Raw genomic sequence first — 144179 nt, 5'->3', positions numbered from 1 at the left:
CCTTAACCATTTGAACAATATCTTTTATCTCATCATATATTTCTTTAATTTCTTCAGCACCTGCGTAGCTAGTTGGCATATAAACGTGTACTGCCGTAATGCTTGTGGACTCTGTGTCTGTCGTGGCTGTTCATAGTACTTTACCAGTAATTTTTCTACTTTTTTATTCATTATTAAACCAACTTCTGCATTACTGCTGCTTAATTTTGTATTTGTAACCCTGTATTCAACTGAGCAAGTGCCATTCCTGCTGCCCTCGAACTTCACTAATTCCCACTATATCAAACTTCAACCTATCCATTTTCAACTTTTCTAACCCACCTGCCTAATCAAGGCATCTAACATTCCACGCTCCCAATTCTTGAACACCAGTTTCGTTTCTCCTAAAGACTACATTCTCCTTCGTAGTTGCCGCCCGGATATCCACATGGGGGACTATTTTACCTCCAGAGTATTTTATCCAAGAGGATGCCATCATCATTTAACCATACAGTAGAGCTGCATTCCCTCGGGAAAAATTACGACTGTACTTATCCCTTACCTTTAGCCGTTTGCAGTACCAGCAGAGCAAAGCCATTTTTTTCTGATCCTACAAGGCCAGATCATCTAGAATGTTGCCCCTATAACTGATGAAAAGGCTGCTGCCTGTCTTCAGGAAACACATGTTTGTCTGGCTTCTCAACCCCTACGCTGTGATTGCACCTATGGTACGGCTATCTGAATCTCTGAGGCACATGAGGCACCTAACCAACGACAAGGTCCATGGCTCATGGGTAGGCTTCCATTATCAAGCGCAATGTCAGACCTGCCTTTTCCTAAAGTCAAATTCGTCATATAATAGATGCTCAGTTTTCTTTCCCATTCTTCTTGCCATCAGAACTATTATACTACTTATTAACAGTACGGAAAGCCTTATTACATACCAGTTCTATCATGCGCAGTGTCATGTAAAGTCGCTAAGAAGGTTTATGCATATTTGGCCCAATGGATTATTTTGTAAGCGCGATGGAAATTAACACTGACACTCCAGCACGACGATCCAGAGAGTAGGTTTAATTAAATATTCGGTATTCATTTCTCAGGCAGAGCTCTTTCCGTCAGCGATTCCACAGAGTACAGAGGAAAGTGGAAGAATGCACGTGGTGGCTGGGGCGGGGGAGGGAAGGGGGAGAGACAACAATGAGTGAGCTATATTCAATGAAACGATCATTTATTAGCTACACGTGTGTGTATTGTCAATACGTACTGTTTTATTAGAGTCACAAACACATACATTCACAATTATTGTTCATTTTCGCCAATATTACATTTCTGGAAGCCCGACAGCAGTTTTATCGTACTTATCGTCTTCTTCTTAACCAGCAGCATCGTCACTGCCTTATCTTCGCTGCTTCGCTGCCCTACTGTGTTTGTGTCAATAGTTTTTCCTCTCTTCTGGTTCTTCTCTGGGTAGGGCGTGATGTTTATGAACATGATCCGTTACCATCTTCCCAATTTCGGTGAAGAGCTGCTCATTACTATCAGTGCCACCAGTCATACCTTAAAAATACATTAACTTAGGAAAGTGTCCATGCAGCTCAGGTGCCTCATTTCTTTATCCAAAAAGCGTGTCGAGAGCCAACCAAAGAAATAACGCAATACCCGCATTCGTATTTCTATCTGTTTTCCATCTCGTACTATCATCAGTTCCAGTTTTGACATACAGTATTTATGCTTGCACCTGGGCTGGGAGCTATGGTCTAGGACGACGGTTCAATCCCGTCTCCAGCCATCCTTATTTAGGTTTCTCGTGATTTCCCTAAATCGTTTCAGGCAAATGCCAGGATGGTTCCTTTGACAGGGCACGGCCGATTTCCTTCCCAATCCTTCCCTAACCCGAGCTTGCGCTCCGTCTCTAATGACCTCGTTGTCGACGGGACATTAAACACTAACCACCACCACCACCAGCTATGGTCTATAGCTTGGATATGATTGCTCTTCCTACTCACTTGTTACGTAATGCCGAGTATACCCTACTAACCATGTCAAGGTATTTTTCTTGTTTGTGAGATAGTAACTTTCGTCTAGTTGTGGCACCGACGTATGTGAAATATTCTGTCTTGTTGTTCTGCAAATCAACGCCAGGCTCTTTCCACACCGTTCCCATATGACGTTGTTATCTCTACAGACGTATCTGTTTGGCAGGGGGTCTATTTGATAACATTACTACAGTTCTTAGACTCCGATAAATGCGTTATGTGAAGTTTTTTTGTAGTTGGTAATGTTTCATTAGCTATTTTGTGCCAGGCTGATCATATATCGGTTCCCAGCACGTTGTTGGGGACGTTCCCCAAGATTAAGTTCGAGTCGTTTGAGTGCTACTTTACTTCCATATCGTTGATCGTCCCATTATTGTTCATTAACCGATTTTGCTTGGCGGTGGTTCCATCTTACAGCGTACTTGCTTTCGCCCGGAGGTATCTAATTCCCAACAGAGACAACCTTATGTGGTCCGCCTTGTGGTGTATTTCCCCCGAATTTATTGGTACTTATACAGGGTGTAACAAAAATGTACTGCGCAAAGTTCAGGACCCATTCTCACATGTAGACAAAGAAATAATGTTACATGAAGATGGGTCTGGGAATGCTTTGTTTCCATGCTACAGATAATTTTCTCCAACTCATTAATCATGGAAAACACACACGAACAGAAAGCATTAGCATACCACATGTAACTCTATCTCACAGGAGATGTTCAATATGCGCTCCGTGGGTGTTGGTACGTGCGTCACGGTTGCGCTAGTGTGTCCCTGGCGTATTACGTATTGTCTCGCAGCCTCCCATATTACCTGCATAGAGACTCTGCACATCTGGTTCTGGGGTTCCATATACAACAGCTTTAAAATCCTCCCACAGATAAAATTCCAATGTCTTCAGGTTCGGAGAGCGTGGGCGCCAGGCAATTTGCCCGTCTCTTCCTATCTTTCTGTCACCGAATCCGTTACTTACAAACCGACGGGCATTAACACTAAACTGAGGTGGTGCTCTTTCGTACATGAAGTACATGATTTTTCGCACAGCTAAAGGCACATCTACTAACAGATTTCTACGATATTATGATAACTTTGTCCGTTGAGCCTCGGTGGTAGAAATTGATGTCCAACCAGTCACCAACAATTCCGGTCCAAACACTGACAGAAAATCTTTGTTGATGACTTGCTTGAACAGTTGCGTCAGGACTGATGTCTGCCCATACGGGACGATTGTGAAAATTTACAGTCTGATCTGGTAGAAACGGCGCCTTATCTGAGAACAGCACCTTTGCACTAAAATTAGGGTTGACACTTCTTTCAATAAACTATTCGCAGAAGAAGACCCGTGCAGGAAAATCGGCTGCTGATAGTGCCTGCACCCGCTGTAAATGATATGGATGCAGATGGTCCTCGTGCAACACTCGCCAGACAGTCATGTGGTCAACATTTAGTGTTGTAGCTATATGTCGTGTACAGACAATAGGGTTGTCATCAACTGCATGAAGAATTGTTGCCTCTCGTTGCAGTGTTCTCATCCTAGGCCTCCCCAGGTCGCGACTATCACTCTTCAGTGGCCCATGTTCTGGCCACTGTACAAACGTTGAGCGCCAGCGCCATTGCCGTCAACTAATCCATAGCCCAAATGGGTATCTGCCGTCTCTGCATTTGTGTACGCTTCCTCTGATTAATTCTACGTTGTAACCCGTGTTCTTGCGACGATCATATTGATCGCCGCAACAGTTGATGTTATCTGTAAACAGGCAGTGAAGGACGTCGCATGGCAACAGGGACATGGGAAACAAAACACTTGCATGCGGTGCACAACGTAACCAAACGACACCAAGAGTTCCTTCTCCAGATTGCCGCACAGATGACAAAATGGTAGATATCGAAATAGACGACAGAGGGATAGAGAAACAATTAAAATCGCTCAAAAGAGGAAAGACCGCTGGACCTAATGGGATACCAGTTCGATTTTACACAGAGTACGCGAGGGAACTTGCCCCCCTTCTTGCAGCGGTGTACCGTAGGTCTCTAGGGAAGTGTAGCGTTCCAAAAGATTGGAAAAGGGCACAGGTCATCCCCGTTTTCGAGAAGGGACGTCGAACAGATGTGCAGAACTATAGACCTATATCTCTAACGTCGATCAGTTGTAGAATTTTGGAACACATATTGTGTTGGAGTATAATGGCTTTTCTGGAGACTAAAAATCTACTCTGTAGGAATCAGCATGGGTTTCGAAAAACACGATCGTGTGAAATCCAGCTCGCGCTATTCCTCCACGAGACTCGGAGGGGCATAGACACGGGTTCACAGGTAGATGCCGTGTTTCTTGACTTCCGCGAGGCGTTTCATACAGTTCCCCACAGTCGTTTAATGAACGAAGTAAGAGCATATAGACTACCAGACCAATTGTGTGATTGGATTGAAGAGTTCCTATACAACAAAACGCAGCATGTCATTCTCAATGGAGATAAGTCTTCCGAAGTAAGAGTGATTTCAGGTGTGCCGCATGGGAGTGTCGTAAGACCGTTGCTATTCACAATATATATCAATAACCTTGCGGATAACATCGGAAGTTCACTGAGGCTTTTTGCGGATGATGCTGTAGTATATCAACAGGTTGTAACAATGGAAAATTGCACTGAAATGCTGGAGGATCTGCAACGAACTGACGCATGGTGCATGGAATGGAAATTGAATCTCAATGTAGACAAGTGTAATGTGCTGCGAATACATACAAAGAAAGATCCTCTATAATTTAGCTACAATATATCAGGTCAGCAACTGGAAGCAGCTAATTCCATTAATTATCTGGGAGTAGGCATTAGGAGCGATTTAAAATGGAATGATCATATAAAGCTGATCGTCGGTAAAGCAGATGCCAGTCTGAGATTCATTGGAAGAATCCTAAGTAAATGCAGTCCGAAAACGAAGGAAGTAGGTTACAGTACACTTGTTCGCCCACTGCTTGAATACTGCTCATCGGTGTGGGAGCCATACCAGATAGAGATGATAGAAGAGATAGAGAAGATCCAACGGAGAGCAGCGCGCTTCGTTTCAGGGTCATTTAGTAATCGCGAAAGAGTTACGGAGATGATAGATAAACTCCACTGGAATACTCTGCAAAAGAGACGATAAGTATCTCGGTACGGGCTTTTGTTGCAGTTTCGAGAACATACCTTCACCGAGGATTCAAGCAGTGTATTGCACCCTCCTACGTATATCTCGCGAAGAGGCCACGAGGATAAAATCAGAGAGATTAGAGCCCACACAGAGGCATACCGACAATCTTTCATTCCACGAACAATAATAGTCTGGAATAGAAGGGAAAACTCATAGAGGTACTAAAGGTACCCTCCACCACACACCGTCAAGTGGCTTGCGGAATATGGATATAGATGTAGTAGAAGAGTGCATATTCCCCATGATTCTAAGGTTCTGCTCCTGTGTGTTTCCCGTGATTAATGAGTTGGAGAAAATTAGCTGTAACATGGAAACAAAGCGTTCCCAGACCCATGTTCAAATGGCTCTGAGCACTATGGGACTTAACTGCTGTGGTCATCAGTCCCCTAGAACTTAGAACTACTTAAACCTAACTAACCTAAGGACATCACACCCGTCCATGCCCGAGGCAGGATTCGAACCTGCGACCGTAGCGGTCGTGCGGTTCCAGACTGTAGCGCCTTTAACCGCTCGACCACTCCGGCCGGCACCCATGTTCACGTAACATAATTTTTTCGTCTACGTGTGAGAAATGGGTCCTGCAATTTGTGTCGTATATTTTTGTTACGTGTATATTTTCCGGCTTATATGTCTTCATAGCCACATTAAGCGCACTGTCCGTGTATTTGTGGCACAACTCCATCATTCTCCGAGTCGTAGACGCCCTGCAGTTTGTTTGAACATATGTTAGTGTGAGGACCTCCTAGTGGGAGTGTTACAACATTTGTATATACCTTGAAACTTTCACCCTTCCAGGTATACCATCTATTGCAGACATTACTTTCCTAGCTATCCTTTGTACTATAGGTAGTATCTGTCCACCGTATCGTACTTTAGATAGTACTGTAGTCGAGAAATTACGGTTTGGTTACGTTCGCCTTTCAGATGCTGAAAGGGCTTCGAGACCCGCCTATATCCCTTAATTGTTTTCAGTTCGTACTTGTGCATATCGTTCCTCAGATGCATTTTTTCAAGCTGCTGTTTTGCACAAACAGTTTCAATAGAGCTTGGCTGGTATAACAGTTTTATTTACCACTTTAGAGTGATCGATGGGAGTTCACTATGGCATTGCTGTCTTTATTAATTTGAAAACATAGTACACCTGTTAGCTTGTTGAATTACGCAGCATCGTAGAAAAAAGGTTGTACAGCGAAAAGCACGTCCTGTATATTGAATGACTGATAACAAGCCTGCGAAATACGTGTCCGTCTCGCGACTTTAGCATCGTACGTAAAAGAAAAACTACGTTAATTACCTGAGCATTTCACTGCAGGACAGACATAATTACATGATGGAAGAAACAACGATAAGTTTAACGTTAAATATGAGTGGTGCAAGACGTAGAATGCCGCAACAGTAAAACATCAATGGGTTCAAGATCCATCTACCAGTCTACCAGCATGATCTGAAGAGAACTGAGGGGACACGAACCACTCAAGCCGGATACAATGTCATGCACAACTGGGGAGTCAGATACCCTTCAGACTTCGATTGTGGGGCCCGACAATACACCGTTCAGCATACTATATCTGAAAATAACAGAAGGTATTCTTTCGCAGAATGCCTGCTTGTTCCTTGAAGCGAGGTAAGTCTAGCAGTTTCTGTTAGCACCGAGGACGTAACGTGGCGTGTTTCGTACTGCGGCGTAGTGTATACTGCAGTGGGATACCGTCGGTTCATACATTTTATACTAGGACTACACCCGTGGTTCTATTACAGACTACAGTTGTATTTCAAAACGAGGAGACATGTGGAACGACGCACCAGATGTAACTTTTTACGACCAAATGTATTTTTCTATTTTTCTATTTATCATTAATCAGAGCGCATACACACTGCTGTAAGATCCCTGACGTAAAGCGGCCATACAAGGTGACCTTGGTATACAAAGGAAACTGTATGAACTCTTACTTCTAATACCACCACAGAAAAGAAGACAAAGCACGAAGATATTCCTCAAGATCTCAGTATTGCGAGCACTATTAATTCCGTACCTAAATATTGCGGCCGAGTGGTTCTAGGCGCTTCAGTCCGGAACCGCGCTGCTGCTACGGTCGAAGGTTCGAATCCTGCCACGGGCATGGATGTGAGTGATATCCTTAGGTTAGTTAGGTTTAAGTAGTTCTAAGTCTAGGGGACTGATGACCTCAGATGTTAAGTCCCATAGTGATCAGAGTCATTTGAACCGTAATTAAATATATCTTTACTGCATCAACTTGTGTTAGACAGAGCCGTATACTGAACTCAACGTAATGTGCCGAGGCCATACGTCAAATTCGTTCCCACGAATAGCTCTCCCATGGAATATTTTCTTAAATATCCTGCAACATCATCGTTTCAAATTGAAGTCGATGAGTCACGATGTTCGCTATTGTGTGCGTCATCGTGAACTTATGGAGTGATTCAATGTGGTCAACTGTCCTTCGATTTTGTCTCAACCTTCATTCTGACCATACGTCATACATGTCATGTCCACAGGAAGCTGTGCTCTATGGTCCATTTTAACACGGATTTTTAGGATCTATTGTGTTCTTCAAGTCCAGGATGTCTTGCCATTGTAGCTATGCTAGCGTAGCTATTCATTCGGCAAAGAAGTTTCCTGAAGCGTTAGAGACATAGCTGGGGAACTGTTAAGTATTGGATCCACAAAATAAAATATACTTAAACAGTCGTTTATTATTAAAAACAATAAAGCTCTTAACAAAGAGAAAATACATAATTTAATAGTGGAAGCACTGATGACTAGTGAATAACGAAGATGAAGTCAAGGCTCACCAGCCGGCCGCTGTGGCCGAGCGGTTCTAGGCTCTTCAGTCTGGAACCGCGCTGCTGCTACGGTCGCAGGTTCGAATCCTGCCTCGGGCATGGATGTTTGTGATGTCCTTAGGTTAGTTAGGTTTAAGTAGTGCTAAGGCTATGGCACTGATGACCTCAGATGTTAAGTCCCCATCTGAAGGCTCACCACATCAGTAAATACTGTACTTGAAATTCATGAGAGCAGAGGTTAAATTAAAAAAAGAGTGCCGAATGTTGGCGGGCAAAAGTGAAATTACCAAATAAGTTAACTACTAAGCAGTTGTAGGAAAATCGTTAATCCGGGCGTGAGTCGTGCTTCAGTAGCTCTGATGGTAGAGCACTTGCCCGCGAAAGGCAAAGGTCCCGAGTTCGAGTCTCGGTCGGGCACACAGTTTTAATCTGCCAGGAAGTTTCATATCAGCGCACACTCCGCTGCAGAGAGAAAATCTCATTCTGGAAACATCCCCCAGGCTGTGGCTAAGCCATGTCTCCGCAGTATCCTTTCTTTCAGGAGTGCTAGTTCTGCTTGGTTCGCTGGAGCGCACCTGTAAAGTTTGGAAGGTAGGAGACGAGATACTGGCAGAAGTAAAGCTGTGATACCGGGAGTGAGTCGTGCTTCGGTAGCTCAGATGGTAGAGCACTTGCCCGCGAAAGGCAAAGGTCCCGAGTTCGAGTCTCGGTCGGGCACAGAGTTTTAATCTGCTAGGAAGTTTCATATCAGCGCACACTCCGCTGCAGAGTGAAAATCTCATTCTGAAATCATTACATGTTAAGCAGCGTTGCTCGGTGTACTTAGCAAGTTCCTACCACGGGAAAACCAAAATGAGTTAAAGTACTTAAGTTTTGCCCACAAATTTTATTAAGGAATCGATGCCTCGACCATAAAGATTAATTCACAGCAACACTGGTCAACCTCAAGTGAACAGAATTTTACTACACGAACTTAAATAGCATTTAAGAGAAATATCGAATAACTAAATTATCGGTCGACAGGCAAAGAAACTAGCTATGTATGTGGTGAAGATGCTTACGCAAAATCTACTTAAAATACATGAAATCCATTAGTGATTATTTTAGGGGATCTGAAGCTTACGTCTAAATACGCCTCACGGGCAGGCAAGTTATCAGGCTTATAAATACAGTGAGCTTTACCGCACAAAGGCCAATCCAAGGTTGAACTTATACTAGAGACCGTTTCTAGAGGGCGTTGCTTAGAATTACTTAAGCAGGATTAAGAGGGAATCAGAAAGATAACTATAAATGTAAAGATTTCATTATCGCCACTTTATACAATTGCAATACATAGCACCAAAGCGCAGCAAATGCTTAACCTCAGAGTTTGCAGGTGAGAAAAGAATGGTAACATCGGGCCAGGTATACAGAAGGAATCGGCAATGCCTAGTGGAAAAAAAAAAAAAAAAAAAAAGGTAGTTACTACACAGGTGGCTAGTTCGGAAGACACCTAATGGCAAGTAATACAGATTTCCTAGACTCAGCTGGCCAGCTGTATTACGAAAATAGATAACTTTTCTAAAACTTTACGAGACGTGAATACCACAAGACCAACTATAGCATACAGTGAGGCCCCTTTCTGGGTTTGCCACTGTATTCGATAAATACGAGGTGCGACAATAAAGTAATGAGACTGATGTTCTTTGCAAGATATGGTAACCCTGCAGGCTTGCATAGGCACAATATCTTTGACCTTGGTCTGTAAGCTGCTTCTAGTCAAAGCGGCACGTCGATGCAACTGCTCAGTCGTGAGTTGTAATAAGTTAACATGTGTTTGTCTCTCTCGTCACGGGAATGGATCTGCATAATGTTGCGCAACGGTATGCCATTTATTTTTGCGTTAAATTGGGTGAAAACGCGACAACGACTTACAGTAAGCTTCAGAAGGCTTTTGGAGAGGAGGTTATGTCTAGAGCTCAAGTTTTTCGTTGGCATAAAATGATTACTGAAGGCAGAAAGAGTGTTGAAGATGAAGACTGCAGTGGACGACCATCAACCTCACAGACAGATGTCAACTTGGCCAGCGTGCCTGAACTCGTACGACCTGATCGAAGATTATCCGTGAAAATGATTGCAGAAGAACTAAACATCAATCCAGAAACGGTTCGTCTCATGGTCCCCAAAAATCTCACACCACAATAGCGAGAAGGACGGAAAAATGTGGCAGCCGATCTGTTAGAGCAAACGGAAATCAATCCAGAATTGTTGAGCTGTGTTATCACTGGTGATGAAAGTTGGTTTTTTCAATACGATCCAGAGACAAAACGCCAAAGTTCGCAGTGGTGCTCAAAGGGATCACCCAGACCGAAAAAAGCTCACATGCAAAAGTCAATTCCAAGGGAATTGTTCATAAAGAGTGGGTGCCTCCTGGACAAACAGTTAACCAATATTACTACAAAGAAATTTTAGAAAGACTTCGTAAAAGAGTTCTTCGTGTCCGTGCCAACATTGCTGATAATTGGATTCTGCATCACGATAACACGCCATCCCATACTGCTCTGTCAGTAGAGCAATTTTTAACCTCAAAACAAATTTCAGTACAACAACAGCCACCTTATTCACCAGATATCGCTCCGTGTGACTTTTTTCCATTTTCAAGAGTCATAACGGCGGTCAACGGACACCATTTTCAAACAATACAAGATGTACAAAAAGCTGTGACGAGGGTCTTCGAAGATATTACAGAAGATTAGTTCCAGAAATGTTACCATCAATGGGAGAAGCGCTGGAAAAAGTGTGTGCAATCAGAAGGGAACTACTTTGAAGGAGACAAAACTAAACATGACTAAAACGGTAAGAACTTTTTTTTCATATCAGTCTCATTACTTTATTGTCACACCTCGTATGACACTAAATCGTCCTCCAACTGTCCACAGCGATGTCAGCACATCAAGTTCACATCTTCAAAGCGTTTCATAAACGCTCTAGTTGTTTTATATTACAAAATTGGACTAGCTGAAAAATGGCCGTTTTGTGTGTCCAAATACGATTTGAACACCTTTTTTGGGTATGAAGTCGCTTACAAGTTAGTAAAGTAATTTTCTTAACCTCTTCTACTGCACCATATCCAGTTTTCGTTCTTGTCTCCTCTCCACGTGTCAACCTTCGTTTCTTTTCGGCAAGTGTGTGTGATGTGAGAGGAAACGCTCAAGGCGTATATTCAGCACCTGTAAGCAAATTACGTACATAGGAGTACTGGAATAGCGTTCACGTAGCTTCAGGTGGAGCTAATGAAGTGCAACACTTCCTATTTCGAAAGCTGACGTGAATGGACATGACAACGTTGTTATGACCAAATACGATTATATCAGTGCAGTATTGCTGTCTATTGATGTCATAGGCAGAGGGAGAAAAAGCAGTGGTCCCTGGGGAGCGTCATACAGGACAATATTCTTATTTGGTTTAGAGGTAGTTTGTTGCCCACTTATCCTCATTACTTTCGTTTCTATGTTGTTCACGCACTTAAGCTAACAGAAGTCGACCTCAGGGAAGTTTGGTCTGAATTCCATGTAATATAAGAATAGGAGAAGCAATGCTAACCCTACCGTTTACCTTAGAAGAAAGACGAAAGAGAAGTGAACTTACGTTTCTAGCGTTTGTAGATGTAGTGAAAGATTTTGACAGTACTGACACAGATACACTAACTGAAATTCCTCGAGGTAGCGGCTTTTACAGCAACCAGATTACAGTTACAGGAGTCGAAGAACATCAAAGGCGCGTAGCGAGACGGTTCGGAACGTATCCCACATCTTCTTCTGTCTGCATGAAATAAAGTATTTCTCTGTCTGCATGAAATAAAGTAAACCAAGGAGAAATTTGTAAAGGGAACTCAACTCAGGGAGAAGCAGTAACCACTTAGATATATGCCGATGGCATTGAACTTCTATTAGAGAAGGTATAGGACGTGGAAGGTCAGTTCAACGGAATGGATAGTGCGTTGTCAGATGAATATCAGCAAAAGTAGAACAAGGGTAATTGAATGTAGTTGAATTAAATTAAGCGATACTGAGGGAATTCGATTAAATAATAAGACACTAAAAGGAGTAGTTGTGTTTTACTGTTTTTGCTACTTGAGTAGCAAAATAAATGACGATGCCATAAGTAGAGAGGACACCAAATGCATACTGGCAATATCAGCAACAAAAGCATTGCCGCCCTGGATTAGCCGTGCGGTCTCGGGTGCTGCAGTCATGGACTGTGCGGCTGGTCCCGGCGGAGGTTCGAGTCCTCCCTCGGGCATGGGTGTGTGTGTTTGTCCTTAGGATAATTTAGGTTAAGTAGTGTGTAAGCTTAGGGACTGATGACCTTAGCAGTTAAGTTCCATAAGATTTCACACACATTTTTGAACAAAAGCGTTTCTGGAAAAGATAAATTTGTTGACACTGAAAATAAATTTGAGCATTCTGAAGGTACTTGTCTGGAATGTAGCTTTTTACGCAACTGAAAAAATGACGATAAACAGTTCATACAAGAAAAAAATAGGAACCTTTTAAATGTAGTGCTACAGAAGTATGCTAGACATTAGGTGGGTAAAGTGGACAAGTAGTGAAGACGTACTGAAGCGAGTCGCGGAGATAAGAAGTTTATGGCACAATTTGACTAAAAGAATGATCGATTGATATGTCTTATACTGACACATGTAGGGGTTGTCCGTTTGGTAACGGAGGAAACTCTGTGTGGTTCCAGTGGATGTAGGTTGTAGTATGTTATGAATTACACCTCATAAATATTGTCGCAGAAGAAGCTCGGTAGTACATTCACCGTGGTGTGGTGGTTTAGTTAGTAGACTGTTGCATGGAGGGCCGTGAGTTTAAAACTTATGTGAACTGTAAGATTTTAATTTCTATTTTCTGTTCAAGTCCATTCTAGAAGTATCCACAAATGTCAAGAATAATTGTACTGGAATGTTGTGCAACTGTATATATACTGTATGTGTTGTGGCCGGAGGCTGTTCGCTCCGCGCTCTTGTATGTGCAAGTGCTGAATAAACCTTCGTTAAGTGAATTTAGTGTTCGTCATTCATCTAATTACACCTTCTTCTACGTGACATTATTTATGTAATTATTTATTACGTCAAGATATCCTAATGACTACAATATACACATTATGCGTTTTTATCAGTTTATTACCATCTTCAGATGTGATTAATGAACTAACAGCTTCGTCACGCTACTTAGACACTTGTCATGACGACATGATGTATAATTCATTGACACATTTTATATCACTTCATGATATTCAGAGTGCATAACTGGAATTCGTTATACACAGTGGATTAATCTCATCTTAAGATGGTAACAAATTTCTGAACCTGTAACTGCAGTTGTTAAGCGATCTTGACGCAATAAACTATCAAACATGTTTCAGTAGATACGCAGAGATGAAGAGGCTTTCACGGGATAGCCTAGCATGGAGACATGTAGCAAACCACAATAACAACGACAAGGAAGCTGTTGTTAACTTTACACTTCCCCCTACGTGGGAGCAACCGAATCGATTCTTAGTGCTAGCAGAATTTTCTGAATTGAAATGTAGACTTCAGAGACGATTAGTCTTTCTAAGAGCGAAGAATGCCATACGCCTTATCCTAACAGCACATGACGTATTCTGAGACGGATAATAAACTACTCTATGGATAAGATCTTCACTCTGTAGTTATTTAGTATACGGCTTGTGTTCTTTTTCTTGATAGCCGGTACAACATTCGTATACAGACAATATACTGAAATATTAGTTTTTATGGTAAGAAAATTCTTAGTACCGTCACTAATGAAAGGGCAGTCACTCATAACGACATTGACGGCTTTGATGACGAATGTCTACATTTCGTTCTGGACCGAACTTACGCAGCATAACGTAAATCGTCCAGACACGACAGCGCAAGGTACCAATATGTCCCCAAAAGCCGCAGCGAACATGCGTTTTTTCAGGGGGTCTTGTCTCGAGTTCTGTTGATGACAGTTATGTAGGGTCAAGTGTTCAGCGTAGCTCTTGGTCTACGACTCTGCCTACGGGAAGAACGGGCATACTGTTGATGTCCCTTCAGTACAAGACCCAAATTTAAACATTACACAGTACCTCCTGTCCCAGCAAATTGAGCATATCGGTTGGATCTCTTTCATTAGGTGCGGTCCTGGGGGACCTTAGGCTGTTTGGAGAAGCACAATTTGTTCATCGACGGTTTTGAAGAAACTGCGAAAAACCATGATGTTAGGGTATGAAAAACAACAGTTGTGGGCATTGCCACTTGCATAGTTTCTGTTAATGGTTGACCGTCTACATATTTACTTCTAAACATTTTTCGTTATCACTACCCCTTACCGAGATCTAGAGGTTCAAATTTAACGTGATTATCCATGTAAAATATGCACGTAATACCCAGTCTGAGGCATAAATGTGAATTTATCTGACGTAGTGAAAACATGGCGATGGTTCTAGGGTCATCGTATTGATTCTGTGGTCACCAAAATGTTTAGTCAGGTTTCTTTCACCAACAAAACTGGATAACGCACTCTCCCTCTACCACGGGAACTACATTCCTATAGAAATACCTGTATTCCGTAAATGTTACTGTAGAGTTAAAAATTGGATTTAAATGGGTCTTAATAGGCCTGAAAAGAACTTAATGTGAGTGCAAAAAATTACATGAAACTGGAAAAGCTGCGAGTTCAGTACAATATTTCGAATAATATTTTTTCGATTTTAAGACACAAATCATAGCCTCGGCGTTTTCGATGAATTGCGGTCGATGGTCAAAGTAGTGAGAAAAAATGTAATTTGTTATCCTTATATTAAGTGTACTTCTTTGTTGTTCATATATGCCAAGATATACAAATGCCTCGAAGTACAGAAATAAACTATCAAAACTTACTGACCTATACGTAGAATTCGCCCTGCTGTTACAGAAAAAAAGAACGGATCAAGAGGAAAATGCTCCTGTCGGAACACAAAAATAATATGTACCTCCTTGAAGTCTGCCGGCCGGGGTGGCCGAGCGGTTCTAGGCGCTACAGTCTGGAACCGAGCGACCGCTGCGGTCGCAGGTTCGAATCCTGCTTTGGGCATGGATGTGTGTGATGTCCTTAGGTTAGTTAGGTTTAAGTAGTTCTATGTTCTAGGGGCTGATGACCTCAGAAGTTAAAGTCCCATAGTGCTCAGAGCCATTTGAACCAAGCCTCGAAGTCTTGTAGTACCGTTGTCGCCATTGTAGAGTCTTGTACCATAGGAAAGCAAGGGAGAGGAAGTTGTTGTGGGTGGCGGCATCCTCCTCCTACGACACAAATGCACATGTGGATTAATGTGGTTCTTTATTTACATCATCTGGTTCCTTTATAGAATCCATGTATTGCGGTACAAGCTCAGCTATAACAGTACTCTTGCTGACAATTTCGGTAATCTTGCTATTACAAACTTTAGTCTCCCTTTAGTCTCGATCTGATCGCTACGCGCTGTCGTAGCCTGAGTGAGTCAGGTGGGGGCCTCTGGTCGGCGGTGGCGACCTAAATACATGCTGTCGAGAGGGCGTTGGCGACGTGTTGCTTGTCAGTGTGTCTCTGGCCTCTCTTGTAATAGACGCACTTGATCCAGCGCCTAGAATCGATCTCCACGCTACATCTCTCCCGACCTGTGCGTTGGCGACAGCGTACACCAGCACAGGGCTGACAGAAAAGTGGGAAACCAGCTGCCTCACTCCTCATTCTGCCATGAAATATACAACTGATTCATTTCGTGTGGGCACCTTAGCATCAATAAGTTCAAAGAAAGTATTTCATCACCAGATGCCGGGGAAAATAAAAAAATAAACTTTCTAAAACTGCAGGGTATTTAAAAATCATTAATCCGATATTAGAAGGCTACATCTTACACAAGTATAAAGACAGAAACTTGGGGAAATTTTAAACCACCAATAGAAAACAGCTGTTTACACTGGCGTCAGTTGTAAGTTGTCGGTTCATTTGGTAGCCGGTAGGTGCGCCCCTGGGACAACTATCTCATTTGCTCTTTCATTATCCAGCGTGAGTCGAGCAGAGATGGTGATTAAACATCAACATACAGCATTTTAATTTCGACAGGAACTGTTCAGTTACAGCTGTACTGCTTGATTTTCATCGAGAGTACGGCCTCCACGAGGAAATTGCTGTTATAGGCGTAGGGATATTGCATGTGCACCATCGGGCTCCATGATCCGCTGTCCTCACGGTATGTGATTTCCTTGTCGTTGCGCTGTCTATGTGTCTCCCTTTCCAACAACTCTAATTGCGAAGCAGCATATCAACAGCAGTGAAAGCACTAACTCGGAAACGTATAGGACGAGTTTGTCTATAGTCTCGATATTTGCCGCACATCCGTTGGAGACTATTTTCAATATTTGTGAAAGATAAATGCAAACTTTGTCCCTAAATAAAAATAATAATAAAGTTTAAAGTCTCTGAGTGCGTCGGTGAAGAAACAATTACGACGACTTACTCCATATCAGGTAAACAATACGAGGGTGCGCGTTCCACAGCTTCACCGCTTCCCCTCAAACTTGTTCCGAGCGAAGTCACAGAACTTGTATCTCCAAGCTGCCAACGTCGGCAAAACGCCAAACCAATTTCACACCACAACGTGCAACGGTCATCACACTCGTTCGGCAGGCGTTGTCTCCCCCGCGAATGATACGATATCTCGAGGGCTCCCCTCGAAGGCTAACAACCAAGTCACCTCGCCTGCGAAGCCGCAAGATAAGACAAGTGAAAAGCAAAGCTAGCTTACCTCAACCACGATCGATCTCATCGATACATGAACAAAATAAGGATGGCGCCAGCCCGCCACGGCTCTTGTATAATAGTAAAATCTTTTGAAATTGAAAACATTGTTGTCTTATGCCTAAGTTAAAATTCGCAGGTTTCATCTGTATTCACGTACGAGGAATTATATTCTCCCGAATTCGAATGAATTTTTTCAGACACTCTGCATTTCAGCAAAATAAGAGAACGTAGTTGAACCTGCTTTGATTACTAACAATACCCTCCCTGACGGTGGTGCTATTCGACACCTACTGGAATCACCAGAGTGCATTCCTAGACTGCGTCAGCCGCTGTAAGGGTGCGACATAGCGCTTTTCAGAAAAGGGGAAAGGGATTGCTAAGAAGTTTTTTTTATGGGCGAAATACGAGGCCTATCTACAAAGTACATTACGTATTCGTTTGTGTCCGTTAGGGGCGGGGCTAGCGCGGCCATCTTGGTGTCATGGCATTCCGCCGCTCAGTCGGCATCCTGCCGTGCTAGTGAGAGGTTCGTGCTGTACTCCGTTGAGTTACTGTGACAGTTTGAAATGTCAGCGTTAATTGAAAATGCCGCGAAGTGTGAAGTGCGTGCTGTAATAAGGTTTCTGACTGCAAAAAACTGTACACTGATAGAAATCTATCGGCAGCTTTGTGAAGTGTATGGGGACAACATAATCACTGAAGGTGGAGTGCGTCAATGGGTCATAAAATTTAAAAATGGCCGAACTAACGTTCACGACGAAGAGCGAAGTGGAAGACCCAGCATAGTGACTGCCGAACTTGTCGAAAAAGTCGATACCGCGGTCCGTCAAAACCGTAATTTCACAATAACGGAACTTTCTATGAGTTTTCCACAAATTTCACGAAGTTTGTTGCACGAAATCATTACCGAAAAGCTTGGTTACCACAAGTTTTGTGCAAGATGGATACCAAAAATCTTGACAGAGATTCACAAAAATCAGCGAATGGTTGCAGCGTTAGCGTTTTTGGACGCTTACGAGAAAGATGGCGACTCATTACTCGATCGCATCGTTACTGGTGACGAAACATGGGTTAAGCATGTGAAATGCGAGACAAAATTGCAGTCAGTGCAGTGGGGGCACACAAATTCTCCCCAAAAACCCAAGAAATGCATGCAGACAATGTCGGCAAGGAAGGTGATGGCAACTGTCTTTTGGGACAGAAAAGGTGTGATTTTTGTGGATTTCCTGGAAAGACGCACTACAATAAACTCTCAAAGGTATTACCAAACTCTGCACAACCTCAGAAGAGCAATACAAAACAAGCGCAGGGGAAAGTTGGGCTCAAAGATCTTGCTGATTCACGACAACGCCCGGGCCCACACGGCAAATGCCACTCGTAAAGTTCTCGAATCATTTAAGTGGGAGTTGTTTCCTCATCCGCCGTACAGTCCTGACCTGGCACCGAGCGACTTCCACTTATTCCCAGCAATGAAGAAGTGGTTGGCTATGCAGCGTTTTGATGACGACGTACTGCTTCAAGAAGAGGTAACCACGTGGTTGAAGGCGCAGGCGGCCGAATTTTACGACGAAGGAATTTCCAAGCTCGTCCATCGCTACGATAAGTGCCTTAATTTAAATGGCAACTATGTAGAAAAGTAGTATTTAAGTGTGGCTCTCATCTGTATATAATGAAAAAAATTTCCAATAGTTCATTTATTTTTAATTCCAAAACGTAATGTACTTTGTGGATAGCCCTCGTATGATCTTGAGATGTTTCAGAATATTTTTTGTAGGCCGTGAGGTACACGCATAATTCAGCAGTGTGGTCGTCTTCTGTACAGATCAGAAAAGAAACTGTCGAAAACGTAGTTCATAAAACAACGGTTCAGCGGGAAGAAAAGACGGCGATTGATTTAACTTAATTCCAGTAATTCCAGCTCACATCTGTCACTCAGAATTCAACTATACAGTAATTGTTGCTGAAGCAGCATGCACGTGTAGCTGCAACTGACTGACTCAGAAACATTTACTCACTGCCTAAGCACGTCTTTAACGAATGGGAATTCTGCAGACAACTGTCGTTTACAACTGAATTAGTTTTTATTTTTCGACGTAAAACCACAATCCAGTCCTGAAACTGTCGAACGAAATATCTTCGCGTATTTGAGGCTAAAACAGTCTAGTCACATTAATGTGCACTTCGTCGTCAGGCCACGAGTGGCCTACCGGGACTATCCGACCGCCGTGTCATCCTCAGTCGAGGATGCTGATAGGAGGGTCGTGGGGCAGCACACCGTTCTCACATTAATGTGACCACCTGTCAAAAGCCTGAATGACGACCTTTTGCACGACGTACCACTGCGAGACTTGCAGGAAGAGGATCAGTGAGGTTCTGGAAGGCAGCGACAGGGATGTGGAGCCACGCCGAGTCCAGTGACGTGGTGGGCTGCGCTGGGTTTCTCGGTTGAGGATCCGTGGTGGGAACAGCCCGATCGAGCTGACCCCACAGACTTTTGGTTGGGTTTAAATTCTGGAAGTTTGATGGCCTAGTGCCCTTCTAATCACGTACGTGCACTGCCAGATATGTGACACGTTGTTTTCTCCTGCTGGTAGATGCCATAGGCAGAAAAAAACGTTGACTCACAAGTTACAAATGTACAAGTGTAATTACATGTATACTTCATGAGTTATAGCAGCAGCCAACCTGAAAAATGTTGTTTCGAAAAGACGACCATTTAAAGTTTAAACTTATGGTTTTTTTTTTTAATATTGAAATCAAACAAACCTTTAATCGGCAGTTCCAACATCGTCCTGTTCGCCTTTCTTTCGCCAATGTCGAAACACTCTCATTCTGTCGAAATATCGATTAACCGGCTTCCTTTTACCAATTGATGTTTTTTGCAGGATTGGGATTTGTTGTGGGTTGGCCGGAGAGCCAACACCGAGTACTAGAGGAAGCCGAAAAGGCACGCGTTTTAGCTCACGCAGGCTGGCGTGAGGTCTGGAACAGGACAAGGAAATTAGACTTTAGAAAAACGGACGTAGCTGGTGGAATACGTAACTTTAATCCATTAATGATGAGCGTCACTCTTGACTGTACATGACTCAGTATCAATAGTAACTGGTAATGGCGCCTTGCTAGGTCGTAGCAAATGACGTAGCCGAAGGCTATACTTACTATCGTCTCGGCAAATGAGAGCGTATTTTGTCAGTGAACCATCGCTAGCAAAGTCGGTTGTACAACTGGGGCGAGTGCTAGGAAGTCTAGAGACCTGCCGTGTGGCGGCGCTCGGTCTGCAATCACTGATGGCGACACGCGGGTCCGACGTATACTAACGGACCGCGGCCGATTTAAAGGCTACCACCTAGCAAGTGTGGTGTCTGGCGGTGACACCACAGGATTACTTTTCGAATCATTTCTATTCGTGTAAAAAGGTCTGTTTGTCATTTTCAAGCACGAGCGTTTCACTTTCAATAAAAAACAAGCGAAATGACAAGTTAAACAAACGCGAGAGAAGCACGTGCCTTCAGATTGTTTACGAGGAACGAATTATGTTACGAAGAGAAATCTTGTTGACAATAGTATTTTAGTTGATACCAATGCCCTCTAGCCCGCATCTCGTGGTCGTGCGGTAGCGTTCTCGCTTCCCACGCCCGGGTTCCCGGGTTCGATTCCCGGCGGGGTCAGGGATTTTCTCTGCCTCGTGATGGCTGGGTGTTGTGTGCTGTCCTTAGGTTAGTTAGGTTTAAGTAGTTCTAAGTTCTAGGGGACTGATGACCATAGCTGTTAAGTCCCATAGTGCTCAGAGCCAACCAATGCCCTCTATGATACTATTATAAGCTAATGGACTGCACAAATTTCATATGTATTTGCTATCGGCCAATTTTGAGTTTTTAGATATTACCAGTATCAGTATCTGAATGTCGTTTGATGCCTAAAAAGGGCATACTGGTCAACAGCAAATGAATTTGAGTCTCATAACGGGGAATGTCCTTATCTGAAAAAATCACACCTATGAGTCGCTGACAAAATCAGAGAAAGCCGAGCTCACGTAGAAGTTTGACAGTTGTGCTTCACATACGTCGTATGCGGAAGGAAGAAGGAAGGGGAAAAAAGACAGCAGTAGCAGAAACACGCTCCGCTACACACTATAAGGAGACAACCTCCATAGCCGAGTGGCCGCTGTAGATGACTGCCATGTGGAGGACACTTGTCTGATTCCCGTGATGTCAGGGATTTTTTTTTCCGTGGTGGAAGGACTGGAACGGTGGTCCATTCAGCATCGTGATGCCAAATGATGATCTACTCGACCAAAGAGCAGCAGTTGGAGGTCTACTAACCCAACACCGGCCAATAGAGCGATGTGCTGACCACACGCCCCTGTATACAACGTCCAACTGACGTTATGTGCTGATGGGCGAGACGGCGGTCGGACCTTGCCGATTGGCCCGTCTGTGGCCATAACGGCGCAAACCATAAACTGGCTAGCCCACTGTAGATGTAGATTAGTATGTTATTTTCGTGCTATCATTAATGAGATGCAGGTGAGGCGCCCATAAACTTAAGAATTTAAGTCAAGAACTATACAGAAATTACACTTTGTTAGAGGTATACTTACTTCCTGCTCCCATAACATGCAGTCGGTATTGGGCCCCATCAAGCAGCCACCTCAACACGTTCTGTGCTTAGTATCTTCTTACCGTACTCCAAGTATCTAAAGACCCTTGGCTGCCTGGCCTCCCTATCTTATTTTCGGTCTGCCTGATTGTCTTCGTCTTTTAGGTTCCTTGTCTCACACTACTCTTACTACTGATCCCTACTTTCTCCCGTAAATATCACCTATCCATTTCAATTGGTTTCGGCAACAACATCTGGTTGGTTAGATGTATCTCCCTGAGAACCCTGTTCTTTTTCCTTCGCCATTCCCCCCTTCACAAATTGTTTTAAATATTTTCGGAAAGATTTTATTTGCAAGAAAAAACATCATATTTTTCTCTTATTCACAAATGTCTACTTGATACAGCAATTAAAACTACGTGAAAATAAATTATAAAAGTGTTTAGCGAATTTGAGTTTGTACATACTTCGTTAGAATTGTCATTCTGTTCATTCGGAAACACGTAACAGATTCGGGTATTCAGATCATCTTTGGTTGCGAATGTAAATAATGAGAAACATACTGCTGGCATGTATCTAGAGATTTATAGTATTAGTCCGCGCCTCTTTTCTTTACCTTGGAGGTGAGGTTCTTGAAATGAGTCAAGCAACCTACTTCCGCAGCCCGCCTGGTTGGCCGTGTTGTCTAACGCACGGCTTTCTGGGCGGGAAGGAGCGACGGTGCCCGGCACGAATCCGTCAGGCAGATTTGTGTCGAGGCCCGGTTAATCGGCCAGTCTTTGGATGGTTTTTAGGCGGTTTTCCATCTGCCTCGGTAAATAAGGGCTGGTTCCCCTTATTTCGCCTCAGCTTTTCGTGGGGTTGCGGACCAATGCGGCTGCGGCGAGGACGGAGCCTCTCCGTCGTTTCTAGGTCCCCGGTTAAGATAACATAACATAACATAACCTACTTCCGCGCACGTGTCACGAAATGAACAGAAAATTAGCGCAATTACAGTACATAGGGATGTTTATCGACAGTTGTTCTTCCCACACATTTTCGCGAGTGGGACAGGGAAAAGGGGAGGGGGGGGGGCGAGCGTGAGAGAAGATAAGGACAGCAAGAATACCCTCCGCCACATACCGTAAGGTATAGAAGCAGATGTTTGTCTCTCGCTGGCTCCTGCAAATCTACTTAGCCCCCCAAACTCATTTCGCTTCGGAAGACGCACAGCTTCGATCAGCTTCAGCTTTCCCACACTGGTCTAGAAACGGCTCAATTTTCACAGTAATATGGCTCCTGGCGTGCTGCAATAAATCTGAGAAAATACTCGTTGCGGGCGATCGCTCGGTCGCTACCCAGAGACTGGAGCTACATCTCCGCTCCCGCTGTGACGCACAGTCTGTTTATTTATTTTCACTTTATCTCAAATTGCGACATTTGAGGAAGGAAGAGGCACTACCGCCTTTTGTTACTGCTTCCAGAAAACAATAAAAGTAGGGAAAAACACCGCCGACGCCCACACGCGCACCGCAGCAGGGATTTGATTAAGTGCCTACGCTCATGTGTTTACACAAAACGGAGGAGTTGTGGTGTCCGGATGTAGGCGCGCGGCGTTAGGACTGCCGTTGCCGCTGTGACGTCGATGTGACGTCAGCAGCGCTGCCGGAGATTACCACTCGTCGTTTTCGACGACTGCCCGTCAGAAATCAAACCAGAGGGCTGACGCCGCTGTCCAGCTCTGGTCACACGCACCGTACCGCACCGCACGCGCCGAATGCAATGATCCGGCGATAAAGTTAACGTTCGTCGACGCCGTACAACACTTCCACAAATCCATCATCTGTATTATTTTTTTGTTGAGAGTTGACCTTCTATCCATCTCTGTTCGAAAAACAAAAAATAATCGCAAGGATCGTATGAAATTTGATTATAGCTTTTTCCGACATCATATATTAGTTTGATTCAGAAGTTCGTAGCGTTCTTGTTTTTCTTGTTGGTACACCCTTGGCTGTATTGAGCACCCTAGCAATTTTGCGCCTGTGCGATATACACTGATGAGCCAAAGAAACTGGTACACCTGCCTAATATCGTGCAGGACCCCCACGAGCACGTAGAAGTGCTGCAACACGACGTGGCTGGCCGCGCGGGATTAGCCGAGCAGTCTGAGGCGCTGCAGTCATGGACTGTGCGGCTGGTCCCGGCGGAGGTTCGAGTCCTCCCTCGGGCATGGGTGTGTGTGTTTGTCCTTAGGATAATTTAGATTAAGTAGTGTGTAAGCTTAGGGAATGATGACCTTAGCAGTTAAGTCCCATCACATTTCACACACATTTGAACCTTTTTTTTTTTTTTGGACCTCTTCTGAACAGCATGTCGCAAGGCATCCCAGATATTCTCAATAATATTCATGTCTGGGGAGTTTGGTGGCCAGCGGAAGTGTTTAAACTCAGAAGAGTGATTCTGGAGTCTCTCTGTAGCAATTCAGGACGTGCGAGAACCTGCGGGATGTATCATTGTTCTGCTGGAATTGCCCAAGTCCTCGGAATGCACAATGGTCATGAATGGATTCAGGTGATCAGACAGGAAGCTGTGTCACCTGTCAGAGTCATATCTAGAACTATCAGGAGTCCCATATCACTCCAACTGCATATTCCCCATACCATTACAGAGCCTACACCAGCTTGAACAATTCCCTGCTGACATGTAGGGCTCATGGATTCACGAAGTTGTCTCCATACTTGTACACGTCCATCCACTCGATACAATTCGAAACGAGACTCGTCCGACCAGGAAACATGTTCCCAGTCGTCGAAAGTCCAATGTCGGTGTTGAAGGGTCCAGGCGAGGAGTAAAGCTTTGTGTCGTTCAGTCATCAACGGTACACGTGTAGAATTTCGGCTCCGAAAGCCCATATCGATGATGGTTCGCACGCTTGTGGCCTAGCATTGAAATCTGCAGAAATCTGCGGAAGGTCTGCACTTCTGTCACGTTGAATGATTTGCCTATGGTCCCGTTCTTGCAGGATCTTTTACGGCCGCAGCGATATCGGAGATTTGATGTTTTACCGGATTCCTGATATTCTCGGTACACTAGTGAAACAATTGTGCGGGAAAATCCTCAATTCATCGCTAATTCGGAGATGAAGTGTCCCATCTCTCGTGTGGCGACTGTGACACCACGTTCAAACTTACGTAACTGTTGATAAATTGGCATTGTAGCAGCAGTAACCGGCCTAACACCTGCGCCAGATACTTGTCTTACACAGGGTGTTACAAAAAGGTACGGCCAAACTTTCACAAACATTCCTCACACACAAATAAAGAAAAGATGTTATGTGGACATGTGTCCGGGAACGCTTAATTTCCATGTTAGAGCTCATTTTAGTTTCGTCAGTATGTACTGTAGGTCCTCGATTCACTGCCAGTTGAAGGAAGGTAATGTTGACTTCGGTGCTTGTGTTGACATGCGACTCATTGCTCTACAGTACTAGCATCAAGCTCATCAGTACGTAGCATCAACAGGTTAGTGTTCATCATGAACGTGGTTTCGCAGTCAGTGCAATGTTTACAAATGCGGAGTTGGCAGATGCCCATTTGTGTATAGATTAGCACGGGGCAATAGCCGTGGCGCGGTACGTTTGTATCGAGACAGACCTGAACGAAGGTTTCCCGACAGGAAGACGTTCGAAGCAATTGATCGGCGTCTTAGGCAGCACGGAACATTCCAGCCTATGACTCGCGACTGGGGAAGACCTAGAACGACGAGGACACCTGCAATGGACGAGGCAATTCTTCGTGCAGTTGACGATAACCCTAATGTCAGCGTCGGAGAAGTTGCTGCTGTACAACTTAACGTTGACCACGTCACTGTATGGAGAGTGCTACGGGAGAACCAGATGTTTCCGTACCATGTACAGCGTGTGCAGGCACTATCAGCAGCTGATTGGCCTCCACGGGCACACTTCTGCGAATGGGCCATCCGACAATGTGTCAATCCTCATTTCAGTCCAAATGTTCTCTTTATGGATGAAGCTTTATTCCAACGTGATCAAATTGAAAATTTTCACAATCAACATGTGTGGGCTGACGAGAATCCGCACGCAATTGTGCAATCACGTCATCAACACAGATTTTCTGTGAACGTTTGGGCAGGCATTGTTGGTGATGTCTTGATTGGGCCCCATGTTCTTCCACCTACGCTCAATGGAGCACGTTATCATGATTTCATACGGGATACTCCACCTGTGCTGCTAGAACATGTGCCTTTACAAGTACGACACAACATGTGGTTCATGCACGATGGAGCTTCTGCACATTTCAGTCGAAGTGTTTGTACGCTTCTCAACAACAGATTTGGTGACCGATGGATTGGTAGAGGTGGACGAATTCCATGGCCTCCACCCTCTCCTCACCTCAACCCTCTTGACTTTCATTTGTGGGGGCATTTGAAAGCTCTTGTCTACGCAACCCCGGTACCAAATGTAAAGACTCTTCGTGCTCGTATAGTGGACGGCTGCGATACAATACGCCATTCTCCAGGGCTGCATCAGCGTATCAGGGATTCCATGCAACGGAGGGTGGATGCATGTATCCTCGCTAACGGAGGACATTTTGAACATTTCCTGTAACAAAGTGATTGAAGTCACGCTGGTACGTTCTGTTGCTGTGTGTTTCCATTCCAAGATTAATGTGATTTGAAGAGAAGTAATAAAATGAGTTCTAACATGGAAAGTAAGCGTTTCCGGACACATGTCCACAACATATTTTCTTTCTTTGTGTGTGAGTAATGTTTCCTGAAAGTTTGGCCGTACCTTTTTGTAACACCCTGTATAGGCGTTACCGACCGCAGCGCCGTATTCTGCCTGTTTACAAATTGAAACGTCCCCTTTGAACAAATTATACAAGACTGTGCTTAAACTAAAACAATGTTTTTAGCGCAACGCAATCTGACTATCAAAGATCCCTGCAAAAGAATGGCCCTGAGTAACTTTAACCTATACCTTTCACAAATCACTTAACTCACAAAAATCTTCGTTACTCGAACTACTGCAATACAGCGAGCGCCACTACTGCCAGCTAAATAAAAGATTCAAACTACGGAAGGCACTAACTACTGATAGGGATAGTTAGCAAATGAAAGATTTTAATAGAGAACAAACACTGTATTTACTTTAATAATCATAATATATATAGCAGTTCAATTTCAAAACTTCCGCCATCTCTCTCCCCACATCCACCACTGGTGGCGGCTCACCTCCAACTGCGCAACGCTACGCGCTGTTCACATCCAGCTGCCGCTGCCTAACACTACAATGGCAGACAACAATGCAAACTATCCACAGACTGCACACAGCACAGCCAGTGATTTTCATATAGAGCGCTACGTAACATTGCCAATAAGAAAACATAAACAGCCTACTTACATAGCCCCCATGCTCCCCAAAAAAAATTTTACAAAATATTTTTGGGCAGTGGCCAATAATGATTTGAAAAATTTTTTCATAATTACAATAACAAAGATATCAAATGCACACACTTATTTATACAATGTTGGTCAAAAGCTAAAATTTTCTCACAGTCCATAAAGACAGTCCTGATCATTCATCATAGTAAAACTGCCGTTTCTTTTATCAAAGTCTGAGCAGTAAAAGACAATGCACACGGAAGTAATAGATGTTCATGCAGTCTTGAAGAAGTAGTGTTGTCCTTCCAACAGAAAGACAGTGCTGACTCTTGACATGCTGACAGGTAATGGGCCACAAATGAGCAAACCCACAGCAGAGTCATTCGAACTTTTGAAGAATATTAGTACGTAGGTCATCACAGAGTAGACCCACTGTAGTCCTGGTAGAGAGTATGGTATTGGTGGGCCACCAGAAGTGCAGACCCACTGCAGTCCTTGTAGAGAGTGTGGACAGGCCCACTGTAGTCCTGGTAGAGAGTATGGTATTGGTGGGCCACCAGAGGTGCAGACCCACTGCAGTCCTTGTAGAGATGGCTAGCAGCCATCCGTTACGACTGTGCAGGTGCACAATCACCATTGAAGAGTCTTGTGGATAATAGAGCAAGTCCATAACCACCACTTGTGCAGTTACAAAGTTTTTTGGAAGTGTCCTGAGAACCAGCAATGCTGTTATCCAGTCCCTTGCTGAATTATTAACACACGTGCAAACACTAACAGTCCCTACTTCTCACATATTGTCCACATACTATGACCAACAGAAACGTGTGCAGTGAAATGGAACGTACAAGTTACTTAATGTGATTAACTGGTGTCAATTACAATATTATAACATGAGAATACAATTACAAAGGTACAAAATACATCATTAAAAACATAACAATACAGATAACATTTGTAGTACAGGCTTTACAACAGAATAGAAATAAACATATACATCAATGTTACAGGAATTATAAGTACATACATAAAAGATCAGAATAACTTTCGAAACAACAACTTCACACATGAGCATTAAAACAAAACAGAATAAATAATGTCTAAGCATCTTTACAAGGTAAATAACATATTATTAATGCCAATTATATTTGAGGATAACAGTATTCCTCATCATAGTGAATACAGCTTAGTATTAGAAGAAGAAAAAATTCTATGAAACTACACAGAGACAGGAAGAAAACAACTACACAAGGGTACACAAACACATAGTGGGATAACACAAAAGGAAAGGACAGGGTTTGTTTTACTGCATTATTTTGCATGGAGATCTCCCTTCGTTCATCATTATTCCCAAAAGTCCTATCTAAGCCTGCTTTCTGTATTCTGTTCACATCCTCTGTCAAAAATAGTTTTTCTCCAGTGTACAGTATCCTTTTTTTTTTTTTTGCCCAAACCATTTTCATATAGCTTCTCAATACATTTCTTCCAAGTCATCATAGTTAGTTTCTTATATAGTCTACCCCTCTTAAGCTAACTTAAATCTACTGAGCTCGGTTGCTAAACTAAGGGACGAGGCAATGCAGCATCACATAAAACAATTAATATAAACAGCAATGAAAAAAAAATGGAAAATTGCAAAGCAAGCTACAGTAAATCTAAATTACCAAGCAATGCAACATTACAACTAATATGAGCCAATGTGCAGCAACAAGAAAAATAAGTCAGTAGTAAAACTAGCTTAACAGAGTAACACAAAGTTAAATTTAGCAGCACTATGCCTGGCAAACAGCAGCAGCAAACATGACAAATCTCAAGCAGAAAAAAATATTACAGTAAAGACAACAATGCAGAAAAGGGAAATGTCTATTCACATCTTAATGTCTATGTAATTAAAGTGGTGCACCACAACAACTTAATGTAAAAAAAATATTACCATCGTCGTCGTAAAAATATCATAACAGCTCAGTCAATTCTCAAAAACGTCGTAGCTTCCTGCAATAATTTCAAACCATAAAAAATATTGTCTGCTCATTTCAATAGTGTCATCTGCCTCAAACGTACTTTAAAAATCATGATCTCATACCAAATACATCATTCAAAGCTCTCATAGTATCACAATGGTTCTGAAAAAATATGAACAGTTCACAAAGTACAGACAAAATACAATTTCTTAAGTGTGAAGTTATCCAACGGTGTAATTACGTAAACATCTGTCACTGATGTAGTAAAAAAAATGTTTATCTCTCAGTTAAATGATCAGATAGCTGTGTAATTTGTTTTAGAGAAATATGGTACCAATGTGTAAAGTTGTATAAGCAAATACCATATTAGCTAGGGCTCCTTGTGCTTGCCAAACACATGGTACACAAAGTAAGCATGTACCCCCCTGAGGATTAATGTAATTATACCCTCAGGTGTTACAGAATACAGCAATGGAATGAAATGTATCGCGGAAAACTTCCTTTGTAATTCAAAAATCTTTAAAAATAAATGTTTTAAGTACAAAATTAATCACTCAAATACGTGTCCTGTAGCGCTAAATGTGCGTCTTGCTGTAAGATAATCTCTATGGAAGTGTCGTAGTTATCGTCCTCCAAAAGCTAAGTTCTGCAGAAGCCAATGTACTTACCTCATGATACACAAAAGTGAAATGCTTTGCGTATAGATATCTTAGTTATTACGCTTATTGCCGTGATGAAGAAAGTACTGTGCTGTAACGTATTGTTGTGCTATGGAAAAGGCTGTCTAATTGTAGCTATACCACAAAAGTTACTACTAAAACATGTTTTGCTTTCCAGAAGGATTCAGAAAAACTGTGCAGATATAATACAGATACACCGCAAAAGCAACATTGTAAATTGTCACTCATTAGTAGCGTCGTGATAAAATCGTGTAGCTGTCACATTAACTAACCACTGTGTCATCTGCTCGCAATAACAATGCATTCGCAATTTCTGTTTGAATAAGTTGTCTTGGTTCTTGACTGGATATTTAACTTTAAACATTGTTGCATGGTAACAGTTTCTAAAGCATACTAGTAACGTGAAGTGAAACGTTTTATGGCAAAGACAAAGTTAAAAGCAGATTATCTTTCAATAAACGGTTTTACATGTGAAATGTGGTGTAAACCTTTACTCTTCCTAGTACGCAGAATTTCAACTTGAATGCAATTATCATGCGGTATTCGTCCGTAAAGAATACTGGAATTTTGCTCAAGGTTAGCGTCAATGTTATTTTTCCCTGAGCCGGCAGGCGAAGGTGGCTGCCTGCGGTGCGAGTCATTGTCTGTTTCTTTGTGGGCGCGCGCCGTTACTGGGATTAGGAGACCTAACATCTACAAATTCGCCTTGTCGAGATGGCCCATCTCTATTTAAATCCCGCCAGTTCTGATGAAATTCAGGTCTGTCGTTATGATTATATCGTCTGTCGTCATGTCGGTAGTTCCTGTACTTTCTTTCTTGTCGGTTACGTGGTGGAGAATTTCTCCCTGAGTCGTAACTGCGCGCTGGACCGTTGCGTCTAAAGTTATTCTGTCTCCCTTGATAATAATTGTTTTGGTTCCCATATTGTCTGTTTCTCTGATTGTCTCTGTGATAGTCATTACTGCGGAAAGGTGATCTTTCCCTGTAACTATTACTCTGCCAGTGGTTGTCATATGGGTGGTGTCTGTTTTGGTCACGTTTTACGTTGTAAGAATAGGCTTGTCGTGGCCATTTATTGTTTCTGTCATCACGGAATTGTGACGGATGTGACCTGTAGTGATTGTTTTCCTGTTTTCGCATCCCGCGACTGTCTGTGTCAATTACTAATTCTTGTAAGAGTCCCTGAAAAGCTTCAATGTCGTCTTTGCAACGTCCTGCCAAAATAATATGCCGTAAATGCTCAGGTAAATTGATTAAGCAAATGCGGATGAGTTCTGAGGGGCTGTATGGGTTTGACAGGTACTGATTCTTGTGCAACATGTCTTCAAAATATTTAACAAGACTGGAAAATTCAGATTGTTCAAAGTGTTTCATCATCATGATGCTATGTTTTACTCGGTCTTGTGTAGCTTGTGACCAATATGCCGAGAGGAACGCATGGTAAAATTCTCCTTCACTGTGACAATCGTGAATGACTGATCGCATTCTTACAGCTGGTTCATTCTCCAAGTAGCCACACATAAATTCTAACCTGTGCTCCAATGACTAGTTGGGAGGAAAACAATGAGAGAATTGATGGAGCCACGCTTGTGGATGAATGTCGTTGGCAGAATTCTTAAATGTTTTGAATTTACGTGTAGTAATGAACAGCTTATAGTCAAAATCATCATGTCGGCGAGTCGCATGTCGGTCATTGTTACGTCGTGTCGGCGGTTCCATCTCAAAATTTGGTGCACATTGCCAATTTCTTTCATAACTTCCGAAATGCCCTGTGTTATTATTTTGTGACTGTTCCGTATTTCTATGTCCCTCTTCCCGTATTGGAGCACGAGTGTCCTCTGAAATACGTAATTCTTGTATTACCTGTGTCAGCTGATCTTGTACTTCCCGGATTTCTCTTTGGTGTTGCGTATTAATTTGATTCAGATTTTGTTTGAGTTTCCTAATTTGTTCACACTCTTCTGTGTCATTAAAGACTACCGGTTTTGTGCCATTCAGATTATCATCTACCTTCGTAGATAAGTTAGTGACCTGATCCGAAAGTTCGGCTACTTTCTCTGATAATGAACTAATTTCCTCCATGTGTCTTACTGAACCAATTTTCAGAGTATCTACTGTGTCCTTTAAGTTTTCCTGAGTTTTTGCAAGTTGCGTAACCGAATCGGTAGTTGCAACTAAGTCCATTTTAGCTTGCAAGGTCTCATGATTTTCATGAACAATAGTTTGCAGTTCTTTTATGGCTGCTTCGTGATTCTGTAATGCATTTTCATGACGCGAAAAAATAGGTTGGAAATGCTCACAAATTTGTGTTTTTACGTCATTACAGACTTTTTGACATTTCGATTCAATGTTATGTAACTCAGTAGTTAAATCTTCACGCTTTTGTTCAAGCGTGGTGTCTAACTTTTGAAGCTTTTGCTGTGTTTGTCTCTGATTTTGTTCCATTGTGTGTAACTGTTGCTGTGTTTGTTTCTGGTGTTGTTCCATTGTGTCTAACTTTTGAAGATTTTGTTCCATTGTGTCTAACTGTTGCTGTGTTTGTTTCTGATTTTGTTCCATTTTTTGCATTAATTGCAATAATAATGTATTAGTGTCTGGAATCTGTTTCTCTATGCTTTTTGGCAGTGCGTTTTCACCGGCAGCATTCACATTTTGACAAGCAGAAAATGTGTCTTGACTCATTTGAGAAAAGGGTGAGGACGCAAAACTTGAATCTCCAGTATTTGCAAGATTGTGTCCTGTCATTTCAGACTCCTGAGGCGAGCTGTTGCCGACCGATCGATCGATAATGCTTCCCTGTTCACTAATTGTTTCATTGTCTACACCATTGTTTGCAGCCCGCTCCATTTCCCTATGTACAATTACCAAATTACTACTTTGAACATTAGTTAATTCATTACATGGTGGCGCTAACACACTACTTTCGTCTTCACTGTCATTTCTCACAGAAAAACACAATTTGAAGAGCAAAAATAAGAGAACACATTAACATAGAACTGAAAATAGTATCTAGTTAATTGTAGCTGCGAAATACTTGGTGCAAATCTACATGCATGCCACAACTGTTTTACTGTACAACAATGAAAGACTGCAACTACAAAGGAGATTCTCTCTACAATTACGCAATAGCAATAAACAAAATCTACACTAATTACACAAACTACAAGAAAAAATCAGAAGATTCCAGTGAGGTATCCTCGGCTAAGGGTCGACATATGAAACGTCCCCTTTGAACAAATTATACAAGACTGTGCTTAAACTGACACACAATGTTTTTAGCGCAACGCAGTCTGACTATCAAAGATCCCTGCAAAAGAATGGCCCTGAGTAACTTTAACCTATACCTTTCACAAATCACTTACCTCACAAAAATCTCCGTTACTCGAACTACTGCAATACAGCGAGCGCCACTACTGCCAGCTAAATAAAAGATTCAAACTACGGAAGTCACTAACTACTGATAGGGATAGTTAGCAAATGAAAGATTTTAATAGAGAACAAACACTGTATTTACTTTAATAATCATAATATATATAGCAGTTCAATTTCAAAACTTCCGCCATCTCTCTCCCCACATCCACCACTGGTGGCGGCTCACCTCCAACTGCGCAACGCTACGCGCTGTTCACATCCAGCTGCCGCTGCCCAACACTACAATGGCAGACAACAATGCAAACTATCCACAGACTGCACACAGCACAGCCAGTGATTTTCATATAGAGCGCTACGTAACATTGCCAATAAGAAAACATAAACAGCCTACTTACAAAATCTCTGTGTTTGAATACGCAGTTTCTGTGGAACTTCATTATACATAACAGTAAATAACCCGTTGGTATAAGAAGTGCATTGAATACGGCCATAAACAATGATTCCATTCAAAGCCATCAATAAAACATCTGGTGTAATAAAATTTGCCATTTGAAGTTTTTTCTGTGTAGTAATCTGTCCGCTACATTCGCTCGTTCTGGACACATATCACTAATCTAGTACTCTTTTCGTGTTCAGATCTGTGACCATGCGCTGATGGCCACGCAGTTGAGAGCGCCACATACCAAACATCATCATCAGATCTGCTACATCGGTGATGCTGCTGCACTATTCCTGTACGAAACGAACTTAGTTTAGAAAAACGAGTGCAGATAGAATTTTTACATGAGCAATGGAAATCGCAGATGAAAATTTCGAAAACTGAAATGTTCACGCCGACCTGTACAACATACCATTGAGCGGTTCGGCATGATCGGGTCGCATGCTAAGAGGCCCATAACCGGGCGGAAGTGGATCACAACAGACCGCGAGGACTGAATCACAGTAAGAGAGTCATTAAAAAATAGAAATAAAACCTCTTTAGACGTCGCTATTGAGTTTTCTGAAAGTTGTAACAAAACAATTTCTGCTCGCACCACTCGTAGACGGCTTCAAGAAGATTGTCTGAAAGGCTGTAAGGCCAGAAGAAGCCACGGCTCTCTGAAGAAAAAAAAAGAAAAAAAAACACAGAAAGGCACGCTATGAGTGGTCTCTAAAGCACCAAACGTTCACCGAAAAAGATCATCCAAATTTCGTGTGGCCTTAACCCAGAGTGTAAAACACGGTGGAGGGAGCATCCTGATTTGGTGCTGCCTGAAGGCTGCTGGAGTGAGACAAATGGTTGTATGTGAAGGCTGCATGGATTCCACAGAGTACACAGACGTCCTAGAATCTGCCTTACCGCCGGCCGCGGTGGCCGTGCGGTTCTGGCGCTGCAGTCCGGAACCGCGAGGCTGCTACGGTTGCAGGTTCGAATCCTGCCTCGGGCATGGGTGTGTGTGATGTCCTTAGGTTAGTTAGGTTTACGTAGTTCTAAGTTCTAGGGGACTTATGACCTAAGATGTTGAGTCCCATAGTGCTCAGAGCCATTTGAACCATTTTTTAATCTGCCTTACTGCCCTCTTTTACAACCATCTTTGGAGATGCAAATATAGACCGTGGTAAATTCCACGAGGATAACACAATCTGCCATAAATCTGCCCGCACGATGACTTGGTTTCGGGCAAATAAAATCGAGCTTCCGAAATGACCTGCTCAATCACCAGACCTGGACGCCATAAGGCATTTATCGGGGTTACTGAAGCGTAAAGTCAGGCGGCACACAATTAAGTCAAAAGAAAAATTAAAAGACCGGCTGCGCTTTGAGTGGAACGCCATAAGTGCCGAAGATTGTAAGGAGCTACTTTACTCTGTTAAAAAATTGTAATAAGGGCATTAAATGGGCCCACGAAATATTGTTTTTGTGTAAATATTTAACTTCATAACTTGGCAAAAATTGTGTTTATTTATTTAAACAGCACTCTAAGTTACCTAGTGTGCTCAATTCCTTTGGCCTACTACGTATTTCGGATGCTAAGGGCTCTCATTCTTAAATGCTGGAAAACTAAAGTATGCATATTCTCGCGTTGTGGGCTACAATGCTTTTTAACCCTCACCTCAAGCCTTTGATAGGTGGGTGGTTTTTACCCCTACAGTGGTTTTTAACAGACAGCACACGATATGTGTACCAAGTTTTGCTGAAATCGGTCCAGAGGTTTAGAAGGAGATGTGGAACATACACACATATGTACATACAAACATACAAAAGTACATCCATTTTTGTAATCTGTATGCATGTTCAGACTGTGCACTGTAGGATATGCGTTTATTTATTTATTTATTTATTTAACCTAATCAGATTAGGGCCATCAGGCCCTCTCTTACATCGGACCAGTGTTTCTCACATGCAGCATTTCACACATCAGAGTTACATCATGACAATAGTTTAAATAAGAAAATTAGATTACTATAGTCACAATATGAATAAAGAGTAATGACTAAGACCTAATAAAGTAAGTACTGGCAGTATTTTTATAACAGGTGCTATACATACAAATTATGATGAAAGCAGTAATAGTAACATTAAAAAAATCAAATAATAATGATAAACATGAGAAAAATTGGCAATAGTAATGAAGATTTGTGCAGATGTACATTAATATCTTGGTGTGTAAAGTAGATGTTTACTAGTATAGCGAGTTTTGGGGAAGGGAGATTTAAGGAGGGGGAAAGAGAGAAGGTGAAGTGCATTCATGTACAGAGGAAGGCATTACTGTTGCTTAAGTAGATACGTCATTAACTGTTTTTTGAAGCCGGACATGTTTTTAAGTTCTCTAACGTAACGAGGGAGGCTATTCCAGAGTCGGGTTCTCGTTACTGTAGAGGACTTGGAGAAGGTGACTGAGCGATGCAGTGGAACAGAGAGGATTTTATTATGATGGGAACGTGTGTTTCTGTCATGTTGTTCCGATATAAGCGTTAAGGATGAGGAGAGATATGAGGAACTGTGTACATTTATAAGGCAGTAAATGAGACAGATTGTATGGAAATCTCTGCGTTTGTCTGCACGCAGCCAGGACAATTTTGCATATGCTTGTGAAATGTGATCAAAAAGTCGAACGTCACAGATATGTCGGACGCAGGCATTCATGACCAGTTCCAGACGTCGCGAGTTTTCCTGAGAGAGGCCTTGTAGGATAATATCGCTGTAGTCAATGATTGGGAGTATAGGCGTTTGTACTAATTTCTTTTTCAGATCGAAAGGCAAGAGTTTTTTATATTTTTGTAGGACATGAATGGATGCTGATGCTTTTTTGCACACTGCAGTTACGTGCTCTGTCAAAGTTAGATTTTCATCTATTATTACTCCCAAACTCTTTGCTGAGGGAGAGAAGTTAATATTTGTTCCATTTAGGATAAGAGATGGTACGGATTCCCGATGAGCTTAGAGTGACCAACAAGTACCGCTTGGGTTGTAGATGGGTTTAGTTTTAGTCCTATGTCCTGTGCCCATTTTGATAGTGCATCGAGATCAGTATTGACATTTTCAATAGCTTTCTTACGATTGCTTGGTTTCGCACTTAGATACAACTGAAGGTCATCAGCATACATATGATATTTGCAATAAGTCAGAACCGATGACACATCATTGATATACAGAGACAAGAGAATGGGACCTAGTACTGAGCCTTGGGGAATGCCTGGCACTACCTGCTGCCATTGTGATTTTATATTTCCGGACAGGACGCGTTGCTGACGAGACGTCATGTATGAGCGAAACCATTGCACTGCACTTGGTGAGAAATTTAGACCGCTAAGTTTGGCTAGTAAGATGTCGAAGTCGACAGTATCAAATGCTTTGCTGAAATCTAAGAAGCAAATGGTAGTCGCTTCTTGTCTGTCCATGGCGTGTTTCAGGCCATCTGTCACCTTCATCAGTGCGGATGTTGTGTTTCGATGTTTACGGAAACCTGATTGCTATTCGTCTAGTAGGTTGTTAGTAGTTAGGTAGTTGGTGAGCTGGTCATGAACTATATATTCTAAGGCTTTTGATAGTGCAGGAAGAAGGCAGATGGAGCGGTAGTCAGAGGGTGTTGTGGCGATGTCCTTTTTAGGCAGTACTTAATTTCTCCCAGTTTCCAGGCCTCAGGGAAAATGTGATTAATGAATCGTTGAAAATGTTTTTTTTTTTTTCTTTTTTTTTTTTTTTTTTTGCGGTTGATTTGTGGTTGCAGGTAACGTGAAGAATCGATTTCGTTCTTCACCTGGGAGCATGGGATTTTCTGCAACTTTTATTTTGCCTAAACCGAGACTACGGACATTTTTCCACAGGATAGCTGGTCTACATCTATTGTCAGCTAATGTACGGGCATGCCTGAGCTTAGCGTTTCTCACCGCTTGACTGACTTTGTTTCGCTTCTGCTTCTATACAGTGTGATTTTCAGGTGTAGGGTGTATCTTGTATGCTCGATGTGCAGCGTCTCTGAGATTCACGAGCTGTTATAGTTCATCAATCAGCCAAGTTGCAGGATTCCTTTTTACTTTTCTGGTCTTTCTTGGAGCGTATTTGTCATATAGTTGAGTAATTTTGTTAGTGAAATCTTGGAGTTTGTCGTTTATGTCCATGAGGGGAGTAGACGTCATCTCCCAAACTATTTCTTGTGCCTCAGTTTCGAGTTCAGGCAAATTTATGCGTTTGAAGTCTCGGTATGTAGACAGTTTTTGTTTCTTTCTAGGACATTCTAGTGAATACGTCAAGAAAATGATGTCATGGGCAGACATGCCAGGCGCAGATATTTGAGAGGTGCGGATTATTCTGTTTGGAGATTTCGTTGCGAATATATGTATGAAAGTGTGACTGGTAGTCATGTGATGAGTAGGTGCCAGCTGAAGTAGCGTCATATTTGAGGAAGAAAGCATCCTCTTAAATTTTCCAGTGGAAGAACTATTGCGCAAGAAATTAATGTTAGTGTCACCTGCTATAAGTACATGTTCATATGACGATTCGTGCGTTATTAGTGATGTTAGTCTCATCACTTATGCTACGGTACTGATTCGGCGTCGTTGTGATGAAGCACAACAATTAGTGTGCCTTACATTTGCGGTCGGTTAACATGGGTCTGGACATGGTGATCAGGGCTTTACTGGTGAAACTGTTGTCTTAAAACAAGAGCAATAGTGCTACTGCACATCACGAGTTATCGATTAATTAAAGAAATATGGAGAGATCCTCTGTCCGAACCGGGTTCGAATGAACTGGTGATTTGGTAATCCTGGGAGAAGCCGACTGCCAAATGCGCCACAAATTGTTGAAGAAGTTACTGTTGGCTTGGCCGAGAATTTTGCAAGCAATGTGCCGTCTCCAAGCAGTGTACGAGATGTCTCACGACAGCTGAACATTCCATGGTCCACAGTTGTTTAGAGTAACAATAATTGAGGAAAAAGTTTGTTTGAGGTGTGTCTTCTCACCAAAGGGGTGCCTGTTTGTAAGAATTATTTTACAGTAAGTGCTCAAAAATGTCGCCACCCTCTTCGACGCTCATATTTATCCGCACACGGTATGCTTCGACCCTACTGACGACGAATCCCTAGAGTACGAGGTCGCAAAAGACCAATTATGGTTACTGTATTCGACGTCCCACACATTGCCTATCATGTAACTACATTATTGGCTGCTAACGGCAAGAGGCGGCGGGACAGGTAGTATCTGATGGTGAGTACAGCATGAGCCGACCGAGAGTAGTTGAAATGCTTAGTCGACGAGTAACTCACAGTAGTGCTACAGTGCTAATGGTATTGACACAAAGCAGGGCAATGGCAAAGATAAACAAAGCAAACATTGCATTGTATCTACAACAACAGTTGCCGGAGTTGTCGTTTCGTCAGAAAGTAATCAAAGAAATTTCTCAGAATGTGAAAGAAATGGCAGACAAAATATCATTTCCGTAAGATGAGTCAGTGGAATGTGAGTGTCGTATACGCTCGACTTTGCGGACAATGTACATGAGCAGTACAATGATGATACGTACTTAACAAGTGAAAGTGATACTGAATAGGTGTCGAGCCATGTACTCGTCAGCCTTGTTGAAAGGGAGTCACAGATCTCGCCACCAGTAGTAAAGGACAATCGTTGTCCAAGAAGCGATTACTGAACATAATTACGAACATGCAACATCAGCCACGGGAGATTATAAAAAAATTGTGCACAGATTTCGAATAAGTCCGCAGCAATATGACTGTATGGTGCATAAGAAAAACCACGGATATTCAAGAGATGGCACAGCGTATTTGTTACATAAATTAGTACTCGCGCGTTTCAAGGATGCTCGATACAAAATACAGGATGTGCAAAATAGTGACGTACCACGTTACGTACATCAAATCGTTACGCAGATGAAACTGCGCGCGACATAGATTATAGTGCTCTGAAGGGATCAGTGGATGGTTGCATAACTTCATATACAGCTACAGAATTAGAAGATGCAAGATAGCGTAATTTCAAACAAAGCGTAATCTTGACGACGCACAGCAAACTGCGGAATCGACCCGAAAATTTGTGGATGAGATAAACAAACGTATCCCACCATTCAGTAAGGAAATTTTTATCAATCCGACCCGTCGGGATTTGAAGAGGAACTTCATATGAAAGCAACCATGGAAATTAGAGGTTCCAAGAGAGATGTATCAAATTCAACTAACATCACCGCCTAAAAGCATTCGTATATAAGTATGCCGACTGTTAATCTTAATGATAAATTTGGTTGGAAAGTTATTTATTGTGCTGTGAGAATTTGGAGTTGCTCTGCCCCCTACGTATCTTTCTCGTATGCGTGGCCTTGCAATGGCAGTAAGTAATATTTACTCCACTGCAAACGAGAGTGGAAAAATGGGGTAAGAAAACTACAATTATGGTATGTGAACTGCTTTAGCAAATATCTGATCAAAATACAGTAAGTTGCTTTTGCTTGATTCCTGGCCTGTGTATAAAAACCATACTCACTTAGAGGAAGCTATCCTTCCTGAAAAGTGTGTGACATTGCAGTACATACCATCTGGAGCCACAGGACAAATTCAGTCTCTGGATGTTTTGTTTCTTCTGCGCCTGCAAAATTTATTGTCGCATTACCTGCAGCTACGCTTTAAAGAATATCCAGTTTCACGATAAACTCCACGACAGACTGGTTCGTTTTGAATTGGATGCCACCACATTCTATCAGTGCTCATCATCCCGATACACCAGTATTATTTTGTATGCATTCTTTAAGAGTGGATACCTCGCTGAACGTCCTGTACGGTTTGTAACTCCCAAGGAGTTCGCCTTCGATCTTGATGGTGCGAACTTTTGTTATCACTGTGGGGCGCCATTTTTCATTCGATGTTCATGGTGCAAGTAAATGATTTATTTCAAACATTTCTTGAATGTGGGAGATGTCCATTTTGTGACGTGTAATACATTTGAGGCATATTCGGAAACTAAGTTCCGATCGGTCAAGAAATGGAAACCACTGTGAAAATCTAATAAAGCTTTACACATATGTGTTCTACAGTGCGTCTAGTATCCCTGTCGGTTGCATCACTTCGCTCTTTTCAGTTCTGAGCGCATGGTAAGCACATAAAGATGCGTAGTAAAATAATGTCTCCCGCCAAGTATGTTATGCAGTCCACATTACAGAACTGTCATACGGTTCCTACTTCGTGAAAATTCTCGGTCGCAGTCTGCAGGGGCAATAAAAATGCTCCTGCAGCGTTTTAGATGGGAAGTGTTTGATCACCCGCACTACAGCCGGTAATTGGCTCACTCTGTGTTTCATCTTTGCTCACATTCACTACTTGCTGTCATCTTTGCTCACATTAACTACTTGCTATCATCTTTGCTCACATTAGCTACTTGCTATGAAGACAACATTTTTGTACAGACAACGAACTACAGATGAGCGTAGAGAATTGGCGGGAAGCACAGGCGGCTGTCTTCTATGAGGAAGATATTGGAAAGTTGGTATAACGGTGCGACAGATGTCCTAGCTGGAGCGCCGACTATGTAGAGATGTAGCTGGAAGGTGGAGCCAAATGTCGCAAATAAAATATTTCTGATTTTCAGTGTAGTTTCCATTTCGCGACTGATCGCTACTTACTTTCTGGACAAGCCCTGTACATCCCGTTGAAGGTTTGTCTCCGCACCTCCCGGACATTCATTTTATGTCGCACTCCTGATGCATATGGAGAATAATTTGCAGCTAGTATTTTTCCTTTCAAATGTGCCTCACTAAAAACTGAAGTTAAACCTCGCACATAAGGGGTTCCTTGTTAGATTTACTTTAAAAATGCTTTCATAATTAAATATTTTCGTAAAAATTTTCATCCTTTATTCCACCCCTCAGAGGCTGAGTTTTTTAAAACACTGAAACACCTATTTTTTTTTATTTCTGACCAAGAAATCTAATACCAGCTTTCATAGATATAGCTTTATAAATGTTTACGTAGTTCTTCAATAATGATTTATTTTAGAAAACCCTTTACCCACTATTTAATTCTCATAGAGATTAAATGTCCAAAAATACTGAAACATAGATTTTTTTTAATTTCTGATCTGGAAATCAAATACCAGTTTTCACAGTTCTGTCATCAAAATTCCCGTAACAGTGACATATTTTAGAAAAGCCTTTCATCCTCTGTTTCACTCCCTTACAGGTGGAATTTTGAAAAATCCCTTCTTAAATGATAACTACGGCATAAGATCAACAGTCTCTTCAAAGTTCTATCCTTAGCGGTTCGGGCTGTGTGATGGTGAGTCAGTCAGTCAGTCAGACATTTCCTTTTTTATAAATATAGAGATTGTAAATAGTTCTGATCGCAAAACAATTCAGTTACACAATTCAGTAACAACAATATGATTACTGGCTTCAAGTAGGCATCAACCATCTCCACATCCTTGGATCCAACAGGAAAATTACCTTTCAGTTTAACATTTCGTAAAATTCTCCAACGGATTTTTAAAACGTTTCTTAAATATTAAATCATTAAATACATTAAAATAACTTACCACACTCTCGCAGTAATTCGTACCTAAGACATCAGGTAGTGTTAATTATTAGAAAAGCGTTACTATGCGTGTCTTTTCGAGATACTTAATTTGAGTCACAATGACCATCGGTATATAAAACCAGCAGACGTTTCGTGTCTTCCTCCCACTAACGTGGTTTAACAGTTACAACCAACAGCTGGTGTACAGGGATACACAGTTACAAATTTGAACACCAAACAGAAAAAAAATTACTTACGATAATACCTATAAAGTTGTGGAGCCAGTACAGAAACATACATCGAACTGATGATCCCAATATAGAAATAAAATTCATAAAAAGCGATGTACTTGAGGACAATATTATGGAAATGGAAGAGGATGTAGATGAAGATGAAATGGGAGATATGATACTGCGTGAAGAGTTTGACAGAGCACTGAAAGACCGGAGTCGAAACAAGGCCCCGGGGGGAGACAACATTCCATTAGAACTACTGATGGCCTTGGGATAGCCAGTCCTGACAAAAATCTACCATCTGGTGAGCAAGCTGTATGAGACAGGCAAAATACCCTCAGACTTCAAGAAGAATATAATAATTCCAATCCGAAAGAGAGCGGGTGTTGACAGATGTGAAAATTACCGAACAATCAGTTTAATGAGCCACAGTTGCAAAATACTAACACGAATTCTTTACAGACAAATGGAAAAGCTAGTAGAAGCCGACCTCGGGGAAGATCAGTTTGTATTCCGTAGAAATACTGGAACACGTGAGGCAATACTGACCTTACGACTTATCTTAGAAGAAAGATTAAGGAAAGGCAAACCTACGTTTCTAGCATTTGTAGACTTAGAGAAAGCTTTTGACAATGTTGACTGGAATACTCTCTTTCAAATTCTAAAGGTGCAGGGGTAAAATACAGGGAGCGAAAGGCTATTTACAATTTGTACGAAACCAGATGGCAGTTATAAGGGTCGAGGGACATGAAAGGGAAGCAGTGGTTGGGAAGGGAGTAAGACAGGGTTGTAGCCTCTCCACGATGTTATTCAATCTGTATATTGAGCAAGCAGTAAAGGAAACAAAAGAAAAATTCGGAGTAGGTATTAAAATCCATGGAGAAGAAATAAAAACTTGGAGGTTCGCCGATGACATTGTAATTCTGTCAGAGACAGCAAAGGACTTGGAAGAGCAGTTGAACGGAATGGACAGTGTCTTGAAAGGAGGATATAAGATTAACATCAACAAAAGCAAAACGAGGATAATGGAATGTGGTCAAATTAAGTAGGGTGATGCTGAGGGAATTAGATTAGGAAATGGAAATGAGACACTTAAAGTAGTAAAAGAGTTTTGCTATTTGGGGAGCAAAAAAACTAATGATGGTCGAAGTAGAGAGGATATAAAATGTAGACTGGCAATGGCAAGGAAAGCGTTTATGAAGAAGAGGAATTTGTTAACATCGAGTATAGATTTAAGTTTTAGGAAGACATTTCTGAAAGTATTTGTAGGGAGTGTAGCCATGTATGGAAGTGAAAAATGGACAATAAATAGTTTGGACAAGAAAAGAATAGAAGCTTTCGAAATGTGGTGCTACAGAAGAATGCTGAAAATTAGATGGGTAGTCCACATAACCAATGAGGAGGCATTGAATAGAATTGGGGAGAAGAGGAGTTTGTGGCACAACTTGACTAGAAGAAGGGATCGGTTGGTAGGACATGTTCTCAGGCATCAAGGGATCACCGGTTTAGTATTGTAGGGCAGTGTGGAGGGTAAAAATCGTAAAGGGAGACCAAGAGATGAATACACTAAGCAAATTCAGAACGATGTAGAGTAGCATGGAGAGATGCATCAAACCAATCTCAGGACTAAAGACCACAACAACAACCACAAAAAGCGTGAATAAAATTTCTTACAATTTTCAGATCTTGTAGTATCGTCAAGTACGTAATAAATCAAATATAAAGCAGAAATAGCAAATTATTAATTTAGTAATATAAAAATATTTAAATTAGTTTATGGAACTATAAAAATAGAATTCAGCAAGAACGTTTCTTTCCATCTGGAGGAATCACAAAAGTTCATCACAGTAAGGGGAGACGTACGACGAGTACTTTTCTAGAAAAGCGTGAGTAGCAGTCCTGACAGAGAGAGAATTAAGACTTTTATCCATTGTGGATTCCTGTTTTTTTGCCATACGTGATACGCCGCTAGTGACACTAGCGACGAAACGACAATTACGGAGATTTTACGTCCTTTATTGATTCTTCGGAGAATTAAAATTACTTCTTTTTTTAAAAAAAATGCAGACTCACCTCTGCCTTCGTAAGTAATTTATTTGTACCTGAAACTTAATACTCCACTAGGATTTGACGCAAAGTCGACACGCATAGACACAACACAACGTCTCATCATCATCATCTCAGCCTTTTCCCACGTCATGCGAGGTCGTCGTTGCTTTGCTGGATCCTTCTCTTCCATAAATGCCAGTGCTGCTTCTCTGAGCCATCCTTTCTCCCGTAGGTCCCCTGCTACCTTGTCCATCCATCTCAGTTTCGGTCTTCCTCTTCTCCTTGGTCCTTTGATTTCTAGCTCTTCAGTTCTTCTCCCCACGTAGTACTCCCCTCTTCTCTGCACATGTCCATACCATTTTAGCCTACTTTCTTGGATCTTCTTGCCTATGGGCCGCACTTTCACTGTTCCCCTGATGTACTCATTCCTTACTCTATCCTTTCGTGTCACCCCACTCATCCACCTTAACATTCTCATTTCTGCCACTTCCATCTTTTTCTCTTGGGCTTTTGTAATTGCCCAAGTTTTTGCGCTTTACAGCATCGCAGGCCTCACCACACACTTGTAAAGCTTTCCTTTCATTCTGCAGCTAACCTTCTTATCACACAGTACTCCATCCATTATTTATCCTATACGGTATTTCGGCCTCCAGTCCTCCATCACTCTGCATGTAAGAGTCTAGGCATTTAAATTTCTTGACCAGCGTCAGTTATTCTCCTTGCAGGTTAATACATACGTCTTCGGCATCCTTCGTACACATGTACTCTGTTTTCATTCCCCTTTCCTCTAGAGCTTATCTCCACTGTTCAATCTTGTCTTGAAGTGCCTCCTGGGTGGGTTCACAGATTACAACATCGTCGGCAAACATCACTCTAAGGTGCCTCCTTTTTCACATCTTTGACTTGTATATCCATGACAAGGTCAAAGAGATATGGGCTGAGAGCGGATCCCTGATTCAGTCATACTCTGACTGGAGATGCCTTTGTTGCACCTGCACTGCTTCTGACTTATGTCATTGCACCTTCATACATGTCTTCTACCACCCTGATATATTTTTCTGGCAGCCATTTACTTCTCAGACATCTCCATATTTATTGCCTCGGCACTCTGTCATATGCCTTCTGAAGATCGATAAAGGCCATATGCAGTTCGGCTTGTACTTCTCTGTGCCTCGCCATCAGTTGCTTAGTGCAAATATTGCGTCGGTTGTTCCTCTTGCCGGCATAAACCCAAACTGTCCTTCACATACTTCAGTTTCTAGACGCAACCTCTTCTCAGTTATCCTTTCCCAGATCTTCATTGTGTGGGACACAACACAACGTCTCTGGATGGTAAATTTTTAACTCCAACGTTTCGCTTCTTTAGCATTTTAGACATCTGAAACTGACGATCTAAGCATCTGCGTATCACGTCTTGGTTGCTTTCCGTATTTCCTTTGGAGAAACGCCCAAATGTCCAAATTCGATTCACGCAGTTATTCGCTAGTGAATATTGATAACGTATTCCAATACAACAAACGAGACACTGCTTTTTTTTGTCAATTAATGACTATTCATTTCGGAAAGTGGATGTGCCATCAGGTGATAAATTGAGGTTTCAGCGCGTTTGCATCAGTCCGAATTGGATGGCATATTTACACGTCTGTGCTCTTTGTCAGTCATTCCATTTGTTCTGTGGTTACAATTTCGTCAGTACGAGTTTCACACAAAACGCCCGCATCCAGAATGCCGTAACCACACTGTACCGGTATAAAAACGGCCTGTAAACTCAACAAAATACAACTGAAATATTAACGTCAATACTGACCGATGGTGACAAATGATGAGACTGGAAGCTATTTCGGTGCTTAAAAGCTTGTTAGAGCAGACATATGCTGAATACTAATACGTACATTGCCTTCACTACGTTAGAAGAGATTTCTGTTGATTCTAATTGAAAGAAGCTACATTTGAAGTTTTTAAATATGTGTTTTTATAGGAAATTTACAAGAATATTGAATATGTATCAAGCCAGTTCGTGAAAACAGATAAGATTAACTTGTAGCCAATCAAAGTATATGTTTAATCTCCTCACCGTGAAACTGTGAGACGTCTTCACGGGTAAAAACACCATTGCATATTTTTTGCACTGAACAGTCTTGCCGAGATATGGTCAGATTAGTTATATTATACATCAACATTTTTGTCAGTGAGAGTCACAAATGGACCTCGTTCCTTCTTTTTTACTAAAACCTTTTTTGTTTTTGGGTCGTCTGATGCAAGATACGTCATTTATACTATCTTGTCGACTGACTTGTCTACAGAGTAATTATTTTTAGAATATCAATGTTTAAACAATGTCTTTTGATGCCAGATCGAGAAAAGTGGCCACAATACACGTCAGGAAAAGTAACCAAGGTGTTCACCCCAGAAACACTTAGTTAGTTCCAAAAAACACGCATAATATAGTTGACGAAATTGTCTTCCAAACCCTTTAATATACAAAGCTATCATCCGCCAATCTATCTCTTCGTGAAAATTTTGAATTAATTAAATTCGGTTATTAATAACCATCCCTGTCCAATTATATTTGGTCTAATACAAAAGTCCGATTGATACTAGGGCGTGAATACGCCTAGAAAACGTGTCTGGAATTCAAAAAACTAACATGGGATCTTGCCACGATGTCACTGGCCACAATACCCGCTTCAGTTTGGGACATTGGTCACTGTATAAACCTTCAGAAAAATTTGTGTGCTTTCAATATATTATTTTCTATTTCACTTACAAATATTTGTTGTGGTATCTTCTAACATGGAACTTCAAAATGCGTAAATAGTAAGCTTCTGTCCTTAGCCATGATTTGGTGAAAATTGAATTTATGTTTGAGAGGCCACATTAACTCCCCCCCCCCCCCCTCCCCGTCCACTATTCCCATCTTACGAGGTCCAGTTATCGCCCTACAATGATATTGGGTCTTAAGCAAAAAAATTTCTCAATCAAAATTTCCAACACACACTTGATGAAGTCTTATCTTGGCCTGTCACGTTATGACACTCAGATGATTGATCACAAAAGGATTGGCTATGGGTGGGGAGGGGGAGCCGAGTAGTTACGAGGAAGGAAACTGGCCCTTTCAATATGAAAGGAACCATTTTGGCATTTCCTACAATCCATCTAGGGCATTCAAGATAAGGAAACTGGATGTCCGAATGGGTATCTGAAATCAGCCCCTTCCACATGTAAGCCCAATGCAGTAACCACAGTGTCTCCTACCTTTCATTTCATTAACGGTCCATCTGCACTGCACCTGAACACTCATAACTAGGGGTAGCATAGTTGATTTGTAGACAAAACGCCCTCAGGCAACGTTAGAGCCCCACCGCCACTTAAATTTTGAAAAAAATCATCAGCATTGGCGGCCGATGACTTCCGGCATAAGATGTCACCCTCACTCAGCTAATGGCCTTGTCAACGAGGCCAGAGGAGCAGACAAAGGTTCAGGGCACTATTTTGCCCTTGGGTGCGAAACTGTCCCTAAAGGCGGAAGAATCAGCAATGATTAACGGCATGAGATTGCACAAGACAATGGAAACCACTCCGTTAAAGACAAATACTGTGTATCCACAGAACATGTGGCTTGTAATTCAAGAAATGTCACTATGATCGCTCCATTGATAAAAGATTCCGGACTAAACCAACATTCGGATCTCCAGGAAGGGACTGCCAAGAGGGAAATATCATGGGAGAGATTTCATGAGACAAAGATTGAGTAACCAACGTAAGGATAACGTTCTACGAGTCGGAGCGTGGAATGTCAGATGTTTGAAAGTGACAGGGAAGCTAAAAAATCTGAAAACGGAATACTAAGCTCTGTCTACGTATTGTGGGGGTTACTGAAGTGAAACGGAAAGAAGTCAGACATTTCAACTCAGATAAATATAGACTAATATCAACAGCAGCAAAAAATGGTGTAAAGAGAGCATGATTCGTTGTAAATGGGAAGGTAGGGGAGAGAGAGTTACTCCGAACAGTTTAGCGATATGGTTGCTCTCATCAGAATCGACAACACACCAACACCAACAATGATAGTTCAGGTACACATGGCGCCATCGCAAACAGAAGCTAAAGATAAAGAGAAAGTTGAAACATCCCCTTAGAAAAATTTGTGAATTACTGTGCTGGTAAACCTCTTACATTATTTGATTTTCGAACAGCTGAGCAAAACTGAACGGACTCAGACATTTCTCTCTTTACTTATTCTGATCAACACTAAACTGACACACAATATTTTTAGCTTAACACAATATATATATATATATATATATATATATATATATATATATATATATATGGACACACGTCCAAATCGTCCGTTCTCAAAACTCTGCCATCTCTCTACCCACATCCACCACTGCTGGCGGCTCACCTCCAACTGAGCAACGCTACACGCTATTCACATCCAGCTGCCCAAACCACAATAGCGAATATTGCAACAATGCCAACCAGCCACAGACTACACACAGCACAGTCAGTGATTTTCATACAGAGCGCTACGTGGGGTTACTAACATAAAAACCTAAACAGCCTACTTACAAAGAGTATGAAGATGTTGAAAAGGTAATTCAGTACGTAAAGGGAGATGAAAATCTAATAGTCATAGTGGACTGGAATGCAGTTGTATGGAAAAGACCAGAATAAATGGTTACAGTAGAATATGGCCTTGGGACAAGGAATGTGAGAGAAGAAAGATTAATTGAGTTCTGTAATAAATGTCAGCTAGTAATAGCAAATATTCTGTTCAAGAATCACAAGAGGAGGTGGTATACTTGGAAAAGTTAGATTACTCAGTTAGATTACATCATAACCAGACAGAGATTCAGAAATCACATACTGAATTTTAAGGTGTACCCAGGAGCAGTCATAGACTCAGATCACAATGTAGTAGTGATGATGAATAGGCTGAAGTTTAAGAGATTAGTCAGGAAAAATCAGTATGCAAACAAGTGGGATGCGGAAGTACTCAGGAATGACGAAATACGCTTGAAGTTCTCTAGACTATAGATACAGCAATAAGGAATAGCTCAGTAAGCAGTAGAGTTGTAGAGGAATGGATATCTCTAAAAACGGCAATTACAGAAATTGGAAAGGAAACCCTAGGTACAAGGAAAGCAATGCGATGAAGCCATGGATAACAGAACAAAAACACTTCAGATGATCGATGAAAGAAGGAAGCACAAAATCGTTCAGCGAAATTCAGGAATAATGGAACAGAAGTCGCTGAAGAATGAAATGAATACAAAGTGCAGAGAAGCTAATACGAAATGACTGCATGAAAAATGTGAAGAAATCGAAAAAGAAGTGATTGTCGGAAGGACTGAAATTAAAAGCAAGTTGTAACATTAAGACTGTAATTGGAATTCCACTGTTAAATGAAGGTGAAAGAGCGGATAGGTGGAGAGAATACACCCAAGGCTACTACGAGGGGGAAGACATGTCTTTTGATGGGATACAAGAAGAAACAGGACTCAGTATAGAAGAAGTAGGAGATCCAGTATTAGAATCATAATTTAAAAGAACTTTGAAAGACTTACGGTCTAATAAGGCAGAAAGGATGGATAAAATTCCTTCAGAATTTCTTAGATCATTGGGGGAAGTTGCAACAAAACGACTATTGAGTTGGTGTGTAGAATAGATAAGGCCGGCTATATACCATCACTTTCGGAGAAACATCACCCACACAACTGCGAAGATTGCAAGAGCAGGCAAGTGCGAGAATTATCGCACAATCAACTTAGCAGATGCCTCCAAGTACCTGACAAGAATAATATACAGAAGAATGGAAAAGAAAATTGCATGTGTGTTAGATGACGATCAGTTTGGCTGTAAGGAAGGTAAAGGAAGCAGGGAGGCAGTTCTGATTATAATGGTTGATGATGGAAGCAAAACTGAAGAAAAATCAAAACACATTCATAGGATCTGTCGACCTGGAAAAAGCATATGACAATGTCAGATACTACAAGATGATTGAATTTCTGAGAAAAATAGGGGTAAGCTATATGGAAAGACGGGTAATATACAGGGTTATTACAAATGATTGAAGCGATTTCACAGCTCTACAATAACTTTATTATTTGAGATATTTTCACAATGCTTTGCACACACATACAAAAACTCAAAAAGTTTTTTTAGGCATTCACAAATGTTCGATATGTGCCCCTTTAGTGATTCGGCAGACATCAAGCCGATAATCAAGTTCCTCCCACACTCGGCGCAGCATGTCCCCATCAATGAGTTCGAAAGCATCGTTGATGCGAGCTCGCAGTTCTGGCACGTTTCTTGGTAGAGGAGGTTTAAACACTGAATCTTTCACATAACCCCACAGAAAGAAATCGCATGGGGTTAAGTCGGGAGAGCGTGGAGGCCATGACATGAATTGCTGATCATGATCTCCACCACGACCGATCCATCTGTTTTCCAATCTCCTGTTTAAGAAATGCCGAACATCATGATGGAAGTGCGGTGGAGCACCATCTTGTTGAAAGATGAAGTCGGCGCTGTCGGTTTCCAGTTGTGGCATGAGCCAATTTTCCGCGGGCTACGCGTGAAACTTGCCCGCACGCGTTCTTTCGTTTTTTCGCTCACTGCAGGCCGACCCGTTGATTTCCCCTTACAGAGGCATCCAGAAGCTTTAAACTGCTTATACCATCGCCGAATGGAGTTAGCAGTTGGTGGACCTTTGTTGAACTTCGTCCTGAAGTGTCGTTGCACTGTTATGACTGACTGATGTGAGTGCATTTCAAGCACGACATACGCTTTCTCGGCTCCTGTCACCATTTTGTCTCACTGCGCTCTCGAGCGCTCTGACGGCAGAAACCTGAAGTGCGGCTTCAGCCGAACAAAGCTTTATGAGTTTTTCTACGTATCTGTAGTGTGTCGTGACCATATGTCAATGAATGGAGCTACAGTGAATTTATGAAATCGCTTCAATCATTTGTAATAGCCCTGTACAACATGTACAAAAACCAAGAGGGGACATAAGAGTAGAAGAACAAGAAAAAGTTCTGCGGATTAAATAGTGTGAAAGGAAGGAATGTAGTCTTTCGCCGTTACTGCACAATCTATACATCGAGGAAGTAATGACGGAAATAAAAGAAAGCTTTCAGAGTGGGATTAAAACTCACGGTGAAGGGATATCAATGATAAGTTTCGCTGATGGCATTGCTATCCTCAGTGAAAGTGAAGAACAGTTACAAGATCTGCTGAATGGAATGAACTCTCTAACGAGTTAGAATAAGGACTGAGAGCAAATCTAAGAAAGAAGAAAGTAATGGGAAGTATTAGAAATGAGAGCAGCGAGAAACTTATCGTCAGGATTGGTGATCACGAAGTAGATAAAGGACTTCTGCCACCTAGGCAGCAAAATAGCCCATGACGGGCGAAACAAGGACATAAAAAGCAGTCTAGTACTGGCAAAAAGGGCAATCCTGGTCAAGAAACCTCTGCTAGTGTCAAACATAGGCCTCAGTTTGAGGGAGAGATTTCTGAGCATGTACGTTTGGAATACAGAATTGAATGGCAGTGAATTGTAGGATGTGAGGTCCGCCAGATATGCAAAACACCATTTTCTCTCAGTACCCAAACATGTTTCACCACCACAGTGCCATCATCAGGTGGTTTGTGAGTAAACTGGAACAGAATAGAATCTTTCAGCGTTCCAAATGTGGTGCTATAGAATAATGTTGAATATTAGATGAACTGATAAGGTTATGAATGGGGAGGTTCTGCGCAGAATCGGAAATTAAAGGAATATATGGAAAACACTGAGAAGAAGAAGGGACACGATGATAGGACTTCTAAGGGAATAACCTCCGTGGTACTAATGAACCTCTAGAGGGTAAAAACTATACAGGAAGGACGAGACGAATACACCCAACAAATAATTGAGGAGATAGATTTCAAGTGGTACTCTGAGATGAAAAGGTTGTCACAGGACAGCGACAGTAGAGCTTCTGGACAGAGGATGGTGCTATACAGACTACACAGCTAAGAAATTTAGAGAACCATAAGTAATAAATACTAAATAAGAAATGGGTGCTTGTGGTCGAATTTGAGCTAGAGGTCCATAGCACGCCAGACTGCGTGCTCCGCATCTCACTGCAAACTATGTAAGCTAAATGCTCTTTCAGGCTGTACAGGAATGCCAGATGCCGGCAGACAGTTTAGCACCCTGTATTCCAGGGGAGGAACCGACAACGGGAGGAACAGTGGGTGTGGGAACATTTGCAAAAAGTTAGTTAAAGCAGAACTGCTCTAAAGATACCTCAAAGTGAAACAAATTTGAAACTTAAGCGGGTATCAAAACTATGTGACATATAACGGGCAATTCCTATATGCTTGGTGTGTGTGTGTGTGTGTGTGTGTGTGTGTGTGTGTATGTGTGTGTGTTTGCATGCGTGTTCTCTGAGCAGAGAACGGTACATGTTGAAAGCCTGGGTAGGTACATCACCGTGGCGTAGAACAAAGCTGAACCCTGCGGCCTTCGGAATATCGACATGGGACGCACACACGCGGTCTCTTGTCTCGTCAAACGATGAACTGAATGGGATGGGGAGGTGTCGTTGACCCGACTCGCCCTAAAGAGAACTGGGGCCAATTAGCCCGATGGCTTACAATCTTCAGAGGCCTGTCGTTTTCTAGAGCCCCTCATGTTCTTCCTTCCTTCCTGGAGCTCAAGTGCTACAAGTCCGAGCTTCCTACAGAGTAAAGTAGAAACGGACCTGCACAAAAAGATTATGACGTTTCGTTAGATCGTTTCTGCGTTGCCGAGGTGATTCAGCTCAAATGCACACGCTAACCAACATATTTTTGTATTTAAATTATCATCGTTGGTATTTTTCTTGCACGTTGACCCTATTCAGGGGAAATTGTCCTCTCATCTGATCAGGTGTTTCTACTCTCCGTCTTGCTGTTAGCTTTTAATGCAGCACCATCTTAGGAATCTCAGACATTCTGTTATTGTCAATTCGTTGCGTATGTTCTTTCCATTTAATTTATTGTCATGCAGTCTGTCATGTAAGTTCAGTTCTTTTCGGATTTCATTATTTATTTTTTTATTTAGGAATGTACAGCATGACACAGAACTTACAAATCTCCTTTCGGCAGGTTGCGATGTCTTATAGGGTGTCGTTCAGTACTCACTGCTGTAGGGTAAGGCTGGGATTCCCATCGCCGTAATTTGTGCGTAGGTTTGGGTTTCCGCCTTTAAAACTTCTTAATTGTTCTATCCATTCTTTGAAAAATGTATATGTAATTAAAACTGCGTACTTCTTCTGCAACTTCAACATTTATAGCTGTATTGGGCCTCGAATGTAGTTTCCATTGGATGATTTTTTGATATATGTTCATGTGAAAATCTTCGTTAGGTTTTGTTTTGCGGTGCTATTTGTGGGTTGTCTTGTGAATAACTAAATATAGTCTGGACAGATCCAGCTAGATAAACGAGGGTTTATAATTACGCTGTTCAAATTGCAATTATTTTTCAGAGTACCTTGCAGTCCTGAGCCTATGCACATATTTATTAATTCTGGATACATTCGGTGCGTTATTTCCCTGTCTTACTTACTGTTTAATCACTCTCTTCTTGCTTGCGGTCTGTCCACTCTCACACTGTACTAATGTATTTCTATACAGACTTTGAACAATTTTAGTCGTATGTTTGAAATATCCTTTAACTTCTATAGTTCCCCATTGTTTACTTTTAATCACACAGTTAAAATGTTTTTTTCATGATCTATGAATGAAAAGGATGTTAGCCGGTTTTCTTCCATTCATTTTTGGATCAGCTGGTCTGGCACATATATACAAAAGGACTAGGGATGACCACACAGTTAGTTTGTCAAAAAGGCTTCATAAACTGCATTTAACCTATTTGTATTTTCTTTGTATTTTTGTCGTATGTTTTGCATGTTGAGTTCCTGAAACGTGGTAGAGAGTGGTTTTTCCATTTGTGTCTGTTTACTTTTTTAAAATACACTACTGGCCATTAAAATTGCTGCACCACGAAGATGACGTGCTACAGACGTGAAATTTAACCGACAGGAAGAAGATGCTGTGATATGTAAATGATTAGATTTTCAGAGCTTTCACACAAGTTTGGCGCCGGTGGCGACACTTACAACGTGCTGACATGAGGAAAGTTTCCAACCGATTTCTCATACACAAAGAGCAGTTGACCGGCGTTGCCTGGTGAAACGTTGTTGTGATGCCTCGTGTAAGGAGGAGAAATGCGTACCATCACGTTTCCTAATTTGATAAAGGTCGGATTGTAGCCTATCGCGATTGTGGTTTATCGTATGGCGACATTGCTGCTCGCGTTGGCCGATATAAAATGACTGTTAGCAGAATATGGAATCGGTGGGTTCAGGAGGGTAATATGGAACGCCATGATGGATCCCAACGGCCTCGGATCACTAGCAGTGGAGATGACAGGCATGTTATCCGTATGGCTGTAACGGATCATGCAGCCACGTTTCAATCCCTGAATCAACAGATGGGGACGTTTGCAAGACAACAACCATCTGCACGAACAGTTCGACGACGTTTTCAGCAGCATGAACTATCAGCTCGGAGACCATGGCTGCTGTTATCCTTGACGCTGCATAAGAGACAGGAGTGCCTGAAATGGTGTACTCAACGACGAACCTGGGTGCACGAATGGCAAAACGTCATTTTTTCCGGATGAATCCAGGTTCTGTTTACAGCATCATGATGGTCGCATCCGTGTTTGGCGACATCGCGGTGAACGCACATTGGAAGCGTGTATTCGTCATCGCCATACTGGCGTATAGGCCGGCTTGATGGTATGGGGTGCCATTGGTTACACGTCTCGGTCACCTCTTGTTCGCATTGACGGCACTTTGAACAGTGGACGTTACATTTCAGATGTGTTACGACCCGTGGCTGTACCCTTCATTCGATCCCTGCGACACCTTACATTTCAGCAGGATAATGCACGACCGCATGATGCAGGCCCTGTACAGGCCTTTCTGGATACAGAAAATGTTCGACTGCTGCCCTGGCCAACACATTCTCCATATCTCTCACCAACTGAAAACGTCTGGTCAATGGTGGCCGAGCAACTGGCTCGTCACAAAACGCCAGTCATTACTCTTGATGAACTGTGGTATCGTGTTGAAGCTGCATGGGCAGCTGTACCTGTACACGTCATCCAAGCTCTGTTTGACTCAATGCTCAGGCGTATCAAGGCCGTTATTACGGCCAGAAGTGCTCGTTCTGGGTACTGATTTCTCAGGATCTATGCACCCAAATTACGTGAAAATGTAATCACATGTCAGTTCTAGTATAATATATTTGCGCAATAAATACCCGTTTATCATCTGCATTTCTTCTTGGTGTAGCAATTTTAATGGCCAGTAGTGTATTAAACTCGCTAGCCATTCCTCTGGTATCAGTAACACGAAAATGTTGTTCAGCATGCATGTCCGAAGGAACATTACATGTATTTCGTAATAACACAGGCACTGCTAATTCGTATTGATTTTGTCAATAGCAGGCCCTCAACTCCCAGTAAATATGTCCTCCCGGGAAGGGAATATCCGTAACGGAAGTGTGCATTTTGCGACACACAGACGACGACACAGAAGTTTGGGTTTGGCCGTGATTCGTTTTCGAATGGCCAAAGCAGTTACGGTGATCACTCGCGTAATGCGAGAAACTCTGGTTCCAGTCCCAGTGCAGCACAAATTCTAATTTTCCTCATTCCAAAATACAGCCGAAGGTGGCTCAAATTCGCAACTAGGAATACATTTCCTGTAATTCAGTACGAAACATACCAACACACACGGATATCTAACATCCTTCCTTGCAAATAAAACCTGATTACGTTAACAATAGAATTTCGCATAATTAAAACATTAAGCCAACGGATAGCTCAGTGGTGTTTATAACAACCCAGTTTGGCTTTCCTCGCCAGCGGACGTATTAGTCTGCGCAATGACATGTTGAACGTACACTGAGTTATGGCTGATATTATGTGCAGAAAAACACTTGTGCTCTACAGATATATCTATTATTGTACTGAATAAACAGAAATCTATTGTAATCGATACAGATATTTTATTACTTAAATCACATCCATTGTATCTCCTAATTGCTAGGGCTTTCATCATTAGCTCACGTAAACTGGTTATAGTGTGTACTTCCGAAGACGTTTACTACATTTATTTCATTTGAATGTTTCCTCGAATTGCCAAAATTTCCTTGGGCTTAAACCCCCTGTAGGTAGTTAAATATCCATTCTGATTTGTCCGAGTGTTCTTCAGCCATTGTCAATGGTGACTGTCGTGTGGTTGCGACTGTTGTCGTGTAGCAGTGTTACCCGTCTGTGACGTCACTGCCGGCCAGTTCTGCACCATATTCAGGGTGTAAATTTTAAGTTGACAAACCAGAATAGCTCGAAAAATAAGCTTCACACGAAAAAAAGTGTAGAATCCATAGTTGATTATTTTCTAGGGGGTCATCTGCTTGTGCTAAAATTAGCTCGCCTCCCCAGCCCCATGGGGGTGGGGCGGGAGGCAACTTTAAAATTTCAAATGGGAACCCCAATTTTTTATTCCAGAATCAGATTCTACATAAAAAACTACCACCATTTTGTCTTAAACATTTGCCTTGATTCTTGGTAGTTGGCGCTGTAATTCAAGAAATCCATGTTCTCATTTTTGCTGGAAAATAAAAAATATTTATTTACTTCGTAAATTTTGATTCGCTAAAACTAAAATTCTCCCTCTCTCCCCATAGGTAGGGGTTTCAAAGAGAGGAATTAGAGTTTTACAAATGTTGACCCACATATCTGGACTTTCTTGAATTAGAGCGTCAACTACCAAGCATCAAACGAAATGTTTAAGACAAAATGGTGGTAGTTTTTTATGTAGAATCTGATTCTGCAATAAAAAATGGGGGTTCCCATTTGAAACTTTAAAGTTGGCTCCCACCCCACGCCCAGGGGGCTGGGGTGGTTAATTTTAGCACCAGCAGATGTCCCCCTAAAAATAATCAACTTTGCATTCTACACATTTTTTCGTGTAAGGCATATTTTTCGAGTTATTCTGATTTGTCAACTTAAAATTTACACCCTGTAAAATAATTTCTTCGTTGCAAACCCGTCGCACCCGCTCCAACTTTCCAATGGTTGGGTCCAAAGATATGCTTAGCTGCAGACCACTGTCTTTACTGTTACAAATTTTCATCTAGTTCGCTTCTTCGTTGAAGCTAGATAAGAAACAATGAAAATTTTTTTAAAAAAGATTGTCTTTTTTCTGATAATGTCATCTGGGTTGTCTTTTGTAGTTCAGTCCCGCTACCGAGTTACGAGGCAGTTTGTGAAAAAGTGTCTCCGAAAACAGGACAAAAATAGTTGACATATAATTTCAATGACGGTCTAGCCGGCATTATAGAAATTATGAACGTACTCGAACTTGAAATCGGACCAACCTGTTACAACTACTGCACAAAAGCGGACGAGAAGCGTATCGAGCGAGCAGAGCAGTGGTTGTTAGAAACTGCCAAAGAGGGCAGATGGTCCACCACGGTACGAAGACGACGGAGGGGAAACTTCTTTAGGATTAGGAAGGATACCATTATGGTCCAGAGATCGCTGATTAGAGGTATGAAAAAATTAACTGCAAAAGATGCAACTCAAAACGTTGAACGTGTTTTTCTCTAAACTGTATTTTTTCAGGTTGGCGGGAAGCAACTTCAGAATGCTATATACGATTTTGATCGGAATTTTATGCTGGCATACTACATCGAATTCTCTATCAGCGTACGAGCCGTCTTGAGATATCTTCAAAAGTCTGTTTTCGGTGCACGCTTTTGCCTCGATTTTGTGGGAGAACAAATTGACATTTGTTTCAAAAAGTCAATATATTTTTAGAGCTTAATATTTCTCAATTATCCAGTGTATGATGGTACAAAGTATATTGAAAGTGAATCAAACAAAATTATTTTGTTACAAGTCCAATAGAAAGGTTTCAGTTTTTCTCGCCGGTGACGTGTTCCTACTACAAGGCGTCCTTCCACCTAGTGGAGCGCTTACAGAAAGTGTGTGAAAAAAGATTTATTAAAGAAAAAAGTGTAAGAAATAAAAATGTATCATCAGATTTAGCATCATTTTTCATTGTTGCAAAAAAAAATTCGCGAAAATCACCTACTTTTCACGCGTTGACAGAGGGTTACTTACTTAATCGCATCAGTTATAAATGTCTTGTCGATACACTTGCGAACTATGCTCAGGAAGAAGCTAAAGCGCTGTTGCATGAAACACAACACCAATATAGAAGCAGCTGTATGGTCCTGAGCTTCTGATGATGTTACACTGGCTCATGTTAATTTTCTCCACAAAAATCGCGCTGCCAGTGTCCGGAAGCACCGTGAGAGCAATATGTAGCTTTGTGTCGGATATGGGAGTACCGACGAGTACAAGAGACTGAACGTATTTCGCTGAAAGAAGCATATTTCGCTGAAAGAAGAATTTTAATTCGGCATTTGAAAATGTTGTTATTATTTTTAGAATGCCTGAATAGGTGTAACTTGTAAACGTATTGCATTTCCGTGGGGATATACGGTAAAATGGTTACTGTGAAGCAAGCAGCACGGATCACATTTATCTCCGATATTTTTCTCCTGAGAAAGGCTTTGTATTCAATCTGTGTGTCCGAGTGGCAGTATAGCATACATAAAGTATGTCTTTTCTTTGGTAATGGTGCACTTGTGTTTTTCACTGCGTAATGTGGATTAGTTAGTATTTTAACGTTATCTGAAGGTTTTACAATAAATCTTGATGCTAGACATTTCTCGAGGTGGGAATTGTAGAGGTACTCGGGTTATGTGTGCAAAAGAATAAATGCAAAATTCTTTCTGGAATGTTCCACTTGCGAACAAAGTCATTCGTGGCGGCATCTCTAGGTGTTTACGACAAATATTTAGCTCACTATGAGACACTTTTAATGCTTAGCATGCAAGTGAAATATATTCTCATTAATACTTTGCGGCCAAATTAACAATAAATACCTACAGTCGTCGTCTTTATCAGATAATTCCTTTAATTACAGTTTTCTGTTGTTACATCGGAGTGATGAATTTCATAGAATTGGAAAATGTACTCAAATAAACGTCCTTTTTAAGCACAATTCATGTATTTCACATATTATTCTCGACTCTGAAGGAATACGTCTTAGGTCTATGACACAGAAGTAAGAAATAAAGGGCGCTACAGAATAATGAAAAACCTCCAATTCAGATATTTTCCCAAGTAGTCCTTCCATTGCATTTGGATATGTAAAGCGAATTATTTGCATAAACAGACAGATATACACTCCTGGAAATTGAAATAAGAACACCGTGAATTCATTGTCCCAGGAAGGGGAAACTTTATTGACACATTCCTGGGGTCAGATACATCACATGATCACACTGACAGAACCACAGGCACATAGACACAGGCAACAGAGCATGCACAATGTCGGCACTAGTACAGTGTATATCCACCTTTCGCAGCAATGCAGGCTGCTATTCTCCCATGGAGACGATCGTAGAGATGCTGGATGTAGTCCTGTGGAACGGCTTGCCATGCCATTTCCACCTGGCGCCTCAGTTGGACCAGCGTTCGTGCTGGACGTGCAGACCGCGTGAGACGACGCTTCATCCAGTCCCAAACATGCTCAATGGGGGACAGATCCGGAGATCTTGCTGGCCAGGGTAGTTGACTTACACCTTCTAGAGCACGTTGGGTGGCACGGGATACATGCGGACGTGCATTGTCCTGTTGGAACAGCAAGTTCCCTTGCCGGTCAAGGAATGGTAGAACGATGGGTTCGATGACGGTTTGGATGTACCGTGCACTATTCAGTGTCCCCTCGACGATCACCAGTGGTGTACGGCCAGTGTAGGAGATCGCTCCCCACACCATGATGCCGAGTGTTGGCCTTGTGTGCCTCGGTCGTATGCAGTCCTGATTGTGGCGCTCACCTGCACGGCGCCAAACACGCATACGACCATCACTGGCACCAAGGCAGAAGCGACTCTCATCGCTGAAGACGACACGTCTCCATTCGTCCCTCCATTCACGCCTGTCGAGACACCACTGGAGGCGGGCTGCACGATGTTGGGGCGTGAGCAGAAGACGGCCTAACGGTGTGCTGGACCGTAGCCCAGCTTCATGGAGACGGTTGCGAATGGTCCTCGTCGATACCCCAGGAGCAACAGTGTCCCTAATTTGCTGGGAAGTGGCGGTGCGGTCCCCTACGGCACTGCGTAGGATCCTACGGTCTTGGCGTGCATCCGTGCGTCGCTGCGGTCCGGTCCCAGGTCGACGGGCACGTGCACCTTCCGCCGACCACTGGCGACAACATCGATGTACTGTGGAGACCTCACGTCCCACGTGTTGAGCAATTCGGCGGTACGTCCACCCGGCCTCCCGCATGCCCACTATACGCCCTCGCTCAAAGTCCGTCAACTGCACATACGGTTCACGTCCACGCTGTCGCGGCATGCTACCAGTGTTAAAGACTGCGATGGAGCTCCGTATGCCACGGCAAACTGGCTGACACTGACGGCGGCGGTGCACAAATGCTGCGCAGCTAGCGCCATTCGACGGCCAACACCGCGGTTCCTGGTGTGTCCGCTGTGCCGTGCGTGTGATCATTGCTTGTACAGCCCTCTCGCAGTGTCCGGAGCAAGTGTGGTATACAGGGTGTTACAAAAACGTACGGCCAAACTTTCAGGAAACATTCCTCACACACAAAGAAAGAAAATACGTTAAGTGGACATCCGTCCGGAAACGCTTACTTTCCATGTTAGAGCTCTTTTTATTACTTCTCTTCAAATCACATTAATCATGGAATGGAAACACACGGCAATAGAACGTACCAGCGTGACTTCAAACACTGTTACAGGAAATGTTCAAAATGTCCTCCGTTAGCGAGGATACATGCATCCACCCTCCGTCTCATGGAATCCCTGATGCGCTGATGCAGCCCTGGAGAATGGCGAATTGTATCACAGTCGTCCACAATACGAGCACGAAGAGTCTCTACATTTGGTACCGGGGTTGCGTAGACAAGAGCTTTCAAATGCCCCCATAAATGAAAGTCAAGAGGGTTGAGGTCAGGAGAGCGTGGAGGCCATGGAATTCTACCAATCCATCGGTCACCCAATCTGTTATTGAGAAGCGTACGAACACTTCGACTGAAATGTGCAGTAGCTCCATCGTGCATGAACCGCATGTTGTGTCGTACTTGTAAAGGTACATGTTCTAGCAGCACAGGTAGAGTATCCCGTATGAAATCATGATAACGTGCTCCATTGAGCGTAAGTGGAGGAAACTAAAATGAGCTCTAACATGGAAATCAAACGTTTCCGGACACATGTCCACATAACATCTTTTCTTTATTTGTATGTGAGGAATGTTTCCTGAAAGCTTGGCGGTACCTTTTTGTAACACCCTGTATATATATATATATATACATCCATCCCTTTTGACTGGAGGTCCTCTAGAACTTAGAACCACTTAAACCTAACTAAGCTAAGAACATCACACACATCCATGCCCAAGGCAGGATTTGAACCTGCGACCGTAGCGGTCGCGCGGTTCCAGGCCGAAGCGCTTAGAACCGCTCGGCCACACCGGCCGGCTCCAGAACATCACCGACTCTTAGTGCTTGTACATTTCCTCAGCATCGTAACAGAATATATTGCGAAGAATACATAGCGATCTGCAGTCATATGAAATGTCTTTAAGGACATTTATATACATGAACTAAATGTTAGAAAACACGTATAAAAGGCTTATTGTACGATCCCTACTTGTCTTAGCCTTTGGGCATGTATTTATTTTATTTGTGTATCGGATACGTAAGTCATATGAAATGAGGATATGGATTTCAGGCGTTGGTGGATTTCAGGCGTTTACATGGCTTTAAAATTCACAAAAAAAACTTTTAACTACAACAGAATATGTGAAAAGCGTATGAGTAACGCAGCTAGGGAAAGAAGATAAAATCAAACTTCCTGGCAGATTAAAACTGTGTGCCGGACCGAGACTCGAACTCGGGATATTTGCCTTTCGCGGGCAATTGCTCTACCAACTGAGCTACCCAAGCACGACTCACGCCCCGTCCTCACAGCCTTACTTCTCCCAGTACCTCGTCTCATACTTTCCAAACTTTACAGGAGCTCTCCTGTGAACCTTGCAGAACTAGCACTCCTGAAAGAAAGGATATTGTGGAGACATGGCTTAGCCACAGCCTGGGGGATGTTTCCAGAATGAGATTTTCACTCTGCATCGGAGTGTCCGCTGATATGAAATTTCCTGGCAGATTAAAACTGTGTGCTGGACCGAGACTCGAACTCAGGACGTTTGCCTTTCGCGGGCAAGTGCTCTACCAGCTGAGCTACCCAAGCACGACTCACGCCCCGTCCTCACAGCCTTACTTCTGCCAGTACCTCGTCTCCCACCTTCCAAACTTTACAGAAGCTCTCCTGCGAACCTTGCAGAACTAGCACTCCTGAAAGAAAGGAGTTAATTTAGCATTCTCAACACCGACGTTTTTGAGATTCCCGATTCTCGCGCAATTTGTCTGCTACTAATGTGCGGATTAGCCGCGACAGCAGCAAAAACACCTACTTGGGCATCATCATTTGTTGCATGTCGTAGTTGGCGTTTCACATGTGGCTGAACACTTCCTGTTTCCTTAAATAACGTAACTATCCGGCGAACGGTCCGGACCCTTGGATGATGTGTCCAGGATACCGAGCAGCATACATAGCACACGCCCGTTGGTCATTTTGATCACAATAGCCATACATCAACACGATATCGACCTTTTCCGCAATTGGTAAACGATCCATTTTAACACGGGTAATGTATCACGAAGCAAATACCGTCCGCACTGGCGGAATGTTATGTGATACCACGTACTTATACGTTTGTGACTATTACAGCGCCATCTGTCCCAAAGCGAAAGATGTGGTCGAACTAAAACATTCATATTTCTGTACGTAATACACGAATATGTAATAAAAAATGGGGGTTCCTACTTATAAAACCGCAACTGATATCCGTTTGACCTATGGCAGCGCCATCTAGCCGGCCAACCATAGCGCTATCTTGTTTCCTCCTTCAAGCTACGCGAGTTTCGTTCTTTGTAGTTTTTTCGTTTGATGCTTATTTCCTGAGATATTTGGCCCGGTCACTATCAATGGACCACCCTCTATACGTATTAAGCATATATGAGTTGCGCAGTATGCTCTTGAATATTTGATATATACTGAGTCCAGTTTACAGTTGAGATTCGGCGTAGCAATTTTTGTGTTTTTCATAAGCTAATAGTATTTGTCTTCTAATGCCAGGTACATGTGTTAGCGGTCAAAGTTACCTTTTCGGAGACAACCTCGGCAATTTACGTTGTAAGTGGCTCGTTGATTAGACAGTATAACATGACTTAATTTTAGCTCTTATTTCATTTCCTTTTCTCGTCTGGAGGGTGTCACACTTGTTTTCAACTTTTTAGGTTTTCTATTTGTAAATAATGTGTAAGTAGGTAGGTAAGCATTTTATAGATGATAGTGTACATACTTTTTGTTACAGGACAATATAAATATTTCATAGTATTTCTTATAGCCAGGGTTTAAAATTATTTTATTTTGCTGCCAGCGTGTAATCTCATTACTTAAATTTCGTTTTACTTCAAAGTTACTTCTATGTTCATCAGGCTATCACAGTATGTTTGTGCCTTGAGGCGTGTTACTCTTCATAGTCTCTTTATGGTATGTATTGCTAGAAAGTAAATTTCTGTCAGCCAATTCCTCGTATGTCAAGTACTAATGTTGCTATATACAGCGTTTAAATTGGCTGCATTTGTCATATATTTCACATACATTTCAACTAAAATAATTCTTATGTTCCGTCGGTGTACAGTGTACAAATTTCTTTAAGTCTCTGTACCGGAATAAAACTAGAATCTTTCCTGAATTAAATGTGACGATAGATAACATTCTGACTGTGGAATATCGGCCATCTCATATAGACCTGAGTACAGCAACTGCTATTTAAGGTTTAACTTCTTTAGTTTAGTTGATTTTGGATGTGTTCTAAAGAACAATTCCTCTCTGATCCGATATTCACATGTGCGTTTTAGCCTTTTATCAAAGAGTTCTTTCCTCCATTTTGCATTTCAGTTAACACTATAACGCCCTGACAAACCGTTTCCTGCGGAACTTCGCCAGGTAGTACTCGAGGTAGCAGTTTAACCCACTCACCCACTCGTCCATATGTCCTTATAATCCTACTGAATTCCATGAAGATCCTTCACATGGAGTTTGCCTCCAAATTGAAACGGGAAAGTAAAATGTGCTTTACTTGTTTGTGTTTCAAGAGGATTTCTCCACTTGTTGCTCATAACATTCGAGACGCTGTCTGTTAACAAACGTTGGGTTTTCAACACTGGGCAACTACTCTTCTTAAGTCCTTTGGATGACAGAGGCTGACGTTATGTTCTTAATAGCATACAGCTTAAGATATTCTGTGAAGACATCATATAAAGCTATTACGTACTTCAGACCTCCTCTAGCTTGGGGAAATTTCACACTGCATCCAAGCTACTAATCGTAAAGGCTTTCTAGGGATGATATGATATAATTCAATCGGACGTCAGACAAGTTTCTTTGAATGTCTTGCTTTCTCGCAAACAACACATGATTTCCAAACTTGCTGAATTCGACACCACACATTATGGAAATTACAATAGGCTACAAGCTTGTTCATGCGCTTAGAAATTCCGTAAAGTCTCCAAGCATGATGAATATAATTAATGAAATCATTTGCACAGGTTTAGGATATGCACAGAGGAGAAGATTCAGGTGTGTGACTGTTAAACAACATGCGATTGTATAAGATGTGATGATTACGTAATTCGACTATTCTGTTGAAGTTTCTGCTTCACAGCTTTCCATTGGTGATCAGCAGAGGACGTGAAAGAGCTTCTGCAACAACTGTTCTATTCTCCATCTACATATACAATTTCAAAATTAAGCCCTTTAAGAACAAGAGATCATCATGCTAACAATATATAAAGCAGCTTGCAAGTTAAAAGAAATGACAACAGTTGATGGTCATAGAAAACTTTCGTGTGTATACCCCATGGATAATACTAAAATTTCCTAGATGTCCAAACAACTGCTAATGCTTCTACCTCCGTCACTGAGTACCATCGTTCACACTCTGTGACCATTCTGCTCACAGAACTCATTGCACAAACGGTAGGTCTTCTCTCAACATCTCTAATTTGGAATAAAAATGTATTCATCCCACGAAAAGACACGTCTCTGGTTAAAAAAAGTCTTTATTCATATCGGGGTGGTTTAATAGGTCTGCAATGACTAAGGCTTCCTTTATTGCATCAGAATCCTTTTGGCACTGGTCTAACCAAAACCAAGTGGAATTCTCAGGTGGTAGGTGCAGCAAGGCAACGCTTTTTAGAAGCTGGTTTGGTGCACATTCACGAAAACTGACGAAAGTTCAAGGAATGCTCTTAGATGTCTTTTTGTTTCAGGTGGCAAAAATGTGTAATGGCTGCACTCTTTTCCTTACGTGGAACTATTCCAGATTGTGCCTTAATTGGCTAAAAATTTAACCTCTTGCCATGATTTTCGTAAATTCACAGTAACTCCAAAAATTAAAAATCTATTCAACACTTTGACCAATAGCTCCAAATGTTCCTTCCATGACGTAGTCGCAATTAAAAGATCGTCTACGTATATTGTTACTCTTCTTAACATCTCTGGGCCCAAAATGTTATCCAAAGATGAAATGAAACCTACTCCACTGCACTGCAAAAGGATGAATACAAAACCGATAGCTTCTACTTGAACAGACAAAGGCAGTATATTTGCGACTGTCTGCCAGCAAGAATATCGCAAATCTGTGCTGGTTAGGTATTTGACTACGTGGAATTTAAATGTTCTTCATCTGAATTGCCTGGTATTACTCTGGCTGGTACGATAATTTTGTTAACTGCTCTCGCATCTAACACTAAGTGAATGCTACCATCTGGCTTCGCTCCTGCAAGTAATGGACTGCAGTACAGCGATTTTCAAGGGTCTAATTTTTTTTGTTTGATCATACTTTCAGTTTCCCTTCTAACATCTCCCCTCTTTGCCGGAGGTATAGCTTAAGATGAGTGAAAAAGGTCTGGCGAGGAGAAACTTCCGTCTCGTACACATATTCACGAATAATCTCAGATCTGTTGGCAAGCATTGGCCATATATTGTGATAATAATCTAAATAATTCATCTTTCTCTACTGTTACTAAGGTTCAGTCTAGTCATAACTAAAACCAAAGAAATTTGTTGTTCGCCAACATATAAATAGCACTTGCCATTCTACAGATCTATTTTCGCTCCATGTTGCCAAAAAATCTCCTTTCCCAATAGACGACTGACAACTAAATTATCTATCACTAGAAATGAACATCTGACTGTTATACAATCAAATGGTATTAGAATGTGAACTACTGTCTCAACCCCTTGTGAACTACTACCCACTGCACACGTATACGACAATTTTGTACAGGAAAGGTGGGTACGCAAATCAGTTTACTAACTTCATAAATAAACCTGTATGTGTCACATTCGAGGATTCACATTTATCAACAACAACGTATCTGAGCTTTACCTACCGGTTGTCCTATTTCTTCAGTTATTCCTTGACTTGCGCCTCCCTAAAGCCCAGACAATTCAAGTATCTTGTTCATGGCTATATCGTAAAAATTGTATATGCTTATATTGTTTGCCCCTCTGAATCATTGGTTCATCGCCGCAGAGTTTGATGAGGCCAATTAAGTTTTTCCACCAACACCAGAATAGCATTGCTATCCTCCACTACTTCGACTATGTTGACACTTGCGTTATCTTTTCCGACAATTCCTGTCAGTGTTGTTGTGAACATTTTGGTTACCCATCTGCATGTCCCTACTTTGCATTGGGTCGGTATTAGCTGGTCTTACGAGGCCTTATATATACACTCCTGGAAATTGAAATAAGAACACCGTGAATTCATTGTCCCAGGAAGGGGAAACTTTATTGACACATTCCTGGGGTCAGATACATCACATGATCACACTGACAGAACCACAGGCACATAGACACAGGCAACAGAGCATGCACAATGTCGGCACTAGTACAGTGTATATCCACCTTTCGCAGCAATGCAGGCTGCTATTCTCCCATGGAGACGATCGTAGAGATGCTGGATGTAGTCCTGTGGAACGGCTTGCCATGCCATTTCCACCTGGCGCCTCAGTTGGACCAGCGTTCGTGCTGGACGTGCAGACCGCGTGAGACGACGCTTCATCCAGTCCCAAACATGCTCAATGGGGGACAGATCCGGAGATCTTGCTGGCCAGGGTAGTTGACTTACACCTTCTAGAGCACGTTGGGTGGCACGGGATACATGCGGACGTGCATTGTCCTGTTGGAACAGCAAGTTCCCTTGCCGGTCAAGGAATGGTAGAACGATGGGTTCGATGACGGTTTGGATGTACCGTGCACTATTCAGTGTCCCCTCGACGATCACCAGTGGTGTACGGCCAGTGTAGGAGATCGCTCCCCACACCATGTTGCCGGGTGTTGGCCCTGTGTGCCTCGGTCGTATGCAGTCCTGATTGTGGCGCTCACCTGCACGGCGCCAAACACGCATACGACCATCACTGGCACCAAGGCAGAAGCGACTCTCATCGCTGAAGACGACACGTCTCCATTCGTCCCTCCATTCACGCCTGTCGCGACACCACTGGAGGCGGGCTGCACGATTTTGGGGCGTGAGCGGAAGACGGCCTAACGGTGTGCGGGACCGTAGCCCAGCTTCATGGAGACGGTTGCGAATGGTCCTCGTCGATACCCCAGGAGCAACAGTGTCCCTAATTTGCTGGGAAGTGGCGGTGCGGTCCCCTACGGCACTGCGTAGGATCCTACGGTCTTGGCGTGCATCCGTGCGTCGCTGCGGTCCGGTCCCAGGTCGACGGACACGTGCACCTTCCGCCGACCACTGGCGACAACATCGATGTACTGTGGAGACCTCACGCCCCACGTGTTGAGCAATTCGGCGGTACGTCCACCCGGCCTCCCGCATGCCCACTATACGCCCTCGCTCAAAGTCCGTCAACTGCACATACGGTCCACGTCCACACTGTCGCGGCATGCTACCAGTGTTAAAGACTGCGATGGAGCTCCGTATGCCACGGCAAACTGGCTGACACTGACGGCGGCGGTGCACAAATGCTGCGCAGCTAGCGCCATTCGACGGCCAACACCGCGGTTCCTGGTGTGTCCGCTGTGCCGTGCGTGTGATCATTGCTTGTACAGCCCTCTCGCAGTGTCCGGAGCAAGTGTGGTGGGTCTGACACACCGGTGTCAATGTGTTCTTTTTTCCATTTCCAGGAGTATATATATATATATATATATATATATATATATATATATATAGGGTGTTACAAAAACGTACGGCCAAACTTTCAGGAAACATTCCTCACACACAAAGAAAGAAAATATGTTAAGTGGACATGCGTCCGGAAACGCTTACTTTCCATGTTAGAGCTCATTTTATTACTTCTCTTCAAATCACATTAATCATGGAATGGAAACACACGGCAATAGAACGTACCAGCGTGACTTCAAACACTGTTACAGGAAATGTTCAAAATGTCCTCCGTTAGCGAGGATACATGCATCCACCCTCCGTCTCATGGAATCCCTGATGCGCTGATGCAGCCCTGGAGAATGGCGAATTGTATTACAGTCGTCCACAATACGAGCACGAAGAGTCTCTACATTTGGTACCGGGGTTGCGTAGACAAGAGCTTTCAAATGCCCCCATAAATGAAAGTCAAGAGGGTTGAGGTCAGGAGAGCGTGGAGGCCATGGAATTCTACCAATCCATCGGTCACCCAATCTGTTATTGAGAAGCGTACGAACACTTCGACTGAAATGTGCAGTAGCTCCATCGTGCATGAACCGCATGTTGTGTCGTACTTGTAAAGGTACATGTACTAGCAGCACAGGTAGAGTATCCCGTATGAAATCATGATAACGTGCTCCATTGAGCGTAGGTGGAGGAAACTAAAATGAGCTCTAACATGGAAATCAAGCGTTTCCGGACACATGTCCACATAACATCTTTTCTTTATTTGTGTGTGAGGAATGTTTCCTGAAAGCTTGGCGTTACCTTTTTGTAACACCCTGTATATATATATATATATATATAAATATACATCCATCCCTTTTGACTGGAGGTCTTGGGGACCACGACCATTCACTGTTGTAAGAAAAAGAATTGCCTACAGCCGTCTTTATGATCTTATTTATTGTGTAGCTACCAATTAAAGCACTGAAGTGCTGAAACTGGTAGCTACACAACAAATAACATCATAAGGAAGTCTGCAGGCGTTGTATTTTCTTACGTGTTATTGTTTTCCTATCTATTGTCTGAAACATTTTATTAAAGTAAACAACATTATTGTTATGATTTGTTATATTCTGCTATGCAGGATTGTACTGTTATTCTCCTGTACTTCGATGATTGTTTTTATTTACACGGACATTCATATTTCATTGTCTGTTATTGTTATTATTATTGTTATTATCATAATTGTTCGAATGCCATTACCTCTTAACCAGAATGTACATTTGTGCTATTGCGAGGGGAGTTCAGTAAGTTATGCAATACATTTTTCTCGGCCAATATCGGTTGAAAAAAAATGCGGAATTTGTTGTGGATTCCCGTTTCAGCCTCTACCGTTTCATGAAGTCCTGATCGGTAGCAGCGCTGCACGTAGCCTTCAAAACAGCATCGGTAATGGAGAGGCATTCCAAGGAGCGACATGTCATGAAGTTTCTTTTGGCGGAAAACTCGCAGATATTCATAGGCGCTTGCATTGCAGATTGTCTACGTAGACCTGGAAGTGAACTGAAGTACGGTGAGTCGTTGAGTGAGGCGTCTGTCCTTATAGCAAACAACGTCACACATATCGTCCAGATTTCCCGCGTGCCGGCGGCCCCACACGGCTGTGACTCCTGCAATGTTGGAACGTGCGAACACTCTCATTCAAGATGATCGACAGATTGCAACCAAATAATCCTAGAAAATGCAAGGCCTCACACAAATCTGCACACCTGAGAGGAGTACACAAACCTTCACTGGACTAACTTCCTCCACCACCCTATAGCCCGGATCTCACAGCTTATGACTTTCACCCCTTTGACCCAACCGAGGACGCCTACACTGGGAAGAAGAAGTACATGGATTATGGTGAGATTATTGATGCAACAAGACGTTCAATATGACGTTGACCAGTGAAGTGGTACCATGCGTGCATACAGGACCTCCCAGTAATGTGATGTAAGGCGTCGCATTGATTGGATATTATGTTGAAAAATGGGATTTATTAGGCAAAAGAGCGGGATATGGTGTATTGAATCCTATATAAAACGAAACTGTTTTCAGAAAAAAAGTGTTGCATTACACACTGAAGGCCTCTCATACTTTGTCATTGTTCATCCTTGTAAATTAGATCAAGTATAAAAAAGAAATACTCTAAATCTGTTTCTATCACAGTAACTAGTTTTTCACGAATGTTAGGTGATAAATTTCTCTTCCGAATTTTCAGGACATTAATATGTGAAACTGGTGTACTTCAGTATCTTGTTTGGTTAAAGTAATGTTCGAAGTACCTATGTAAGTTCCCTTGCTTTCTATTGAAAAATTCTAGGTTACATACATTTCTGCGAAGGTGCACTTGGACAAAACTAGACCAGAATTTCTCTAAGAAAGCTCGTTCAGCTAAGTGTGACATTGTTCAGCTATGTCTACTGTCCAAAGTACAGCATGACCTTGAATAAAGTCTAATACTTAGTGTATCGTCTGCGCTTCTGTCCAGTTAAGGGGGCAGCACGTTACAAAAAGACCTTATAAAAACCACAGGTTATACTTTTTTCGTTTTGGATGAAAGAACCTGGAATTATCGATCTTTCAGCAGACTCTTATCGAGTAATACTGAAGAAACAAAGGGTCCTGCCCCCCTCCCACCCTCCACCCCCAGAGTCTGGGGCACTGACAGAGGTGATGGTCTTGGTAATCTACATGACTATTTGCTGGCGTGTATAAATGGTTACACTTAATGTTTCGTTCTCTAGCGTGGTGTATTGGTGAAACTGAATGAAGACTTTTCTGGATATTATATTGAACTTTGCGAATATTTCCGATATCAGTTTCAGTTGATTCAGGTGGACTGATTTGACACTCGCATAATTTGGTATCTGTCTGTTGCACTGCAAACTTAATATCTTGGTCCAACATCGCAATACTTTTACTACCTCTGTCAGTTACTAATTCTTCAAGTTTATTCATACAAGTTCGGTGTGGGTTTACTATCGTTTCAGTGAATGTAGTATCACTATCAAAATTCCAACCTCAGCACTGCTAACAAATTTTTATTCTACGATATATATACGATTTAAAAGCAATCCAACAACAGATTTCTAAAATTTTTGACTTTTAAGCTTTACTGTCACTACAATTTTTTAGCAATAAATGTCGATTATAGTATAAGGCAGGCAACATTTATTCTAATGATTTCTTAGTTTTACTCCTATGCAACCTCTTCTGGAGAATTCACCTATTTATGTGTAAAGTATTTTAGCGTGAGATCACCCTCTTTTATTAAACAACATCGTGTTACTAAATTACAAACCAATAAAGTAGGAACATCAGTGTACAATCACATCATCCCGACAAAAATTTTCAACTCACATAATAGACAGTTATCAAGTGAACAACCTCAAACACTAGACATTATGTGACATGTAGGTTGTTTATTGGATAATTGTATATTGTATGAGTTGGAAATATCTGTCAAGATATTATGATTCTGCACTGATGTTACTACTTTCGTGGATGATAATTTTGTGATGCGAGTTATTTCAATAAAAAATGTCCATCTCACACTAAAATACCTTACACCTGAATGGATGGATTGCCAGGAAAGATTTATTTAGAAATTAAACTAAGAAATCATTAGAATAAATGTTGCCTGACTTATACTATAACTGTCCTTTATTGTTAAAAAGGTTTCATGTACCACTTGCAATGTACAGTGACAATAAAATTTAAAAATAAAAAAATTTAAAAACCGAAAAATTTAAGAAAAACCTTTTGTTGGATTGCTCTTAAGTCCTGTAAATATGACACACATATTGCCGAATAACATTCTTTAGCAATTTATTACTTAATTTACGATATTACTCTTTTATTAGGGCTTGTATGTTGACAGCTATTACTTCTTAATAAGCTCTACAAAAGTCTGTAATTTTCTTTAACATCAGATTTGGACTATTTTAATTGATATACAAATTTCTAATAAGCGAACTGTATCATTACCTTATGTAAAGACAAGCAGTAAGTTCTATTACCAAGCTCATTTAGCGGACTTATGAGGTAGCTTGCCAATACAATGCTCAGCTCAGTAAAGCTCCGGACGAGCATTTGCAAGCTGTTTAAATTTTCAACACTGTCGTAATATATGACATAATTTTGAAAAAGTTGAGGTGTGTTAGCTATTCGCAAAATAAAATATTATACTTATCTATTACGTTACTACTGGCATAGAAAACATGTTTACAAATGCAGTGTCTGTCTATTGCGGATCCGCAGATGACGGCAAAATACTGTTGAAACAGATGACCAGTTCAAAATAAATGTTTAAATGCGATCTTGGCTCTGAACTATTTCTTTAAATATTATAATTTGCAGATCATCCCCTTATCAGAATGTCTGCAACGTGAAAAATTATTTTCGACTCTGAAGGAATACTTCTTATATCACCGACACAGGGGTAAGGGGAAAAAGGTGTTACAGAAAAATGCAAATCATCCAATTCACTTATTTTCACAGATAATGCCTCATTTGCATTCAGAGGTGTACATGCGAATTATTTGAACAAAACGACAAATACCTTTAACTTATTATACGAACAAGAATTCTAAATTATTACTCGTCTAATGTGCAAGATACAGCATGGAGCATGTCAGATTTTCTAATTTTAACTGGAAACTTTTTTGTAGATTAACGTTGGACTTGCCCAGGGGAACCTGATACACACTCGCCAAATGAGGAAAAAACTGAACGTGATTTTCTTCAGCTTTTCTCAACTAGCTGCATAAGATTTACTTAAATTTTAGATTTGCAATACAATTCTTGGTGTGTGACCGTGCCTTATGTGATAAAACCACCGACGCTTCGGTTTCTATTATAGGTGGTGTTCGAAATGGACGTGAGGAGTCAATAGTGCTCTTACTTTACTTAAATTCATTAATTAACTTAATTACTGGCACTACCAAATACTATCTATCACTTCTGAGTCGTCGTACTTTTCAACATTAAGAACAGTGAATTTCTTTACACTACGTTGGACCTCGGTGAACTCTGTATATGTAATTTTTGTCAGTATTTCTCGTGGAGAAACTCAGTGGGCTTGATAAAATATTTTAAAATTGAATTAAAAACAGTCTTGACTGCAACAAAATATTTATTAGCAATTGTAACCGGTTTCGATACTCTTTAAACTGATTTATATACACTAAATATAGGTTTGGCGACCTGCGTTAATTTATTGAACAACATGAACAGTTACCGTTCCATTTACTTATCAAATAGAGTGTTGCTAAGTCACTGAGCCTTTGGAGAAGTTCTCGCCTTGGCAGCGTGAATATTTTCGTCGTAAGTGACTGTCAGTTAGCGTTATAAAACGTGGCCTCTAGTCCGGGGCGTCTGAATCCCAGAAGACTGCCCGAAGGCAGCGAAGGTTGTGGGAAGAAGCAGTAAAAGTACTTTGACGGCAATTCACCACTTCAGTGGGGAGCGGCATCGGACTGAATAGCAGGGTGATGCGACGTAATCTACGGCCCATTCGATGCGGCCGCAATTTCCGAGGCTACACATAACAACAACGGACTTGAATATCTAGAAAAGTAAGTACATTTGCAAATGCATGAATAATTTATTCGTAGCGTGCTGCAAACAGTTTTTGCCCCTTAGCAAAAGGGAGAGCGACCGTCTTCTGCCAACACTGCTGTGAACTGCGTGGAGTCGGTAGACGAGGACACTGTTGTATTCCCACCAATTGGCGCAAGCAGAGCTGGCATGACAGTTTCCGACATGCGTCACGGGCGGCGCTTTGAAGTTCACCGCCAACCACATGCGCTTCCCAATTAGAAATATCCGCGCCGCCGCCAATGAGCTGGGCTTCCCCGGGTTTCCGCGGGATTCCCCGTTGTGATAAACGGCGGAACAGGCAGCAACGGGGGTTGGCGTATGACAGTTCTAGTACGGAGTTCCAGGGTTGCTGATCATACCTACAGTTCGTAGTGGAGACCAGCCTACGAGGCTTAGTCTACAAGTGGAGTCACCTATAGTCTTCGATAGGAACATGTGTTTACTACAGTGAATGACAATGTGGCGTCTAGGACGGACATAATGTTAATAACATTATATTCAGTAATGCACGTCTTCACAGGACACTCCTTTTTTTTTTTAATCCGCAAGCACATTCAACGAGTTGCTGTGTACAACTTTAGTTGAGTACTGCAGCGCATCAAACTGTATATTTCACTTTCACTAATTTGTTTGCACTTTCACAGTTCCTCCGTCCACCTTGGAGCACCTAAACCTAATACTACATGTTCTACCCATACGACCCATACACAGCAAACAGTAGCACGAAGTCCATGAAAAATGTAGGCGCAGAGGCTTTAAACACAATTGTAAACACTCTTACGAAATTGCACGAAAGAATGAAGGGGACTCAAAATAGCTTAATTTAAAATTGGAATGAGTTAAAAGTAACGTTTAAGCTCATGGTGAGCAATCAAACCCCACAAGGAGGCAGATGAACGATAAGTTAAAAGACATTAAGAATAGCACGATTGAAATGAAAACCAGGCTTCACTGCCTGCCTGGTTTTATAATCGGAACGTGGAATCAGTCTGGATGTTGTAGGGAAATTGAAGACTCTGAATAGAGGAATGAACAAACTGAAGTGAGATTTGGCAGGGGATAGAGAAGTGAAAGGAAAACAGATTTCTGGTCAGATGGAAATGAGCGTTTGGCATCTTTGGCAGGGAGGCTCCTTACGGGGCAGGTCCGGCCGCCTTGGTGCAGGTCTTATTACATTCGACACCACAGCGGGCGACCTGCGCGCCGGATGTGGATGAAATGGTGATAACACAACATCCAGTCCCTGAGGGGAGAAAATACCTGACGTAGCCGTGAATCGAACCCGGGCCCGTAGGACGGCAATCCGTCACGCTGACCTCTCAGCTATCGGGGCGGACTCTTGTCAGATAATTATAGGATAATAACAACAGAAACGAGGAATGGTGTAGCAAGTGTTAGCAACGTTGTGAATGGAAAGATAGGGAAATGCTGAATACTCCCGTCCAAAATTACAGGACATGAAGCTACATTTCGAAAGCAGACACAGGAAGATGTCTTCTGGCCTGAATCATAGGCACACAAACTTGTTGTCGTTACTGTTTTCGATGCAGCTCTTCAGCGCAGTCATTGTTGTGTAAGTATCTAAAAATTGGTTGCATAACTACTCTAAATGATGTCTGCATCAACTTGCATTCCGTAGTCAAGCCCTGGTCTCCCTCTATTACCATACCGCTAAGGCTATGAGGGATAAAGTCGCCAGGGCGGGAAAATGGCCATTGCACATGTTTTGCCCTGAATAGTGCTGCTACCATCGAGAACCTTCACTGTTGTCGATGAGTTTGACAGGCGAAACTGCTGTACCGGCGATATTCGCAAAAGCGGTCGGCAACCATTCGGGCAGCTCGGGCACCCTTTAGCGTACATGGCCTCTGCACTCGTCAGCATCGAGGACTAGCCTTGTCGCAGTAATGGCGGTGGTAGCAGCGCTAGCAGAGGCCACGAGTTCCAAGGGACCTATTCGCTTCCGCCACACACATGATCACAAAATAGTATTCCGATGTTGGCCGCTATAGAGGTCGGCGCCAGAACTATGCAAATCAGTTCTTCCACCTTTAAGAGCCTCTCCTAGCCTCCGGACGGGTGCTACTCACCCCATCGTCTTAGGAGCCCCCCGAAGCCAATCGTAAAGACCGACGTCGCTGAATTCAGCCTTCGTCGTTGTTCGCTTTGTGCAATCAGACTGTATCCCGGACAGACATTTCTGCTCGTATGTGGCGTTGTTCAGGACAATGTTTCGGACATACAATGTTTTTCATACAAGTGTATTTGTCTATGAAGATCCTATTGTTACTTTGTCAGACGATGGAATCGCCATACTGTCGAGTCTTTATACCTGTGAGACAATGTAACAGATTTTGTTATCGTCGTCGAAGCAGACCTTTCTTTCTATGGTCAATAAAATTTTGTAAACTTTGACTACTGTTTTCCCTGTCTCGGTGTGAGTAACACATGAGAAACTTTTCTTTCAATCCTCTTATTCAAAGTCATTTACAGTATATTAATTCACGTTGCTCACTTACACATACAATAACACTTTATTACATTATTAATGTTAAAACAAAATGTTTTGCCTACAAATGTAGTGTGACATTGTTCCTTTCGGTGTGATAGTTTTATTAGTGAATCATTAATGCCGAAATGGTGTCCTGTTGAGAAAAGTGACCACACTACTCGTCGCAAAAAGTGGCCAAGGCGGTTACTTCTCTAAAACGTTTATTTTAAACCTTTTCGCCCTACTGAGAGTTAGTTACCTCTATCTATCACTCATAACATTACGGGATAGCTTCGAAATCCTTTTATATACAAAGTTATCACCCGTGATTCTATCCCTACGCAACGATTTTGAATAAATTTCATTTAAAACTATCTCTGTTCTGTTATTTTTTATGTAATACAAAAATCCGATTGAAAACGGTCTGTTGCAGCCGCTTGACATTGTTTTGGCACCAAGACATCAAGATGCCTTGAACATATGTTCAGAAATCAGAGGATCAAAAGTGATAAGCAGCTGCAATGGAAAATCCGATTGAGGCGGTGAATAATGTAAGATGCCTTTTTCTACAGCAGTAAAACAGTTTAACGTTTCCCGTAACACGCTGGAAAGTAGAGTTGTAGGTAAAAACAGGTATACTAGACGGCAAAAAGATTATTGGAAGCGCAAGGAGTGTGTTCAGAAAGGAAGAAAACAAAAAAAGCGTTATGTATATTTTTGAAATGGAAAAGCGATTTTAGGGATTTACTCGCACAGTGAATGATCTATCAGGAACATCACTCCAATAATAACCTGTACGGAAAAGCGGCCAACCACAGACCACATTATGCCGTTAGTTAGGGGAAAACGGCCACTTTGAAAGGCTACAGAAGAATGCATGTGGTTCATATACACCGAGGTGACAAAAGTCATGGAATACCTCCTAATATTGTGTCAGGTCTCCTTTTGCCGGCTTAGCGCAGAAAACCGATGAGGCAAGGACTCAAAACTCGTTGGAAGTCCCCTGCAGAAATGTTGAGCCATGCTGTCTCTATAGCCGTCCGTAATTGCGGAAGTGTTCCGGTGCAGGATTTTGTGCTCGAATTTCTTGCACGAATTGACTTCTCGACTATGCCCTATAAATGTCAGATGGGATTCATGTCGGACGATCTGGTTGGGCAAATTATTTGTTAGAACTGTTGGAATGTTCTCCAAACCAATCGCCAACAATTGTGGACAGGTGAATTGGCGCAGTGTCGTCCAAAAAAATTCCATCGTTGTTAGGGAACATGAAGTCCATGAATCTCTGAAAATGGTCTTCAAGCAACCGAGCATAACTACGTCCAGTTAATTATCGATTCCGTTAGACCAGAGGACTCAGTCAATTCCACGTAAACACAGCCCACAACATTATGGGGCCACCACCAGCTTGCACAGTGTCTTGTTGACAACTTGAGTCCATAGTTTTGTGGTGTCTTCGCCACAATTGAACCCTGTCATCAGTTCTTACCAACTGAAATCGCGTTTCATCTGACCAGGCCACCGTTTTCAGGCGTCTAGAGTCCAACTGATAAGGTCACTTGGCCCAGGAGAGGTGCTACAGGAGAAATCTTGCTGTTAGCATAGACACTCGCGTCAGTTGTCTGTTGGCATTGTCCAACAAATTTCGCCATATTCACCTAACGGGTACGCTCGTCTGTGTCCTACATTGATTTCGGCTGTTATTTCACCCTGTGATTTTGTCTGTTAGCAGTGACAACTTACACAAACGCCGATACTCTCGGTCATTAATTGAATACCGTCTGCCACTGTGTTTTTCGTAGTCAGAGTAATGCCTGGAATTTGGTACTCTCTGCACACTGTGGATGCTGTGGATCTCGAAATATTTTATTCCCCAACGAGAGAATGTCCCATGTGTCTAGCTCCAGTTACCATTCGCGGTTCACAGTCGGTTAGTTACCGCCGTGCGGGCATAATCACTTCGGAAACCTTTTCACATTAACCATCTGAGTTCACTGCACTGTCCTTTCGTACCTTGTGTACGCGATACTGCTGCCATCTGTACATATGCATATTACTATACCATGACTTTGTTTCACCCCAATGTACATTTTCTTTTATCCTTAAAAATATTTGGTGTGGTACCTTATTACATTACATTACACTAATACTTGTTCCATAGATCATGAATACGACCTTTCATAGGGATGTGGAACGCGTCACCCTAACATAATTTTTCTTTACACAAAATATATTTTTCCTGCTTCATATCCTAAAATTTATGTTTCTTTTTTCTACAATTTCATATTTAAATTTTATATTTAAAAATATATTAAAATATCCTTTTAATTTTTTTAAAGTGCTGATTGGCTATCTGTCAGACTTTTAATGCTATTTGATAGATGGCCAAAGACTGTTGCGGCAGAAATATTCATCCCTTTCTGTGCCAAAGAGAGGTTTAACCCAGAACAGTGAAGATCATCCTTTTTTCTCGTGTCGTAGCTATGCAGTTTCCTATAATTTTTCATTGGGATGGGTTATTAATAACAAATTTCATAAGTGAATATACGTATAGTGAGGCACTGTGATTATCCTGAGTTCCTTAAATAAATGTCTGCAAGGTGATCCTGGTTGGGCGCCAGTTATTATTCTGGTTACTCGCTTTTGAGGAATAACTACTTTTTCTCTTAATGATGAATTGCCCCACAACATGATCCCATATGAAAGCAGTGAATGAAAATAGGCATAGTAGGCTAATTTAATGATACGTTTATGACCAAAATTTGCAATAATCCTAATAGCATAATTAGCTGAATCTGACGTCTCAGCGGATGATCAATGTGTTTCTTCCAATTCAATTTGTCATCAATGAATACAGCCAGAAATTTTGAATATTCTGCCATAGCAACAGACTTATTGAAAGTCTTTATTTATCAATGGTGTTATTCATTTACAGTACAGAACTGTACACACACTGTGTTTTCTCAAAATTTATTGAGAATCCATCTGCAGAGAGCAACTTACTAATTTTCTGAAAGATATTATTTACAAATTCCTCAGCTAATTCTTGTTTGTTGGGTGTGATTATTGTATTTGTATCATCAGCAAAAAGAATTAGCTTTGCATCTTCATGAACATAGTGTGGCAGGCTATTAATATATAAAAGAACAATAAGGGATCCAAGAGTGAACCCTGTGGGACACCATTCTTGATATTTCCCCAGTTGGAGGACTCTGCTGATTTTTGCAGATTATCTGTACTGTTAATTTCAACCTTCTGCATTCTTCCTGTTAAATATGAATTAAACCCTTTGTGCATTGTCTCACTCATTCCACAGTGCTTAAGCTTATCCACAAGAATTTGATGGCTCACCCAGTCACAGTTCGATTATTCAGAGCATATAATATATGATCAGTGATATATACAGCACTTTCTGTTGAAATGCCTTTCTGAAAAACAAATTGATATTTTGTTAGTACATATTTACAAATATGTGAAGCTACTCTTGAATACTTTTTTTTTCAAGATTTTTGGGTATAGCTGTCAGAAGTGAGACTGGGCGGTAGTTGTTAACAAAAGACCTGTCCCCTTTTTTATGCAATGGTTTCATATGCGTATTCAAAATATGTAAGTGTGGAACTATTGAATCTCCGATACGTTTTATGCAGTAGGATGCCATTATCATTAAATCACGCATAATGCTTGTACGTGACATGGAGTGAAAGTATCAACCACATACCATTGAACCTCCAGCTAGCCATACTCTTAATGAAAGAGACCTCGCGAGATGTACCCGATTTCCAGTGAAAGCGTCTCAAATAAATAATTATTTATAGTTTGGCTTGTAAAAATATGAGTTATGTAATGTCTGTGAACCTTACATGCGTTGATATCGATAACTGTCACTCACATAACTTCCCTGTAGTTCATATCGTATCGATAAGATCGCCGGCATCCCGGCAGAGGCAGCGTAACCGCTCGCCGAAGGGAATTAACCACACGCTTCTTTTGTATGTTCGGGCAAGCCTGAGGAACTACTGTACAGATTTCGATACAGTATTGGAATTTCCAGGATCAATATCACGCCAGTAACGATATCTCTAACAGTTAAAAATCGTTGAGATTCTCGATTGCCAAGGTGAGATGAATGGAGCGACGCCTTAGTTGTTACTGCAATCAAAGGGGAATTTGTTCCATCTATTTGAATTGTGTTTTAGTACTGTTAAGATTTTTTTCCTTACATAGGAATTTCTGAATTTTTAAATGTTCAAATGTGTGTGAATTTCTAAGTGACCAAACTGCTCAGGTCATCGGTCCCTATACTTAGACAATATTTAAACTAACTTAACCTAAGTTATGCTAAGAACAACACACACACACACACGCCCGAAGGAGGACTTGATCCTCCAGCGGGAGGGGCCACGCAGTCCGCGACATGGCACCTCAAACGGCGCGGCCAATCCGCGCGGCTTCTGCATTTTATTCAGTCATCTACTGAATACCCGACAATTGCTGTGAAACTTGTGAATTCTGTTAATATTGATTCTCTGACTTTTCGTGGAATTTAAAACTCGTGTTTGTAAAATTTCAAAACTTTTCTTAAATGTTTAGAAGAATAACTTGAACTGTCATTCCGATTGTCTGATCTGCTAATAACCCTATGAAGGCATTTCTAATGCCTGTTTTCGAAAAAGGCTCAACAATTCTGTGTTAACTGAAATATCATGTTTCTCAGGAATTCAATTCTTCATTATTGCCAATAATGGTTGAATGCCGCAGAGGCTAACAAATGTAAATTTTTTTCTTTCTGGATATGTTGATTTCAGAGCCTTCCTGTACCCGTCTCCACGCTACCTGCAATATCATTTTGCAGAGCGACATATTGTGTGCACAAGGTGCTGACAATTGGGACGATGCTCTTGTTTTATTTCTTCATACCTAATTCTGAAATAAAATGTTATTCGCTTTATTGAATTACGTAAAAGATAACAGATACCTGTTGTGTTCAGAAAATGCATTGGCGTCAATGATACATATGTGGCTGGAAGATCCTCTACCACCGAAATAGTTGCCGTTTTTTTTACGGATTGCTTGCTTGCAGCAGCTGAGCACATTCGTCACTGAGACGAATAGGAATAGGCAACAGAAATGGGAAAAATAAACAACACAGATTAAAAATATTTAACAATGATTTACGAGGGACTTTTTTTCAGATTCGAATCGGTCGCGAAATGGAATCTAAAGTGGAAGTCAAAAATATTTTATTTTCAGTACTTAGCTACACGTTCGTGCTACTTCCATTCGTAATCGCTGTTCCATTTAGACACATGTCATAGCGTTGTCGCAACTTTCCAGTCATCTCGTCACGGAAGATAGCTGCCTGTGCCTTCCACCAATTCTCTACGCTGGTCATCAGCTCATTGTCTATACCAAAATGCAGTCTTCAGAGCCAGCGCTACATGCGAACAGAGAGATAAAAATCATAGGGACTCAAGTCCGGGCTGTACGGTGATCAAAAACTGCAGGATCCTTTTTGGAACTGCAATGTGTTGCCGAGCATTGTCATGAGGAAGGGCAATGCCTGATGATAACATTCCTCTCCGCTTGTTCTGAATTTCCCTTTGTAGGCGATTTTCTCGAATCGCTTGATCCACACGCTGAACGAGATCATTGGCTGACACTCGCTTCCTTTCCTGAGTGATTGCGACATAAACGTCTGTTTGTCTTGCTTCAAAGTTCCTGTATCACTGACGCACTTCGCTGTCACGCATGACATTTACATTGCGTGGGATGCATGAAATCAGGTGGAGCCTCTCAGGGTGAAGAAATGAAATGGCACCCGGCACTTTACACTTGTCGCTCAACTCTATTGTTATAGGCATTTTCACGTGTTCGCTGTGTGCTCATAAATGAAAAGTGCCCCGTGACGCAATCGATAGGCATACTAAAGACACAGCACAACACATATGCACAACGCTTCACGGGATTTTCACCGTGGTTTTAATTTCGCGGCCAACTGGACATTGAAAAAGAAATATCACTCGAATTTTCAACATTGTGCAGACCTGTTTTACCACATTGGAGTATAAAGATGTTGCTTGGGAATATAATTCCATACTCTTTTGAACTGACCTGTCTTTAAATACTGGAACAGTCCTCAATAAAGCGAACATCACGTGTGTGACGTCCAGTTTGGTTTTTCTTGGCGGCGGCTATAGATGAGTCAGGAGCATCTCGCTGAGACAATGTCCTGATCCTATCTGACCATGATTGTCTTGAGGTACTATACGGAGAGTGGTGCTGTGTGTCAGCTTCACGTCAGGTGGGTGAATGTCCACTTGATAACTACTTGTATGCCTGAAGGTGAATGCATATCATAGCACTTGCTGTGTGCGTGTCTTTTTGGAGTCTAATCTTAAATATCTTGCACCTAGAACTGCGCTTTGCCAAAACTGCAATTTAGTGGTTTTGGCGCAGTACATTAATAACGTAGTAAATGGTAGAACTACAGGCAGTATTGGTAGCATTGCTGTGGAAAGAAACATAAGTGAATGTGTGAGAGAGGAAGTGGAAGGCGACGACTTCTCTTTGTTTTTCGTTTGTTTTGCCCATAATTCGAACCGCACATTGTTCAGCATTAGTCTATTGCGTATTTTATACCTTTACAAAATATAAATTGTGTTTTATAAGTAATAAAACTTAGACTACTTAAATTCTGCTCTCTTGTGTAATAAAAGCAATTACTTTTGATGCAAGTACAGTTAACACGCTCAAAGATAAAAAATCTGTGCAGGATGTTAGGGGGATACGTGCACTGAACTGAACAACATCCCACATCAGAATTTACTTCATATATAGACTGGGCAAAAGTGGTCCAAAATGACATAGTGGCTTTTTCTTTAATTTGGCAGCTGATAGGATCATAACCTTTGGTTTGCTTGATAAATTGTGGTGACTACCCTTTGGCTACGAGCCATTAATCTTTACCTGCTTCCATTTGGTAACGTGAAACGCGGGAAGCCATTTTTGAAGTCAATGAAACCAATATTTCTGTTAGTAAACTTTCCAATTTGTGCAGTGTTGATTGTTTGTGTGGAAAATTTACTATCAGGAGAACTTCTTATAAGGGTAATTCTTCAAATCTGTGGCAATATTTTGTTGGTGTTTTTTTTTAACTTTCGAGGTTATGGCCGAAGATCACGCTTGTGTTGAGTAGTACAAAATGACACAGGACTATGTCATTTTCCCTGCTCCATTAGATAGCTTAGCGATTGCTGAAATGCAGTGTGCCTGTTTATAAAAAGCCTATTACAAATTAAAACACTAACTACCAACAATAAAGTACTATTTCTTTTACAACTTTTTGAAACATTTTTTGCAGAAAATGGTGAACAAATACAAACGGACTTCAAACAGATTGTCGTGGAATGAAAGTGACGTGAAATCTGTTACTGCTGCCATTAAGGAGGGTAACATGGGATGACTTAAAGCTTCTTTAGTGTAAAATGAACCTCAGGCTACAGTAAGACGAGACTATTCTGGAAAAAACAAGATGGCAAAAGACGGCAAGAAGACAGTCGGCTGATTTCGTACTGTGTTTGATCACAAGATTGAAAATCTGCTAGTTCAACACTCGTTCTTTAGACTTGGAATTGCAACTTTTTGGGTTAACCTGTTGTGATATTCGACGCCTAGCATATGAGCTGTCTCAGAGAATGAGCATTGCTTCTCCTTTTAATGCTGACAGTCCAATGGCATGCAAAGACTGGTTGTTAGGTTCTCGAAAGCCTAACCCTACGGCAGCCAGAACTAACCTGTGCAGCACGCGCACAGGCTTTCAATAAGTCACAAATCTTACAGTTTTTCTCTCTGCTTGAAGGAATAGTCAAGGACCATAATATTCTGCCAATACGAATTTATAATATGGACGAATCTGCGCTCACAACAGTTCAGAAACCTCCAAGAATTTTTGCTGAAAAAGGAAAAAAACAGGTTGGTGCTACAACGGGTTCTGAACGTGGAATTCATGTTACTGTCGTAGCGTGTTGCAGTTCCAGTGGACAGTACATCTACATCTACATCTACATCTACATTTATACTCCGTAAGCCACTCAACGGTGTGTGGCGGAGGGCACTTAACGTGCCACTGCCATTATCTCCCTTTGCAGTTCCAGTCGCGTATGGTTCGCGGGAAGAACGACTGCCGTAAAGCCTCCATGCGCGCTCGAATCTCTCTAATTTTACATTCGTGATCTCCTTGGGAGGTATAAGTATGGGGAAGCAATATATTCGATACCTCATACAGAAACGCACCCTCTCGAAACCCGGCGAGCAAGCTACACCGCGATGCAGAGCGCCTCTCTTGCAGAGTCTGCCACTTGAGTTTGTTAAACATCTCCGTAACGCTATCATGGTTACCAAATAACCCTGTGACGAAACGCGCCGCTCTTCTTTGGATCTTCTCTATCTCCTCCTTCAACCCGATCTGGTACGGACCCCACACTGATGAGCAATACTCAAGTACAGGTCGAACGAGTGTTTTGTAAGCCACCTCCTTTGTTGATGGACTACATTTTCTAAGGACTCTACCAATGAATCTCAACCTGGTACCCGCCTTACCAACAATTAATTTTATATGATCATTCCACTTCAAATCGTTCCGCACGCTTACTCCCAGATATTTTACAGAAGTAACTGCTACCAGTGTTTGTTCCGCTATCATATAATCATACAATGAAGGATCCTTCTTTCTATGTATTCGCAATACAATACATTTGTCTATGTTAAGGGTCAGTTGCCACTCCCTGCACCAAGTGCCTATCCGCTGCAGATCTTCCTGCATTTCGCTGCAATTTTCTAATGCTGCAACTTCCCTGTATACTACAGCATCATCCGCGAAAAGCCGCATGGAACTTCCGACACTATCTACTAGGTCATTTATATATATTCTGAAAAGAAATGGTCCCATAACATTCCGCTGTGACAGGGGTTGCTTTAACGTCTCTAGAGAACAACATGCTGTGTTATAATCAAAATATCCGCGGGTATGCTGCCGGTCTATAGTGTCCAACGGGCACAATATTTCGGCGATCAAACATGTCGCCATCATCAGGTGAACTGACGGACTGAGCTCCTGTGAACGTACCGGCACGGAGATCCGTACGCTATGGCTGCTCAGAGGGAACTGGGTTCGGTCGCGGCGGCGGCCGATTTAAATACCCTCCGCCCGCGGCGCGCTCCCTCCGCCGTCCGCGCCCAGCGCCACGGTCGCGCGGTGGAACAGATTGCGACGGCGTCTGAGATGACGTCGGTGTGATGGCTCTGTCCGCCGTGGTCGTCACAACTATACGTCTGCTCGATTTACTCTTGATTAACCCGATCGCTGGTTCCCAAGCCTTGCTAAGATTATAGCCACAGTCCCGGTTTATGAGGTCGTCATTGGTGCGAATTTCGATGGCCTCTCTAACAACGCTGTCCCAGTATCTCGACGTCTGTACCAGAATCCTCGTGCGTTCATACTCCATAGCGTGATTTTCTGACAAACAATGTTCAACGACCGCCGACTTGCTCCGGTACATCAGTCGAGTGTGCCTCTGGTGTTCACGGCATCGATCCTCGACGGTACGCATCGTCTGACCAATATACGACTTGCCACATTGACACGGAATCTGGTACACGCCGGCCTTCCTCAAACCGAGGTCATCTTTGGCGCTCCCCACCAATGCACGAGTTTTATTTGGAGGACAAAACACAGTTCCGACCCGGTGTTTCTTCAGAATGCGGGCGATTTTCCCCGAGAGTGCGCCTGTGTATGGAATAAATGCAGTGCCTACCTCCTCCCTCGTGACTTCATCCATCTCAACAGGTTGTGCTGCAGTGGTTGGGCGGAGAGCACGTTGAATCTGCCACTCTGAGTACCCATTTTTTCGAAATACAGTTCTCAGATGTTCCAATTCCTGGGGTAGACTCTCTGCGTCAGAGATAGTGCGCGCCCTATGTACTAGAGTTTTAAGTACCCCATTCCTCCGTGAAGGGTGGTGGCAGCTGTCTGCATGCAAATACAGATCAGTGTGCGTAGCCTTCCGATACACCCCATGACCTAGGGTGCCGTCAGCCGATGAAGTCAAATATCAGCAGTAAAGAGAGGGCGGCCATTCGTGATCTGAGGGAGCGCTCTGAAATTGTTGTCTTACCAGCTGACAAAGGCAATGCTACAGTTGTTGTCTCCCATAAGGACTACACTGATAAGATGCAGAGCCTGCTAAATGACGATTCCTACCGGAAGATCAGCGTTGATCCTACAAAGAAGGTGGAGAACAAGACGAGGGCGCTTCTCAAAGACGCAGATTTACCGGAGGGTGACGCTAAGAAATTGTTACCCCAAGGTCCGGTACCGCCTAGACTATATGGACTCCCGAAGGTTCACAAAGAGGGGGTACCATTACGCCCCATTGTCAGCAACATCAGGGCACCTACATATTTGTTGGCCAAATACCTGACGGGAATATTAAGTCCTTATGTGGGTAAATGCCCTCATCACATCCGTAATTCCGTGGATTTTGTTAAACGCCTTGATAGCTTCAGGTTGGATGAGTCAGATATCATGGTGAGTTTTGATGTCGTTTCCTTGTTTACGAGGGTACCCCTGCGAGAGTCACTAGACTTGATTAGTCAGAAGTTTGATGAGAAGACCACTGAACTTTTTAGGCATGTCTTGACTTCCACGTATTTTCTTTTTAATGGAGAATACTATGAACAAACGGAGGGAGTCGCCATGGGTAGCCCACTCTCACCTGTGGTAGCGAATTTGTACATGGAGAACTTCGAGGAGGAAGCCCTGTCGTCATCCGTATGGAAACCTACTTGCTTTTTCCGTTACGTGGACGACACGTTCGTCATCTGGCCACATGGTATGGATAAACTCCTTGACTTCCTTACACATCTAAACTCCATACACCCCAACATCAAATTCACTATGGAGACTGAAACGGAGGGTAAATTACCTTTCCTTGACGTCTTGGTCAAGAGAAGGGTTGACGGCACCCTAGGTCATGGGGTGTATCGGAAGGCTACGCACACTGATCTGTATTTGCATGCAGACAGCTGCCACCACCCTTCACAGAGGAATGGGGTACTTAAAACTCTAGTACATAGGGCGCGCACTATCTCTGACGCAGAGAGTCTACCCCAGGAATTGGAACATCTGAGAACTGTATTTCGAAAAAATGGGTACTCAGAGTGGCAGATTCAACGTGCTCTCCGCCCAACCACTGCAGCACAACCTGTTGAGATGGATGAAGTCACGAGGGAGGAGGTAGGCACTGCATTTATTCCATACACAGGCGCACTCTCGGGGAAAATCGCCCGCATTCTGAAGAAACACCGGGTCGGAACTGTGTTTTGTCCTCCAAATAAAACTCGTGCATTGGTGGGGAGCGCCAAAGATGACCTCGGTTTGAGGAAGGCCGGCGTGTACCAGATTCCGTGTCAATGTGGCAAGTCGTATATTGGTCAGACGATGCGTACCGTCGAGGATCGATGCCGTGAACACCAGAGGCACACTCGACTGATGTATCCGAGCAAGTCGGCGGTCGCTGAACATTGTTTGTCGGAAAATCACGCCATGGAGTATGACCGCACGAGGATTCTGGTACAGACGTCGAGATACTGGGACAGCGTTGTTAGAGAGGCCATCGAAATTCGCACCAATGACGACCTCATAAACCGGGACTGTGGCTATAATCTTAGCAAGGCTTGGGAACCAGCGATCGGGTTAATCAAGAGTAAATCGAGCAGACGTATAGTTGTGACGACCACGGCGGACAGAGCCATCACACCGACGTCATCTCAGACGCCGTCGCAATCTGTTCCACCGCGCGACCGTGGCGCTGGGCGCGGACGGCGGAGGGAGCGCGCCGCGGGCGGAGGGTATTTAAATCGGCCGCCGCCGCGACCGAACCCAGTTCCCTCTGAGCAGCCATAGCGTACGGATCTCCGTGCCGGTACGTTCACAGGAGCTCAGTCCGTCAGTTCACCTGATGATGGCGACATGTTTGATCGCCGAAATATTGTGCCCGTTGGACACTATAGACCGGCAGCATACCCGCGGATATTTTGATTATCAAATACGCCGGGAGAAACTCAAGAATCACATGCTGTGTTATGTTTGCTAAAAACAGCTGGTCTCATATTTCGAAGGCTCTTACTTTGTTTATCAGGCGACAGTGCGGAACTGTATCGTACGCCTTCCGGAAGTCAAGGAAAATGGCATCTACCTGGAAGCCTGTACATTCCACCTGCCTTACTATTTCCTCGAAAGAAGCTGAATCCAACGCCTTACGACGAAGCTCCTCTGGGCACCCTGCGTGTGGAATGGTTGCAACACTTCATTTCCACAGTGAAGCCAACAAAAGAAGAAAAATACTGCTAATAATAGATGGCCATAGTATCCATAAGAGCATATACGCCCTTGAAGTAGCCACAGAAAATGGGTTTGTTTTGTTGTGTCTTCCGCCACATTGTACCCCCGGGCTTCAGCCCCTAGACTTAACATTCTTTGGACCTCTTGACACATACTGTAACCAGGAAGTGAGGAAGTGGCTGAAGAACAATCCACGAAGAGTAGTTTCAGTTTGCCAAATTGCCAAGCTTTTCCAGGAAGACTGTTTGCTAGCAGAAACTCCAAAAAATGCCATAGCTGGCTTCCAACTTCCTGAAATATTCCCGTTTAACACAGGTGTATTTACATAGCATTTGTATGCACCCAACCGAACAACAGATCAGCCACCTCCTATAAAGATCAATCCACCTTATCAACATCTGAGATATTTGACCTTTCTTGCACTCACGGCACCAATGAGTCAGTCACAGAGAGTGCAGAGACAATCCTCAAGGGAGATTTCTCCAACTTCTTCCATTTCCGGTATGCCTAAGAAACACAGAGCTGGTGAAGGCGGCCGGGAGCTCACTGCAACGCCAAATCTGCAAGTTCTTAAGGAAAAGGGGCTCCATAAAAGGGGAAAGGAGCTGAGAAAATCAAACTGTGAAGCGACGTTTGGCCATGGTTTCTCCTCAGATGAAGAAGTAGCAGATTTAAACGTCAGTACTAATGAAGAAGAGGACGCAGCTTACATTTACTGTTGTGATTTATAGAGTCGATCAAAAGAAAGGGAAGTGTGGCTCAAAATGGAGCCATGCTGATTGAGCTGGACTTTCCAAAAAGTCTGTGTGTGAGTTGTGCCAATAACATATTTATTTCCAACTAATTGAAATTAAAATATCATCCATGAATTGAATGCTGTTCAAATTTCAAATGTGATTTGTAAGATTCTAAGTTCCTGGAAATAATTTGCAACACATTTTGGTACATTTTTCTAATGCACATCCTTAATTTGGTAGGATTACAATTATAAGACTTAATGAAACTATAATATATGTTTATGCTATATTTTTTGCTTATGCTAGCAATTTGTTAGTAAAAATAAAGGAATTATCCTGCTGAGAGAAAAGGTGTGTAATTTTGCCCCATGGGGTAGTCCCAAATGACACGTTGAAAACGGTTTTGAAATTGTGAGTTCATAGCAAAACTAATTATTTTGTACTGAATTATTTATGCATATGCCACTGTAGAAATCTCAGCGAAATTTAAAGTGGTATTTATATAACAAGGAAACTATTAACGTTTATTTTCCCTTGGGCAGTGGATCAGGTATTGAAATGCAATCGCGTGGGTGCCAAACTGCCACTATACACTGAGGGGCATAGTCCACTTCACAGTACAGTTTCGAATGTGCAGAAAACTTCAGGTTGTAAATTATGTGACACGTTTGTTGGAAAATTGTTAGATACAGAGAGAAAACACCTAACACACTGAAGTGGCTACATATTAAGGTAGCAACTATCGCAATATCTGTACATATACTCCTAACACTATGTATACTTATTGCTGTTACTTTGTACTCAATACAACATTCTTCATCATGATGTCATGCAAGAGTTTTCTGTTATCAACGATAAGCGCGAAAGATGATTACGAACAGCAGGAACATGTTTTACAGAAGCTCAGCGAAGTACAGAAGTGGTTTTTCGTATGATTTTGTTTTCCATTTCTTTTTAATTTTTACATTTTTTGGAGTAAATAGTTTTCTAGCACCATATGATAAATGGATGTTTTTATTTATTTTTATTTTTATTTTTACTACGACATCCGTCTGTTTCCTGTAATAAATCAACAGTTTTCGAGTAATACTTCAGTTAAAAATTGACGGATTCAATGTTGCTGCAAATACTGTTTACTTTTAAGTAACAGACACAGTATGATGACAATCTGGAACAAAAATGTTCAATAGGTTACGTCCTCACTGATTTTTTAAACGGTTCACCACTTCTAGCTTTCAGGGGAATCTAGTAAGACAGTAATCGCATAAATAAGCAAAGCAATCACAATCAAATAACGCCTGATAGGTACGCTCTTAACTGATCAAGGCTACTAGGAAAACTGCTGTAGTCTACTCTTACTTATGATAGTCTACAGAAGCCTACGGTAGTTTTACAACTCTAGTTGCGCTCCAGACGTAGGCAGGTCTAAGTTCTTCATGTACATTGTGTCCCGAATTTTCTGGAGGACATGGTGATACTAAGTATATATACATTTACATGTACAATAAACAAGTCCCCCTATTACCTGTAGCGGAGGGTACGTTTTGCGCCACAGCCACTTCACCACTTTACAATTTCAGTGGCGAATGGTGTGCAGGGAGATAATTGTTGTCAGACCTCCGTGTGAACTCAAATCCCTATACGTCTATTTCAAGAGCTTTTCGCGATTTACTCATAGAAGAAAGCAATATACTGAATGAGTTTTTAGGAACATACGCTTTGGACTTTTACCAGTATGCCTCACCGAGATGCATAACGCCTCTCTTGTCACGGTTGCAGCTACGATTGGATGAGCATCTTCGTCAGTCGTTGTTGCGCGCTTACTAAACGAACCTGTAACTAAATGCGCTCCTCTTCTTTGGATCTCTCCCATAGACTGTATTAATCCTATGCCTCTGGTAAAAGTATTAATCGAAGGAGAGTTTTGAAAGTGTATGGACTACATTTATGACGATTCTCTCAGCGGAACACAGTGTGCCACTTGCCTTTTCTACGATTAGTTTTATACGGTCGTTGCAATTTAAACCGATCTGTACGCATACTCTAAGGTATTTAAAGGATGTTACTGTTTGAGGACATTACTGCTTCCAATGATCGTTCGCCAGTCGTGTAATCATTCAATGATGTGTTTCCACCTATTTACATGCATTACGTTGCATATGCTGTCAGCCAAGCGTCGATACTCTGTTTCTCTTCTTGCAGTTAGGTGCAGTTTCCTAGTTTAGCGACTTCTCCGTATACAACAGCACCATCCAATGGATTGTCCGTTATATCCATGAAGTCGTCTACGTCTGTTGTGAACATTCCCCTGTAGTACGCCAGAAGTTACTTTCACGCCGGAAGATTTTTCTATGTTAACAATTAAACGATGTTTTTTATGTGCTATGGACTCTTCAAACCAATCACAAATCTGATCTCATATTCAGTGTGCTTGCGTTTTGTTTATTAGGTGACACTGCGTAACAGAATCGAGCGTCTTCCAGAAACCAAGGAACACAGCATCAACCAGGTCGGTCGTATCTAAAGGCTTATGGTTCTCCTGGACAAACAGAGTGAATGGGTTTCACACGACCGTTGTTTGCGAAATTTTTATTGATTCGCTCAGAGGACGTTTTCGTTTCCCAAAAATAATGCGCAAGCACAAAATGTATTCCAGAATTCCGCAATAGACTACCAGCAATGTAAGTCTATTGTTGTAGGGGTCTGTTCGACGACACTTCTTCCAACAAATGGAACGTTTTCAAATGTTTCCTGGTGTTAAAATTTTCTGTTTTAAATATCTTTGGAGGACGACGATGAGTAACTCATCTCTCAGATTTTCTCGGTGTGTATGATTAATGGTGAACATCCGGATATATATCATTCATGTGTAATTCACTTTGACAATGAATGATAACATAAATTACAGCGGAATATGTAGATCTGTCCTGAAGTTACGTTGTTGTTTACACACTAAGTGTTGCATGTTTAACAAATGTTCGACAGCTCGTAGACAACGTGCTTATAATATCGGGTAAATGGTCAATGTAACCATATGAAGCATTTATTACTAACAATAATCGTATATTGATTAAAATTTGCAGTGATGAGTGATTTATTGAAAGCATTTAGCCAGAAAGTAATTTAACAAATTATGCACGATCGTTAGAAGCATCTCAGCCGGGCGAATGGCGTCTGAAATATTCTTTGCTGAGACCCTACAGCTTCTCATTAAATCGTGCAATTCATATGGTGTGTGTTTAGTACTCCCAGTCGAATTCGGTATTTCTAACATACAGTCAAAAATGACGCCTCAAACCATCTAGTTTTGGTCAAGAAAATGCGGTCACGTTTTAGTGTTACTTCAACAGATTACTCTTCATTGCATGCTCTCACATGTCACTGTATAATGGAAGTACGTCTTCGTGTGCAACAGTGACTTGAATATGGTGGTGATGAGCAAGCTATGAAATCTGATCCATATCTGGAAAAATGACAAAAGTACCTACGATCCAGCGATCAAATAGTAAGAAATATTCACAGCAACGTATGTCATGCCTAGATTAAACTATGCTTAAAATTAAGCTTCCCTAAAGTTTACAGCACATAGAGAGGGCAATTGTTTGTTATCAACAACCGGATAATGACGATAAAGTGATCAGCATTACCCATTGGCCCAGATAGTTTTGATGATCTTATTGGCATCATTAGAATCGTTTGATGGTCTGGATCTCTTGCGTCTGCACATCTAATCAAGAAGGTAACATCTCGTAATTTACATATACGAATATTTTCTTGCTTTAATGTTTTCTTCCTTTACTGTACTTTGTCGGTTAAATTATTCCTCAGTCCACAAGTACAAAAATTAGTTTCTTCTTCTGCCAACAGTTTACTATAACCTTCTTCACTTACATATTTGTTTCTAATATCTCTTAGTGCCGTACTTTATTTCTCCCTTCAAAGTATTTTTTTTAGCGTAGGATGACCAGGCGTCCTGTATTTTACGAGATCGTCCCTCAATTAGCTTAAGTGTCCCGTTGTCCCTACAAAATACATACGGGATGTATGTTGTCCGTTTTTCATTAATTGTCCTTTTTATTTTGATTCAATGTGTTTTTAAGTAACGTATAGCGTAACCATATGAAGAACTAATGTTGTAATACGCAAATAATAAAGAACATTTACTCTTTGACTAAACCAACCTAAACGAGCCACGATTATTGAAGTTGTTTGGTTGCTACTACATTATTCATTCATACAGCAAGCAATTTCTCACTTCAGTTACCTTTGTGTATTTACTATTGCTTCAGGTTGCCGGTTTAGAACCATGATTTTAGACTGTTAGTCGCACGCTACGTTACTGTATGAGATACTGTATATTACAAACATTTCACAGAAATGACAAAAAGAAAATGTGAATTTACTGACGAAATTAAAGCTGCGTTTCCGTTTTTTTATGAGAGTAGCAAACCCATAAAAAAAGAAACGTAAAATAGTTGTCTGAAACAAAACTTCATCATAAAGTGTGATGACTTTTGTTAGAAAACGTACGCCATTATAAATTATGAAGAACAGAGTTCTGCTGCTGAGGAAGGATTAGCTAGCTTCCCATGCAATGAAAGATAACCATTCCTTCACTTCGGTGGAAAGTACTGCTGAAATCGGTTGTTTAGGAAGAAACTGATCTGTTCCAGAACAAAGTGTGAATAAGTAATAGAAAATGTGTTGGCCCCACTCGCACTACATCAAGTTTCTCAGGAGCTGAAAGAAACGTAGTGCATTTTAATTACGATACTGCAGAAAGAGTGTACTCTATTACAAATGGTTTACGGACTGGTGAAAGAAATAGGTTTAGTGTGGAAGCTGTTAAGGGAATAAACATAACTACGTCTCATTAGATGATCAAACGACTTGCAAAATGATTTAGATAAAATATCTGTATGGTGCGAAAAGTGTCATTTGACCCTGAATAAGGAAAAATGTGAAATTATTCACATGAGTACAAAAGAAATCAGCTAAATTTCGATTAAGCGATAAGTCACAAAAATCCGAAGGCTGTAAATTCAACTAAATACTTAGGGATTACAATTACAAATAACCTAAATTGGAATCACATAGATAATATTGTGGGTAGAGCAAACCAAAGACTGCGATTCATTGGCAGAACACTTAGAAGGTGCAACAGGTCTACTAAAGAGTCTGCTTACACCACGCTTGTCCTCCCTATTCTGGAGTATTGCTGTGAGGTGTGGGATCTGCATCAGGTGGGACTGACGGATGACATCGAAAAAATACTAAGAAGGGCAGCTCGTTTTGTATTATCGCGAAATAGGGGAGATAGTGTCACAGACATGATACGTGAATTGGAGTGGCAATCATGAAAACAAAGGCGTTTTTCATTGTGACGGGATCTTCTCATGAAATTTCAATCTCCAGCTTTCTCCTCAGATTGCGAAAATATTCAGTTGGCACCCACCTACATGGGGAGAAATGATCATCACGATAAAATAAGAGAAATAAGGGCTCTCACAGAAAAATTTAAGTGCTCGTTTTTCCAGCGTGCCATTCGAGAGTGGAACGGTAGAGAGACAGCTTGGAGGTGGTTCATTGAACCCTCTGCCAGGCACGTTATTGTGAATAGAAGAGTAATCGCGTAGATGTAGATGTAGATTTGCAGGATTCTGCATGTACTCATTTTTCATAGAAATATATTTGAAAATCTCAAACTTCTGAATGACATACATTCTTCCGCAAAATATAACAAAAAGATTTTTCAGAAATTACCCACGCTGAAACTTCCAGGCAAACTGAAAGTGAGAAATGAGTAATGTATGGAAGTAATAATCATTGTCTACCCTAGCTAACTACTTCATTATTTTGAAGTGATACATTGGTTTTGCGTGTGACAACAATAAAGCAATAAAATACTTACTCGATTAGAAATGCAGGGCATTATAATGGTCTCTTTAGTGCAGAGGTGAAATTGAAACGTCCCCTTAGAACAATTGTACAAGACTGTGCTTAACCTGGCACACAATAATTTTTAGCGCAACGCAATCTGACTTTCAATAACCCCTACAAAACAATGGCCCTGACTAACTTTAACCTATACCTTTTACAAATCACTTACCTCACAAAAATCTTCGCTGCTCGAACTACTGCAATACAGCGAGTGCCACTACTGCCAGCTAAATAAAAGATTCAAACTACTGGAGGCACTAACTACTGATAGGGATAGTTAGCAAATGAAAGATATTATTAGAGAACAAACAATGTATTTACCTTAATATTCATAATTGACATCCAGTCATACAGATTATCAAAACTCGGCCATCTCTCTCCCCACGTCCACCACTGCTGGCGGCTCACCTCCAACTGCCCAGCGCTACGCGCTGTTCGCATCCAGCTATAGCAGTTCATGACAACAATGGCAGACAACAATTCAAACTTTTCATATAGAGAGTGCTACGTAACGTTGCCAATAAAAAAACATAAACAGCAAACTTACATAAAGAAAACATAAACAGCCTACTTACATAAAAACATAAACAGCAAACTTACATAGCCCCCATGCTCCCCACAAAAAATTTTTACAAATGGTGTTGGGCACTGGCCAATACAAATTTGAAAAAATTTTTCATAATTACAATCACAAAGATATCAAATGCACACACTTATTAATACAATGTTGGTCAACAGCTAAAATTTTCTCACAGTCCATAAAGACAGTCCAGATTGTTCATCATAATAGTAATTACAGTTTCTCATTAGTAAAAGAAATTGCACACAGAAGTAGTGGATTTCCATGTAGTATTGAAGAAGTAGTGTTGTCCTTCCAACGGAAAGACAGTGCTGACTCTTGAAATGCTGACAGGTAATGGGCCACAATGGAGCAAACCCACAGCAGAGTCATTCGAAGTTCTGACGAATATTGGTAGATAGGTCATCACAGAGCAGACCAACTGCAGTCCTGGTAGAGAGTATGGTATTGGTGGGCCACCAGAGGTACAGACCCACTGCAGTCCTTGTAGAAACTGTGGTACTGGTGAGTCAGCAAAGGTGTAGACCCACTGTAGTCCTTGTAGAAACTGTGGTACTGGTGAGTCAGCAAAGGTGTAGACCCACTGTAGTCCTGGTAGAGATGGCCAGCAGCCATCTGCTGCGACTGTGCAGGTGCACAATCACCATCGAAGAGTCTTGCAGAGAAGATAGCAAGTCCATAAACCACCACTTGTGCACGCACAAAGTTTTTGGGAATTGTCCTTAGAACCAGCAATGCTGTTATCCAGTCCCTTGCTGAATTAGTAACACACGTGCAAACACTAACAGTCCCTACTTCTCACATATTGTCCATATACTATGACCAACAGAATGTGTGCAGTGAAATGAATGCTTACAAGTTAATAATATGATGAACTGGTGTCAATTACAATTATATAACATAAGAATACAATTACAAAGATACAAAATACATCATTAAAAACATAACAATACAGATAATATTTGTAGTAATAGGGGCTTTACAAAAGAATAGAAATAAACATATACATCAGTGTTACAGGAATGATGACATGAGTACATACATAAAAGATCAGAATAACTTTTGAAACGTCAGCTTCACACATGAGCATTAAAACAAAGCAGAACAAATAAAGTCTAAGCATCTTTACAAAGAAAATAACAGAGTATTAGAAAAATTCTACAACACAGCTCTCATCAGCCAAACACACAAAGACAGGAAAAACACAAACACACACGGGTACCCAAACACATAGTGGGATAACACCAAAAGGAAAGGACAACACACAATTACATATTGGGAAAAAACAGCAAAGAGGAAAGGACAGGGTTTGTTTTACTGCAGTATTTTGCTTGGAGATCTCCCTTCATTCCATAGATCGTTCGTCTTATTTCAACCTTTGCTTCCACCAAAAAAATCCTATCTAAGCATGCTTTCTGTATTTATATGTTCACATATTGCTTACCCCATCATTTATTTACAAGAAAATCCTACCTATACCTCGTTCCTGTATTCTATTCATATTTCTTTCAAAATAATTATTTCTGATTGTACAATACTCTTTGGGGCCCAAATCTTTCTTCGCAATGCATTCTTTACCTATTCTCCATAGTCAGTTTCTTATATAGTCTACCCCCTCTTAAGCTAACTTAAATCTACTGAGCTCAGATATATATACCAAGGGACGAGGCAATGCAGCAAAAAAAAAAAATAATTAACACAAACATCAATGACAAAAAATAGAAATGACAAAGCAAGCAGCATAAATTAGCAAAGCAAGTGCAATATTACAACTAATATAAGGCAATGCAGGAAACAAGAAAAACTAGCTTAGAAGAGTAACACAAAGTCAAATTCAGTAACACTATGCCTGGCAAACAGCAGCAACTTATACCTAAACATGACATAGCTCAAGCAGAAAAAATATTACAGTAAAAACAACAATGCAGACAAGGGAAAAGCATATTCACATCTTAATGTCTATGTAATTAAAGTGGTGCACCATAACAACTGATTGTAAAAAAATATTACCATGTACCTGAAAAGAAAATTAAGTGTTACTGTTACTAGTTACTTCTTATTGTTCTTTCCTTTCCAAGTGCTCCTTTTTTAAAGAATGTGGATTACAAAATTATCATTTAATAGATCTGTTGACAGAAAGAGTTCACATTAGCAAATGCATCTCATTTTATAAAAGCAATGCTGCAACACAGCTGGAAACCAGATATCAAATGAAATAAGCAATTACGCAAACCAAAGCATAAAAATATCATTCAGTAGTCATGTGACATTTCATTTCATAAGTTAATGGCTCTCAACTCTCGTAGAAAGACACTTGTCATAATCAGGTGAGCAGATGTACGAATATTTCCCATCAATTCATAAGCATTTCAATAATTAGCACAAAGTGCGAGTAATCATATGTTTTCAAGTAACGAGCGTGTCGCATTAGCGATGCCCTCTACAAAGGAATGTCATTAACAGATATATAGGCCTCTCTTTGTTCATTATTCCTTACCTTATTCGTCGACACTTCTTCAATATTTCATCATAACAGATACATAGCATACTCAAATAACTCATATAGCATCAGCTTATTGATCATAAACATACCGCAACAGCATAATACACATAGTCATCGTAAAAATAACACCATAACACCTCAGTCAAATCTCAAAAACGTCGTAGCTTTCTGCAATTGTTTCAAAATCTAAAGAAAATTCTCTGCTCATTTCAGTAGTGTCATCTACCTCAAACGTACTTTAAAAATCATGATCTCACACCAAATACATCATTCAAAGCTTTCATAGTATCACAATGGTACCAAAAAATATGAACAGTTCACACAGTACAGACAAAGTACAATTTCTTAAGTGTGAAGTAATCCAACTCTGTAATTGCGTAAACATGTGTCACTGACGTAGTAAAAAGATGTTTGTTTCTCTGTTAAATGATCAGATAGCTGTGTAATTTATGTGTTAGAGAAATATGGTACCGATGTGTTAAATTGTATAAGCAAATACCATATTAGCTAGGGCTCCTTGTGCTTGCCAAACACATGGTACACAAAGTAGGCGTGTACCCCCCTGAGGTTTATTGTAATTATACCCTCAGGTGTTACAGATTACAGCAATGGAATGAAATGTATTGCGAAAAACTTTCTTTGTAATTCAAAAATCTGTAAAAATAAATGTTTTAAGTACAAAATTAATCACTCAAATACGTGTCCTGTAGCGCTAAATGTGCGTCTTGCTGTAAGATAATCTCTGGGAATTGTCGTAGTTATTGTCCTCCGAAAGCTAAGTTCTGCAGAAGTCAATGTACTTACCTCATGATAAACAAAGTGAAATGCTTTGCGTATAGATAACTTAGTTATTACGCTTATTGCCGCGATGAAGGAATTATTGTGCTGTAAAGTATTGTTGTGCTACGGAAAAGGCTGTCTCATTGTAGCTATACCACAAAAGTTACTACTAAAACATGTCTCACTTTATAGAAGAATTCAGAAAAAACTGTGCAGATATAAAACAGATACACCGCAAAAGCAACATTGTAAATTGTCACGCATTAGCAGCGTCGTGATAAAATCGTGTAGCTGTCACATAAACTAACCACTGTGTTATCTGGCATTTCACAGAAAGCACCTCAAATCCAGAATCCACTCGTAAGCAAACCAAAATGTTGCATGAAAATTTCATTAGCAGTGCTGGTATATGTTCTAAGTATGTAAGCCGTATATTCGTTATGTAATCGTGCAACTAACAAGGAAGAATGTATAAATAACAACACTGTGTCGTCTGTTCGCAATAACAATGCATTCGCAATTACTTGTCTAAGTTACCTATGTTCTTGACTGGATGGTTAGTTAACTTTAAAAACATAGTTGCATGTTAACAGTTTCTCAGTGGGACAAATTGTACAAGTAGCGTGAAGTGACAATTGCAAAGACTAAGTTAAAAAGCAGATTATCTGTCAATAAATGGTATTACATGAGAAATGTGGTGTAATCTTTTACCCTTTGCTCTTCTCAGTACGCAGAGTTTCAACTTGAATGCAAGTATCATGCGGTATTCGTCCGCAAAGAATACGGGAATTTTGCTCAAGGTTAGCGTCAATGTTATTTTTCTCGGAGCCAGCCGGCGCACGCGGCTGCCTGCGGTGTGAGTCATTGTCTGTTTCTTTGTTGGCGCGCGCCGTTACTGGGATTAGGAAGCCTAACTTCCACAAATTCGCCTTGCCCAGAGGGCCCAGCTCTGTTTAAAACTCGCCAGTTCTGATGCAGTTCAGGTCTGTCGTTACGATCATATCGCCTGTCGTCATGTCGGTAGTTTACATAGTTTCTTTCTTGTCTGTTACGTGGTGGAGAATTTCTGCCTGAGTCGTAACTGCGTGCTGGACCGTTGCGTCTGAAGTTATTCTGTCTCCCTTGATAATAATTGTTTTGGGTCCCATATTGTCTGATTCTCTGATTGTCTCTGTGATAGTCATTACCGCGGAAAGGTGATCTTTCCCTGTAACTATTACTCTGCCAGTGGTTATCATATGGGTGGTGTCTGTTTTGGTCACGATTTACGTTGTAAGAATAGGTTTGTCGTGGCCATTTATTGTTTCTGTCGTCACGGAATTGAGACGGATGTGACCTGTAGTGATTGTTTTCCTGTTTTCGCATTCCGCGACTGTCTGTGTCAATTTCCAGTTCTTGTAACAGTCCCTGAAAAGCTTCAATGTCATCTTTGCAACGTCCTGCTAAAATAATATGTCTCAAATGTTCAGGCAGTTTGATTAAGCAAATGCGGATGAGTTCTGAGGGGCTGTATGGGTTTGACAGGTATTGATTCTTGTGCAACATGTCTTCAAAATATTTGACAAGACTGGAAAATTCAGATTGTTCAAAGTGTTTCATCATCATGATGCTATGTTTTACGCGGTCTTGTGTGGCTTGAGACCAATATGCTGAGAGGAAGGCATGATAAAAATCTCCTTCACTGTGACAATCGTGAATGACCGATCGCATTCTTACAGCTGGTTCATTCTCCAAATAGCCACACATAAATTCTAATCTGTGTTCTAATGACCAGTTGGGAGGAAAACAATGAGAGAATTGATGGAGCCATGCTTGTGGATGAATGTCGTTGCCAGAATTCTTAAATGTTTTGAATTTACGTGTAGTAATGAACAGCTTATAATCAAAATCATCGTGTCGGCGAGTAGCATATCGGTCATTGTTACGTCGTGTCGGCGGTTCCATCTCAAAATTCGGTGCACCTTGCCAGTTCCTTTCATAATTACCGAAATGCTCTGTGTTATTATTTTGTGGCTTTTCCGTATTTATATGTCCCTCTTCCCTTATTGGGGCGCGAGTGTCCTCTGAAATACGTAATTCTTGTATTACCTGTGTCAGCTGATCTTGTACTTCCCGCATTTCTCTTTTGTATTGCGTATTAATTTGATTCTGATTTTGTTTGAATTTTCTTATTTGTTCATACTCTTCTGTGTCCGTGAAGGCTACGGGTCTTGTGTCATTCAGATCATCATCTACCTTTGTAGATAAGTTAGTGACCTGATCCGAAAGTTCAGCTACTTTCTCCGATAGTGAACACATTTCCTCAGTGTGTTTTTCTGAACCAAGTTTCAGAGTGTCCATTTGTGTTGCAATCGAATCTACTGTGTTCTTTAAGTTGTCCTGAGTTTTTGCCAGTTGCGTAACTGAATCGGTAGATGCAACTGAGTCAATTTTAGCCCACAAGGTCTCATGATTTTCATGAACAATGGTTTGCAGCTCTTTTATGGCTGCTTCGTGATTCTGTAATGCATTTTCATGCCGCGAAAAAATAGGCTGAAAATGCTCACAAATTTGTGTTTTTACGTCATTACAGACTTTTTGACATTTCGATTCAATGTTATGTAATTCAGTAGTTAAATCTTCACGTGTTTGTTCAAGTGTGGTGTCTAACTTCCGAAGATTTTGTTCCATTGTGTCTAACTTTTGCTGTGTTTGTCTCTGGTGTTGTTCCATTGTGTCTAACTTTTGAAGATTTTGTTCCACTGTGTCTAATTTTTTAAGATTTTGTTCCATTGTGTCTAACTTTTGAAGATTTTGTCCCATCTGTCTCTGATTTTGTTCCATTTGTTGCATTAATTGCAATAATAATGTATTAGTGTCTGGAATCTGTTTCTCTATGCTTTTTAGCAGTGCATTTTGACCGGCAACATTCACATTTTGACAAGCAGAAAATGTGTCTTGACTCATTTGAGAAAAAGGTGAGGACCCAAAACCTGAATCTACAGTATTTGCAAAATTGTGTCCTATCATTTCGGATTCCTGAGGCGAGCTGTTGCCGACCGATCGATCGATAATGCTTCCCTGTTCACTACCTGTTTGACTGTCTACGCCATTGTTTGACGCCCGCTCCATTTCCCTATGTACAGTTACCAAATTACTACTTTGAACATTAGTTAACTCATTACACAGTGGCGCTAACACATTGCTTTCGTCTTCACTGTCGTTTCTTAGTTTACTTTGGAGCCGAGTGTTACGTTTTTCACACGCCATTATTGAGACAATATTTCACACGATAACACACGAAAACACAATTTGAAGAGCAAAAATAAGAGAACACATTAACATAGCACTGAAAATAATATGTAGTTAATTACAAGCGCAGCTGCGAAATACTTGTTGCAAATCTACATGCATGCCACAACTGTTTTACATTAGAACAATGAAAGACTGCAACTACAAAGGAGATTCTCTCTACAATTACGCGCTAGCAATAAACAAAAGCTACACTAAATACACAAACTACAAGAAAAAATCAGAAGATTCCAGTGAGGTATCCTAGGCTAAGGGTCGACATATGAAACGTCCCCTTAGAACCAATTATACATATGAAACGTCCCCTTAGAACAATTGTACAAGACTGTGCTTAACCTGGCACACAATAATTTTTAGCGCAACGCAATCTGACTTTCAATAACCCCTACAAAACAATGGCCCTGACTAACTTTAACCTATACCTTTTACAAATCACTTACCTCACAAAAATCTTCGCTGCTCGAACTACTGCAATACAGCGAGTGCCACTACTGCCAGCTAAATAAAAGATTCAAACTACTGGAGGCACTAACTACTGATAGGGATAGTTAGCAAATGAAAGATATTATTAGAGAACAAACAATGTATTTACCTTAATATTCATAATTGACATCCAGTCTTACAGATTATCAAAACTCGGCCATCTCTCTCCCCACGTCCACCACTGCTGGCGGCTCACCTCCAACTGCCCAGCGCTACGCGCTGTTCGCATCCAGCTATAGCAGTTCATGACAACAATGGCAGACAACAATTCAAACTTTTCATATAGAGAGTGCTACGTAACGTTGCCAATAAAAAAACATAAACAGCAAACTTACATAAAGAAAACATAAACAGCCTACTTACATAAAAACATAAACAGCAAACTTACAAAATGTTCTATGTAACTGTAGAATGAACCAAGTAGAATATAGCCGTAATATTAACGAAAGTGAACACTAAATGTCGATTCATTTAACTTCTAATTCGTATGCCATGTTTTGATTTTGGAAATCTGGTCACCCAGTTGTAGTAACACATGTGAAAAGGTTCTTTTTTCGCCTTTTTGTAACCAAACCCGTTAGATAAAATGCAAACGCAATGCTGAGAGGTCACAGAAAAAGTGCTGTTTCAAGAAAAGAACCTCCGTTTCACTTATAAAATGCTGACAGCGGTGGAGGTATCAAAGTAGGTGAAATTTGTACTTTGTACTCTGGGTACGAAAAAAGAATCGTGTAGCATAGTGGAAACTTTGATTGAGTTTTCATTTCCCTCGAGGGTGACACCTGCTGCAAAAAAATTGCTTCTAGGGAGATACAGTTCTCCGTTCAATTAAAAATGTAACGGCAGAATTATACCCTGATAATAATGACACCCGCCGGACATCCTCGTTAGCACATCTGGCATGCTGATTAAAGAGGCACGTGTCACCCACTCGATATTATCGTACACCATGAATGAGTTATTCACAGCTGCATAGTGGGGCAAGAAAACTTATACCAGTTAACCGTCTATTATTTTCATTGCTTTTCGCTGTCGAGTTCGTTAGCGAGATTCGGAGTAAAACGTAACTCGAAGTTCGTTCCTATAGAATCGTAAACTAATAACAAGATGAAACCGTCAGCAAGTGCTCTAAACTAGAAAATGCAAAATACAGCTTGTTAACGAAGGAACAGCATATAATTAAAAAAGGTGTTTTAGGAAACCGTTTTACATTAAAGTAAGTATTCTGTAGTCATACACTGAGTATTCGGTATTTATGTACGGGTATAGTAAAAAATATTTCCTTATTTATTGGCCATGTCAGTTATCGCCACAAAAGGGGATGTAACGGGCTGGCAGAAACCACACTGCGCAACAAAGTTAAAGGATCACTTTTTCGAAACTGCGACATATAAGGTTGAAATTTAGTTCAGAGGTGCGTGCAACGTTCCTCTCTATAGGTGCAAAAGCGTGGCCCCCTGTGATGTCATCCTCGGACTCGACGATGCTCCAAACATCGTGTCGACAAATGCGAAGAAAAGGCTACGACCCAGAAGTTCATGTGGTGTAACGTGTGTTAATGATGTCACATTGGCACCAAACATTACCAAAATTCTGCCCTCTGCCTCCGTGGAAGTGTCACATGACCCAGCTTTCACTCCTTGCTGTAACGCCTCTGCGATGGAGCTTAGAACCGCGACGCCCAGAGCTGAAATCACGCCGTTTTCTTATGAGCAGCTGAGGAAAACATTCCAGACACACCGTCGCTCAGAAGGGGCAAGAAAAGTCCTCGGGGATTGGCGTAAAGGGCGCCAATGGAACCACCCCTTTCCCTGTCGAGAACCACAATTGGCAATCCGATGCAAACTTTGACACTGCTGATGCCCCGGACATTTCAGTCCAAGGACTTCCTAGGATTGCATCCCCATCTAACGTGACCTTGAGAGTTGGCAATACTCTCTTAGGATTTAAAGATTGGCTACAGTGGCATATACAAGCTCTGGAATCTAAGATATTGTTGTCGCGCTTCGCACCGCATGGATTAGTTAGTGGCAGTTTGGAAGCCAGTGTAGGAGCCCGCCTGCCGTGGTGCGCACGTGTGTTGGGCGAGGGGTCGTCGCCGAGCTGCCGTACTGCCGTGTCCGCCAGCAGCGACACAGGATATGGTATTGAGTTGAAATTTTTTTTATAATTTGCAGTGCGCTTATTAATTTAAAGAAAAGTGTTTATGAATGTGCCTAGCAGCACACGGTAATTTTGATAATGACAGGAGTTGAATTCTTAAGGGAAACCATTGTTAGGCGAATAGATTAAGTATTGATTTTTTCATTGATTTCTTTTGTAATTGTCAGGGAATTGCTTCACTATGTGTTTAATTGAGAAGTATTTCAGTCTGTCTCAAGAGTTTGATTAATTTGTGATATTGCTTTAATGCCACTGGAGGCAGATTTACATACGAAGCAATTGTTCAAAGAGCTTCTAGCGTTTTGTTAATTGAATGAGAAAGAATCGCTTTCAGAATATAGTTTTTTTAAAAAAAAGGAATTACTTGTTTGGGTTATCATTTATCGAGTTTAGATTTGACCAAACCCTTTCTCTTGAATTATATGTAGTTGTAGTAAGCAGGAGCAGCAGCAGCCGCAGCAACAGCAGGAGCCGCCATACAGAACATGCATTGCACTCAGCATGAATAATAGGTTTTGTTATGTTTTTGTTATATAATGGAATGCAGCAGATCAAGCAGAGGCAGCAGAAAGAGCGAGTAAGTTATTTGTTGCGCACAGGACCAATAAAAAAAATAAAGTTTAGGCGATCTCTGTAATAGTAAAGTTAACAAGAGTACAAGCACGAGATTTTCAGTAGAAAACACGAGATAAGAAGATAGAGCTCGCGACATTCACCTGTCGACATGCCTGCCAGGATACTTTTTTTTTTTGGATGAGGGGCAGCGCGACAGCGAATCGTGCTCTTGTGTACAGGTTGGAATTATCAGGGACCGTTCAAAACCATTCGACGAAATTTGAACGTGACCTATGGAAGGAAAGGGTACTTGAGCAACTCCAGGCCTCCTTTTCCGCGCCAAACTACGGCGTTGGTGGGAGGATGTTACATTACGACGTGCGTGAATAAATCTGCAGGGTCTCTCCAGTACAAAACAGTTCGGCAATTCCCTGGGTACCACCGACAGACGATAGTTGAGTACGTTACAAATGTACCTGTGTGAATCTTTGATATACATTCTGATTTGCGTATAATCTAGTGCCGATGTGATATCATTAACCCACCTTACAAGTCACATGAACTTCTGAGCTTTGGTCTTCTTTTCTTATGTGTCGACATCTTTCTATCTGAAACGTCCTCGAGTCCGACACTGACGTCACAAGGCGCCTTTAGAGACGAAGGTTTTACTCACCTTTGAGACGAATTTCAAACTCATGCGTGACAAAAGGTGGCAACTACGAAGTTTCGGAAAAGTAATAGTTGCGCAATCTAATTTGTCGAGACTCACCAATCTCTGTACTACATTAGAGTGACGATTTGTAATGCAGGTCCACACCTTCTATAAATTTCATAAGTGACATCATTTTTAGCTTTTAGCTGCAACGGAAAATTAAGTAATTTAACAGTGACATTCTTTAAGCGTTATTTGATACATGTACAGGATGGGTAAAATTAAACTGCCCTTAAAACATGACATACAATTCAACTTGCATCATGTACGCCAGATAGAAGTTGGTCAGAAGCTGATAACATGGAATAATATTATTAGGAAATTGGAGTGGTTCGTGGGGTACAGATGTATCAACTCTACGAACAGCAGCAACACCACTGAAGAATACTGTCTCCTGTCTGACACAGAAGTTACCATACAAACATTATAGATGTGTGGCTCCACTATACCATGCGTATTATCACTGGGACATTAAAATCTACCTCAATACCATGGCTCTCCGGCATCGCCAACATAGCACCACCCACCACCAAAACTAAGACGATAAAATATATTTATTAAAGAATGGAAAAAATAACACAAATAGATGATGCAAAATGCCTACCTATTGAAGACGTCATTATAAATTTACCAAATCACCGATTGAAGTCACGAAAATCGATAACAAATAATAACTGCATAAGAGGATAGCTTCAACCTTACAGACGCTTGGAAAAAGGAATAGAAGAACTCAGTCAATAATTATCACCTTGTAACTGACTTCTCAATAGAACTAAAAGGGGTTCGACTTTGCTAGGAAGTACTGGGTTAAGCTCAACCGTATCCGGCCACACTAGATACTAGGCCACGCTCTATAAATGGGGCTCGTAGATAACCCAAGCTGTGACTGTGGACCACTTGAGCAAACTCTGGACCACATCACAAAAGTGCACCCGACTAGGAAATTCAGTGGATTAGAAGAGGACTTCATAGAATTCACACCTCTAGCTATGCAAGTGGATCCAAGATCTGGACATCGACGTGTAACCAATAACTTCTAGTCAGGCACGATACATATATTTCTGTATATCATATCACGTTGACCACATCCATGTATACGAAACATTTTACTCACTAGCTCATTGTTTTAAATATATTTGTGTATACATTCCTTTGCAATGTAATAACAATTTCTGTATATATGCTGCTGGCATGTCATACGATAAATAAATAAAATACCCAGGTACAGCTGGTGTAAGCTGGGTTGCTTAACTTAAGGCGTATGACATATTTTCTGCACCACTCTTATTTTACATACTCTGTACAAAGTGTCATAGGTGTGTTACAAATTACATTTTTTTTTTTTGGTAATCAGTCTACTGACTGGTTTGATGCGACCCGCCAAGAATTCCTTTCCTATGCTAACCTCTTCATCTCAGAGTAGCACTTGCAACCTGCGTCCTCAATTATTTGCTTGACGTATTCCAATCTCTGTCTTCCTCTACAGTTTTTGCCCTCTACAGCTCCCTCTAGTACCATGGAAGTCATTCCCTCATGTCTCAGCAGATGTTCTATCATCCTGTCCCTTCTCCTTATCAGTGTTTTCCACATATTCCTTTCCTCTCCGAGTCTGCATAGAACCTCCTCATTCCTTACCTTATCAGTCCACCTAATTTTCAACATTCGTCTATAGCACCACATCTCAAATGCTTCGATTCTCTTCTGTTCCGGTTTTCCCACAACCCATGTTTCACTACCATACAATGCTGTACTCCAGACGTACATCCTCAGAAATTTCTTCCTCAAATTAAAGCCGGTATTTGATATTAGTAGACTTCTCTTGGCCAGAAATGCTTTTTTGCCATAGCGAGTCTGCTTTGATATCCTCCTTGCTCCGTCCGTGATCGGTTATTTTACTGCCTAGGTAGCAGAATTCCTTAACTTCATTGACTTCGTGACCATCAATCCTGATGTTAAGTTTCTCGCTGTTCGCGTTTTTACTACTTCTCATTACCTTCGTCTTTCTCCGATTTACTCTCAAACCATACTGTGTACTCATTAGACTGTTCATTCCATTCAGCAGATCGTTTAATTCTTCTTCACTTTCACTCAGGATAGCAATGTCATCAGCGAATAGTATCATTAATATCTTTCACCTTGTATTTTAATTCCACTCCTGAACCTTTCTTTTATTTCCATCATTGCTTCCACGATGTACAGATTGAAGAGTAGGGGCGAAAGGCTACAGCCTTGTCTTACACCCGTCTTAATACGAGCACTTCGTTCTTGATCGTCCACTCTTATTATTCCCTCTTGATTGTTGTACATATTGTATGTGACCCGTCTCTCCCTATAGCTTACCCCTACTTTTTTCAGAATCTCGAACAGCTTGCACCATTTTATATTGTCAAACGCTTTTTCCAGGTCGACAAATCCTATGAAAGTGTCATGATTTTTCTTTAGCCTTGCTTCCATTATTAGCCGTAACGTCAGAATTGCCTCTCTCGTCCCTTTACTTTTCCTAAAGCCAAACTGATCGTCACCTAGCGCATTCTCAATTTTCTTTTCCATTCTTCTGTACATTATTCTTGTAAGCAGCTTCGATGCATGAGCTGTTAAGCTGATTGTGCGATAATACTCGCACTTGTCAGCTCTTGCCGTCTTCGGAATTGTGTGGATGATGCTTTTCCGAAAGTCAGATGGTATATCGCCAGACTCATATATTCTACACACCAACGTGAATAGTCGTTTTGTTGCCACTTCCCCCAATGATTAGAAATTCTGATGGAATGTTATCTATCCCTTCTGCCTTATTTGACCGTAAGTCCTCCAAAGCGAATTTAAATTCCGATTCTAATACTGCATCCCCTATCTCTTCTAAATCGACTCCTGTTTCTTCTTCTATCGCATCAGACAAATCTTCACCCTCATAGAGGCTTTCAATGTGTTATTTCCACCTATCTGCTCTCTCCTCTGCATTTAACAGTGAAATTCCCATTGCACTCTTAATGTTACCACCGTTGCTTTTAATGTTACCAAAGGTTGTTTTGACTTTCCTGTATGCTGAGTCTGTCCTTCCGACAATCATATCTTTTTCGATGTCTTCACATTTTTCCTGCAGCCATTTCGTCTTAGCTTCCCTGCACTTCCTATTTATTTCATTCCTCAGCGACTTGTATTTCTGTATTCCTGATTTTCCCGGGACATGTTTGTACTTCCTCCTTTCATCAATCAAGTGAAGTATTTCTTCTGTTACCCATGGTTTCTTCGCAGCTACCTTCTTTGTACCTATGTTTTCCTTCCCAGCTTCTGTGATGGCCATTTTTAGAGATGTCCATTCCTCTTCAACTGTACTGCCTACTGCGCTATTCCTTATTGCTGTATCTATAGCGTTAGAGTTCAAACGTATATCGTCATTCCTTAGTACTTCAGTATCCCACTTCGTTTCGTATTGATTCTTCCTGACTAATATCTTGAACTTCAGCCTACTCTTCATCACCACTATATTGTGATCTGAGTCTATATCTGCTCCTGGATACGCCTTACAATCCAGTATCTGATTTCGGAATCTCTGTCTGACCATGATGTAATCTAATTGAAATCTTCCCGTATCTCCCGGCCTTTTCCAAGTATACCTCTTCCTCTTGTGATTCTTGAACAGGGTATTCGCTATTACTAGCTGAAACTTGTTACAGAACTCAATTAGTCTTTCTCCTCTTTCATTCTTTGTCCCAAGCCCATATTCTCCTGTAACCTTTTCTTCTACTCCTTCCCCTACAACTGCATTCCAGTCGCCCATGACTATTAGATTTTCGTCCCCCTTTACATACTGCATTACCCTTTCAATATCCTCATACACTTTCTCTATCTGTTCATCTTCAGCTTGCGACGTCGGCATGTATACCTGAACTATCGTTGTCGGTTCTGATTAGAACAACCCAGTCACTGAACTGTTCACAGTAACACACCCTCTGCTCTACCTTCCTATTCATAACGAATCCTACATCTGTTATACCATTTTCTGCTGCTGTTGATATTACCCGATACTCATCTGACCAGAAATCCTTGTCTTCCTTCCACTTCACTTAACTGACCCCTACTATATCTAGATTGAGCCTTTGCATTTCCCTTTTCAGATTTTCTAGTTTCCCTACCACGTTCAAGCTTCTGACATTCCACGCCACGACTCGTAGAACGTTATCCTTTCGTAGATTATTCAATCTTTTTCTCATGGTAACCTCCACCTTGGCAGTCCCCTCCCGGAGATCCAAATGGGGGAGTATTCCGGAATCATTTGCCAATGGAGAGATCATCATGACACTTCTTCAATTATAGGCCACATGTCCTGTGGATACACGTTACGTGTCTTTAATGCAGGGGTTTCCATTGCCTTCTGCATCCTCATGTCGTTGATCATTGTTGATTCTTCCGCCTTTAGGCGCAGTTTCCCACCCCTAGGACAAGAGAGTGTCTTGAACCTCTATCCACTCCTCCCCCCTCTTTGACAAGGCCGGTGGCAGAATGAGGTTGACTTCTTAGGCAGTGGTGGGGATCGAACCCGGGACCGAAGTCGTTTTGATTATGAATCAAAGACGCTACCCCTAGACCACGGGTACCGTCTCATTACATTACATTACTCATTACATTAAAAACTAGATAGAACTGTTGACATGGTGTTGCTATGGAGACCGGGAGCTGCGCGTTGCTGATATGGAATCAAGTTCGAGCGTTCGTTATGAAGCAATTAATGTACGGAAAAAGTTAGTGATTAATTTTAATGAGTCTGCTTCCAGTTGCATCTACTTAATAACATAGTGAGCGGTGAGGAAGGATTGTTGGGTGTTGGCAGTGGTGCAGCTAGTATGTACTACACCCAGGGCGCCTGCCTTGGGTGACATTTCCTTGGGGGTTTACTCTTGCGATGGGCTGGAAAATGAGTATGGGCGAAAGAAATGGGAAGATGTAGAGGAAGTAGGAGAGAAAAGAAGGAGAGGGAGAAGGACTTGGAGGCCTTTTCAGCTAGTAGATGGAGCCATTCACTTTAAATCACATGAGCCAACTCAGCTCAAGTATAAACAGTATGTTGATGTTGTCTTCAGTCCAAAGACTAGTCTTTTTGTACCAGACGTAAACACACTCGTCGGCACTGTGATGGGCTCTTAGATTTACCTCTGGAGGAAGACAGTGGGATACTACAACACAAATCAAATAGTATATAACTTTATTATAGTTTGAACAAAATGAAATACTTAACTATGAAACAACCCACGTCAACAGGGCTGCCGGCCGGAGTGGACGAGCGGTTCTAGGCGCTACAGTCTGGAACCGCGCGTCCGCTACGGTCGCAGGTTCGAATCCTGCACCGGGAATGGATGTGTGTGATGTCATTAGGTTAGATAGGTTTAAGTAGTTCTAAGTTCTAGGTGACTGATGACCTCAGAAGTTAAGTCCCATAGTGCTCCGAGCCATTTGAAGCATCAACAGGGCTACCTATGTATATTTGTTACTGACAAGCAACACTCACGTTATCACTTGATACAGTACGGAATGACAGTCTCATCTCTCATTGTGCAACTGACTATAATACAATTCTCGAACTGCTGTCTCTGTAGTGAGACGATACTGTTGCCTTCGGTGATGATTGCAGAATGGGCAGGGCGGCACTCTGCTCTGACGTAAGTAAATCTTCAGCAGCGGTTGCGTATGGAAATTCTTGAGGGCGTGTCTTCGCCAAAGTGTCTCATTCGTCAATGTGTCCATCATGACATGCCATCTTGTCATGGTACGACGCTCTTCGGACGACACCACAGGGCGTATGGAGCTCCCTGCGCTAGTGTATCCTGGGCAAGCTTCATCTCTGAAAAATTACTGCGACCTACATCCATGTCAATATGCTTAGTGTATTTATCCATCGTACTCTCTCTACAGTTCTTATCCCCACCCCTTGGCACACATACACACTTTCCTCCATTACCAGATCGACAGTTCCTTGATGCCTCAGAATGTATTCTATCAAATGGTCCCTTCCTAGTAAGGCATGTTTCATTAGTGTTGTGAGTGAAATCTCATGGAATGATGGGATTCGCAAGTTACCATGCTGCCTGGTCCACCTACTCAGTGAAATTCGGGATCAGCTAGGGCCAGTTGCCAGCCGCTTGACTGTAGCACAGGTACAGGTCTACCCATCAGCAATAGAGTTCATCGCGGGTTATAGCCACTTTCCGGCATCCCGACTGCAGCACTAGTATGACCCAGTCTGCCCCACTGCAACAGAATTAGTTGTCAGCCATGGGCACTTGGTGCCCACCTCACTGCAGCACCAATATGGCACGTTCTGCCCAACTGTGATGGAATTTGCCGCAAGCGATGGCTAGTTGCTGGCTTCTGGACTCCAGTGACAGTACGGCGTGGTCTACTCGATCACAACGTAGATCACAAGTATGGCCACTTACTGGCGTTTTGACTGCAGACTCAGCATGGTATCGTCTGACTGACTGCAATGGAGATCGTTCTGAGATACGGAAACTTGCTAGCATCCCGACTGCACCACCTGCATCGTGCAGTCTGCCCCAATGCGAAGGCTTCGTCGTGAACTATGGGCACTTCCTGACCACCAGTTTGCAACACCAGTATGGCATGGCCTACCAAATGAGAGGGATTTGTCGTGGTCTATAGCCACTCGCTGGTTCCTGACTGCAGTACCAATACAGTACGATCTACCCAACCACAATGGATTTCGTCCCGAGCTGTGGCCACTTGCCGGCTGCTGGACCCCAGCACCAGTATGGTGCAGTATAGGCGACTACAACGTATTCACTCGCTGACATCCTGATTACAGCACCAGTACAGCACAGTCTGCCCAACTTCAATGGATTCATCTTGTACTGTGTTCACTTGCCAGCCACGATCTATTAACTGCAACAGTTCATTATGAACTACAGGCACTTGCCGGCCACCAGATTGCAGCAGCAACCCAACGTGAGCTAGTTCTTCTGTGTGATCTTCTCCCACATATCCCTTCACACCCCCTAAGTACAAACAGATAATATGTCTCCCAGTAGCGGTAGCTTCAGCCAGCCTGGTGCTACTTGAAGGTAGCCTTACACCTATCTCCTGTCCCCATAGACCTTCCCCATGAATCGATCTACGTATTAGTGAAAACCATACAGTAGTTCCTAAGATTAGTAGGGGACTTTAATTTGTAATATGTATGGATAATTCTGTGAAGTTCTGCCATTCGCCACTAGATGGCAATGGTATGGTCTCACAGCATTGTTCAGCCAGATTGTGCGAAATATAAATTACATACACAAATCTTCACTGTGAATCAGTCTATCGGTTAGTGAAAACGGTATCAAAATTACTACAGTAGTTCCTGAAATTAGCCTGAACATACATACAGAAACCACGGTGGGGGACTTTATATATGTATAGTACCGACAGGTAGAAGAAGATAAATGTTATGAAAACACTTTTTCAGTAATACTTTTCTTGCTATAGCCAATCATCATGTTAGACACGCTCTACTTCAGCTATCGTCAGTTATTTTGCTGCCCAAGTAGCAAAACTCATTCACTCTAAGTATTTAGTTTCATGATTTAATGCGTGATATTCATGAAGTTAGTACGATGTTGAGATCGGAGTAGTTGATTTTGAGTTATTCATGGTTTTTTTCCGTTTCCGGTCATATCACTGTAGCTTTGCCCTATTTTGTATACGCTTTGAACGGTCGTCAAAATTATTTATCTGATTGTTTTTTCAGTTCAAATAAGAAAGTTTGAACCCCTGTAGACCGATAACACTGGGCCTAGGAATTTTTTTGAGAATTTTGTATAAAAGACTTGTCAGTTACAAGAAATTCTATGGACACAAGTTTATAGGTAGGAGGAAACACTTTGCACTAACAAGACAAAAAATGATATGCTTTTTAAGAAAATTTCATTGAAATGGTATGCGCCCGAACGGGACAGGATTAAGTTGATCATTACGAGGTTTGTGCAATCGTGAAGATAAGCAAGCAATATGTATGAAGTCCGCTCCTATTGTATACCGTTTATCAGGTGTGACATCAGAGTACGACAGTTAGTCCACTATAAACCAACGCCGAATTCATGACGCTTGTATTTGTGATTTGCGCGAAGTGACACAACTGTGGACAAAATACTTTCCGCAAAACAGTGAAATCTAGAAAAAGTACTTTGAAAATTTTAAAATGCGTTTCGGATTGTGTTTTAGGACAACTGCACTGTGTGGACATTCTGTTCTGCGAACTACACTGAAGCGCCAAAGAAACTGGTATAAGCATGCGTGTTCAAATACGGAGATATGTAAACAGGCAGAATACGGCGCTGCGGTCGGCAACGCCTATAGAAGACAACAAGTGTCTGGCGCAGTTGTTAGATCGGTTACTGCTGCTATAATGGCAGGTTATCACGATTTAAGTGAGTTTAAACGTGGTGTTATAATCGGCGCACGAGCCATGGGGAACTCCGAGGTAGCTTTCAAGTGGGGATTTTCCCGCACGACCATTTCACGAGTGTACCGTGATTATTAGAAATCCGCTAAAACATCAAATCTCCGACAACGCTGCGGCCGGAAAAAGAACCTGCAGGAACGGGACCGACGACGACTGAAGAGATTAGTTCAACGTGACAGAAGTGCAACCCTTCCGCGAATTGCTGCAGATTTCAATGCTGGGCCATCAACAAGTGTCAGCGTGCGAATCATTCAACGAAACATCATCGATATGGGCTTTCGGAACCGAAGGCCCACTCGTGTTCCCATGATGACTGCATGGCACACAGCTTTACGCCTCGCCTGGGCCAGTCAACACAGACATTGGACTCTTGATGACTGGAAACATATTGCCTGCTCGGACGAGTCAAGTTTCAAATTATATCGAGCGGATGGACGCATACGGGTACGGAGACAAACCATGGACCGTGCATGTCAGCAGGGGCCTGTTCAAGCTGATGGAGGATTTGTAATGATGTGGGGCGTGCGCAGTTGGAGTAATATGGGACGCCTGATACCTCTAGATACGACTCTGACATGTGACACGTACGTAAGAATCCTGTGTGATATTCTGCATCCATTCATGTCCATTGCGCATTCCGACGGACGTGGGCAATTCCAGCGGGACAATGCGACACCCCATAGGTCCAAGACTGCACCGGAGTGGCTCCAGGAACACTCTTCTGAGTTTAAAAACTTCCGCTGGTCACCAAATTCCCCAGACATGAACATTGTTGAGCATATCTGGGATACCTTGCAATGTGCTACTCCACCCCATCGCACTCCTGCAGGATTCATGTTGCTAATTCCCTTCAGCACTATTTCAGACTTTGGTCAAGCCCATGCCACGTCGTTTTCCGGCACTTCTGCGTCGTCGCAGAGGCCCTACACGATATTAGGCAGGTGTACCAGTTTCTTTGGCTATTCAGTGTATGTTGGTAAACGGAAAATCTCATCACTGTGCTGGACTTCGACTTTTCAACAAATACATATCTTGACTTTAAGTATTATTGGCAGAAATGGCACTCTGAACATTTTAGTATACATTTCGTTCGTTGATAAAAAAACTGCGTGGCAGTACTATCGTATTTCGGACAATTACGATTATCGGAGTTTCAAAGTGAGTGAGAAATGGTGATTTCCTACTAAAATATGTATATTGATCATAAACTGTGGTTCCAACTACAGTCTTACCTCATTATAATTATTAACCCCGGTTGTGGAAGTTCCGACTAGGCGAAGTTTCTGGCATTTCTTCCTATACCATTGTCTAAAGATGCCAGAAAACATCTCAGGCTTACAGCGTAGTGGCAAAGTGATTGAAAGCAGCTTTAACAAACGTTTAAACAGAATAATAAAATAAATTTCAGATCCGCAACACTATCCATTCCATTCAACGGTACCCTGTATGTATTGAAATTGTTGTTTTTGTGATGGATCCATATTATTCGGCAAATAAGAACGTTAATCTTAAACATAACTGTAAAAAGTTTCTCATGATTGTATGTACATCATCTAAGAGATATACCCTTGCAATTTTCCATGCATCTTTTAAAAATTAAATTTTGCAGTCCCTTGCATAAGCTAAAATTCATCCCAAGTTTCCCTGTTCGTTGATTTAAAAAATACTGTCCTGTAAAGCAGATAAATATTTTGGGAACATCCTGTATTTGCAAAAGATTAGACTAAAGAAATCGTGGCGGAAGACAGACGACAGAGAGACGAGGCTGAAGATGGTTTCGCCGCAGCCACAGTGAGTGCACGCATCCGTGAGGAATAAAGCGGCAGTAAAACACGTGAACTGTTTAATAAATCTGGTTAGAGTTGCGGTTTTGGATTGCAGCATACACCTATGCCGGGAGCGGCTGGTCCGGCGTCGCTTGCGGCTTAATATGCGGACGGGTTTGCCTGGCTGAGCCGAAGCTTAATAGAGACGACGCCATTCAATACATCGATCACGCCGAATATAACTCGGCAGGCGCCTGCAGGCGGCTGCTCCATCAGATGCTGCGCGTTTATCAACTTCCATACCTCCTGCCCCCCACCCCTCCCTCCAATCCGGCGCCTGCAGCTGCCGCTAAGCGAGGGATGAGCAAATTTACTGTAACGTGCCCATATTAAGTCGCCTGAGCGGGCGAGAGATAGCTTTGCTCGTGCCCCTGTGACATTATATTATACTGCACATTGTGTACACTCGGCTTGCTATAACCTCAGGGACACGTTGTCCGCACAATTTGTCATTTGGAGAAGGCCAATGAATGGCAACTAACCGCTTCGTTGGCCGACATTTGCTTAGTACGAACGGGCAGCAAACCGGAACCAACGAAACATGTGGTCTCGGTTGCGGTTCGGACTGCCAGCATTAACATCAAAGCGTTGGCGATGAGTTTGCCTTGGGACGCCGGTCGTATGTTCCTTGGTTCAGTAGCGATACTGCTGTGTATTTATTGTGTTTAAAAATACTGGAGTATAAAGTGGAACACAGAGACAGTATTAAAGCCTATAGTTTTTTCGTGAATGGGAATGTTTTGGTACCTTACGAAATTCGATTATAAAAACAAATTGAGAAGATTAGACGGTTGGAGGGAAATAAGTGAGGTGTTGGAAAGTAACCGCACAAGTGCAAAAGGAAAAGGAGTCTGTATTGAAATCTGTAGCTTTCATTCGAAAAAAATTATGGAGTACACCATATTCCAGTTCTTTTCCTGCTGATCCGCTTCTTGGAGTAAAATATATGCTGCACATGCGACAACTTCTCAATCCTCTACGTCCCTCATAATTAGGGTCATCATATTTCCAAATGCAAAAGCCGAGGGGTGTTACTGTACCATAGAGTGTAACATAACTGTCTTTTCCGCTTCCTCGAATATTCTTAAAACAGGTGAGACCTTTATACTTTCAATCCGCATTTAAAGCTATCTTTAGGCATATTGGAAATGTTTCTACAATCGCAACAGCTAATATCAATGGCGACGCAACGAACTCTCTCAATTATAGGCCACATGTCCTGTGTATACAAATTACGTGCATCTAGTGCAGTGGTTTCCTTGCCTTCCGTATTCTCATGTCCTTGATCATTGCTGATTCTTCCGCGGTTTAGGTGCTGTTTCCAACCCCAAAGGCAAGAGAGTTCCTTGAACCGCTGTACGCTCCTCTGCCGTCTTTGATTAGGCCACTGGCAGAATGAGGGCGATTTCTTATCCCGGTAGTCTTCGGCCGCCATTACAGATGATGTTTATTCAAAATCTAACCAGTGGCGCGTTTTGACTCTGGGACGAAGGAAGTTTTCATTAGTAGTCAAAGACGCTACCCCTAGACCACGGCCGACCGTTGGTGGCCGAGGGGTTCTAAGCGCTTCAGTCTGGAACCGCGCGCCCGCTACGGTCGCAGGTTCGAATCCTGCCTCGGGCATGGATGTGTGGGATGTCCTTAGGTTAGTTAGGTTTAAGTAGTTCTAAGTTATAGGAGACTGATGACCTGAGATGATAAGTCCCATAGTGCTCAGAGCCATTTGAACCATTTTGAACCTAGACCACGGGTGCATTTTAAAAATATATGTGCAGTAAACAAAGGAAGTAGGTTACAGTACGCTTGTTCGCCCACTGCTTGAATACTGCTCAGCAGTGTGGGATCCGTACCAGATAGGGCTGATAGAAGAGATAGAGAAGATCCAACGGAGAGCAGCGCGCTTCGTTACAGGATCATTTAGTAATCGCGAAACCGTTACGGAGATGATAGATAAACTCCAGTGGAAGACTCTGCAGGAGAGACGCTCAGTAGCTCGGTACGGGCTTTTGTTAAAGTTTCGAGAACATACCTTCACCGAAGAGTCAAGCAGTATATTGCTCCCTCCTACGTATGTCTCGCGAAGAGACCATGAGGATAAAATCAGAGAGATTAGATTCCACACAGAGGCATACCGACAATCCTTCTTTCCACGAACGAGACTGGAATAGAAGGGAGAACCGATAGAGGTACTCAGGGTACCCTCCACCACACACCGTCAGGTAGCTTGCGGAGTGTGGATGTAGATTTAGATGTAGATGTATATATTGGAGCGGTGGAAACAGTTGCGTGGAGATATGAGATTTCCTTTACATCATGTAAATATTTACTCATTATTATTTGCCGATGAGAAAGTATTTATAGCACAAAGTAAAGAGAAAGTTAAATTTACGATTAAGAAGTTAGCAGAAGCATTTGTACGACGCAGACTTTGAGTATATATGAGCAAACCAGAGCATAATCTAATACTGGGCGCAGATGGATGGGCTGTAGTACTGGGCTATAGTACTGCCGGAAGGAGCTATTAAAGCTGTGAAAGAGTTTAAATACTTAGCATCTATTATCCATTCCTCGGGAAGCTGTGAAGCAGATGCGAAAAGCAGGATCCACCAGGCAAGAGGAGCAATTAAGATGCTGAATGGACTGTGTGGAGCACGGAAATCTCAACAGAAAGTAGAAGATTCTGCAAACAGAAGTGGAAACTATTCTAAGGTATGATGCCGCAGGGTAGACCCTGGGGGAGCGGTAGAAAGATAGAGCACAGGTAGTAGAGACGGGTGGAATAAGCAGGGCAGCCAAGATACCCAGAAGGGGAGGAAAAGAATTCAGGAAATTAGAGAGATGATGATTATGGAACACCTAGTAGTGCAAAAAATTGAGAATAGAATCTACAACAGTATGGCCATGTAAGGCGATTGAAGCAAGGACGATCGTCAAAAGCAGTCCTGTAATGGTCGTCCGTGGGAAGGAAGAAGCGTGGACGACCGAGATCAATGTGGAGAGCGAGAGTAATTGGAATGATGAAGAAAAGATGTCTGAAAGAGGAAGACTTCCACGACCATGAATCCTGGAGAATGGGAATACGGGACAACTGCTGGATAGCAGAGAATCCCTTAAAAACAAGTAGTTCAGATGGTTCAAATGGCTCTAAGCACTATGGGACTTAACATCTGAGGTCATCAGTCCCCTAGACTAAGAACTACTTAAACCTAACTAACCTAAGGGCATCACACACAGCCATGCCCGAGCCAGGATTCGAACCTGCGACCGTAACAGCAGCGCGGTTCCGGACTGAAGCGCCTAGAACCGCTCGGCCACCGGGGATGGCACAAGTAGTAAGTGTTATATTATTATTATTATTTATTATTATTATTAGTGGCTGCTGTCAAACACAAAGAAATAGCAGCTTCAAGTCTTACAATTTCTGTTATTTCATAAGCAAGGAGTCCACCAATCAACGGACTTAGAAACAATAAATATAGTGCACAAATTTTAACTTCTTTGATTTTAATTAGGGGTGCAGGGTGTGGCTGAAGCAATTGTCAATAGGGAGAGGAGAGCTGCAGTGGAAACATGTTATGTAAGGAGTTAGCTTCTTTTCTGAGAAGGTATTATGGTATAGCACTCTGATACACAGAATTCCTTTATTAGCCTATAAAAAAAAGAATTTGAGAAATCAGCAGTAGCTATCTTCGCATTGACTCTTTAGTTCGTAGTTTAATAAAGCACGTCAAAAAATAAATGTAATTATCCATCAATTTAAAGAAAAGATGGTATTAAAGAAAAGTCTTTTTCATTCCAAAGTTTGTCAGGCGCTAACGCTGATAATGCTCGGTTGGGGAGGAATAGCTAACATTTGATTCCACCCAGTGGTCTCGTAAAGGTCCGGAACCAATGATTTAAAGCAACAAAATTTGTAAATTACACTCTGGTGATTTTTTAACATACTTCTAAAATAAATCTACGCCCCTATGAAGTCGAAACTAAGTTTCACTTCGACCCTGATGTGAAATATTCATATTTGCCAGTTCCATCTTTCGGACTACGTATCTGTGTTATACGGATGGGAAAGACACAATCTTGAAAACATCACTTGTAAACGCAATGAACCTTCTCAAGTTAAGTGTATCACTTCCTCTACTCCTAGTCTATTCAGGCTGGCGATGGTTAAGTGCGTCATTTTATTGGTAACCCTTATAGTCTTATGGAAAGAGAACTGTATTTCTGGCGATTATAGTCCTGTTTTTATTGTCATGTTTCATCTATCTTGTGTTCCTATCACGTTTGTCTTCAGGAGGAAAGTGGTTATACATAGCGGCTGTCTTGCCTATTAGCGTGAAGGAAACTCTGAAGTGTTGATATCGAAGGCATTTTACATCTCGTGCTCAGTTTCAATTTTTTCAGCTGAACTTACAACCATACTTGCTTTTGCTCATATTAACCATTTAGTTATTTGTTGAAGGTCAGCATTTGCAAGTTATTTGACAAACATTGGTTGCGCGGATGTAGGATACCTACAGATCTCCCATAGTCCATAAAAGTTGCCTTTCCCTCCAACTCAGTTGTCGTGCATCGAAGCCACTAGTAATAGAAACTGCTCATCGAATTTGATATGTACTGTCCGGCAACATATCAGACTCTCCAGAACATCGGACGACTATTTGCCAGTTGAAGCTCATAACATGAAGCATCTGTAACTACAAAGGGTAGTCAAATGAAAACGACATACATGGAAAATGTACGTTAACTGCTCATACACTCCTGGAAATTGAAATAAGAACACCGTGAATTCATTGTCCCAGGAAGGGGAAACTTTATTGACACATTCCTGGGGTCAGATACATCACATGATCACACTGACAGAACCACAGGCACATAGACACAGGCAACAGAGCATGCACAATGTCGGCACTAGTACAGTGTATATCCACCTTTCGCAGCAATGCAGGCTGCTATTCTCCCATGGAGACGATCGTAGAGATGCTGGATGTAATCCTGTGGAACGGCTTGCCATGCCATTTCCACCTGGCGCCTCAGTTGGACCAGCGTTCGTGCTGGACGTGCAGACCGCGTGAGACGACGCTTCATCCAGTCCCAAACATGCTCAATGGGGGACAGATCCGGAGATCTTGCTGGCCAGGGTAGTTGACTTACACCTTCTAGAGCGCGTTGGGTGGCACGGGATACATGCGGACGTGCATCGTCCTGTTGGAACAGCAAGTTCCCTTGCCGGTCTAGGAATGGTAGAACGATGGGTTCGATGACGGTTTGGATGTACCGTGCACTATTCAGTGTCCCCTCGACGATCACCAGTGGTGTACGGCCAGTATAGGAGATCGCTCCCCACACCATGATGCTCGGTGTTGGCCTGTGTGCCTCGGTCGTATGCAGTCCTGTTTGTGGCGCTCACCTGCACGGCGCCAAACACGCAGACGACCATCATTGGCACCAAGGCAGAAGCGACTCTCATCGCTGAAGACGACACGTCTCCATTCGTCCCTCCATTCACGCCTGTCGCGACACCACTGGAGGCGGGCTGCACGATGTTGGGGCGTGAGCGGAAGACGGCCTAACGGTGTGCGGGACCGTAGCCCAGCTTCTTGGAGACGGTTGCGAATGGTCCTCGCCGATACCCCAGGAGCAACAGTGTCCCTAATTTGCTGGGAAGTGGCGGTGCGGTCCCCTACGGCACTGCGTAGGATCCTACGGTCTTGGCGTGCATCCGTGCGTCGCTGCGGTCCGGTCCCAGGTCGACGGGCACGTGCACCTTCCGCCGACCACTGGCGACAACATCGATGTACTGTGGAGACCTCACGCCCCACGTGTTGAGCAATTCGGCGGTACGTCCACCCGGCCTCCCGCATGCCCACTATACGCCCTCGCTCAAAGTCCGTCAACTGCACATACGGTTCACGTCCACGCTGTCGCGGCATGCTACCAGTGTTAAAGACTGCGATGGAGCTCCGTATGCCACGGCAAACGGGCTGACACTGACGGCGGCGGTGCACAAATGCTGCGCAGCTTGCGCCATTCGACGGCCAACACCGCGGTTCCTGGTGTGTCCGCTGTGCCGTGCGTGTGATCATTGCTTGTACAGCCCTCTCGCAGTGTCCGGAGCAAGTATGGTGGGTCTGACACACCGGTGTCAATGTGTTCTTTTTTCCATTTCCAGGAGTGTATTTACAAAGTAAACGCCCTATCTGTTAGTAAATTCCCTCCACTGTGACGGTCAATGTCTTCATAGAAAACTGTCTGCGGTTGCCTACGGAACCCTGACTGTACCCTGCCGTGGACTACTTCGTCCGAAGCAAATCGGCGGCCGCGAAAGTCTCTCTTCATGGCCCCAAGAACATGGAGATCGCATGGGGAGAGTTCGGAACTGTATCGAAGATGTGTGAGGGCTTCCAAACGAAACTTCTAAAGCGTAGTCGAAACAGTCTTGGCAGTATGTGTGTGGGTCTTCGTAAAAATTGTTGCATATTGTATCAACAGAGTACTAAAAATAGCCAGTGTTGAGCAAATGTTTAAACGAACAAGAAAAGGGTCTGAATGTTTGAATACTGCAAGGAACAAATGCTCGCCATGCGTGAGTGCACAAAATCTCTAACACCAACGGTCAAGTGTACCTAGGGAAACACTAAAACAACATTCTACTCGTGGCAAAAGAGCACAACAGTAATTGTCAGCAGATCATGCAGTGGGACGAGGATACCATAGTATTCGATTCTTCAGTGACTTTTACCATGGTCGAATTATTAATATGCTAGTATATATAAAGAAGGTACTACAAGCACCGTAATAGATGCTAAGTTGACTCCGCGATCTTTGGCAACGGTCAGAAGGACACGTGATCTGGCTGTTGGACGTTTACCTACAACCAGTACGGCTTACTTGAATCTGAAAATAAACTAATTGTGTCCAGAATGATTTTTCGCTCTTCGGTGTAGGGCGTTCTGATCTGAAACTGCCTGATAGATTACAACTGTGGGTCGGACTGGGAGTCGAACCTGGGACTCTGACTACCGTGGACAAATGTTTTATTGCTTGAGCTAGCCTAGCAAGGTTCATGACCCGCCTTCGCAGCTTCACTGATCTCACACCTTCCTTTCAAACTCTACAGATGTAAAGGTCACTAGTTCGTGTTGTAAGTAGGCTGTTTAGGTTTTTATGTTGGTAACGCCACGTAGCGCTCTGTATGAAAATCACTGACTGTACTGTGTGCAGTCTGTGGCTGGTTGACATTGTTGGAATATTCACTATTGTAGTGTTGTGCAGTTGGATGTGAACAGCGCGTAGCGTTTCGCAGCTGGAGGGGAGCCGCCAGCAGTGGTGGATGGGGACAGAGTTGCCAGAGTTTTGAGAGCGGACGATATGGACGTGTGTCCATCATAAAGAGGAAATTTGTAAGACTGGATATCATGATATCCATGAATATGGATATCATGAATATATATATATATATATATATATGATGAATTTTGAACATTATTAAGGTAAATACATTGTTTGTTCTCTATCAAAATCTTTTATTTGCTAACTATGCCTGTCCTGTCAGCAGTTAGTGCCTTCCGTAGTTAGAATCTTTTATTTAGCTGGCAGTATTGGCGCTCGCTGTATTGCAGCAGTTCGAGTAACTAAGATTTTTGTGAGGTAAGTGATTCATGAAAGGTATAGGTTATTGTTAGTCAGGGCCATTCTTTTGTAGGGATTATTTAAAGTCGGATTGCGTTGCGCTAAAAATATTGTGTGTCAGTTTAGTGATGCTCAGAATAAGTAAAGAGAAATGTCTGAGTACGTTCAATTTTATTCAGCTGTCTCTGTATCAAATAACGTAGAAGTTTACCAGCACAGTCATTTATAATTTTTCCAATGGGATGTCTTGGTCCGGGACAGATTTTATCTGTTTATTTAATTACCACGACGGAATTATCAGATTGAGCCGGAAATCGGTAGGTGTGGTGTATATATACAGACAAACAAAAGATTACAGTTTCATAAAACTGGGTGATTCATACAAGACGAAGACTTTCACAAATTAAGCTAGCCAATTACTTGTCCATCTCTGGCCATTATACAAGCAGTTAGGGATTGTTAGAGTTGTGGATGCCCTTCTGACGGATATGGCGCCAAATTCTGGACAACTGACGCGTTAGGTCATTAAAATTCCGAGATAGTTGAAGGGCTCTGCCCATAATGCTCCAAAAGTTCTCAATTGGGGAGAGATCTGGCGACCATGTTGACCAAGTAGAGTTTGACAAGCACGAAGACAAGCACCAGAAACTCTCGCCCTGTGCATGTGTGCATTATCTTGCTGAAATGTAAGTCCAGGATGGCTTGCCATGAAGGTCAATAAAACGGAGTGTACAATAGCTTCGACGCACCATTGTGCTCTAAGGGTACCGCGGATGACACTCGAACAGGTCCTGCTATGAAAAGACATGGCACCCCAGACTATCATTCCTGGTTGTCGGACCATATGACGGACAACAGTCGGTTTGGTTCCCACAATTGTATGCGGATTCTCCAGACACGTCTTCGGCTTAGAATCTCATTGACTAGAGTAGAATGGGCCCCGATTCGAATTTAGCACTGATGACCAGCGTCTAGAGACACGCAAGTTTAAACACTGATATATACACATAGCCCCAACGGGCCTGTCGCTGGTCGCAACTGCTTCCCCATCGAATCAAACCTATTTATTAGAATATCGTGTGAGAACTGGAAGTAAACCGGTCAATTATTTTTCCAGATTTTTTCCAACATTAACAGTTTATCTTTAGATAGTAGTATAAATATGGTCAATGACATTGATCGTTATTTGTACAGTTGTGAGTACAACTGGTTCCACATCTAAGAGTCGCTGAAGTTGAAGGGCATTTCTGTAGCTGAAAATAAGGCAGGTACTGCCAAATATGTCTTCGAAAAGGAACCAATTCTCCTGCTTACGTATTGCAACATTGCTACCAGGACTAGAATGACGAAGTGAGACCAGTCATGATACATACTGGTACTTTTTTATGATATCAGTGTCATCTATTCAACAATACGAGCTTCACCACCCAGATACATATCAAAAACCAATATTGTACGTTGTTCCCACGCCTGGGTTCCCGGGTTCGATTCCTGGCGGGGTCAGGGATTTTCTCTGCCTCGTGATGACTGGGTGTTGTGTGATGTTCTTAGGTTAGTTAGGTTTAAGTAGTTCTAAGTTCTAGGGGACTGATGACCATAGATGTTAAGTCCCATAGTGGTAAGAGCCATTTGAACCATTTTTTATTGTACGTTGAGTTTTCCCGCGTCCCTGACGCTTTGCAACACAACTTTTAAGATGCCTCATAGCACGATTTCTAATTGACTGAATAAAATGGGAAACGTGTAAGTGTTGAGGTTTGTTAGATCTTCAATACAGGACACTGAGTAAGGCGAATGCTGGGACGGTTCCTTCGAAAACATCACGGATCCCATTTGTTCCCTAATCTATACGAGTTTGTGCGCTGTCTCTAATGACCTGGTCGTCGACGGAACTTTAAGCCTACCTTATGTTTCCTCTCCCTACGTAAATCGCTACAGTTCGTTTAGTTACATGTGTTCTTCCGGCCAAAAAGGAGGGTGCTCGAAATACAACCGTTTTGAAAAATAGTATACTTGCCACGCCGGTTCGAGTCGCCGAGCGGTTCTAGGCGCTACCGTCTGCAACCCAGCGACCTCTACGGTCGCCGGTTCGAATCCTGCCTCGGGCATGGATGTGTGCGATGTCCTTAGGTTAGTTAGGTCTAAGTAGTTCTAAGTTCTAGGGGATTGATGACCTCAGAAGTTAAGTTCCATAGTGCTCAGAGCCATTTGAACCATATACTTGCCACAACAAAATAAAGTTTACAACTGAAGAGCGAACTGATTGGAGTTACGTATCTGCGTAGCGCAAACCAAATCTGCAGGAGATGCATCAGTTGTGTAACACATTCAAGCTGTTTATGAGAAGTAATTTTCAAGGTTTCTAGTAGCTGAGGGCGTTAGACTACAAATATTGAGCCTAATAAACTCAAATCACAGTAGTCACTGTTGGCAGAAAATAACAACTAATTCATTTTGAAATGAATATCGTTTCATTTCAATGAAATTCATCAGCATTAGTGTAAAAACCTATCACATTTTACTTTCCAAAGCCGCTCTTAAAATCATCTTTTGTGATATATAATTAGACATTTCACTTCAGTTCCACAACGAACTGAATGTTTCAAGAATACCTCCTTTGCACAAACAGATCGTCTCCCCAAAATAATCGCTTATTATGATAAACTTCAGCTCATAAATAACTGTTAAAAGTTGGAACGAGAAAACAACAAAATGAATGAAAAATGAAGGAAGTTATCAGGTGTCTTTAAATTTGTTCTTTGTCGACAGGAAGTATTAATTCAGTGAAGACTACTTGTTAATTTAATTAGCGAAACGAGAACGAATAATGAATAATTGAGAAAGGCTTCGGCTTTAATTAAGGCGGACAGTGATTAGTTTTCTTTCTAAGAACAGATTTTGCGCCTCCAAAGAGAATGGGGTGGTGACGTCCGTCTTCTGAGAACATGAAAATGTGATTATTGGTACAATTTTTACCGAACGTAATGCAGAACAATAGCACTAGGCTAAATCATCTTCCTTAAAATAGTGAGCTAGAGGCTGAAGGTAATAAATTTTTTTGAAAATAGCTGTGTTACACGGGTGATGCCATCGTATTATGTACAATTACATATATCGTGTACTGACCTAAATTGTCATTGAGGTTGATAGCAGTAATATTTACAAGTTACTAACAGTGACAACATCCGTTTCTCTTTGTGTTTGTGTAAACAACGAATAAATGAAAATTTCCAAGACAGGCCAAAGTTAGAAGATTGTTACAAGCAGCTACGTTTGAAATATATTTTTCGTTTGCTTACCATATTGTAACGTCTCAGTCATTATAATATAACAACAAGAAACAGTATTTGGAGTATTGAAATTCGATAACAGAAACATCCCTTTCTAGGCTAATAGAGAGAACTAGCACAACATATAATCACATGATACTGTAAAACAGTACATATAAAATACTTACTCCGTTTAGAAAACACATACTTGATTCCGATCAGTGAATTTATCACTTAAAATGGTATTACAACAGCTGCTCAGTGCACATGTATGCATACAAAAATAAGAATTTTGAATCATATTTAAACTGCACGAGTTTGATTCAGCTGTCCAAACAGGGACGCAAGATATGCTTCAATGTAGTGATTCTGCTCCTTCCCATAGCACACGGCCGTATCCTTCAAGAATGATGTTTCATGTACAGGGTGGTCCATTGATCGTGACCGGGCCAAATATCTCACGAAATAAACGTCAAACGAAAAAACTACAAAGAACGAAACTTGTCTAGCTTGAAGGAGGAAATCTAGCGGTTCTCGGCGCTCAGTCTGGAACCGCGCGACTGCTACGGTCGCAGGTTCGAATCCTTCCTCGGGCATGGATGTGTGTGATGTCATAGGTTAGTTAGGTTTAAGTAGTCCCATAGTGCTCAGAGCCATTTGAGCCATTTTTTTTTTTTTTTGAAGGAGGAAACCAGATGACGCTATCGTTGGCCCGCTAGAGAACGCTGCCATTGGTCAAACGGATATCAACTGTGTTTTTTTAAATAGGAACCCCCATTTTTATTACATATTCGTGTTGTGCGAAAAGAAATATGAATGTTTTAGTTGGACCACTTTTTTCGCTTTGTACTAGATGGCGCTGGAATAATCACATCTGGTTTCCCCCTTCAAGATAGACGAATTTCGTTCTTTGTAGTTTCTTCGTGTGATGCTTATTTCGCGAGATATTTGGCCCAGTCACTATCAGTGGACCACCCTGTATATTACATGGCTCCTTGGCAATACTTAAATCTATACGTCTTGGCCGGCTGGAGTGGCCGAGCGGTTCTAGGCGCTACAGTCTGGAACCGCGCTGATGCTACGGTCGCAGGTTCGAATCCTGCCTCAGGCATGGATGTGTGTGATATCCTTAGGTTAGTTAGGTTTAAGTAGTTCTAAGTTCTAGGGGACTGATGACCTCAGCAGTTAAGTCCCATAGTGCTCAGAGCCATTTGAACCATTTTACACGTCTTGTGTGTCATAGTTATAATCCATGTGAAAGTATGGAGGATCGATTTAAGAAAGTGCTATGGGAAAGGGGTACGGGAATCCAGTTACCGTTCACAATGAAGGGCTGCGATATACAATCACAGAAGAATATACAGTAGACACTTAAAAGGTTGAAAATAGAATAGGGAAGGACAGTGAGCTAAATGTATCCACAACGACATGATTACTTGTGAACAGCTGGAAACAATTCTGGAACCGAAGGTGAGGTTCTACTGCTAATGCATAACTTTTGGAACTGTACAAGACAGTAGAATGTCAAACTGGTAAGCTCCCTTCTGCAGTTAGGTGCGCACAATACGAGGCGGATTAATGACGCTTACAATGCAAATTTAAGGTCAATCAGCGGCGCTTGTCCTGAAGATATAATAATCCCCCTTTAACACTGCCTCTCGCTGAAACGTAATTCCTCCAGCAATCAACTACAGCATTACTGTTGGCGTAATTTCACTTTCTGCTTTTACATTCTGACGCTTCTTGATTTCAGCTGAGACTCATGTACTATTTTCGTCTTCAAAGCAGTTCTAAATATGGAATTCTGTCGTCACAGATTCGTGCCCGAGTGGCAGTAACCGAATTCTCTTAGGACTTTGTTAAGTTATTTATAGCATCGACAGGATGAAGTTCGATGTACGTTCTCGAAAACATACCTACTTCTCGGTTATGCAGCAACAAAACTGGATTAACGACATACAGAACATAGATAACTTACTTAGTTTTATTGTTCCATGGATCATTTGCGCGATAAATTGTAATGATGTAGGACAAGTCACTATATAACTGTGTAGGTGATCAGAAATTTTGGTCACAGGATTGCCTAAAGCTTTTTGTGGTAATGACAACCTTAATGTGACGTACTGAATGTCGTTCTTTCTTTTGGGATTTGTCCCTCCTGAAGATCTGCATTGGTGCTAAGTGCAAATGTGACTGAGCTAAGTTGTTTTAGTAATCGGGAAACGTGATTTTTTCACTTTAAATTCCCATAAATACAGACACCTAAAATTTTTGAATGTATTAAAGCTTCTTAAAATTGAGAGTGAGGCCATTCGCGGAAAACCAATCAATGATACTTTTAAGAATACTGTTTACTATTTCTTCTGTTGCTGTTTGAATGTTTGGATTGATTACAATACTAGTGTCATCCGTAAAAAAAGAACTGATTCTAAATTATGTATATTAGCCAGACGATCTTTTACATCTACGAGGAGCAATAGCAGAGCTAAGATTGACGCTTGGGGAACCCTGTAGTCGTAATAATTTCCCCTGAGTGCACTGGTTGAGTTACTAAGCACATATTTTTGCCTTATTTTCGCTAGATCTTCTTGCTTGTCTGTACCATCAAGACCGTAGAACATCAGTTTATTTAGAAGAAGATTGCAATCCGCACAGTCAAATGCCGTGGATAAGTCGCAGAAAATACCAACGGGTGCAATTTTGTTGTTTAATACTTGTAGTAATTGATCAGTGAACGTGTAAATGGCGTTCTCAGTAGAATAGCTCTTCTGAAATCCAAACTACAATTTAATGAGGGTATTATTGTTGCTCGGTTGAAATAATATTCTCGAACACATCATCTCTTACAAATTTTGACAAATGATGTTAATAGTGAAACAGGTCGGCGGTTCAGCGTATTCCAATTTCTCTGGAAAAGTACCTTGACTTAAAGCGTCTGCAGACGGAAATTTGATTCGTCAATTACACTGAGGCACCAGGAATTTATACGATTTCATAATAATTTGGAACTATTCAGATTGCAATGAATGGACAACATATGTAGAGAAGCATTTATTATTGACAACAGTGAAACACAAAGAAAATAACATATTCGCCTTTTAGCCTACGAGGCGCGATGGTCCCGACCTACGACAGCCGCCTGACGGAATCGGTTCATAACTGTGGCGGGTGTCTCGTTAGCAGCCCTTAGAACGGTGGCGTCCAGGCCAATAACTCGAGAGAGAGCAGCACTTTCCAGAGACTCGGCTGAGTGTAGTGACCGAACACATCGACCGCCAATAAATATTAATTTCCTTCTGAAACAATGCAAGTCCTGCTAAAGCGTAAAGGAGAACGTTTTGAAATACATATATCATTGCGTCTTTTAGCCAATCTATCTGTTCCTACAGTTTGTAACTGGCGCCTGAGAAACAGAATCATATAAACAAAGAATACTCTTAAACATTAAAAATGGAGAAATTCACTGAGCCTGCTGAAAAGTATCACAAAACAGAGAAAAAAACCGTACAAGAAAAGAAAAGAACAGAAATACATATTCACCTCTGTACCACTTCACTCGGTAAAGAACACAGCTTGTAGATTGGTCTCTTGAAAACCCCTTGTGGTGTAGGAATAGTGACCACTCACACCTTTCAATCATGCCCAGGGTTTACTCCTTCAATGATGGCCAGCATCTGGTAGGTTATCTTTCCTTACTACGACCAATGAGACAGGCTGCACATTCTGACTGGGGGCGGTCCACTTAGCCCGCTGCTGCGTGTAGTCAGATGGCCAGCGCCGCAAAAAGATTTGGAACCGTTGCTGCAGTGGTCCCCACCTGGTAAGCCACCTCAGTCTGGCTGAGGGATATTTGTCATAGCAGTTCCAATCATGAAAGGACTTGGGGTGAGGAGCGGCAGAAGGATTGCAAGGTAGTGGCGTGAGAGGACAAGAGTTCAAGCAAGCCTCAATTTGACAAGTCAGGGTTGCAAACTCTTCAAACGTTGAATATAAAGTTTCCATCGTTCCCCTCAAGTGGTACTTGAAGGACTTCACTGCTGCTTCCCACATTCCGCCAAACTTTGGTGACGCTGGAGGAATGAAGTGCCAATCGATGCCTTCTTCGTACATGAAGCTTTTAATCTCTGTCTGCTGATGATGAGTGCTCACAGCAACTTGTAACTTACGGAGTTTCCGACTATCTCCGACAAAGTTTTTACCGTTATCGCTGTACGAATTTTGGCATCTACCCTGTCGTGAGACAAATTTTCTAAGGGCCGGCAGGAACCCTTCAGTAATGTTGCCAGCTATCTCCAAATGCATTGCTCGTGTTGCCAGGCACACAAACAGAGCAACATAGCCCTTTTCCTTTAATTTGTATTTCTGAGAGGCAGTTTTCACGCAGAGCTGCTTTGTGTAATCAGCCCCACAGCTGAAGAAAGACCCTACAGCCTCTACACGTGGGCGTGGTACGTTTCCCACAAGCTGATTCGTAGGCTTTGCCTTTGATCGCTGACAAGTCCAGCACTGACGCAGAATACGCCGGATTGCATTCCGTCACTTAGGTATCCAGTATTGCTTCCTGACATATGTAAGCAGCAGTTTGCACCCAACTTGGGAAAGACGACGATGTTCACTTTCCACTATTACTCTTGTGAGATGATGATAAGGTGGCAGTATCAGTTGATGCTTCTCCTCATATATCAGATCAGCATTTCGTAGCCTCCCGCCAACCAGTAGTAATCTCGTGTTATCGAGGATAGTATGCAATGATTTGAGCTTGTTGTGCTTTTCTACTAGCTTTTTAGTCTGCAATTGGTAGGTTTCTGCTGTATGTGTGGCTTCTTGTGCTATTCTGACGCACTGTAACAAGGCATCCTGCAGTTAACTCTGAAACAGCAGATTCTCTTGTTCCCTTTCAGTTTTCTAATTATTGGTAAATCTGATACAGTATGACATCCACTGTAATCGTCCAACCTCGAGAATCGACGTATGAGATCATCTTGGATTACTCTGCCGTTGTAACAGAGGACTTTGGCTCTTTCTTCTGGCAAGTCTTGAGAGGCATAGCCGCTAGAGGCATTTAAAAAAAACAGGTCTTGATGTGACGTCTTTTTTTAAGCCAGGCGGACCCTTTCCACCACTGACTGTTTTCTTGCAGGTCTGCAGGAGACACTCCTCGCGAAATCAGAACAGCTGGGTTTTCTATTGTAGTAGCTGCTGTGGGGTCCTGTATCTCCGAAACGCGGTTCCTTGAACATCGTCCACCACGTGGGTGGAGCTGCGAGCTAAGACAGTACAATAGATGAATCAGTCCACAGGTAAGTTCCCTCGATGTTTATACCCAGAGCGTCAACAAAAAAGTGGCTCTGAGCACTATGGGACTTAACTTCTGAGGTCATCAGTCCCCTAGAACTTAGAACTACTTTAACCTAACTAACCTAAGGACATCATACACATCCATTCCCGAGAAAGGATTTGAACCTGCGACCGTAGCGGTCGCATGGTTCCAGACTGTAGCGCCTAGAACCGCTCGGCGAGCGTGAACAATGGGCGACAATAGCCGTGAAAGCAAGAGAGCCCCATAGAGTTCCAAGCGACATAACGACAGGCTTTTCAGTGCAGCCACTCGAGTTTTGAAGCTCATTAGTTTGACACATGTGACTCCTTGCTGATTAGTTGGTCGTACATACATACCAGAATCCATGCTGTTGTATGATCCTGTCCTTTTGTCCGTCCTGCAATGACTCTACGATCAGCACGAATGTTGTCTGTCATAAGAATTTCGTTGTATAGTGTCTGCCACAAGCAGTGCAACTCTGGAGGCAAGGGCTCGTCCCATGTTAACTTATGCTGTCATAGACGTTGCAAAAATATCTTGAAAGTGATCGCAGTGGGACTTATTAATTCCAACGGATCAAAAATGGAAGACGTGACACAGTACAGTGCGTTTTGTGAAGCTGTAGACATTACGTGCTGGTTTCACACTGTTCATAATCTGAAACTGATCAACAACTGGATGCAAGAGTAAACCTAAGGTTTTAACATCCTCGTCGTAATCAAGCCTTTAAGGTTGTTGCGTTTCTTGCAACTCTGAGGGGATATTTTCGAGTAGTTCCGCACTGTAGCTTCGCCATTTCTTCAAGAGCTTCGTGAGATATAGGTGAACCTTGATTGTAGCCTTTACCATATCGCAACCTCACCCTCTTGACGAGATGATTGTGACAGACACCGTTCTACAAGAAAGGGTGCTCTAGCCTTTCCATACATGACTGCCTTTAATTGGTATTCCTGCAGTGGTGCAGAGCTATCACTGCTCCACAATATTCTTTGGTAAGCGCGATCTTTATTCGCTATCAGAACGCGTCGATACGTCTTCTCTATGTCTGCTGTGAAGGCAATGCAACAGAAGCGTAATATTATGGAGCACAAATCCTGTTTAACAGTTGGACCTACCATTAGCAAGCTGTTTAGACACAAATTCGTGTCCGTTTTGGCAGGACAGTCACAAACCATTCTTGTTTTAGTAGTCGAGCTAGCTTCCTTAATGACAGCATAATGTGGCATGTAACATGAAATGGCAGCTGTCGTGGCTACTGGTTTCATTGCTAAGTCTTCATACTCCCTCTTAAGCTGCTTCCAGGAAACCAGTCAGAACAATGATGGGTAAAAATAAATCTGAGAACTTCCTCTGTAACTAAGACAATGGTTGCGATTGACGATATCCCCAAGTGCGCCTTCAGATCTGAATTTTCCATTACCATGTCAGCAACAAGGTATAACATTGTTGTGTGTATTTTTGTGAAAAGTAGCATTTGTTTAATCTATTAACCATTTCTCTGATCATCTGTAAATCTTAGGAGAAGTGGTAGCATTCAGTTACCACGTAACTGCCCACAAATGCTATATATATTCGACCAAGTCAAAAATCTTTGGAAGACTTATTGAAAGAATGCATGGAATTTTTATGCATTGACTGGTACATCAGAGAATAGTTAAGCTGGTGCTGGAACCAGCAGCAGAGCGAAAAAATAGTATAGGTAGAGCCAGACCAGAACACGTTAAACGAAAACGGATTACAGAAGATGTCATGTGTAACATTTACGTCGTGACAAAAGGATTAGCAGAGGACTGGCAAATATGGAGAGTAGCTTCAAGCCAGTCGAAAGACAGAGGACTACAAAATGATCACAGCTATGATTAGAAGGAATGCTGTGGGACTTCAACGCACTTTGTTTACACTTCTGACGTAGGTTATTGATCATAACAAAGGTCACTGAACATTTATTGATAACATCCAGCGATCCCTTTGTTTCGATGAGGCCACAATGATAATTTTCACAAGCCAAATCACGTTCTGATGAAGTCAACAGGTGAAATGCGGGATATTTGAAAAATTGTCGGGAAAATAAAGGAGTTAAAGATAGCGGTGGGTGGTAAGTTTCAACAAATAACGCGCGCGCTCGCGCGTACACACACACACACACACACACACACACACACACACACACACACAAATTACTGTATTTCCACAGTTCTATTGTTTACCAAACTATATAAGCACCTAAAACTCTGAAAAAGCAGTAAATTTCTTTCTGTCATCTACTTTATACGCCACTAAAAATTTTGTACATGGCTGCACGTCCAGAGTCCATGAATAGTTACAACTGAAAGAAAAACAGCCCTCGGTCACTATTTTTAACGAATTAACCGGGTGTCAACACTGCTAGGAGTGTCTTCCTCAGAATTTAAATCAAAGAATGGTCTATATTCTATAACATGGTCACAGAATTATGACTAAAAACGTATGATAGAGTATAAGTACGGAATCATCGTGAAAGACTGGCAGTACTTATATGTCATTTATAAAATAATAAATATTCCAAAAGGTTGCACAACGGACCTGCACCACGCAAGTAACGAGCAGCCCTTAGTGGTTCGCCGTCACAGTTTTCTTAATCTTAAATATCTTTGTGACTAATGCTTTTTTGGCGTATTTATTATTTTATAAATGATGAAACGTCCCCTTAGAACAATTTTACACGACTGTGCTTAAACTGACACACAATATTATTTAGCGCAACGCAATCTGACTATCGAAGATCCCTGCAAAAGAATGGCCCTGAGTAACATTAAACTATACCTTTCAGAAATCACTTACCTCACAAAAATCTTCATTACTCGAACTACTGCAATACAGCGAGCGCCACTACTGCCAGCTAAATAAAAGATTCAAACTACAGAAGGCACTAACTACTAGTAGGCATAGTTAGCAAATGAAAGATTTTAATAGAGAACAAACATTGTATTTACTTTAATAGTCATAATATATATAGTAGTTCATAATATCCAGTATTACAAATTTTCAGAACTCCGCCATCTCTCTCCCCACATCCACGACTACTGGCGGCTCACCTCCAACTGCGCAACGCTACGCGCTGTTCACATCCAGCTGCCGCTGCCTAACACTACAATGGCAGACAACAATGCAAACTAGCCACAGACTGCACACAGCACAGCCAGTGATTTTCATATAGAGCGCAACGTAACGTTGCCAATAAGAAAACATAAACAGCCTACTTACATAGATTTTCATATAGAGCGCTATGTAACGTTGCCAATAAGAAAACATAAACAGCCTACTTACATAGCCCCCATGCTCCCCACAAAAAATTTTACAAAATATTTTTGGGCAGTGGCCAATAATGATTTGAAAAAATTTTTCATAATTGCAATAACAAAGATATCAAATGAACACACTTATTTATACAATGTTGGTCAAAAGCTAAAATTTTCTCACAGTGCATAAAGACAGTCCAGATTGTTCATCACAGTAATTACAGTTTTTTTTCACAAAGTCTCATTAGTAAAAAAAACTGCACACAGAAGTAGTGGATTTCCATGCAGTCTTGAAGAAGTAGTGGTGTCCTTCCAACGGAAAGACAGTGCTGACTCTTGACATGCTGACAGGTAATGGGCCACAATGGAGCAAACCCACAGCAGAGTCATTCGAAGTTCTGACGAATATTGGTAGGTAGGTCATCACAGAGCAGACCCACTGCAGTCCTGGTAGAGAGTATTGGTGGGCCACCAGAGGTGCAGACCCAGTGTAGTCCTTGTAGAAATTGTGGTACTGGTGAGTCAGCAAAGGTGTAGACCCACTGTAGTCCTTGTAGAAATAATGGTATTGGTGAGTCAGCAAAGGTGTAGACCCACTGTAGTCCTTGTAGAGATGGCCAGCAGCCATCTGTTGTGACTGTGCGGGTGCACAATCACCATTGAAGAGTGACAGTGACAGTCTCATATAAAAATTTCACAGGTCGAGAATTTACGGTGCAAATGTGTAGAAACAAAATCCTATGAATATAACAGTGTCCAAAAAAAAAATTTTCGCCGGCATTGTGATACATTCACGCATTTACACACATTTCATAACTCTTAAAGTACGATTCTTGGTTTCCAACATCCTTTTTCACAAGTCAACTAACTTCTATTCATTATTGATATACATATAAATACGTAATCACATTCCTCATATATGGTAGCATCATCTTATTGACATAAACATACCTCAACAGCATAATACACATTGTCGTCGTAAAATTAACATCATAACACCTCAGTCAAATCTCAAAAAAGTCGTAGCTTTCTGCAATAATTTCAAACTATAAAAAATATTCTCTGCTCATTTCAATAGTGTCATCTGCCTCAAACGTACTTTAAAAATCATGATCTCATACCAAATACATCATTCAAAGCTCTCATAGTATCACAATGGGTCCAAAAAAATATGAAGAGTTCACACAGTACAGACAAAATACAATTTCGTAAGTGTGAAGTTACCCAACAGTGTAATTACGTAAACAAGTGTCACTAACCTAGTAAAAAAGTTTGTCTCTCTCAGTTAAATGATCAGATAGCTGTGTAATTTGTGTTTTAGAGAAATATGGTACCGATGTGTAAAGTTGTATAAGCAAATACCATATTAGCTAGGGTTCCTTGTGCTTGCCAAACACATGGTACACAAAGTAGGCGTGTACCCCCCTGAGGATTAATGTAATTATACCCTCAGGTGTTACAGATTACAAGAATGGAATGAAATGTATTACGGAAAACCTTTGTATCATTGTACTTCAAATATCTTTGAAAATAAATGTTTTAAGTACAAAATTAATCACTCAAATACGTGTCCTGTAGCGCTAAATGTGCGTCTTGTTGTAAGATAATCTCTGTGGAAGTGTCGTAGTTATCGTCCTCCGAAAGCTAAGTTCTGCAGAAGCCAATGTACTTATCTCATGATACACAAAAGTGAAATGCTTTGCGTATAGATATCTTAGTTATTACGCTTATTACCGTGATGAGGAAAGTACTGTGCTGTAACGTATTGTTGTCCTACGGAAAAGGCTGTCTCATTGTAGCTATACCACAAAAGTTACTATTAAACAGGTTTTACTTTCCAGAAGAATTCAGTAAAACTGTGCAGATATGAAACAGATACACCGAAAAAGCAACATTGTAAATTGTCACTGATTAGTAGCGTCATGATAAAATCGTGTAGCTGTCACATTAACTAACCACTGTGTCATCTGGTATCTCACAGAAAGTACTTTAAATCCAGAACGTATTTTCAAGTAAACCAAAATATTGCATTAGAATCTCATTAGCAGTACCAGATATAATGTTATTTTTCTCAGAGCCAACCGGCGTACGTGTATGCCTGCGGTGTGAGTCATTGTCTGTCTCTTTGTTGCCGCGCATCGTTACTGGGATTAGGAGGCCTAACTTCCACAAATTCGCCTTGCCGAGAGGGCCCAGCTCTGTTTAAAGCTCGCCAGTTCTGATGGAATTCAGGTCTGTCGTTTTGTCGGTAGTTTACACAGTTTCTTTCGTGTCGGTCACGTGGTGGAGAATTTCTCCCTGAATTGTAACTGTGCGCTGAACTGTTGCGTCTGAAATTATTCTGTCTCTCGTGATAATAATTGTTCTGGTTGCCAAATTGTCTGTTTCTATGAGTGTCTCTGTCATATTCATTACTACGGAAATGCGATCTTTCCCTGTAACTATTACTCTGCCAGTGGTTGACATACGGGTGGTGTCTGTTTTGGTCACGATTTACGTTGTAAGAATAGGCTTGTCGTGGCCATTTATTGTTTCTGTCGTCACGGAATTGTGACGGATGTGACCTGTAGTGATTGTTTTCCTGTTTTCGCATCCCGCGACTGTCTGTGTCAATTTCTAATTCTTGTAAGAGTCCCTGAAAAGCTTCAGTGTCGTCTTTGCAACGTCCTGCCAAAATAATATGCCGTAAATGTTCAGGTAATTTGATTAAGCAAATGCGGATGAGTTCTGAGGGGCTGTATGGGTTTGACAGGTACTGATTCTTGTGCAACATGTCTTCAAAATATTTGACAAGACTGGAAAATTCAGATTGTTCAAAGTGTTTCATCATCATGATGCTATGTTTTACTCGGTCTTGTGTAGCTTGTGACCAATATGCTGAGAGGAACGCATGGTAAAATTCTCCTTCACTGTGACAATCGTGAATGACCGATCGCATTCTTACAGCTGGTTCATTCTCCAAGTAGCCACACATAAATTCTAATCTGTGCTCCAATGCCCAGTTGGGAGGAAAACAATGAGAGAATTGATGGAGCCACGCTTGTGGATGAATGTCGTTGGCAGAATTCTTAAACGTTTTGAATTTACGTGTAGTAATGAACAGCTTATAGTCAAAATCATCGTGTCGGCGAGTAGCATGTCGGTCATTTTTACGTCGTGTCGGCGGTTCCATCTCAAAATTCGGTGCACATTGCCAATTTCTTTCATAACTTCTGAAATGCCCTGTGTTATTATTTTGTGACTGTTCCATATTTCTATGCCCCTCTTCCCGTATTGGAGTGCGAGTGTCCTCTGAAGTACGTAATTCTTGTATCACCTGCGTCAACTGATCTTGTACTTCCCTGATTTCTCTTTTGTACTGTGTACTGATTTGATTTTGATTTTGTTTGAATTTTCTTATTTGTTCATACTCTTCTGTGTCAGTGAAGGCTATGGGTCTTGTGTCATTCAGATCATCATCTACCTTTGTAGATAAGTTAGTGACCTGATCCGAAAGTTCGGCTACTTTCTCCGATAGTGAACACATTTCCTCAGTGTGTTTTTCTGAACCAAGTTTCAGAGTGTCCATTTGTGTTGAAATCGAATCTACTGCGTCCTTTAAGTTTTCCTGAGTTTTTGCAAGTTGCGTAACCGAATCAGTAGATGCAACTGAGTCAATTTTAGCCCACAAGGTCTCATGATTTTCATGAACAATGGTTTGCAGTTCTTTTATGGCTGCTTCGTGATTCTGTAATGCATTTTTATGACGCGAAAAAATAGGTTGGAAATGCTCACAAATTTGTGTTTTTACGTCATTACAGACTTTTTGACATTTCGATTCAATGTTTTGTAACTCAGTAGTTAAATTTTCACGTGTTTGTTCAAGTGTGGTGTCTAACTTTTGAAGATTTTGTTCCATTGTGTCTAACTTTTTAAGATTTTGTTCCACTGTGTCTAACTGTTGCTGTGTTTGTCTCTGGTATTGTTCCATTGTGTCTAACTTTTGAAGATCTTGTTCCATTGTGTCTAACTTTTGAAGCTTTTGCTGTGTTTGTCTCTGATTTTGTTCCATTTGTTGCATTAGTTGTAATAACAATGCATTAGTGTCTGGAATCTGTTCCTCTACGCTTTTCGGCAGTGCATTTGCACCGGCAACATTCACATTTTGACAAGCTGAAAATGTGTCTTGACTTATTTGAGAAAACGGTGAGGACGCAAAACCTGAATCTACAGTATTTGTAAAATTGTGTCCTGTCATTTCTGATTCCTGAGGCGAGCTGTTGCCGACCGATCGATCGATAATGCTTCCCAGTTCACAACCTGTTTCACTGTCTGCACCATTATTTGCCGCCCGCTCCATTTCCCTATGCACAATTACCAAATTACTACTTGGAATGTCTGTTAATTCACTACACAGTGGTGCTGATAAGATACGCTCGTCGTCACTATTATTTCTCAGTTTACTTTGGAGCCTAGGGTTACGTTTTTCACACGCCATTATTGTGACAGTATTTCACAGAATAACACAGAAAAACACAATTTGAAGAGTAAAAATAAGAGAACACATTAACATAGCACTGAAAATAATATCTAGTTACTTGCAGCTGCGTAATACTTGGTGCAAATCTACCTGCATGCCACAACTGTTTTACTGTGCAACAATGAAAAACCACAACTACCAAGGAAATTCTCTCTATAATTACGCGCTAGCAATAAACAAAAGCTACACTAAATACACAAACTACAAGAAAAAATCAGAAGATTCCAGTGAGATATCCTTGGCTAAGGGTCGACATATGAAACGTCCCCTTAGAACAATTTTACACGACTGTGCTTAAACTGACACACAATATTATTTAGCGCAACGCAATCTGACTATCAAAGATCCCTGCAAAAGAATGGCCCTGAGTAACATTAAACTATATCTTTCAGAAATCACTTACCTCACAAAAATCTTCATTACTCGAACTACTGCAATACAGCGAGCACCACTACTGCCAGCTAAATAAAAGATTCAAACTACAGAAGGCACTAACTACTAGTAGGCATAGTTAGCAAATGAAAGATTTTAATAGAGAACAAACATTGTATTTACTTTAATAGTCATAATATACAGTATATAGTAGTTCATAATATCCAGCATTACAAATTTTCAAAACTCTGCCATCTCTCTCCCCACATCCACCACTACTGGCGGCTCACCTCCAACTGCGCAACACTACGCGCTGTTCACATCCAGCTGCCGCTGCCTAACACTACAATGGCAGACAACAATGCAAACTAGCCACAGACTGCACACAGCACAGCCAGTGATTTTCATATAGAGCGCAACGTAACGGTGCCAATAAGAAAACATAAACAGCCTACTTACATAGATTTTCATATAGAGCGCTACGTAACGTTGCCAATAAGAAAACATAAACAGCCTACTTACAATGACATATAAGTACTGTCAGTCTTTCACGATGATTCCGTACTTATACTCTACCATACGTTTTTAGTCATAGCTCTGAGACCATGTTATAGAAAATAGACCATTCTTTGATTTAAATTCTGAGGAAGACACTCCTAGCAGTGTTGAAACCCGGTTAATTCGTTGAAAACAGTGACCGAGGGCTGTTTTTGTTTCAGTTGTAGACTAAAAAAAATTGTGGTAAACAAAGCCATGGTGCGCCTTTTTTGGCACACCTGCTCTTTGGTGTGCGCCTTTTTCGGCACACCCGCTCTTTGACGCGTTTCTATCGATTACCCGGCTGTACTAGGATCTTAGGCCCTGTTGTGATCTCGCGGGTGTTTGGCGCTCGAAGCAGTTGGTGTTAGACCCGCTACGAGGCGCAAGGATGTGCTTGCGTGGACGGAAGAGGAAAACACGCGTGCTCGGCCAGCAGCGGCACGGCGGATCTACCTCGTAAAGCGGTCGCGAGTTTGTGGTGGACCTGCCTGATGTCAACTCCGGGCGCTGTTCGTCGCATTGCTTTGGTGCCTGTTTTCTCGGAGAGACCCATCCCTGGAGACCAACCCGAACAACGCTCTCCAACGAAGGTGTAAGTGATTTTGGTACCTTCATTTCGTTGAACGATTTGCGTTGCAGTGAGTGTACTTGTTACTTGGTTGCCCTAATGTACGTGTTGTTGAAGTAAGAGCAGCCGGCAGAGTGTGTAACTGCATGGAGACCAGCATTAATTATTTATTTTTAAAAATCCGCTGGTTGGATTGCTATTAGGAAGCTCATTAGCTCGAAGGTGTGTGTGTTATATATATTGGGACAGTATCCAGAAGTGTATGTATTGTATGTATGAGATTTTCAGTGTATTTTGATTGCCATCAAATCGACGTCCCTTGTCTATTGCTGTAAAATTTGGGTCACTTCTATTCAAAGCACTTACTCAGTTATTAGAAAAGACTCATATTCTGTAAAGCTAGTCATTTTTACATAGTTCCTTTATGTACGTGCATTTATTTGAAAGCACTCGCTCAGTTGTTAGTAAAGGCTCCTATTCTGTAAAAGGCAATAATTTGCACGTATTATTTAATACGCGTGCAATTAATGAAATGTACTCACTCAGTATTAGTAAAAGAGGAATTGGTTTCTCATTTATTTGTTGTTTATTGATCTCTTAATTTATATTAATTGATGTTTTCTTGGTGTTTGCCGTGTCTTCTGTGGTCTGTTTGTGTTCCAGTTTTCTGTGAGTTGGGGGGGTGTGGTAGCGCCATGTTCCCTTTGGTGCACAGAAGCTGTGACGTGCCGTCTAACGCAAAGTGACTCCCAGTTGGGCCCTGGGGTTTAGGTGTTGATTTGGACAACTGGTCTGCTGCTTCCGGCATTTTAAGTCAAGTCACCTTTTGTCCAGGGCAGCCTGGCATCACTGCCCATTTGGTAAACATTTAACGTGTTTCATGTATATTTTTTTAAAAAATATAGGTTTTTTATTTGCTAGGGAATGAATTGTGTTAAATTGTAACTTTCTGTGATGTTGTGTTATTTGAGTTCTTAACGAACTGGTGTCCGTTCCATAAGTCACTTTATATTGCAAATTATTGCTCTTTTAAATAAATTATCTGCGACACATTTCTTTAAATCACTTTCTGATTTTAATTTATTGTTCCTTTACCCATTGAAATCTCTGTGGCTCATCTATTTAAGTCAGTTTTCAAAATTGTAATTTACTTCCTTGCTTGAGAAGCAAGCTATCAGTGATATTTTGGTATTGTCTTAAAGATGGCCACGTGTTGATTGTCTCTTAGCTGTTTTATAAATATTGTCTTTGAATAAATTGTTAATTTATCGATTTGGTAGTTTTTGTGTTTAAGGCCTGACATTACAGGGGCCCTGACCTTCCATGCTAAGTGTACCCCTCACCCCGACTTCCTCAGTCACAAATTCTGCTTCTTCAGCAATTACAAATCTCTGTGCCGTACATGACTAAAAAAAGTCATGTGATATAAACTCCACTAAAAAATGTCGATGCCAAATACTTTACTGCCTCATCCGTAAATTTTACACGTCATAGTTACACTTCGTAAGAAATGTTAATGTTAAATTTCATTTCTCACTGTCTCTCGTAATGATTACTTGAATGTGGAATCAACATTTTATTACAGAATAGAATGACAAGGAA

The sequence above is a fragment of the Schistocerca cancellata genome, chromosome 1, assembly GCF_023864275.1.
Source record: "Schistocerca cancellata isolate TAMUIC-IGC-003103 chromosome 1, iqSchCanc2.1, whole genome shotgun sequence".
Classification (NCBI taxonomy): domain Eukaryota; kingdom Metazoa; phylum Arthropoda; class Insecta; order Orthoptera; family Acrididae; genus Schistocerca; species Schistocerca cancellata.
Note: the sequence above shows the minus strand (reverse complement) of the source record.